This window comes from Rhinolophus sinicus, chromosome 1 (genome assembly GCF_057876585.1).
Source record: "Rhinolophus sinicus isolate RSI-liver-muscle chromosome 1, RSI-T2T, whole genome shotgun sequence".
NCBI lineage: Eukaryota > Metazoa > Chordata > Mammalia > Chiroptera > Rhinolophidae > Rhinolophus > Rhinolophus sinicus.
In genome coordinates, this window is record NC_142501.1 from 72,355,900 (window position 1) to 72,500,078 (window position 144,179).

The window sequence follows — 144,179 nt, forward strand, 5'->3', positions numbered from 1 at the left end:
AGATGAGGTCAAAGGGTATATTATTACACCTGAGATTGACAGAGGCTAGTACCCCTATTAGTCTCCTGCCACAAACAGCAGCCACAGTGTGGGAATAAGGCACAGAACAGCTGCCCAAGTTAGAAGACAACATTATGAGGACTCCGCAAGTCTAGCTTCCACGGGAAATGCGGACTCCTTGAAATAAACAGAGTCAAACATCTTTAGGAAACACTCCCAACTGTGTCCACACCAGCCTTGATTTTAGCAGGAAGGAAGAAAAGAAAAAAGAAAGAAAGAAACACATTACAGAATCCTCTCTTTTTTCAAGACTCAGCTGCTCCAAGTTTTCCCAAATGCTTGCAGACGAAACAGTTGTCAGCAATATTAAATCACACAGATCTCTTGGACATCAGAAGAAAACCAAATGCTATTTCAAACCATTACCTTCTCAAAGAAGGTGGGTAGACTTATTAAAGGTAAATTCAAAAATTGTCCACTGATCTTTTGAGCTCATCAGTAGGCAAGAAGTATTTTATTTAGGTGAACATTTTGAGGCTTGGGGTTTGCAAAGGAGAGCTCACAGTGGAGTTTGGAGGGAGGTGATTTTCGGGCACATAGAGAGAGGAGAATTCTGCATTCTTAGGGACCATGCAGTGTGGAAGAAGAACCAGGTCTAGGAGTCAGGCAGTCTCCAGCTTCAGGAAAGCATTACAACTGGAGACATGCTTTGACCCAGTCTTTTGGGTTCCTGTCTCTTTTTTAAATGGAGAAAAGTCTATTGGCCTTGGGGAGGATAAAATACATGAATCTAAGGCTGAGAAGCCATCAGTCCCACATGGTTCTAGAGGGTACAGCACAGAACTAGGAGTTAGAAGGGGCCAGGGTAAAAAGTTAGAGGAGGGAAGGGAAAAGAGGAGCTAGCAAACTGGTGAGTGAAGCTGATAACTGGTAAGACAGCAGGGAAAACAAGTGCAATGAGGCAGGATGATCCAAAGAACTTTTGAGAATGGGGGTGCTGATATTCCGTTTTAAATAGTTTGCTTTTCTGCAATGTAAACCCCTCCTCGAAACTTCAGTGAATCTGCCGTATACAACGACTCTATGAGTGAATGGCCATTCCTGCGGCAACTGAGGAAAGAAAATCAGTTTCATGTCTGCGTTCATGTGGAACAAAACAAGAATAGTATAATCAGGAGAGCTAAAAACAAAAATAACATAAGCAGAACCTAGGAGCCAGAGATGAGGCCACGAGACATCAGCCCTTCAGAAATTTGCATAATCCTGTGTCATGAATCTGACTTTTCTCAATTCTAGAATAAGGTATAGAGAAGGTAATCATAACTAGATTTCAGCGACAGGTGAGCTAACTGTCTCTCAGGTGATATAATGATTCTGCTGAGGTCTATGTCATGTGTTTTAAAGGTTACAATAAGGATATCCTAATCAAAACATCTAACAACTCCCCATGGCCTGTGCCAGAGACTGATATCAACACCATTGTTATTCCTTTAGTCTGAAGCATTGAAATCATCTGTTAAAATTGAACTATACTCTCTCACCCGTTAGGATGGCTACTGATAAAAACCAGAAAATAACAAGTGGTGGTGGGGATGTTGAGAAGTTGGAACCCTTATGCACTGTTGGTGGGATTGTAAAATGGCGCAACTGCTATGGAAAACAGTACGAACATTACTCAGAAGGTTAAAAATAGAACTACCGTGTGATCCAGCAATCCTATTGCTGAGTATATATTCAAAAGTTAGAAGGAGGGTCTCAAAGAAGTAATCACACATCCATCTTCACAGCAGCATTGTTCACAATAGCCAAGAGGTAGAAATAACCCAAGTGTCTATCAGTGGACGAACGGATAAAGAGAATGTGGTAGATACATAAAATGGAATACTACGCAGCTTTAAAAAATAAGGAAATCCTATCAAATGTTACAACATGGATGAACCCTGAACCGCTCATATAAGGACAAATACTGTATGATTCCATTTACACAAATTATCTAAAGTAGTCAAATTCAGTGATAGAAAGTAGAACGGTGATTACCAGGGGTGAGGAGCAGAGGGAAATGGGGAGTTGTTTAATGGATATAAAATTTTGGTTCTGCAAGATGAACAAGTTATAGAGATCTGTTTCACAACAATATGATTATACTTAGGAGTACTGAACTGCACACTTAAAAATGGTTAAGAAGGTAAATTTTATGTTTTTTTACCACAATGTAAGATAATGCTCCATACTCTGTACAACAGGTTATTTTAAACCATCCTCATTTATACTTTATTGTGAGTTAATTTATCGGATTAGTTTCATTCCCTGAAGGACAGATGTGTTAGTTCTGATAAAGAAGAGAGAGTGAGACAAGGGGATATTAGGAAAGGCAGGCTCAGGGGACCATGGAAATATCCGGGCATCTAGGGACAACACAGGTAGGGGCTACCTGGTTCGTGTGGGAGTGGAGGGGCTTCTGGGAAGATTGAGAAAGGCTGCAAGAAAAGAGAGAGGCAACACAAAGGCAGGAGCAAATGCACTAAAAGCACATTTTCTCCTTCTCCCTATTTGCTCTAACGCTGCTGTCCTTGGGTGACCTCAATAACTTGCAGACAGGGAGAACTTGACTTTGCAAAGGCTGCCCTGAGAGGTACTAAAAATAACACAACTTGAAGGGCCCTTCTGGCAAGCGTACCACAGCTGAGTTTCCAGAACCACAGAGGCAGACTTCAAACTTTCTCCATTAGCTGCAGACGCATCCCCCAGAACTTTGTGGGCCCAGCTGGTGGTTATTTTTAGGCATGTTCCTCTTTCCATGACTGACTGGGAACTGCGAAGTATGGAACAAGAACTGGGTCTAGGAGCCAAGGCAAAGTCTCCATTTTCAGGAAACTATTACAGTGAGAGAGAAATTCTGGCCCAAAAGCCTTCAGGGTTCCTATGTCTCTGTTAGGGGAGGGCAATCTATTGGCCTTCGGAAGGAAAGCAGTCATGAACTTGGAGCTGAGGAAGGCCTGAGAATCTATCAGTCCTAAATGGCTTCAGCTGGTACACCAGGAGCTCTGGCTAATGAAGTGTGTTACCCCGATGCTACTTCCAGTGGGGTGATTCCTCAGTGATGGGCTTTCAGAGCCCTGCCTGGGCCTGCCTAAGCCGCTCACTCATGGACAGGACTTCAAGTCTCGAACTGCACATCTTGCTCTTTGCTCCAGGCTTTGCCCACACTGCGTCAAGGGCAGCCTTGCCCAGCTTGGAGCTCTTGTGTCATCAAAAGGCATGTGGCAGAGAAGCTCAGTGTGTACAGAAAGGAAATACAGGGTTTTCTGAGAGGTTTCATTCAATAAATACAGTGACACCTATACAGAGCATGTCCCTTCACTCAGATATGTAAAAAATATATATATGCATTAGCTATTTTTATTTCCCTTAATCAATTGAATTCTGACTCCAAGTCCCATCATGACTGCACTATGACTAAGTTAAACTGGAGGCCTTCCTGGGGCTTCCTCCCGTAAAGGTGTGAAGCCCTGAGGTCTTACCTAGTTCCAAAGTGGGGAATCCCCTCCGATTGTCCGATACACGTCTACACTGGCTATGGCTGAGATATTTGTTGTCCCAGGCTCTGCTGCTTCTTTGCAAGGCTAGAAATCTCAGGGGAGTTGGAAAACACCAGTGGTAGAACCCAAGTCTCCTAAAGGTGTCCTCACTGTTTGTCATCACTTCCCTTCGGAAGTCTTGTCACCTCCTGAGCAGAGCACAAGTTCTGAGGGTAAGATCTCTGTCTTTCTTTCCATTCCAGTCACCAGAAATCTCCCCTTCCAGTCTGATTACCTCTCTCCCACTCCTTATCCTCTCCAGGACACCGTTCAACCATTTAGGATTTTAAGACAGAGCCTTGAATTTCATTTAAGTGTTTTCTGCTTTCCACCTTGATAAATCCCTCAGATAAAGCAGCACAAAACTTAGCCAATATTAGGGGTTAGGGTCTCCATTTGAAACAAGGCACAGAGAGGTTAAGTGACATGCTGAGTATGTTGGAGGCAAAACCTGGACAAGAAGCCAGGTCTGCTGATTGTAGACAAGTGTTCTTTCCATGACACCACAAAATGGCAAGCCAGAGAGCTTGCCGCAAATGCTGGTTTTGGAACCAGCAGGCAAGAAACTGAAGGCTCACTTGTGTTTTATTATCAACAATGGGGAAGCTGAATAAAACCAGTTAGTGGCAGGCAGAGCGCCAGCATTCGCTTGATTAGATCTTCATTCTTGTGGTTACCAGCCAGTGCCATCCAGGGAGAGTCTGAATATGGAGGAAAGGCAGCCCTGCCAATGCAGACGGCACCTGTGTTTGCCTATTTCTACCTCCCATTTAAAGCAAACAAGCAGTGACTCGGGGGAGGCAGGAAAGAGAACTCTGAACCTGGCATCTAGTGGGGCCAAGTTTTTTCTGGGCATGTGCACTGGTCTCCCTCCAGCTGGGGATTAACCACTTGCCCCTCATCAGAAGCTCTCTTCACTAGATGCTGAATTTCAGAGACAAAAGTTGAGTAATGGGTTGACTTCTCAGTGTTTATTGCTTTGAAGTCAGCTTCACAGACTAAGGGACAGGGCTGGTCTGAAGCTACATCAGGAAAGAGGCCCTGTTTGCTTTGACACCCTCTGACTTCCCTTTCAGAGCATTTCACATCCCTCTGGATGCCTCGACCTCCCTGTGCCCAATCTCTCTATGCTGATTTGGGCCCTTTCTCAACACTCTACCCAATATATGCACCGTTCAGGGCTTAGCTCAAGCACAAAAATGATACTGCCCTCCTAGTCCCCATCAAACTGCCATTCTCTGGATGTCATGCTGTTAAGAATGGGGCGGCAGTGATAAATAAGCTCACATAATCAAGTCTAAAATATGAGTCCAATGAATATTTTTTATGCAAAAGAAACACGCTAGCAGAGCATAAATTCTATGAACTTGAGTATTTTTGTCAGCTTTGTTCACTACTGTAATTTGAGAGAAAATTACCCTATTAAACAAAACAAAACCAAACAAAACAGGCCAGTAATAATAATATGGTTCAAAATGAGTCTCAAGAGAAACGTTTAGTAATGTTTGTCAGGTTTGAGATATAATGGCATCATTTTGGTATTGTTGAAAGCAATAATAACAAGGATTTAGAAAACACTTTCTTAGAAGGGACCATGATTTCATAGTGAGTTTAACCCTAATTTATGTGTATTCAGGAAATAAATAATATATTAAACTTCAAAAGAAATAAAGCACATAGATCAGAAGAGATGCCATCAATAGAAGGTCAGGTCACTGACAGACAACAGGCCAGACAGAGTACATCCTTTTGGCAAAATTAACATGATGTGATGCAGAATTTTTCAAACTTAATGTCATGAGTGTTGTGGAATCAATTTAGTGAGTTTTAACAAAAGTTTTCTTTCTAGTGATATATAATGGAAAGGAATTGAATGGAATGGAAAGGAGAGGAATAGAATGGAGTGCAGTGGAGTGGGATAGGATGCAATGGAGCGGAATGGAATGGAATGGAATGGAATGGAATGGAATGGAATGGAATGGAATGGAATGGAATGGAATGGAATGGAATGGAATGGAATGGAATGGAATGGAGATAGTATACACATGTCCGTATGCACAGGCATGTAATATATATGTGAATATGTATAATACAGAGTGCAATTATTATTGTAGATTGTGGTCTAAAATGTTTGAAAACTTTAAGTTTAAGGCACTGGTTCTTAAACTCTTTAAACCTCAGAATTTTTATGTGGAAGCCTAATATATAAAATAGATCCAAACCTCTGCTCACTGAGGCATTGTGAAAGGAGCAGGAGTCAGCCCTGCCCGCTCACTATAATCTTTCTTCCTTTGAGGAGGAGAAGTTGAAAATCACTGGCACAGAAATTAGACTTTATCAGTTCTCTCAGTATAAGCATCAAATTTGGTGTTGAGGTTTGAAAGAACCAATAATAGCATTTTCTCTGCTACCTAAATTGTGCATTAATTTAGAGAGACAGTGGAGTCAGCAGATAACAATCAAGTATCAACATAGCATTAATATAGGCAAGATTGGAAAATGTAGTTTAGGTATGTGGTGTCAGTGAGTTTCCTAACATGAACTACAGAATTAGACAGACATACGCAGTCACAGCTGTCCTGGAAACCTGCAAGGCCCCAACCCCACCTCACCTCCCACTCAGAAGCAGAGGTTCAGAGCAGACAGGCCCATCACTAATGCAAAGGTAGGAGAAGGGCTCAGGTGGAGAAGACCAGGCCAGTTTGGAGAAACGAGGAAGTCCGCATTAATTGGTGGCCTTCTATAAGGAAATATGAACCGGTGGAAAGGAGGTGTGTCTCCAAAACATTTAGCAAAATGAAATATACTTTTTTTTCATGGCACTTACTGAATTGGAATGAATGTTTACCTCCCTTGATAGACTATCAACTTTATTAACGTTTTCAATTACAGTTGACATACAATATTGTAATTATTTCAGGTGTACAACATAGAGATTAGACATTTATATAACTTGTGAAGTGATCACCCCAATAATAGACTGTAAGCTTCTTGAAAACAGAGACTATATCTGCTCTATACACTGCTATGCTTCTAGCATCTAGTATTACTAGATATTAGGTGCTCATGAATGTGCTACATAAGTTACATGAATAAAGCTGACGCAAAATGACTAAAACTAATGTATAAATATAATAACCAGAACACCAACACCCCATATCCAATATCAAGGTATTGGAAAAGTGAATCATACTCATTCAATTGCAAGCAAAACTGACCAGGCTCACTTCTGAGGGTATTCAAAATATTACCTTTGCTCACCCTTGGTGAGCCAAGAAAAAACTTGGCCTAGTCAGAGAAAAAGAACAGTGAAAAAGTCAGAAGTCCACCCCCATGTGAAAAAAAAACAAGAGCAAATCTTCCTTCTTCTGGAAAGTCCCCAAAGAAGTCAGTCAGGTTCTTAGAAGGGAGGCATCTTTTTCTTGTGGTCTCACACAAACTCTTCACGGTAAGTAAAACCAAAGTCACTTCTTTCATCTTCTTCTATGAGAAAACAGCTTTGATTTACCAAGCCTTGGCTCACACCTTCTAAATTTGCAGGATGGTGAAGCTGTTGTCATAATCACTGAATCCACCTGGAGTAGATATTTTCATAACAGGAATTGTGGCCATATTTCCCCACCCCACAGGTCCATGCTTCTAGGAGACGGCGCGTCTCCAGCTACTGAAGACTCATTAACAACAGGAGCATATGAGGTCCAATGGGAATATATAGGGACACTAAAGACAGTCTCCACCAAAAATCTCTCCTTTCTTCATCTCACTTAGGAAACTAAAATCCCCATATTATTTACTCCTTTGAGGGGAAGGTGATGAAAATTCCTATTAAGATGTGAGTATATTTTGAGGGGATGAGCCTGTTTCACCTTTACATCATTCCCCTTATGGAATTTTACCCCATCAATAAAGTCTATTGCTGCTTTAAACAGAAATTAATCTTATCCTCTCTACAAAAAAGAGCAATGTGTTCATAATGACAACAGGTACACTAGTTTCTAATATAAACATCAGACTGAATGATAAACTCAAAATTTAAGACAATAGTTACCTCTGGAGGTGGGGCATACAATGAAGAAGAAAAAAAGAGTTTGGATATTCAGGAGACTTGAAATTAATTATAACATTCTTTTTCTTAAACTAGGTGGGTACATAGATTTTTATTTTATTGTTATACTTGACCCTTATACTTACTTAATTAGCTATATTTTTTAAAATCTACTTTCAAATAAAGCAATAGATTGATAACAGATGAGACAAACATAATTGACTAATCTGTACTCTGTTGGTTGACTCTATTCATTAATTCCTCATTTTGAGTGCTTACTGTGTACAAGGCACTGTATTAGGTTTTGATAGTACAAGGCTGAATGAGAAATGGTCCCTGTTTCAAAGAGTTCTGAGTATAGTTATTTAAAAATTGACATCTGCTAAGAAATATATGCCCATACATGAAGCAATCTCATAAAATTCAGAACACAAAATTAAATCAGTACAGCTGGATTTCTCTTGAGTCCTCTATGCTCTCTAATTGACCTGAGGAATTTTGCATAGACATAGAGTGAGATCAAAATCATAAGCTGACAACTCCAAATGTCAGGTCAGCCAATTTTCTATGTCACATGTGGGGCTACAGAGCACCCCTCTGTGCCGTATTCTCTCTTTTTGACATGTGATGAATCAGATCCAGGATCCTAAGAAGCAGCACCATAACATCAGGAATTGCTGGCCAGCTCATTGAGAAAAATTGTTCTTTTGAAATAATCTTTTAAAATATACACTCATTGGGCCACCCAGTGGCTTGAAAGGATTGAAAGGACAACAACTTGACTTTGAAAAAAGTTCTGGAAGTACACACTGTTCCCCAATAAACTCCTGTTCCCCTTCACCGATAAAATCTTAAAACAAAACAAAACTATATATATATATATATATATATATATATATATATATATATATATATATATACATTGCCCACAGCCTAGAGAAAATGACATATAGTCATTTAAAAACATGAGGGTGTTTAGCATGTACATGCCAGCTCATCTCTATTAATATGGAAAGTCATTTCCTTTTCTCTGAGCTAATACGATTTGGTTTGCTTAAGGCCTCAATTCCTTTCTTTTGCCTTCAATTTAGAGCCACTGGGAAATTCAGCCTCAGCACACACAGAGGTTTCAAATCATCTTACTTCCTCGTTTATGCATTCCACATTTCATGCCTGTGCCATACAAGTCACTTTATTTGCCAATTATTCTATAACTTTCAGACAAAGAGATGTTGGATTACATTACAAAAAGATAAGAAAGACATCTAACATCCTGATGTTTTTAAAAAGAATGAAAATGAATAAGTGTTGTGAATCTATTGGCAAAATGATCCTTATGTTCAAGTGGAAATATCTATCTAATAAAGATGTAGCTTAAGAGAACCCGGAAAGCAAAACAGAAAAAGCATGGGATTTAGGGCCAGGGATATTTCTTTTAAATCCCAATTCTTCCTTTTGTTAGTCATATCATCCTGGACAGATTCTTCATCTTTAAAAATAGGGATTAAAAAGTCATATCTTTGAGAATTAAATAACATAATGAATGCCTAGCAGATAGCAGGTGCTTAATAACACAACGCTTAGATATGTTTGTGATATGATACTTAATGTAGCGGCAATGTTGAAATGTCATTGATAAGTGTAAAACTAAAGGAAAATGATTGCTATCTGCCAAAATTCCTGTTGTTGAATTTTAAGATGCTCAAAATCAATTTTACAACTCAATATCCTATATGTAAACATTGAATTATGTCAATTATAGAATACCCTATGGCAGTGATTTTTCAATTTTAGTTTGTACATATACATAAATCACCTCGGAGTTTGTGAAAAATATAAAGTTCAGAGTTCTCTCTCCAGAGAAGCTGGTTTAATAAGACTGAGGTGATTCAGTAATTTGCATCCTTAATAAATTTCCAAGTGATTCTGATGGAGATGGTCCTCAACCATATTTTGCTCAATTCAGCTTTATTCAAAATGTATTCATGTATTCAAATGTATTTACAAGAATTTTTTTTTTTACATGGGTCAAATTAACCATCACCTCCTATGCTAAAAAACTGTCACACCCAAGACATCAGTGGGAATGGTGGAATAAGGACGCCTAAAAATCTGCTCCAATGAGAACATCAGAAAAATGTATCAACATTTTTCAGATCTCTGGAAGTTAGCCTGAGTCCTATGAAATCTGAAGAGCATTTATTCAACAAAAAATGGCTAAATCTTGGTAAGAACAGCCAGCTTTATGGAGTTTTAATTTACCCTATTCCCATCCCACCTTCCACAGCTCTGCAACAGCCTTGAAAACCAACATTCTTGAGATAATGGTAGCCATGAAAACCAGCTACCATGTTTCCCAGAAAATAAGACCAGGTCTTATATTAATTTTTGCTCCAAAAGACACATTACGGCTTATGTTCAGGGGATGTTACCCTGAAAAATCATGCTAGGGCTTATTTTCCAATTAGGTCTTATTTTCGGGGAAACACAGTACTACTAGAACAACTGGACAGAAAAACAACAAGAAAATGGAAATCCCAGTTTCATCATCTATGAAATATTTCTTAGTCATATAATCCTGGGCAGACTGTTGTGAAGGATTAGAGGAGATAATACATGTCATGCTCTTAGCACAGCGCCTTGAAAATAGTAAGTAAATAAAAACGATATTATCAAAATTACTGTGTATTAGGTAATTTTCCAAGCAAATGTGGAGAATTTCACAAAGTAGCTTATATATTGTCATGTATCCTTTTGGAGTTAAAGCCTAAGGTACTTTTTAATAACAAGATTCCTCAGTGCTCATGGCGACGTTTATTGCAAAGGAGTGAATGAAGAAAGAAATTTCCCTGCCATGGTCTCCACTGCTGAGCTAAGGGAGAAGCCCACGTGTTCACATATCATACAGTCCTGTCTCTAATAAAAGAACAGGTAGTTCAAAGAGAATGTAATGGCTAGTAGCACTTGTAGTAACATTTGAAAAAAAAACAAAAAAAACAGCAACCCAAGAGATAGGCAGGATGGAGTTATTTATCTCAACTTTGGTACAGAACGCCACTGTCACAAGAGGTCAAATCACTTAGCTAACATGTAGATTCCACATCTCATTTTTAAGCTAGTGTTCTTTTCTTATACATCTTGTCTCTCCTTGATCCTTTAGTCATAATACAAAGGACAAACTTGATTCCCCTTTCATCACAATAACTTCAGGTCAACACCCTTCAAAATATCAAAGTTCTTCCTGTCATGGACCTAGTAAGCACTGAAGAAAATATTCTTCAAGGAGCCAAGATAAAATTTTTAGGGGGCGCCTGATATTGATTTTAATTATTCTAAGGCTAAGTTGGGGCAAGCAATATATTTTAAATTTTCCTTTTTAACATCCAAATAAGATATTTTTCATACCATATTAGCTGTGAGATATGAAATTTTACTTGAAAAGTACAGTGTCCTTTGTCCCAGTGGAGACAACCTATGCTGAAAATATCCGCCTAGTCTCAGATTTCATGAGATGATATTCAGATGCTAACTCCTAGGTATCACAGAAACAAAAACAATAATTTCATTTCCACTAGAGATGTTGCTTAAATACTCCAATTATCCAAGAAAACTACTCCATCAAAAAATCTGAAGATAAAAACAAGACCTGGTATTAAAATCTACGATTACCATTACAGTGTAATTAACATATTATCCATGCATTCAGCAAGTATTTGTGAATAAAGATGTTTAGATTTTCTCAGTTAATCCATTTGCAGATGTTCTTCCAGGTCTGGATTCCTTTTTATATATTCAACAAATAATTATTAGAATCTACTCTATTTCTTCTCAGTAATAAAAAGGAGCAATTACTAACACATAAGTATTATGTATTTCAAAAGCATTATACTAAATGAAAGAAGCCAGACACAAAAGACTACCAACCGTATGAGGCTATTTACATGATAGTCTAGAAAAAGCAACACTATAGGAACAGAGAACAAATTGGTAGTTGCCAGGAGCTGGGGATAAAAGCAAAGTAGGAGACTGACTGCAAAGGGGCATGAGGGAACTCTGGGGAGTGATGTAACTGTTCTTTATCTTGATCATGATACAAATTACATGACTCCATATACTTGTCAAAACACAAATGAAAGTGTATGCTTCAAAATATAAATTGTATTATGTGTAAATTATTTTTCAATTTTAAAAAGAAGCAGTGATAAAATACCTGGCTTTAGCCTCCTTCTAACACACACACACACACACACTCACACACACACACACCAAATCACAAAGAACCTCCTACCATAGATCAGAGGTGTGCTTAGCACTGGAAATCAAACGTGAACAAGATAAAGAGCTCCTGAGATCAAGAGCTTGTATATAGAGAGGGAGACAGACTTTAAAATAATAATCACAGGAAAAAATATATAATCAAAAATTTGAGTAAGTACAATGAATGGGACAATGAGAATAGATGACATACAGAGACCTAATTTAGACCTTTGTGGATTATATGGGTTTTGATTTGAAATCTTTTTTTTAAATGGCAAGAATGGTCTATGGGATCACATGCTCCTCTAGAGCTCAGAGGAAATGTGTGTCTTTTATTTAGGCACTTGGGTGCTAGAAAGTGGGAAAAGCTACCGTGAGAGGCTGGAAAGCAGAGACTAGGGAGAGTCTATTAATCTAATAGACTCCTTATATTAAAATTCCAGGACATTTCCACCCTCTCTGGAGCTCTTGGGTAAGGGAACAAAACTATATGTGAGATTGTTACTCATGGAAAATGCAGATTTAATTAAGATCATTTGTATGTTATTAATAAAACTGTGTAATATTTATGAGCTTGATTCTTGTCTGTTTCTTGCATCTCGTTCTATTTAATTAGCTGTGTATACAAGGTGCTGAATTGCAAGAGCTCCTTTATTTTACAGTGATATTCCCAGTACAACTTGAGATGCATTTGAAGCAGAACAAGAGAAAATTAAACTGTTCCTTTGGTCCTAATAAAAAGGAAACTCTGTGGGCTCACACCTTCACTGAAATTGTTCCCTCATTTGGGTTACATTCTAACCCTGGTAGTTAAGATGGGGAAAAAAACTTCCCCATGAGTAAAATACTCTTAGCATTACTGAAAAAAGAAAATTCAATCCATTAATGAGTAATGTAGAAATTAACCAGCACACGCTTTAAAAAGGCATTTGGATATATATACATACACGTATATATGTATGTCACACACATACCCTTCAGAAGAAAAGAAGAAAAAAATCCAATTTTCAAAATTTATAAAATTGATTAGCAATGAAATCATTACCTTCAAGGACCTTAAACATGAACTGACTGCAAAAGTAAACCACAGGGGTCTAATCATGATAACAGCTAACACTTATTTGGCAGTGTGTCAGGCATTCTACCAGTTTTACAGATATTAACTCATTTTAAACTTTCAACACTGCTGTAACATTAAGTACTATTATCAGCAGCCTCATTTAACAGATAGGGAAACAGAGACTTGAAGAAGTTAAGTAACTTTCTCAGATCAAAAAGTTAATTGAAAGTGCTGGTGGGTTGAAGCCTAAGCTGTTTGGCTCCACATGTATCCACTCTGTATTCTGTTGGCCACATGTCGATTTCATCAAATATATATAGCTACAAACATGATCTGATACCCAAAAAGTTGTCTTCCTTAATATTAAAACTACTGTAGATGTGCAGGGTCTAGATTTCTACCATGGATTACTATTGTTTATTCCTAGAGATAGGTAACTTTCCTCTTTACAAGAAAAAACATATAATTTGAATAAGCAAATAACCAAAAACTTCAAAGATACCAAATTGTATTTTTGAGCAAAGTTATAATTTCAAACAGTGGAAAATCAAAGTTCTCTGAATTTTCACTTGGTATTAAATATAAATATTAAAAGAAGGATGGGGTGAAGCCAGGCACAGGGATGGGTAATGAAAACATTGTTAGATATGTTACCATTTTATTTTATTGACCTAAAAATTTTAAATAACAACACTGAGTTCAGCTACTTATCAATGTGGACCTGCAAAATTTAGTCCTCACTCCTTGATCCCATCTCTCTGCCTCCTCCTCCCATGTTGTGTGTTTTCAGGCCACAGTTGGGCCTGGGGGTGTAGTGGTTCAGGTTCCTCAACTTATCTTCCTTAGCTCACCTTCCCATTCTCAATAAAACTCTCAAAGGTATTATCCCTTTGCCCATAGCCCACGCTCCACTGGCTTTGCTTGTTCTGATTATGTTCCCAATGCCCTGTTGAGATCACCAGCAACCCTCTGCCACTCCACAAAAGGCCGTGTACAGTCCTCCTGGATAGAGCAGTGCCAACGAGACGCCCTGGCTTCTGTGCAGTCTCTGCATTTCTGCATACTCTCTTCCATTGGGTTATACAATAGAAAATCATAGCATGAGATTTAAAGATGAAACTTTCTAACATCAAATGAAATGAAACAATGCTCTTGAGTGGGAATTTCATTTGGATGTCACACCCAAATCCATATGACAAGCAGTGGCTATAGAACCTAGGACAAATTCAGTAGGAAGGTGAAATGAAAGTCATCAAAATAGAAATACTAGTATGCACTAAGCCTAAGGCCTTTGGCAATGTTTGGGGGTAAACAACAGATTTCAGCCTGACAGGAAATATATTTGTTGAGTATTAAATAGGCACTGTTGTCAAACAGGGAGTGTGGAGATCTTAAAACAAAGTAATTGTCATTAAAGTGTTTGTGTTCTAATCAGGAGGAGAACATACAGGTACAAATGATGAAATATGGTAAAATGGCATCATACAGACTGAATACACAAGTGCTAAGAATAAAGTGTGGATTTGAAAGACATGAGGCTAACCAGGCTTTCAGAGAAGGTTGAAACAAGTTTTTGAAACAAGTTTGAAAGATGGTAATGGAAGGCAACTGGCAGAGAAGGTGGGAAAATTCTACAGATTATGTCGGTGTTCAGAAACTTGATCCAGTAAGCCTGAAATATTGCTAGCTAGTTAGGTGTGTGAGATGGTTATTTCAAAGATGCTAACATTTTTCTTAAATACTTTTAAAATTTAGCTCGAAGTGGAGGCCTCATTCATAATGGGGGTGGGGTATTCTTTTGTCTTGGAAAAAAATTCTCACTTAGAGCATTTTGATTATGTAAAAATAAAGCCCAAAGTCAAACCTGGAATGGAAAATGTGAGACTATAGGATTTTGTCAAATGTTATCATCAGTATGAACTGAAGTGCCTCTCTGAGAAGAAAGGATTGTCTTGATTCTCTAGATCCAATGAAGACCTAACAGCATGGGCTCTGGGTAACAGGGGCCTGGCCAAAGGCCATGGTGTGTGTCAAACTGGTCCTTGCAACATGGTGGGAGGACTGGGTTTAGAGGATTGAAAGACTGAGAGGATAAGAAGAGACCTGTTCTCAAGGGTTTGACCAATGACCTCTGGTGGTAGCTAACATCCAGGTTACTTTTTCCTTTCTGCAGAGTAATTCAAATATTCTGTTATCCCCAAACCGATGATACAATTTTGTAAACTATGGTAGCCTGGTTTCAGAAGTGCTTGGAAAATGAATTGTGTCTATACACTGAGACTTAGGCAAAGTGAAGAGTTTCCCAGCAGTTGTGAAACTGCCAGAGTCTACCCACAGAAAAGTCTAGAACATTAAGCCAGACAGAGGAGGCACGTGACAGCACATTAAAGACTAGGCTTCTTGCTGATTTGGGAATGCAAAGGGGGCTTGTAACTTGTTATTAGTTATTAAATAGAAAGTAACCCCTGCAGCCTGGAGAATTGGGGTACCTCAGGATTGATCACATGTGAGACCACGAAAGTCTAGATTTGGAGTTTTATAAACTAAAACCCTAGAGGAGCACCACTCACTGGAAGTCCACAGGGATGAACACTAGTTATTTGTAAGTAGTTGTCACTAGCTGAGAAACCCTTAGCAAGTGAGGTAACTTCTCGGAACCGCCATTTCATCACCTACAAAGTGAAGAGGATTAGATTGAATCATCCCTAAGACAAATGCTCGATCAAATGTTCTGCAATTCTATCTCCCCACTCCGTCATCTTGATGCCCTATAAAACAGGAAACCTAAAGGAAATAAAAAGAGAAATCAAAAGCTAAGGGAAAAAGTCATTGTAGTAAATATCAAATACCCAGATGGTCAATAGCTATATGATATACTACTGTGTCTTGTTTTATTATGGTTATTGTACACATATTATCTACCCACCTTCCGAGGAATTCACATTTTTTAGTCACTAGTCCCTCTCATCCACAGTATTCTCTTTGTTATCTTAATAGCACTCATTTCTTATCTCTTGCTTTATTTAATTACTGTCTGCCTGATTAAAATATATTAGGTTGGTGCAAAAGTAATTGCGTTTTTTCCAATTATTTTTAACCTTTGAAACCACAATGATTTTTGCACCCACCTAATACATGCCATGAGTTTATTGTCTTTACTGATGTATTTCTAGACCTAGCACAGTATTTGGCACATGGTAGATACTCCATAGATATTTGTTGACTAAATAAATAAATGAAAGAAAGAGGAAATGAATGATATTCCCTGTGTCTTCACCCTTTTAGAAGATCAGACATTAAAGGGGTTAAATTTTGCATGTTACAGTAAATAATCACCCAAAAGCAAGGTATTAAGATTACCTAGCAATTCTTTCAGTTACCAATCATGCAAATACTAACTGTATCCAACAGATTTGTTTCTGAGGAAAGTGTCTAATCAGATAAAATATGGTGCTCAAGGATCACAAAAATAGTTACTTTATGAATTAAGATACTGTATAATTCCTGGTGAGATGTTTTTTTTTTGGTTTTTTTTTAATGTGCATTTCTCTTCTAATGATCCAAGACCTTGATAACATGGAAAATACCAGGAGAAAGTCATGCTGGGTTGAGTAGGAATGAGGAACCAAGCTTAAAACCTGTCAAGGCCACCTGGTCTCATGAGATTATATCGCCATCCTCACCTCCATCAATAATTAACAGCAATGAAGCTCTTACTATGATCAGAGCACAATAGCATGTATTTAAAAGACCAAAGAACGACTTTTTGCCCAAATAAAGAAATAAATCCTGCACCCACAGAGGAAGAGGGAAGTATTCTGCTCTCTAAGCCTACTCCTAGGGTCTAAGAGATTTCCAAGATCCAGCTAAAACTCTCAAGCAAGAGGCTCCGAATGCAACGCAAAATATTTTGAGAGCTACAAAACAATTTCATCTGATCAATAATACCGTGAAGCTTACCCTCCAAGGCACCAATTTCAGCAGTTAAAATAAAACTCGGCTCTTGTCACACTTATTTTTAAAGAGAGTAATGCGCCAGCATTAGTGTTGCAAGAAACCCAAAGGGAAAGAAACAAGTTGTGTAATGTCAGTAAATTTTCCAACTAGACATAACATACATTGAGGTGAAATCTATAGAATGGGAGCTTTATTATTTACAGAGATAACCTCAAAAAATTTTCAACATCAGCTCCCAAAGCACTGTAGAATACTACTGGGGTAACACTGAAACATTGAGCAGATGCTGGAGACAGCTTAACAGCTAGAGAGAGCTATGTTGCTGGTATATACATTTTCATGAATTGGGCCCAAGGGTTGCATTACTAGTTTTAACAGACCTTTTTTCCTCTTTACAGCTAAAATAGCACTTCATATCAAAAAGATGTCTTCTCCTAGCCCGCAAGTTTGTAAAGAGTAATTTGTTTAGATAAAATCAGTAAAACTCACTATAAGAAGAAAGAATTGACATGTATCCATATATAATTTGTTTTCTTCACTCAAAAACAATTTCTTACTCTGCTCCATTTTGTATGGACATCTTTTCATGAATTCCCTATCTTTCACTCTCGATATAGGTACTCATACACACACACACACACACACACACACACACAGACACACACACACACACACACACACACACACACACACACACACACAGAGTACTTTAGTACCAGCTAAAATAATACATACTTAGGACTTGAACTTCTTAAGGACAAAACCAGTATGCTTTATGTCAAGATAGATAGACTACTCACCCCTTAAATATATACCAAGCACCAATTTGCCATTCACGGCCTTAGTTCTGTCCTATTTTTAAATATTGACCGTGATATTTTTTTCCCCCATTTCCACTTTACTCTTTGAACTCTAACTTCTGGTATAATTATGACCCCTTACAATAATGATTCCAGTTCTAATGTTAGTCTCATGTCACTTAAGATTCTACCTCTATTGCTCCAACTCTGTCCTCATAAACTTATCAACATTCAGCCAACAAAAAAGGATTTGGGTTTTTCGTAAGCCCTGTATTCCTTTTATCTAATAGATACTTTTAACACTTTTTTTGAAATTTAAAAATGGAGTCAACTTATATTTTTTTTTTGGTTATTGAGAAAGAGGAAATATAACAACCGAATTTATTTTCTGAAGACAATGAAAATTGGTAAAAATGGCTCTCCTGAAAAATTATATAGCTATGCTAGCACTGCATGTTGATTTGTAGTATGTAATGGGTGCTGTTATTATACTTCCCAAAGGTATCACATTTTGAAGAAAATATTAATTGATGAAAATACCATAAATACTCTTATTGCTAAAGTAGTTACAGCTTATATTTGCTCTTATATATTTCAACCAATGGTTTTTCTTGATGATGATGCTTCTGATTGTGAGATTTTTTTTTTTTTTTTTTTTTTAGAAAAGCCATTAAATGTCTGTGATATAATCCACATACCATAAAAAGTATATCCATCTGTGGAAACTGTTCCCTTACTATCATGTTGGGAACAAGTTCATATCTCATTTTCATTCAGGTGTTGGTTGAATACTCACTATATCTCAATCCCCAAGATATGCACTGAAGTTCCAACAGTGACAAAGACACAGTGTTCCCTTTCATGGCTTTATAACCCAATAAAAGAGACAAACAATAAACAGCCAAAGACAATACAATGTCACAGATCAGGTGTTAAGGCAGCACCATAAGTAGGCCTCCATCATGCTGGATTCTAATTTACATATCTGCATAGGGGAAAATCAGGACAAATCAACTGCGCAGTCAGAACAGAGATAAAAGTGCCTCAAGTTTGAAGAGAAAGTTCCCTTTGACTTAATTAAGAAGGAGCCAGAAAGACGTTGACTTAAGTAGGTCGTGTCAGAGGGTCAGAGAGGTGAGGTATCAAGGACCTGGTCAGTAAGCAAAACTCTGGCCTGTAGCAATAATAATATGAGGGACAGAAACGGTGACAATGAAAGAAAGACAAGCAACAGCATTCTGCCAGGAGTTTGATTTAAAAAGGATAGTGTGATTGGAGAAGTCTTGTGTTGTACAACGCCTTGAAATAAAGAGAAGAAAGAGATGCTGAAAACATTTCCTCAGGTTAGGACGCATGCAAAAAGCCACAGGGGTATTAGCTAGAAAATGAGGATTCTAAGCAATATGGATGGGGACTTGTATTGGTTATCTGTTACTCTTTAAGAAAAGACCACAAATTAAGCAACTTAAAGCAACACCCATTATTATCTCACAGCTCTACAGGTTAGAAATACAAGTGGGCTTCACTGGGTTCTCCATTTAGGGTCTCACGTGACCGAAATCAAGGTATTGTCAGGTGGGGAAGTTATCTAGATGCTCTAGGGGAGAATCCACTTCCTCATTCAGGCTATTGGCCAGATCCATTTTCTTGGACTTGTAGGACTGAGATCCCAGTTCCTTACTAGCTATCAGCCGGGGGCTGCTCTCGGCTCCTAAACACTGCCCAATTCCTTGGCACAAGTATCCCTCCATCTTCAAAGCCAGCAATGGTGTGACAAATGCCCCTTGTGCTCTCTGACTACCCTTTCTCTTACTGTGGCCCTATCTGCCACCAGCCAAAGAAAGTTTTTGCTTTTAAGGGCTCAGGGGATTACAGTGGGCCTACCAGATAATCCAGGACAATCTCTTCAAGGTCAACTGTATCATATAATATAATCAGAGATATCTCATCACATTCCTACATTCTTGAGATTAGGACAAGGCATCTTTGGGAGGGCATTTTAGAAATTCTACCACAGGACTCTAACCAAATTCATTCTTGAGTTACATCAATTTATATATATATTAAGTACTTAGCATAAAATTTTCTATAATGAGGGCTTGATTTTCCTAATGGAGCTTGAAAAATCAGGGCTACTGGAATATGTATAGTCATGAGTCTTAGAACTAGAAGGGTCTTTATTTGCATTTCTCTGATGATTAGTGAGGTTGAACATTTTTTCATATGTCTGTTTGCTATCTGTATGTCCTCTTTAGAAAAATGTCTCTTCATGTCCTCAGCCCATTTTTTAATGTTTTTTTTTTTTTTTTTTTTTTTTGGTGTTGAGTTGAATGAGTGCTTTATAAATTTTGGATATTAACCCCGTATCAGATGTATCATTGACAAATATATTCTCCCATTCAGTAGGCTCCCTTTTTGTTTTATTGATGGTTTCCTTAGCTGTGAAAAAACTTTTTAGTTGATGTAATCCCATATGTTTATTTTTTCTCTTACTTCCCTTGCCCGAGGGGATATATTAGTAAAAATATTACTCCAGATAATGTCTGTAAACTTTCTTCCTATATTTTCTTCAAGGAGTTTTATGGTTTCAGATCTTACATTTAAGTCTTTAATCCATTTTGAATTTATTCTTGTATATGGTGTAAGGAGGTGGTCCATTTCATTTTTTTGCATGTGTCTATCCAGGTTTCCCAGCACCATTTATTGAATAGACTGTCTTTACCCCAACATAAATTCTTGCTTCCATTGTCATAGATTAAATGACCATATAGGCATGAATAGAATAAAAGAACAAACTAATCAGAAACAGTCTCAGAGATATAGAGGAACAGCTGAGAATTGCTAGATGGGAGGGGAGGTGGGGATAAGGGAGAAGGTGCGGGGCTTAGAAAGCATAATCGGTAACCACAAGATGGCCATGGGGATACAAAAGTCAATTTGGGGAATATACTCAATAACGTTGTAAAGGTTTTGTAGGGTATCCAATGTACACTTGTCTTATTAGGGAGACCACCTCAGGGATGATGTAGATGCCTGATCACTGCACTGTACACCTGAAGCTGAAGCTGAATAATAATGGATGTGAACTATAATGATGTCATATATATAATTATGTCATATATATATATATAATTAGTTATATATATATATATTTATATATATATATATATATATATATATATATATATATATATATATATAGTCACAGGAAGTGGAGTACAGCATAAGGAATAGAGACAGGGGAAATGTAACTGCTGTATGCGATGTCAGAGGGGTAGTAGATTGGGGGAGGGGGGTTATCACTTTGTGAGGGGTACAAATGATTAAATGATAAATGCCAAACTATTACAGTGTTTTGTACACATGAAACTAATAAAAAAAGAGCAAAAAAAAGAACTAGAAGGGTCTATAAAAGATTATCTTTGAAGCAAGTAAGAAATAATTATCCCCATTTTACACTTAAGATGTCTAAACCCAGAGGGTTTAAGTGAGACTTGTTCTAAACCGCATGGCTCCAGGTGGCAGAAAGAGAACAAAACCTTCTCTTCTGCTCATCACAACATCAATACATTTAAACAAGGCCCAATTCTCTCAGATTTTTCCTAGAGCTGTTGGAAATCCTTACAGGCATTTGTAATCACTTAGCAGCTAGGCTGCTCTATTCAAGCACAAACCAGCATCCCTTGCAACAAGCCCAAGATTCAGACATTCCTTTTCTGAGAGTCTTTGGTACTGATGGTCATTAAGGGTAAAGTTAGAAATAAAATGTATCTTTATATTTAGGTAAACTATAATGCTTAAAAGCATGGGCTTTGCAAGCAGACAGCCTGAGTTTCAGTGAACCTTGCTTTGGGCACAGTTCTTAATCTTTCCTCTGTAAAATGAATGTCATATTAGTTCCGATCTCATAAAGCTACTCTGAGGAGTAATTGACACAATACATGAAAATTCATCACTTACCACAGTGACAAGACAATTATTTTCTTCTAAGACTTCCACACAGTTTCCTCATAACAGTAGTTACATTAACTGCCCTCTTTTTATGGCCCTTTCTGCTGCTACTTGATTCAAGAGAATGGCCCCACTCTCCTGTTTCCTTGGCATCAGGCTAATTGAATAGAAATAGGAATCTGTAAATTAAATCTCACACATGGTGCTATAGGAAGACGAGCTCCCCATTCCACACAGACCCTTTGGTCTTGAGAGGAGTTTAATAGTCATAAGCAAGGAGTCTGGAGACAACCTAGGGCGACCAGGACTTTCAGGAATTAGTTTTAGTGCTAAAACTAAGATAGTCCCAGGAAAAATGGAACAGTTGCTCACCCTAAGACAAATGGCCTTTGTGACCTTGGGGCAAGGTACTAACCTTTCTATGCCTCAGTTTTCACATCTAAATATAGATATTATAACCACCCTCCTTCATAAAGGATGTGTGTGTGTGTGTGTGTGTAGAGTAAATGAATTAATCTATGGAATGTTTTGGATCATGCCTGGAGTACAGTAAGCACTCAATAAATGTTGGTTATTATTATAATTACTAATCACTATAAGAAAACATGGCGTAATAACATTAACACAGGAAGACATAGCAAAGAGCCTTAGCAAAGAATCTTATAAAGTCCTCAACAGCCCAAGAGTGGAGCAGTTAGAAAGGATTTTGTTTTTCATTGTCATGTCATTATTCTTTTCAGAGAGATCATAAAAACAAAGAAAAATAAGAATATTCTATTATCTGAAGAAAGACTAATAAGAAAAATACAAGTTAAAACTACCCAGAGCTACCATTTCATTAACTGTCAAATACTAATAAAACTAATAAAAACAAAGCAAAACAAATAAAAACAAACCCCAGAAATTTGACAACATTCAGCTGCTAAACTGCAAGGAATAGACCCTCTCATACTGTACTAGAAGGAATGCAAAATGGTGAACCTCCATGGAAAAGCATCTTGCCCCATCTACCAAAATTACTGATGAGTATGAACCACAATGCCGGTTCTGGGAAACTTTCCTACTCTAACACATATCCTTACTCTAATACATATATCGCAGGATACACATACAAGATGATCCACTGGAGAACTGTGTGTCATGACAAAACAGTGGGACCAATCCAAGTGTCCAAAACATAGGAGAGTAGTCAAATGAACTATGGTACATCCATACAGTGAATGTAATGTAGACGTAAAATCAGACTAAAAAAGTTCTCTATGTATTAACATGGAAATATCTCCAAATATATTGTCCAATGACAAAAACCAAGGCACAATATAGTATGTATAATATGGCATCTCTTATGAGAAACAAAAAGGCAAATAAGAGTATACATATATAAATATATACACATATACTTGTATATTCATAAAGAAACGTGGGAAAAAATAAGCAAAATAATAATTTAAATGATTACTTGTTAAGGGCAGAAAGAAATGGGATAGATGCAAATCAGTGGAAACAAAATGTCTCAATTTAGATCTCTTTATTTCATTTCCTTTTGACCTCTCTAAATGTATTGCCTATCAAAAAGATAAAGTTAAAAAATAAAATGTAAAACATCAAGAGCTCTTTATCTATATCATTCACTGAAAGGTTAGTAGTACCACTTACTTCCCTGAAATCAATCTCATTTGAGAAGACAGGACATTGTGTTGAAAATAACAATGGTGTGCTCTGTCCACCAAACAAATAAACCAAAGATTTCTGACGTGTGACTTTGAGAACCACTCCCTTACAGCTCAGCAGAAGGGAACTAAGGATGTTGTGCTGGGAATTCTGATTTACATTCCCCTCTCATTTGTAAATATAGTCCCCCCTCAACACAACTGTGGGGCCAGCATCTGAGAGGAGAAAGGATGCAGTGTGTTTTCTTTTTTCATCCAGGATGAGGTTTCATCATCCCATCCTTTTCCCCTTGCATGTCAGGAGATCTATGCTGCTTTTTATGTTAATTGAAACCGGCTGCTTTGGGCTCTGACACAGGCATTTAGCACTAACAGTCAATTGCTCTTTCCTCAGCCATCTGGCAAAAGAGTTGAAACCAGCAATTTTCTGAGTCAGAATTAGACATCTGAAAAAGAATGTGCATATAGGCAAACCCCTTAGACGTGCAGAATGAAAGAAAGGGGCAGGTAGTGGGATGCTATAAACTCCAGTCTGGAGTGATGTGATTTCAAAGAGGGGAACCCAAAATGGCACTTTGGTTTCCTGGCCACCATAACCACACTTCACCGTGTGCAATGAGAAACATTCAGGATTAGGCATTTCTCTCTCCCTTACTTTCATTCTGAATGGCAGGAGCTACCCTAGCTTTGCCCCCGCCCTCTCCCTTCTAGATGGGTGTATTCACTAAGACATTCTCATTTTTAGTTCATGAGCAGCCCCTTTCATTTAAGCAGGATTTATGAGCACCCTGACTTCTGTTACAGCTTCTTTGATCCTTCAAGCTCTCTGACTATTCAAGTTCCATCCCGTTCACATGTTCCCCTTTCTCCATCTGTCCTTTACATGATGGTCTTCGCTAGACTTCTGTCCTCCCCTCATCTTACTCCATACATTTGCTCTCCTGTTTGCAGTTTCCAGGCATTCACAGGCCTCAGGGCCCCCAGGAAAATAGTGCCGGTTTAGTTCTTAAGGGGGAACGCATATTAGACCCTTTCTGACCTGGTCACTTTTTTATACGGGCCCATTCCAGGTTTCACGGGGAAGCATCACACTCTTCACATAAAAGCAGCAACAAATGTATTTCTGTCTGTCATTCCCTGCTTTCCAGTTGAAGTCCTTCCTGGTAAAGGGTTTGGGGTCCCCAAAACTTGGATGGGATGCCCGCCCACCACCATCAGTGTCAATAGTTTGAAAGCTACACAAGCAAATTTTAAGTATTAGTAAGACACAAGTCATGTCACTTCCCAGCTGATGGCTATGTCATCCCTGAAATTGTCCGCACACTGGTGACACCCATGGGGGCTCCATTTTGGTCCTGCATTTTCTATGGTCTCCATAGAAAATGCACATAAAATACACAAGTGCTCAGGAGGTTAATCAGGGAGTGACAGCTTTGTTTGGTATAATTGTCCTCGCATCTCTTCCAAAGAGGAACTCAGCCCCCTTAGTCCCCCTCAACTCTGGTTCTCATATCCACATGGCCGGGAGTGTGGGGGGGTTAGTGTGGCAGAGAGTCAGGACACATAAACACTGGGTACCACAGGATTCAGGCAGTGTGGTCCTGCCTTGGGCACACACCCTGCCTGAAGTGTGTCATGTTCCTCTGTCCCTTGTTTCTCACTTTGTATTTTAAATTGATTCAATGAACTAAATGATTCCAGCATAATTAATTCGATCTGTGAGCCTTTCTGTTCCATGACCTCTGTAAGAACTTGTCTAGCATGGCACATGGAAGCTCCCATTGCGTCAGAGCAATTTCCCACAAGACAGCATTTCACTGGCTGGTCTCTCTTTTTCTGTGAAATGTCTCTTCATCTCTACTTCACATTAAGAGTACAAGTTGTTCTTTTTTCCTCTAGTTTTCAGATTTTCCTATACTCATTCTATAACCTGGAAAATAATTACGCATTTTCAAGGATAAAATGATCCACTGCTCCCTATTATTAGGCAATACCCAGACTAGTCCCCAGTGGGGTAACACAGTGGATAGGGTTGGGGCAATTTTGCATGTGTTGGCTTCTCTCTACTATCAGAGACTGCTGCTTGCTCTCTCTGTCCCCTCACTCCCCACTCTAGTCAGTTGTTTATGACGTATCTGCAGCCCCCAAACTAATCTAAAACATAGGCCTGGCTCAGTGCAGGGTTCTTGGTACCAGTGTCTATTGCAATTCAGGTGAAAAGAATGAGGGGAGGGGAGTTGTGAAAGATGGCTTCCGGAAGACAGACTAGCCACTTGGAAAGGTGTTCACAGCCTCCGGTGCTAGAGACAGACTGAAATACGTGTCATTCTGGGCCCCTTTGAGAACTGCCAAGCAGACTATCTTTATTTGTTGACATGTTATTTCTCCAAACCAAACCCAATGTAATTACTTAAATGTAAACCATACACACAGTTATGCCTCCCTGACATTACAGACCAAGGTCAGCGTGATTAAATTTGTTGTGTTTATGGTCTCATGGTTCTTGTTATAGGTCATTATATAGAATTCCATTTCTCTGGCATTTCCTATTTTCATTCTCAAAGGGTGAGTATAATTTCAAAGGATGCAAAATGGCAACCCACACCATGTCAACATTAAATTATTTGAAATTTTTATATTTAAAAAAAAAATCCAAATTTCTAGCCTCTGTTGAAAAATGAGAGTTCTGGATCTCCCATGGCAACAATAAGCTGCCCTCTTTTAGATAGGCCATGTGCTCTCCAGTTGCTCACAAACACCACCCACTCTTGGATAATCCACTTGTTTACATTTCCTGTGTGGGTCTCCTGGACTGTACCACTAGCTATAATTTTCCTGGTGATTGCCCCCATGTTTTACCCAAGGCACCATCTGCCTGTCATTTATTCTCTTTTGTTGAATTTACAGGCTTCATGTGGCCCAGCTCCCTTGCCCATGTTCCTGCTCTCTGAGTGTGATCTGACCTTAAACCACTAAGATAACCTGACATCAAGAACCACTGGAAGCCTGGGGGATCCTCTTTTGCTGTTCTTATGTTCACTTTCAACATTTAAACAGAGGGGTCATCACACTGACCTAGCAAATATTGCCAGAACCCCAGAAGCTTCTTTAAAAATTAGTCAAGTACTTCAGAAGGCTAATGCTAATCCCTCAGGCCTGTGACCTATCGGGTCAGTTGGCACCAAGTGACTCCTGAGATTAAACAAAGCCGTGAGAGATAATGAGATGAAATGGCTTGACCTTCAGATGTGAGATCTCTCCTTTCCTTCCAAGCCTGTCGCTGGTTCAGATTATTTTTATCATTTTTCAAAGCAGCAACGTTTATTTCCTCTGCTTCAGCGAGCTGTGCAGATGCAAGGTCTAGAAGGAATATTTAGTGGTCGCCATGGTTACCATTAGTCATATGAAGTTATAGCTCATGTGCTGATTCCTCTCTTCACAGTGGTAAAAAGCAAGCACTCTCTGAAAAACAGGCTTGCTGAAGCTCTGAGGACTTTAATTCTGTAATGCACCCCAGCTCCTCTGGTAATGTAGCTCAACCTGAGAGTTTAATTTGCACTTTAAAGATTTTAGGCAGGAAAGGTTTCATAGAACTTGAAAGCTAAGAAGGGAACTTAGAATTTAGCCTCAGCCTCTCATCTTACAAATAAGAAGGCCCAGAAAGGAGAAGGGACTTAGGTCTACACAGCGTCAAGTAGTCATCAAAAGATGTACCAGGAACAAGTCTCCATCTGTCTGTGCTGTTTCTTGTCCTAAATAATCAAAGAGGCTAAGCGATACAAAGATCCAGGATGGACGAAGACCATCCAAGTTCAGTGCAAGGCAGGGAAATCTGATCCTACACGGAGGGGTTGGATCCTTGAAAGGGAGCATTAGCCAAAAATCACAAATGGTCTCTAAGACCATATTAGCCTTGGAATATCAACTGAGCTTTATGATTGGTTAAGGTCAGATGGTACAAACAGTCACTATTTCAAAATGAGGCTGTTTGTCTGCTGGCTCTGACCAGTTGTCTGAAAAGTGGCTGTTCCACAACTGCTATACTTTCTTCTGGGGTCCTGACCTCCTATTATCTTGCAATTTTTCCTCCCTCTTGGCTCAGTGTCCAATAGATCCTCGCTTCCATTAGGCCCAGGTGTATGGCTTTTATTCTATTGCTTTGCAATTGGTTGGATGTAAAAATAATATTGTATATAAAACATTTAAGGTAAGGGTCAAGAAGTAGCCTCATATCTTTGCACTTTCTAATTCAAGGAAGGTTTCTAACTGTTTCATGAGTTCTCTATTTAACTTGTTTTTTTCCTGAATAGCCTCAACATTAGATGACCTGCACAAACGCTTCCTTGAAGATCTCATTTCTAAGTACCATGATTCACTGAAATGAGACAAAGCACATTATAGGAATGAGGGCTGAGGTAAAGAAATACAAGAAGAGTTTGGAATATCTTGTTATACTCAAAAGTAAGTGCTCAAAAAAATGACGGGAGATGTTATGGTCTGAATGTCTCTGTTCCCTCAAAATTCATATATTGAAGCCCTAACTCCAACATGACTGTATCTGGAGATAGGGCTTATGAGGAGGTGACAATGGTTAAATGAAGTAATAAAAATGGGGCCCTAATCCAATAGGACTGACTGGTGCCTCTATAAAAAGAGGTAAAGATACCAGAGCTCTCTCTCTACCATGTGGGAATACAGAGAAAAGGTGGCCATCTGCAAACCAAGAAGAAAGCTCTCACTGGGAACCAAATTGGCCAGCACCTTGATCTTGGATTTCTCAGCTTCCAGAACTGTTAGAAATAATTTTTTTTTTGTTAAAGCCAACCAGTCTGTGGTATTTTGCTGTGTCAGACCTAACAGACTAATAAAGGAGATATATCAAAAGAACTCAAGAACCAGCTTTGAGGGCACCCATTGGACAAATCTGAGATAATTTGAGCTTCAAAATGAATTAACTAATAGGAGTGGATTGTAATTCACTTAACAGAAATAATAATCCATTATTAAGAATCCAATATATGACATTTTTAAAAGAAATTGAAGAAGACACAAAGAAATGGAAAGACATTCCATGCTCATGGATTGCAAGAAACAACATAGTTAAAATGGCCATATTACCCAAAGCAATATAAAGATTAAATGCAATCCCCATCAAAATCCCAATGACATTTTTTAAAGAAATAGAACAAACAATCATCAGATTTGTTTGGAACCACAAAAGATCCCGAATAGCCAAAGCAATCTTAAGAAAAAAGAAGAATGCTAGAGGTATCACACTCCCTGACTTTAACTTGTACTACAGGGCTACAATAATCAAAATAACATGGTATTGGCAGAAGAACAGACACATAGACCAATGGAATAGAATTGAGAACCCAGAAATAAAACCACATAAACATGGACAGATAATTTTTGACAAAGAAGCAAAAAACACACAATGGAGAAAAGAAAGCCTCTTCAATAAATGGTGCTGGCACAAGTGGAAAGCCATGTACAAAAGAATGAAAGTGGACTGCTATCTGTCACCATGTACCAAAATTAATTCAAAATGGATCAAAGACTTAAACATGAGACCTGAAACAATAAATTGCATAGAAGAAAACATAGGTACTGAATTTATGGACCTTGGGTTCAAAGAGCATTTTATGAATTTGACTCCAAAGGCTAGGGAAGTAAAAGCTAAAATAAATGAATGGGACTATATGAAACTTAAAAGCTTCTGCACAGCAAAAGAAACCATCGACAAAATAAAGAGGCAACCAACTGAACAGAAGATTTTTGCAACCAGTGCCTCTGATAAGGGGCTAATATCCAAAATATACAAGGAATTCATGCAACTCAATAACAAAAAACAAACAACCCAATTGAAAAATGGGCAGAGGACCTGAAGAGATATTTCTCCAAAGAGGACATACAAATGGCAAATAGACATATGAAAAAATGCTCAACATCACTAATCATCAGAGAAATGCAAATAAAAACCACAATGAGATATCATCTCACCCGTTAGAATGGCTATCATCAACAAGACAAATAGTAACAAGTGTTGGAGAGGCTGTGGAGAAAAAGGAACCCTCATATACTGTTGGTGGGAATGCAGATTGGTGCAGCCGCTATGGAAGGCAGTGTGGAGGTTCCTCAAAAAATTATGAATAGAATTACCATATGACCCAGCAATCCCTCTCCTGAGTATCTACCCAAAAAATCTGAAAACATTTATACATAAAGACACGTGTGCTCCAATGTTCATTGCAACTTTCTTTACGGTGGCCAAGACATGGAAACAACCAAAATGTCCTTCGATAGATAAATGGATAAAGAAGTGTGGTATATATACACAATGGAATACTATTCGGCAGTAAGAAAAGATGAAATACGACCATTTGTGACAACATGGATGGATCTTGAGATTATAATGCTAAGCGAAATAAGTCAGACAGAAAAAGCAGAGAACCATGTGATTTCACTGATATGTGGTATATAAACCAAAAACAACAAAAGAACAAGACAAACAAATGAGAAACAAAAACTCATAGACACAGACAATAGTTTATTGATTACCAGAGGGTAAGTGGGGAGGAGGGTGTAGACAAGGGTAAAGGGGATCAAATATATGGTGATGGAAGGAGAACTGACTCTGGGTGGTGAACACACAATGTGATTTATAGAAGATGTAATACAGAATTGTACACCTGAAATCTATGTAATTTTACTAACAGTTGTCACCCCAATAAACTTTAATTTAAAAAAAAAGAATACAATATGTAAGCTTGGAGTTTGAAAAACTGTTTTTTATAATAGAATGTCAGCTAATAAAAATAGAAGAAAACAATCAAAATAAAAAGGCAACCTACCGAATGAGAGGAAATATTAGCTCACCATATATCTGATAAGGGGTTAATATCCAATATATGTATAAGGAACTCATATAACTCAACTGCAAAAAACAAAGAAAAACAAATAATTCAATTTAAAAATAGGCAAAGGAATGGAATAAACATTTTTTTCCCAAAAAAGATACACAAATGGCAAATCAGTACATGAAAAGATACTCAGCATCACTTATCATCAAGGTAATGCAAATCAAAACCACAATGAGGTATTTCCTCACACCTATTAGAATGGCTATTAACAAAAAGACAAATGATAACAAGTGTTGGTCAGAATATGGAGAAAAGGGAACTTCTGTGCACTGTTGGTGCAGCCACTATGGGAAACAGTATGGAGGTTTCTCAAAAAATTAAAAATAGAACTACCATATGATCTAGCAATCCTACTTCTAGATATGTATCCAAAGGAAATGAAATTAGTATCTCATTTCAGGAAATTAAATCTCAAAGAGATAGCTGTACTCCCATGTTCATTGCAGCATTATTCATAATAGCCAGAATATGGAAATAACCTAAGCGCACATCCATAGATAAATAAGGAACATATGCTACACACACACACACAATATTATCCTGCCACAAGAAAGAAGGAAATGCTTCCATTTGTGACAACATGGATGAACCTGGAGGACATTATGTTAAGTGAAATAAGCTGGACACAGAAACACAAATACAGTCTAATCTCACTTATATGTCGAATCTAAAAAAAAAAAAGAAAAAGTTGAATTCATAGAAATAGAGAATAGCATGGTAGTTACTGGGGCTGAAAGGTGGGGAAAATGGAGAGATGATGGTCCAAGGGTATAAATCCTTAGTTATAAGATGAATAAGCTCTGGGATCTAACGTACTACATGGTAACCATAGTTAATAACACTGTATTATATACTTAAAATTTGCTTAGTAAGTAAATTTTAAGCATTCTCACCACATACACAAAAAGGTAACTATGTGAGGTGACAGATGTGTTAATTCATGTTGTACACTTTAACTATATACAATTTTATTTGTCAAATATACCTCAATAAATCTGGGGAAAAATAAAAGTAGAGGAAGTAATAAAAGTTAGAAAATCACCTGTTTTGAAACCATCATACTAATAACCAATTCAGGTAAGATTCATCCTGCTAAAACTATTAGATGAAGGTTTGAAGAGGACAGAATATTGAATAGTCCACAAAATATTTCCCCACAGATTATAAAAGGAAGTGGAAATTCTACAATATGCCCGGCAGTCACCACCTTATACAAATAAGCAAAGTTAATGAAATCAGCAATGGAATAAACTAATAACATGTCCCCCTGAGGGGATACATGATAAGGACACACTCTACTTTTGTGATATATTTGCCAAAAATGCATCATCTGACTTAATCACGAGGGAACCCGAGGCAAACCCAAACGGAGTTTTCTACCCAAAATGTGGCCTATATACTTCAAAAATGCCACTGTCGTGATAGACAACCCTGAAGAATTGCTTCAAATTAAGGGAGACTAAAGAGACATGACAACTAAATGTAATTTGTGATCCTGGATTAAATCCTGGTCCAGAGAAAAAAATAAACTACATAAAAACATTATTAGGACAACTGTTGAAATTTGAATATGGTCTATATATTCAATAACTACATTGTATCAATGTTAAATTTCTTGAATTTGACAATAGTGCTATGGGTTTATGAGGTCTCAAGGGGTATGATAACTGAAACTAACTCTAAAATGGTAGCGAGAGAGACCGACACAGCGAAAGGCAGAGTGAGGAAAAGTAAATGAGGCAAAATGTTAAAGCAGGTAAATCCAGATGGGTTTAGAGAGTTTGTTTCTGGGGTTAAACTACTCTTAAAACTTCTGTTAAGTTTAAAATGGTTTTAAAATGAAATGTAAAATTTAAAAACTCTTTAATTTCAAGGGGTCCTTGCAGGTAGCAGGTAGGCGCAGACAAGACAAGCTCAAGCCAACAATTCACAAGTAAATAGTTATTTAACTCCTGTATTAAGCTCTAGCCTAAAGGAAGATATATTGATTCATTCTTAAAGAAAGCTTGTATTTAGTAATAATAGTAATAGTTAATGTTTGTGAGCACTTTGTGTGGTTACGTGCTTTCCATATTGCGCAGACTGCATTTTCTAAACATGGCCACCTGAACATATATTCTGTCCTATATGCTCTTCTTAAAATGTGATCCTCCATCAAGTGGTGGGATGTATTTTCCTTTTTCATGAACCCGTGCAGACCTTTAACTGTCTTGGCCAATATAATACCGTGGAAGAGATGCTTTAAGGGATGCTAAGAAAACAGTTATGCATAAAGTGCAATAGGAACACACTGACGAGAAAAGAGTGACTCTGTCTCAGTAGGGCTTCACAAGAGACTCCCTGGACCCCTTAACTGCCACCTGGACCAGTGGGGGAGCGCCAGAGATGTCAGTGACCCTGCTGAACAAGCAGAGATGCTGGCCTGACTTTTCCCCAGATATAACTAACCTATCATTGTGTTTTGTTCAAGGAAACTTAATTACATGCCTTGATTATTATGATATTATGATATAATAAGAAACACATATTTGGTCTTTCTCCCTGCCTCCTGACACAGAGTTCCTAATACCTATCCTTGGAAGTCCCTGAGTGAGATGAGTGACTTTGATATACTGATGATTCTTAGCTGAAGGTTTCCTACAAAGCTTTGAGAAAGCAAGGCACCTGGTTGCCATAAACACCACGACTTGATAAGAAGCTTGAACTTTCAGCCCCACCCCCAGACCTCTGAGAAGGGAACAGGGGTGGACATTGAGTTCAATCACCTATGGCCAATGATTTAATCACTGTACTGCATAGTGGGACCTCCACAAATACCCTTAAATGACAGGATTTAGGGAGCTTCTGGGCTGGTGGATATTGTGCCTGGGGGGTAGTGCACCCAAACTCCACAGGTATAGAAACTCCTTTGCTTGGGATCCTTCCAGGCCTTGCTCTATACCAGGTCAGACAATTAAGTTTGTCAACTCATCCTAGAAAAAGTGCTACATACCTCATTGTTGAATATCACTACAGTCACCTTCGAAGTATTTTCCTTGGGAAGCTATGTACTGACACCAGTGCCTAGTCCACCCTTCAAAGCAATTTTGGAGCTGTTGTCATATTACCTTTGATATCCTAAATGTCATCAAAACATCTTCCTTTCAATATTTCCTTTATCTTTAGGTAAATAAAGAAGTCATTGGGGGCCAGATTAGGTGAGTAGGGAGGGTGTTCCAATACAGTTATTTCAGTTATTTGTTTACTGGCTAAAAACACCCTCACAGACAGTACTGTGTGAGCTGGTGCATTGTCGTGACGCAAGAGCCATGAATTGTTGGCAAAATGTTCAGGTCGTCTGTTTCACACAGTCTTTTCAGCACTTCCAAATGGTAAACTTGGTTAACTGTTTGCCCAGCTGGTGCAAATTCATAATGAATAATCCCTCTGATATCAAAAAAAAAAAAGGTTAGTAATAGCGTTGCAACAAGTTCATGAACTTAATTATCTCACCTCATATACCTTTTCATCTGGCTGTTCATTTGTCTCCTTTATAATAAACTGGTAATAGTAAATAGAGTGTTTCCCTGAGTTCTGTGAGCCATTGCAGCAAATTACCAACCTGAGGAAGGGGTCATAGGAACCTCCAACTGATAGCCAGTGAGTCAGAAGTTCAGAAGCTCTGGGACTTGCAATGGGCATCTGAGGTGAAGGCAGTCTATGGACTGAGCCCTTAATCTGTGGTGTCTGTGCCAACTCTTGGTGGTTTCAGAATTGAATTGAATTGTTGGACATCCAGATGGTGTCCAGAGAGTAAAGTCTGGTGGTGTGAGGAAAATCCCCCACGTTTGGTGTTAGAAGTGTCAATAGTAAAGTCAGCTCAGAATAACACAATGGGTTAACACACTAGACGTTACTATCTAAGATTTTAATCTCCAACATTTGGCAAACACATAAAACTAAATTTGATGTACTCCATCATTCTGATATTGAAACAGAAGACAATGAACTGATTGAGCGCACATTTTTATAGGTAGTAAAAGCCCAATCCAATGTTTCTATACCATGCTCACCACTGGTGATACAATCAGCATGTGTTAAATAACAACACAGCTTTTCTCTTCAGTGCCTCATTTCCTTCTGCTTTTCAAATTCTTTCAATTCTTGAAGACACAGTAGTTCTGCATTCTTCAAACAGCACACAAACCATCCCCTACCGTGAACTCCCTCAACACTCACAATCGTAGCACTTCGCACATGAATATGTCTCATGGCCCTGAATAGTTTCATGCTGTCTTGTGGAGGTTGTAAATTCTTTATCAAGAGCCTACATATGCTACTGAAACACCACCCCAAACCTATGCACCTTCTACAACTCTAAGGACATAGTGTGATATTAATAGATACCATACTTGCTGATTAACCGGCTGGTACTAAAATACTAAAACACTAAAACGCTGCCTTCTCTAATCCTAATTATGTTGATGACTTTTCTTTAATCCTGTACAAATAACATTCGAAGAAAAATGTAAGTTTCCTATGCCCTCGTAAAGGGGGACTGGGCTGGTGAGTGACATGTTACATGGGAGATGCATCTGTCTCCTAGCTGACCCAGAGCTACCTTGTCACTCTGCAGTCACTGAACCGGCACCAGCCTCTGAAGGAGCACAGGACTGACAAACTTTGCCAAGAATGTGGATGGCAGTGGAGGCACTTATGAGCATAGAGTCTGGAACCAGGCAGCATGAGTTCAAAGCGTAGCTTTTCCACTTATTAACAGTAGGACTTTGGGCAAATTAACTGCTATAAATTTTAGTTTCTGTGTCTTCAAAATGGGGATATCAATCCATTTTTCTCTAGGGTGGTGAAGAGGATTAAACAAGATGTATAAAGCATTGAGCACAGGTACGTAGAGAGAGCTAGAGAAGCCTGAATGATTATTCTTCAAATGAGGGTATCTAGCACCCTTTGCATGCAGTCAGCTTGTTTGGGGGGATGAAGAAAAGGGAGGTGTCCATCCTTGGTCCTTTGTTCTACAGCAGGTGAGAGGAATTTCTTTTGTTTACTTTTTGTTTCCCTCTGGCATATCTGAAAAGTTACAACTATACACAAATCAAGCATGAAAACTCAAATCACAGGTTAAATCAGCTCTTGCCAGCTCCTCAGGCACCTTTCCTCCTGCTGCTGATTTCTCTCTCCCCCGGCTAAACTCATTGCCAGATAAATTCTATATGTGTTTCTCGTCTCTCCTTTTTAATAATCATAAAGTTTGGAAGAGATGCACTAGTCTTGTTCTCTTAGACTAATTTCCATATACGTCCTAGTTCAGCCAATGTAAGTTCTATCAGACAAGTTAACTTTTTCAAACTAGCAAACGGTTCTGGTGTTGTTTCAGTTAGGGGGCATTCAGACAGGAAAGTGATTGAGCATAATGTATTACTGCCCATCTAATAAGGATAACAGCTGGCACTCACCAAAGACTCAACTAACTGTAGCATCTCTTAAAAATGAAAAACATCATAAAACTAAAGGTAACACCCCTACCTCCTAGAAAAAAACAATAGATGTCCAATCTTTACAGACTTGTGTGGTGATACAACTTACAGTTCATGGTCTGGAAGTGACTTGTGTGGCCACTTGGACAAGTCACTTAACCTTGGGGCTAATCAGCTCAATGTCCTTGTGTCATTTGAGAGAAGAGAAACAAAAGAGCCAGGTAGACCTTTGCAGAGCAAAGAAAGCAGTTCAGACCCTGAGTGAAAACGTGGCCCTGTATTCAGTCCTCAGCTAATGACATTGAGTCTTACTCCCAGATCACCTTTGGAATAACAGGGAAGGGAACATACCAAAGGGAAAGAGACATATCAAAAGCATTGAGAAGAGAGGGCAAGTCTACATAAATTTGATCACTCCAAATGATAACTTCATGTGCCAGGGCTTTAATTCTTTGCAGAGGCCTGACTTCTGATACTAGATATTTTCAGATAATTACTTGGCCAAGTCATCCACACTGAACTCTGCACTCTAATAACTCATTTGAAAAGCTCCTAAACAAGCACCAACTCAGGGATCTTCCATCCTCATTTTCTTAGACTGAGAAACATGCTTTAGAATTGCTAACCACTGGGCAAAACTTGGGGTGAGATCATGTTTGGAGACAGGAGATGAACCAATAGCAGAGATTAATGCGGCTTTGGAAGAGCAAGTTTAAACAATGTGCTCATGAATCTGGGCGAATTATAAAACAATCAAAAAGAGGAAAAGATGTGGCTGTCTTTTACCCGTATGTTTTTGGCTGCCCTGTAGAACAGCTGCACCTTATTGCCTCACCAGCTATCCCAGACCTGTGATAGTTTAAAAGCTGAAGTCTCAGTCTCCATACTTCCTCCAATTGCAAAAAAGAAAAAAGAAAAAGAAGAGGAAAGGGCGAGTTCAACACTAAGAGAAGCCTGTGAATTGCAGTGGTTTTTGTAAAGCCTATAACGCTGCCCTTTTACTAATCAGTATTTTAATAGTGTCCTATATCCGGCATGATCATGTTTGTAAGATATTGCCTCGTTGGAATTTCAGTAAAGCAGTGCCAGTCTTCCCCACAATCCTGGCAAGAGAGAGTAAGGCAGGGAAAGACAAGAGTCTCCAGCAGTGATAAGTAACATAATCTTTATGATCTAAGTAATTCAACCTGAGAGCTAGAGTCCAGATGAAAGCTAAGAAAGCTGCTCCATATTCCTACTTCTCAACTATGCCTGCAGATTAACATTAGTGGTTGAAAAGCAACGTAAATTTTCTTATTGACTTTCTTCTATTAAACAAAGAAGGCATTTTCAGTTGCCAATAACCTCCTACCATGGGGCTCATTAAAACAATTGCCATTTTGAATGACGGAAAAAAGTTAATCTGTAAAAATGTTTTTTCGATACAAGCAAAGTAGGGTAGTTTTGTAATGGCTCATAGAGTTTATTGCCTTGTATACATATTGAGCAAAAATCGTGAAAGCTCTATGTAGTGGATACTTGGTGTCTTGCAGAACTTTTGTCAAATCTCTAGGCTGGCAGTATGAAAACAATATTCTTACCTCAACAGCTGACAGTCTAAGACCAAATCCAAAGGAACGGGGAGGGGCACAAAAGCAGTTCATGCCTCCAAGTTCAAGCCACATGGGGATTAACAGGTGACCTCATTTGGGGCATCAAGCAAGGTTCAGCCCTATAACCACCCCATAAGTGTGCAGTGAGTGACAATCACTAAATGGGTGTGGTCTGGACTCTGTGAAAGTCAGCTGCTCGAAAAGAGACAAGATTCCAAGCTAATTCCCTGCCATGTCTAGGACTTGGGAAAACAGGAATGGGAACAGACCCCAGCGAGATTGTCTGAGGTTACGTAAATAGATTCCCACGGGACATCAATCTCTGAATCATGAGAGAAATGTCAGGTGCTCAGATGATTCAGGTAGAAAGGAACCTGGGTCCTTCAGATTCTTACACAGAACAGAGTATCTTATTGTGGAAGTCATGGGCCAAATGTGATCAGGAAATTCCACATCTTTCTAGCACTCTACCTTGGCCTGGGAGAGATGCAGAGAAATGTATGGGCCCATCAGGGTATATTTGGGACTTCTAGGGTTGGCCACAGCTAATCAGCAACGATTTTAAGCTAGACCTCACTGGGACTGGAGATAAACACTGGCTCAAACTAGATCAGAGTTATGGGTCCAGTCAAAGATGCTGAGGTGAGAGAAGAACAGGAATAGCAGACTGAGATAGAACACTGGATGTATCGATCTCTCAGGCATGGCAGGCTGGAATTATGGCATGGAGTACGGCAGGCATGAGTAGGGGCAGCCGGAAGGAAGGAGCAAGGGTGAGGCGGATGTGAAGATGAGAGCAAGACTCTCTCCAGGCTTTCTAAATCTATAGCAGTAAGAGCCTGTGAGTGCTTATGACCATAATCCAGAGTAGTTCCAGAACAGGTTTGGGTTGAGTTGGTTAGTGAAGGGCAATGAGTTGAGCTGGAAATACAAAGTGGAGTAAATGTCTCTTATTTTAAATCTGATGGTGTAGCTAGAATTCAAAGGCAAATTTGTAAAATCTATTATTTGTTTAGCACACCCGACACACTAGATATTCTGCTAAGTAAATGACTTTATTTGATTATCCAACCATCCCACAAGGCAGATATTAAAAAACTTTACAGGGAAGGCACTAAACCTCAAGGAGATTAAGTAATTCCTCGTCTTTCACCCTTCACCCCCCAAAAAGTTGTCATATCTCTATCTTCAAAGTGTGCTCCATCTATGACACTGGTTTACCTCATCAACATACAGCCTCCAATTTTTACCTTTCCAGTTTTAACCTTTCTGTTATCTGGTCATGCAAAGTCAGAAAAGTCATTAAACCGTTTGAGGCCTTGGTTTATTTATTTGTACAATAAAGGGCTAGAATCGCCATGATCTCCAAGGTCCCCTTTGAAGCTCAGGGAACCAGTTCAGAACTGTGTCTCTGCAGGTGATGTTAGAAATACAGCGATACTTTAGGCTTAGGATGGGAAAGAGCAGTAACTAATGAAGATCTGTGGGTTATTAGAAAACACCCCCCGGGCATTATGGAGCTTGTCATGTTCAATGATTAAATGAATGGAGGGAGTTTGCATGTCCAGCAAAAACCCTACCCTAGTCTGCAATAAAATGTCCACCCAAGAGGGGAAGTGAAATCACATAATTTATGAACTGCCAGAAATGGCATTCCTCTCATGTTTTTATAGAGTGCCCTGGTGTTATAATTAAGGAACTCAGTAGGAGAGCCTCTGCTCACTGCTAACTAAATGCATTCTGATCTTCTTGGATCAGGAAAAGTGTGATTGTATGATATTTCTGATTTTTAGCTCTCCTACTCTTCACTCTTGATATTTCAAATCAACCATGGCTTCCCTCAACTTAGCTTTGATGATCCAATTTGGGCCTAATTGCTGAGTTCTCTATGACTAACTAACCAACTGCTCTAGGTACCAGTCTCCTTACCTAGGAAATTAGCTTTCATATGTATATGTCACTTTGTGCCCCTGAAAACTGAATAAAAGGAAAAGGGCTTATAGTAGTTCTGCATCAAGGGCTTCAGAAGGAGCCAAAAAAATTATCTGATAGTAAGGATTACAATAACATTTCTTCTCTAAATTCTAAATAATTTCCCTAAGATGATCTAACTGTATTGGGACGAACATTGGGTATAAAATCAAACAGACCTGAAGCCAAGTCTGAGCTCTGCAATTTACTAGGCTTTGACCTTCGACCTTGAGAATCACACTGAACTTCAATTTCTTCATCTGTCAAGTGTCATCATTAATAGCCATTTTACAGCGTTGTTGTGAAGATGCAGTGAGTTTACTCATGTTAAACTTGTGTGTGATTCTAGCATGATGTCCTGAATAAAAGTAACAATTTATTAAATACTTGCTGTCTGCCAGGCTCTGGACTAAAAACTTCACACATATCAACTGCAGAGGTCACATCAACCCTGCAAGGTGTGTCCTGTGTTATTAACTGTGTCTCACTGAAGAGGAGACTAAGGTATAAACAGGCAAAGCAATTAGCCCAAGGTCCTCGTGTTAGGTAAACAGCCACCTGGGGATGACAACTGTATGCTGTTATTTTCACATGCATCAGAATAGATGGTAATCATAAAGGCACATTTTGACATCCTTACTCTTCTGGAAAACTCTGAACCCAATTCAGAGGAAAATCTCTCATCAACAAAGAAATAAAATGTTTTTAATGGTATACCTAAGAGAAACAAGGAGTAAAATTGCCCCTCATACACTCAGTATCGGGACCTCCCATCCAAGGGTGACTTTGGCAGCTAACAGGGAGATGGTGAAAGGGATAGAAAGAAGAACAATCATAGGACACAGGATTCCACAGGGAATTGCCACAGGAATTCAGCTGGAGCCCCGTGTTTGCCCACGTTTCCCTGCATCCATGCTCTCTATCCAGGCCTTATCATAGGGAAAGTGGACAGTCTTTGCTTTTGTGGGAAGCTTACAAACTACACCCTATGAGACAATCTCTGAAGACAACTTAGTCATCAGGAAGGAAAAATATTTCACTCATTGAATTTGAAATGAAATGTTGTTATACTCCCCTGAGCTGAAAGAGGCCTTAAGTCTGCAAGTTCACAGAATGCTTCCAGTACCATTTCAACACTAAAGAAAACACATATCAAAAGTCCTTCTGGAAACCTGAGGTCTAGAAACAATACCATGCCTCACCTCCCTGACACCTTCAATCACTGTCCCAAAGGTAAGGCCCTCCAATCATAACACCAAATTAATATTTGGATCAGGGGAGAAGCAAATGCCCACATCTCCTGTTCACTCCCATATCTTTCTGCTGTCTCATCTAGATTCCCATTTCCTGATCATCAGAGTCTAGTGCATTTTCTCCTCCAAAAGGGGACCTTCCATCACTTCTTTGCTGGACTTAAACCTAGACCTCCCCCTGTGGATTCTTCTCTTCTCTGGGCCTCACTAGGGGTGGCTTTTGCTCTCCCAAGCCTCACTTGACATGAGGCTTGGAGGTGAGCCAGCATTCCCTGCAGGTTTGTGCCTTCTAGTATACAACCCCAAATGCCTTTTTCTTGTTGTCATCAACCAACCCCCTCGCATTCATCCCCAAACATTAAACGGCAGTTGATTCACACTCTTTTTTCCACTCTTAGCCTTACCATCATCCTGGGTGGTTTTAGAATCTATGTGCATGTCCCATAAAATGCCTTTTCCCACAATTCTTAAGTCTCCTCATTCCAATAACCTCCAATTCTACTCCAATTCTCTCACCTGCATACATATCCACACCCTGAAACCTGTCATCCCACAGAATTATTTCACTGATTAAAACTTAATCTCCAATATTCCACAGCCTGACTACACAATCTAAACTTCCTGTTCTTTCTGTCAGTTCCTTTAAACTTGTTTTTCAGCTTCATAAAAAATGCTAGTCCCTTGATCCACCTTCCCATACACCCATTATCCCTAATCAATCAATTCCTTCCTGTCTTCATTTCCCTTCTTTTTCAGCCTAAACCAACTCTTAAATTATCCTTTTATCAATTTTTCTCACTTCATTTTTCAAATGAAGAATGAGTCCGCTGAAATCCTAAACTTGAACCATTCCTACATCTGTCTGCCACCTCTGAACCTGACTCAGGCATCCAGGCAGAGCAGTGGAAGACTGTACAAAATGCTTTTACAAATCCATGATCTTTTTTTTCCCCCACATTCTTCCGCCTCCCCCCTACTCCAGTTCTCACAGCAGCCCATGGCAGCCGACGGCAGCCCAGCTCCAGGGAGAGCTGTTGTTCACAATCTTAGCTGTAGAGGGTGCAGCTCACTGGCCCCCGAGGGAATCAACCTCAGCTTTAGGAGCATGGCGCTCCAACCACTTGAGCCACCGGGCTGGCCCCAAATCCTTGATCTTCATCCTTAGCTATTAATTCAATGTTTTTTCTGTGTGTCTATTGTTCTGTCTCATTATCATTCCCTACAAAGATTGCTCAACCCTTTACCACACTCAAGTTACCTATTCTCTTACTCACAGTAGATGCCCTTACCTCTGTCTTCACCAAGAACACAGGAGAATCACGAAGGAATTCCCTCAACTTCCAGTTCCTCTCCTCTGTCTACTTATACAACCATATCTCCATCAGCATCTCTCCTTTACCTCCTTCCTACCCAGCTCAGAGAATGTATTGAAATTCTTATCTTAAACTAGTCCTCTAGATCTCATTCTCTTACCCTTTTTCTACTACTTTGCTACAAGCCATAGGTTAAAGGAGAAAGTATAAAGTATTTTGAACTTGATGAAATTGAAAACACCATATATCAAAATTTGTGAACTTCTGATAATGCATTACTTAGAAGTATACAGCATTAATCTTCTGTATTAGAAAAGAACTTCTCAAATCAATGCCTTTAATTTACACCTTAAGAATTTAGATAAAGAAGTGCAAATTATACCCAAAGTAAGTAAAAGAAAAGAAATAATAAAGATCAGAGAGAAAAATCAATGAAATAGAAAACAGAAAACAATAAAGAACAATCAATGAAATAAAAGGATGGCTTTTGCACATTTTTCTAAAAAGGACATACAGATGGCAAATAGACATACGAAAAAATGCTCAACCTCACTAATCATTAGAGAAATGCAAATAAAAACCACAATGAGATACCACCTCACCCCAGTCAAAATGGCTATCATCAATAAATCAACAAACAACAAGTGCTGGCAAGAATGCGGAGAAAAGGGAACCCTTGTGCACTGTTGGTGGGATTGCAGATTGGTGCAGCCACTATGGAAAACAATATGGAGGTATCTCAAAAATCTGAAAATGGAACTACCTTATGACCCAGCAATTCCACTCCTAGGTATCTATCTGGAGAAATCCAAAACTCTAATTCAAAAAAAATGTATGCACCCCTATGTTTATTGCAGCACTATACACAATAGCCAAGACATGTAAACAACTGAAATGCCCATCAGTAGACAACTGGATTAAGAAACTGTGGTACATTTATACAATGGAGTATTACGCAGCCATAAAGAAGAAAGAAATCTTACCATTTGCAACAATATGGATGGACCTAGAGAACATTATGTTAAGTGAAATAAGTCAGACAGAGAAAGACAAATACCATATGATCTCACTTATATGTGGAATCTAAAGAAAAGAATAAATGAACGAACTAATCAGAAACAGTCTCAGAGACATAGAGGAAAAACTGAGGGTTGTTAGATGGGGGGGGTGGGGCTAAGGGGGAAGGTGAGGGGATTAGAAAACAGTCGGTAACCCCAATATGGCCATGGGGTTATGAAAGTCAATTTGGGGAATGTAATCAATAATGCTGTAAAGATTTTGTAGGGTATTCAATGGACACTTGCCTCATTAGGGAGACCACTTCAAGGATGATGTGGATGCCTGATCATAGCACTGTACACCTGAAGCTAAAGCTGAACAAAAATGAATGTCAACTACAATTTTAAATACACACACACACACACATATGTGTGTGTGTGTGTGTATATATATATACACATATATATATGTATGTATATATATATGTATATATATATGTATATATATATATGTATATATATACATATATATATACAACTGATATATATACATAGTTACAAGAAGCAGAGTACAGCATTAGGACTAGAGATAGTGGAAATGTAATGGCTGTGTGCGATGTCAGAGGGGTAGTGGAGGGGGGAAGGGGGGTTGTCACTGTGTGAGGGATATAAATGATAAATGTCTAATTATTACATTGTTTTGAGCACCTGAAACTAATTTAAATAAATAAAAAGAAAAAAATAAATATACAATAAAAAAAAAAGATGGCTCTTGGAAGAACAATAAAATTGATAAACTTCCACACCAACTGATCAATAAAAAGAAAGAAGAAGGAGGAGGAAGAAGAAAGAGGAGGAGGAGAAAGAAGAGGAGGAAGAAAGAAGAGTGAAAACATAAATTGTCAATCTAGGGAATAAGAGAGGTGACAACATTACAGAGTCTACCGATTTTTAAAAGGATTTAAGATAACATTGTCAAGAACTTTATACCAATAATTTAAACCATGTTAATGAAGTGGAAAAACTCCTTGAAGCTATAATCTACCAAAGTCCACTAAAAAAAAATAGATAACCTGTATAGCCACATGTCTACTAAAAAAATTGAATTTGTTAAACCTTTCCCAGAAAGAAAACTCCAGGCTCAGATGACTTTACAGGTGAATTCTTTTAAACATTTGGAATTGGAAGAAATAATACCAATTGGGCCGGCCCGGTGGCTCAGGCAGTTAGAGCTCCATACTCCTAACTTCCAAGGCTGCCTGTTCGATTCCCACATGGGCCAGCAGGCTCTCAGCCACAAAGTTGCCAGTTCAATCCCTCAAGTCCCGCAAAGGATGGTGGGCTCCTCCCCTGCAACTAAAATTGAACACGGCACCTTGAGCTGAGCTGCCTCCCGGATGGCTCAGTTGGTTGGAATGCATCCTCTCAACCACAAGGTTGCCAGTTCGACTCCCGCAAGGGATGGTGGGCTGTGCCCCCTGCAACTAGAAAACAGCAACTGGACCTGGAGCTGAGCTGCGCCCTCCACAACTAAGAATGAAAGAACAACAACTTGACTTGGAAGAAAGGCCTGGAAGTACACACTGTTCCTCAATAAAGTCCTGTTCCCCTTCCCCAATAAAATCTTTTTTTTTTTTTTAAATACCAATGCTATACAAACTCTTTCAGAAATTGAAAAAAAAGGAGTACTTCCCAATTTATTCTATGAGAGCCACACTATCATACCAACATCAGACAAAGATTACAAAAAATGAAAACTATAGTGCAATATTTCTCATGAACATAAATATTAATATTCTCAACACAATTTTATCAAATAAGTCACTAATATATAAAAAAGGTGATGCATCACAACCAAGCAAGGTTTATCCCAGGAATGCAACATTGATTTAACATTCAAAAATTATCTGTATAATTTAACATATTAACAAACTAAAAAACAAAAGGCATATGATTATCTCAATAGATAGGAAGAAAAGCATTTGACAACATCCAACACCCATTCCTGGTAAAAACAAACAAACAAACAAACAAGTAAACAAACAAACAAATCCTCTCAGCCAACTAAGAATAGAAATTAATTTCCTCAACCTGACAAAAGGCATCTGTAAAAAACCTACAGTGGGCATACTTAGTGGTGAAAATGCTTTCTCCCTAAGATTAAGAATAACATTAGGATGTCTGCTCATACCACTATTCTTCAACGTAATGCTGGAGGTTCTAGCCAGGGCAATAAAGCAAAAGAAAAAAATAAAAGGCATACAGACTAGAAAGAAAGAAGTAAAACTATTTTTATTCACAGGCAACATGATCATCTATATAAGAAAATCTGCTGAAACCTACGAAAATATTAGAAGAAATAAGTGATTTTTATCAAAGATGCAGGAGTCAAGTTCCATATACAAAAATCAGCTGTCATTTCTATATACTAGCAATGAACAATCAGAAATGGAAGTTAAAAAGTACCATTTTAATAGCATCAAAAAATTAGAAATGTTTAGGGATAAATCTGCCAAAAGTTGTATAATAAAACCTACTCAATAAACAGAAACTACTAAAAGACATTAAAGATCTAAATAAATGAAGAGATATATTACATTTGTGTGTCAAAACTTAAATACTTTTAATATTATAGACAATGTTTCTCTCCCTCCCCCATTTATATGTTGAAACTTAATCCCCAATGTGATGGTATTTGGAGGTAGGGTCTTTGGGAGGTGATTAGGTCATGAGGATGAAGCCCCCATGAATGACACTAGTGCCCTTATAAAAGAGGCCTCAGAGAATTTCCCTGCCCTTCTGCCACCGAGAAAAGGGCTGTCTGGACGCAGGTTCTTACTGAACACCAAATCTGCCTATGTCTTGATCTTAGGCTCCCCAGCCTCCAGAACTGTGAGAAATAAATGTGTTTTTTATAAGCCATCCTGTCTATGGTATTTTTTGCCATACCAGCCTTAACAGATGGCTACAATGAGACTTCTCCCCTAAATTAATCTAAAGATTCAATGCCATCCCAATCAACATGCCATCAGGCTTTTTTATAGAAGTTGACAAAACGATTCTAAAATTCATATGGAAATGCAAAGGACCTAGAATAACCAAAACAACTTTGAAATAACAATAATGTTGGAGAACTAGCATATCTGATTTCAAGACATTTTAAAGTTACAGTTGTCAAAACAGGACAATATTGGCTTAAAGGTAGGTACACAGACCAATAGAATCGAAGTTCAGACATGAACACACTGTGTATGGACAACTGATTTTCAACAAAAGTACAAAGGCAACTAAATGGTGAAAGGAGAATCTTTTCAACAAACATCCAAAACAATTGGATATCCATATGCAAAAATGAACTTTGATCCATACCTCATACCATATATGAGAAGTAATTCAAAATGGAGCATAGACTGAAACATAAAACCTAAAACTATAAAACTTTTAGAAGAAAACATTGGAGAAAAACGTCATGATTTTAGAACAGGCAAAGATTTTTAGTATCACACTAAATACGTGATCCATAAAAGAACAAATTTATAAACTGGACTTCATTAAAATTTAAAACATCTCTTCAAAGGACACTGCTAAGATAATGAAAAGACAAGCCACAGACTGGGAGAAAATATTTGCAAATCATATATCTGATAAAGGATTTGTATCCAGAATATATAAAGAACTCTCAAAAACTCAATAAGAAAATAACCCAATAAAAAGTGGGCCAAAGCTTTGAAGAGAAATGTCATCATATAAGATAGACAGATGGCAAATACTAAGTCATGAAAAAATGTTCAACATCATTCATCATTAAGGAAATGCAAATAAAACCACAATGAAATACTACTACACACCTATTAAAATGGCTGCTAAAATGACCAAGTTTGATTGTAGGACGTGTTGGCAAGGATGTGAAGTAATTCTCATACACTACTGATGGAAATGTAAAATGGTATAACCAATTTAGAAAGCAGTTTGGCTGTTTCTTAAAAAAGTGTAATGTATATCTGCCACATGAGCCAGCCATTGTACGCCAGGTGGTTACCCGAGACAAATAAAAAACTATGTCTATACAAACAATTGTATACAAACATACATAGCAGCTGTATTTGTAAAAGCCAAAAACCTAGAAACAACCCAAACATTCACCAACTAGTTAACGAATCAGTAAATGATAGTATATGCATACATACATATTCCTCAACAATAAATGAACATTTATTGATACACACAAAGCTAAATCTCAAAGTAATTATGCTGAGTGAAAGAAGACAAAAAACATGCATACTGTGCGATTGCATTTATCTAAAGTTCTAGGAAATGCAAATGAATCCATAGAAAAGAAAATAGATCAGTGGTTGCCTGGGAAGTGGGAGGAGCATAGGACAGGAGCAGGGATTACAAAGCAGCAGGAACAAACTGTTAGGGGTGATGGGAATGTTTAGTATCTTGACTGTGGTAATGGTTGCACATGTATAAACATATTAAAACTTATCCTGTTGTATACTTCAAATACATGTAGCTTTTTATAGATCACTCATACTTCAATAAAGCTGCCTTTAAAGAAAAAAGCACTCGGGAGAGAGAAATTGAAAATGCTTTGTTTTTCTAAGTGATCCATTCGTGAACTTCATTATGTAAATCCAGTTAAAGCCAACTTCTCGTGATGTGGTTCATAAACGATGATGACACATCACAGCATCAGAACACCATGACTGAGAATGGACCCTCTCACATGTATATTGAATTGCTATTACAAGAAGTTAAGAAGCAACGACTGGTCACCCGAGTGGTGAGTGAGGAGAGATAGGGACGTGATCTGGGTGCTCTGGCCTCAAATTCAGCATATACGTGGGGCACATTTCAACAGGGCCAGAATTTTAGAGGAACTCAAAGAAGGGTTTGCTGTTCCAACATCTCCCAGGATGTAATCACTGGCTGTAATTTTTTATAGTCCAACTATTTCTGTTTCCAAGTGCTTCCAAAATGGGAATGTATAGCTGGCCTCATGGAGACGAGACACCATAGCACAGGGCCATTTGGGACAGTGACTAAACACAAAGAACTCACTACTTCTGGTGTCCCTTTCATTTGTCCATCCCAGTAACTACCTGGGGTTGTGTGCACATCGCGTTTGCATCAGTCCCATTGACAGCTGACACCAAGCCACGTCTGTTGTGGTTAAGCCTTTTCCCCTACCCCCGCCCCACATCAAACTCCTACAAGGTTGACGTTGGCTCAGGTATTAATCATTGATCCACAGTCGGGACCAGAATATCAGAGTTTGTTTCCACCGATGTATATGGCTTGAGCCAAAGAAAGTTCAGGCAGCTTGAGTTATTCGGGCCCTTTTCCTCTGAAAACACTGAGGATATTGCAGGACATAGACAGTGATGATACATACAGATAATTAACAAAAGCTGCAGAAAAAACAGAGTTGGCTCTGAATAGAAATATGCTTTAAAAGCACATTTTGTTGTTGTTGTTTTAGTTACCATATGTTTAACTTGTTGCTATCATTTTTACTCTCTTATGCCAACTGGACTGCTATCACACATTTTCTGTAGACAGATACAATTACGATTTCATGATTTCTGTAGTTGTCACAGTTTCACAATTATCCAACTCATCCCAGTTCTGGACGATTTTCTTTAAGCACCCAACTTTTAAAAAAAGAAAAAAACAGAAAAATAAAGTTAATTTCCCTAAATTCTCACCTCTTGCTTTTCAGATGTTCTCATAAATAAAGACACAGAAAAGCCTAATGGTATCATCCTGCATAATGACATGACAAACATGGATTGTGTGTAGATTCTTATGATTATATTCTTACCTTTACAGAATTCCATGGCCATTCTAAACAGAGCAAAACATTCCTTTATTTAAAAGAAACTCTTTCTTTAGAACATTTAGTAAACTTGGAATTGATTCATGAGAATTGGTGTTCCTTAGTACACTTAAAGCTCTTCATCCAAAATAACATCAATAAGAGCTCTCATTCCTTGTATGCTTCCTATTATGAAGTACTCAGCTACACATCTTAGTTATTATTCTAACAACTATATGAGAAGGTTTTATTACTTCCATTTTTACAGAGGAGGAAACTGAAGCTTAGAGACATCAAATAACTTGCCTAATTGCACACAGGTAGTAAGTGGCAGTGCTGAACTTGAACCAAAGATTAATTCCAGTGCTGAAATTTGAGTTTTAATAGCAATGCATATTTTGCCTCCCCAAATATACATGTAAGTGAGTTTTTCTGCCCAGGCCTTTTTGGCCCTCTTCCTAAATGGAGGGGCTTAAAATGAAGTAGTCTTTCTGCTACCATGAGAAAATGAACTTAAGATAATTTTTCAATATGCAAAAAAATGAGCTAAATTCTAAAATAAAATCTCAAATCACAAAGTCCAAGTGTTTTAATCCAATAATAGATATATCATTCCCAATTTGTAAAATATTTATATTGATCTCTATTTCCATTGCCCTTTGTTATTTGTATAATTAGTTTCAGCATATTTGGAGCCTGCAACTAAATATCTTTAAATAAGCAAAGACAATACTTATTCTTTGGAAACTGAAAGAATTCCTTAAATGTCACTGACAATAATAGTAATGATAATAAAATTTCATTAAGCCTCACACCTAAAAGTACCATGTTTTCGTAAGTTCACCGCCAGTGCAAACAATGTGATATGACATACATTAAAATATAAGACGGGCATTTTTATTCCAATAGCTGAATTTTTCTATTCCAGCAATATTCCATATTGCACAGTAACTGCCAAAACACCTAATTCCTTTGCAAATCAACCTTTATGACCTCCGCTGCAATTTCAGTTTTGTTACCAACATTGAAAATTATGTACATAAAAGTAACAAGAGATAATGCTAAAATTAAAATATAAGATTAGCAACACCAATGGAATACGTAGTGATTGAAAATGCGATTGCTTTTATAGGGCAAGCTGACACTTCTTAACCACGTTCATGTATGCACGTCAACTGTTTTCATATTTTATGTCAAAGGTATCATCTAGATTATTCCTAGGTAAGCCGAGGAAGTAAAGAAAAGTGAGGCATTTAAATTAGGGGCCTCATAGAAGGTTAAACAGACTCCTCTATCAATGTACAATTCAGTCACAGAGTTTTGGGTTTTTTCCGCAAATGCTCTGCTTTTTGGCCACACTAATGCTAAACATTATTGCTACTGGCAGCCCAGCATTTTCTCTTTCAAGAGGAGGAATGTGATATAGTTGGCACACCAACTCATTCTGTGGATTCTCTAAATTCCAACTGAGCCATGCTCTCTAGGCTGGGCTTTGGAGATGTGAACTGTTATCAAGTAGGAAGTAAGATAAAACACAGAACTAAGTTCACTTCAGGCCACTGACTTATCTGAATCCCTGTTCCCCGAAAAGGCATAATAAGACAACCCTACTCTTCATTTTTCTCAGGAATCTAACTTGAGTTTGTCATTCCATCCCTTCTTGGCTATTCAGCAACGTGAAATCAGTAAAATTCTGTACAATGTGTTTTATACAGTATACATAGGCCTCCAATGCTCAGACATCTACTTTACTGAGGCAATTTAAGAAAGTAGAATGAAATGGGATAATAAATACATGAATATAATTGAATATATATATATATATATATATATATATATATATATATATATATATATATATTTATTTATTTCATAAAGGTTTAGGGTAGTTTCAGGACTTTCAGAAGTGAGCTGTCCTGAGAAGGCATTCAGCCAGTGGACCAGCTTGCTCCTGAGGAGTAAGCCATCTTTAAACAACCACCCTCCTGAGTTAGGGTTCTCCATGACTCCCAAGTCTGTTCACATTGCAATTAAAGATGTAATCATCTGTGGTGAATGAGCAGAGTTTAACAGGGGTCAACGAGGTCTCAAAGGTTAGATAAAGAATCACACTGAGATTAACTCTCAGACACATCCAAAGCACTCTGGGCAAAACAGCAGTTTTTGGACAGGAAATTTAAAAACCTCCACTTGAATACTGCCTGCCACAAGCAGTAGAAGATGTAGGGGAAGGAAGCATGCTACTTTCAACCTCTTATAAATAAAATTTAAAGATTATTCCCCCTCGTGTTATCTAGAATTTGGGCTCAAGTATATGTGCCCTTTTAAGCTCATTTCTGGAACGAACATATAAAGTATTTGTTTTATTCTACTGTTCTGTGTGGAGTCAAGCGTAAAATGAAATGGCTTTGTCCTGAATGAAACAGTAATAGTAAGAACAGCCACCGTTTATCAAATGCTTAGTACTTGCCAGGCATGGATCTAAGCACTTTCTATTAACAACCAAATGAGGTAGTTACTAATGTTACCACAATTTCACAGATGAGAGACTGGGGTTCAGAGGGAATACCAAAACCCTCCTCCCCTTCAGTGCCTGATTCAATCTTCTTCTCTAAGAAGCCTTCTGCCTAGAACCTTGCGCCCTCCAGGCTTTCTTGCTCACTCCCTCCCTGAATCTGCATTGCACCCAGCACATTCCTCCCCTGTGGTTCCTATTACATTGTATTGTGATTATTTCTGCACATTGATTTCCCCAGCAACACTGAGCTCATAGAGGGCAGAGACCATGTCTTGGACTTTTTGTAGTCACAGCACCTTTTAATGCTACTTGACATACACAGTGGGGCTTCAAGAAATGCTCACGAATGAAAGGATACATAAGTGAATGAATGGAGAAAAAAACATTTAGAAAAATAAAACATCATAAGAAAAGGACCTAACAAGGAAGGAATAACTGAATAACATGAAGAAAGCTATCCAAGATTTTTTTAAAACTTACTTTAGACTTGATGTGTATATACTAGCAGGTCCCCTATCTGTCAGAGTAGCCAGAAAGTAACATGCTTCTCCAACAGCATAGCACAGGGCTGCAAGGCACGGTGGAAAGACTGCTGGATTTAGAGTCCGACTTGAGTTTGAGACCTGACTCTACTGACTCTACTGACCAACGGTCTGAGCTGCCTTTTCTCATCTGTGAAATAGGGTCACCCCCACCCATGTACCTACCTCAGGTGTTCATAAATTGATTTAGAGGAATCATACTGTATATTTGAACATATTTAATAGGTGTAATACAAATGTGAATGACTATAATAGACATTATACAGGACTTCACACTTTGCTTAACTTCCTGCCACAGGGAAATAGATAGGAGCTAGGTCCTGTCGAGCACTCACTCAGTGCTAAGCTCTGTGGAAGCCCTTCATGTACATAATCCCACCAGCCCTGGGAAGTGTAGGTACTATTATTCTAACTTTACAAATGAGAAAAACAAACTTGAAGGGGGTTGAGTGACTTGCCCAAAGCTATTTGTAAGGGGTGAAGCTGGGAATTGGTGTCTTACTGATTTTAAAACATGTGCTCTTTTCACCAATACTCTGCTGCCTTCGTGGAATAACAGCTGTCCTTGTACAAAATTATCTAGAAGTTTGAACTTATGGCTACAAGTTCTGGCTGCCAGGATTAAGAAAATTTTTGAATATTTGTTATATTAACATCTATTGGCATCTTTCATATTGAAGTTTATGAGACTGAGTCAGTCGTTTTCCATGGAGTTTAAGAGGGGCCATAAATGTCAGCACTCTGCTCTGCCTAAGCTCACAACCAACAGAGACAGACAAAAGCATGAGACTCGTGGAGATTGTGACATATTTATTACTGAGTGAGTGGGACCAAAGAGTGTATTTAACTCTTGATGTGCTGCCCCATTATGCAGACTTACCCACACCCCACACCCCCCAGTCACTGCCATGATTTAATATTGACAGGCCATGCCCACAGCAAACAGCTTAAACTTGTGGCAGAGAGCTGATACAAATGCACCTTTTAGTGGACAGATGCACCGAAATAAGAGTGAAATAAGGAGCTTAGCTGAGCCTGCTCAGTTCTTACTCTCAAACTCACCAATCAGCTAAGTAACTGCTCTAATGGGCATGAGTGAAGAGGCCAAGAGAACCTGCAAGAGCTTCTCCCAACGTCTGCCTCCCTAGGGCGTGGGATGAATTTCCAGTCCCTCTCTGGAAATATAAGTGAGCAATAGAACCAATTCTGGTTTCTTGTGTTTTCTATTTTAAAAGTGGGGATAGGGAGGGTCTGTTCTAGAAATCTAAGCCAATGTGGACTGATTTACTGTTTTATTTACACTAATTGGAAAAAACTAAAAGAGAAATCTTAGAACGTGATACACAGATGCTTGAAGACTCTCTTCAATATGTCAGCCCAAAGTTTCTTAAACGGCAACTTACATTCAGACCAATTATTTCCCTGTCTACACCCATGAGATAATATGAATAAACTTTTTTTTTGAACCAGTCAACTTCCCCTTCCCTTCTGCTACTTCCCTTTAGTCATCCAAGCCTGTGGTCAGAATGTGGCTCTAATGCACTGTGTTATGAAAACCCTGGTTGGGCAATGCGTTTGTACTTATTAAGCACCTATTATTTGCCAGGTACTGAGAAAACAGAGCCTCCCCAGGAGCTTCCTTCTTGTGAGGGAGATGGATGGTAAGCATGTAAGCAAACAAGCTATTTTATGATATTGATCAGCACGACGAGGAAGAGAAATAGGATCTTATGCTACAGAGGGGTCCTTAGTTAAGACCTGCATGATGAGAAGTTGGCAGCAATATGAAGACCTGGCAGAAGAAATAGCACAGAGGCCCTGAGATGGGCATGAGCTTTATGTATATTCAAGAGGCAGGGAGAAGGTCAGGGTTGGCTAGAAAAACAAGAATGAATGGGAATGCAGGGAGATAAGGTCAGAGACGGGCCAGGAACTGGATCTCGTAAGACTTGCAGGCAATGTGAAGGGGGTTGGATTTTACTCTTGGTATAATGGGAAGCCATCGAAGGGTTCAACCAGGATATGGCTTGGTACGACATACACATGATAACTCCTGATGCTGTGAAAAGCACCATTGCAGAGGGCAGAGTAGAGGCAAAATCAACTGAGACATGCTGGTGGCTTAGACTAGAGCTTGGAACTTAGCGTTGATGAAAAATGACATGATTCAGGTTATATTTAAGAGGTAGTACTCATGGGAGATTCTGACAGATTTGGTGTGTGAGGAAAATAAGGAAATGAAGGATAAATCCTAGATGTGGGGCCTAAGTAATTAGTGGGGCTATTGATCACCTGGGGAAGACCTGAGGGGTACGGGACCAGGGAGATGGGTGGAATCACCCCCACTTTGGGCCATGTTAAATTTGTGGTGTCTCTCTGACATACAAGAAACATTGAGAAGACAAACATACATATGAATCAGGCTGAAGAAAGAGTTCTGGGCTGGAAGGATATATTTGAGAGTCATTGAGACGTGGTAAAATTAGTTAGGGAAGGGAAAAAGAACAGAAGCAGAGCTCTGGGAAATTCCAATATTTGCAAGCACGTAAAGAAGAGCCTGCAAAAGAGACAGATTTAGAGGTCTCTTTGAGTATGATGGTAAGGAATCCCAGACAAGATTTTTGTTTCAAAGAGGAGATGGTCAACAGTGTCAAGTACCTCAGTATAAGAGAGGACAGATAACTGGCCACTGGTTTGTCAATGGGTAGTCCCTGTGACCCTGATATGATCTGTTGCAGTAGAGTCGGGGGACATAGGTGATTGGGCTTCTAAAGCCTTTTTCCGTCTTATTGTTCTATGATTTTAATGACTTGCCCCAAGTTATAAATATCTCCTCCTGTACTTGTGCCTGAAGCTTCCCTCTGGAGCTCTTTTTGTTGTCCTCACTTTCCCCACTAATTCAAAACAAATAGGGATTTCACCTGAAGGAAAATTAAATAAAATGAAATACTGTAATCCATTGAACTTATCCCTTGGTTCTCCAAAAATTCAACAATTTTTGTAAGTGCCACAGGAGTGTCTTGGTGGAACCCAGTGTTTATGTTGTTTTCTCTGATTTCACTCCTTGAATTACCTCACTCAACAGAAGGCCTTGCAGGTCTGGTTTAACAACCTCTCTTCAGCTGCAATTATAATCTATCACAGATCATTCCTGGTGTCACATCATTCTTTGAAATGAATCAACTTTTCAAATGGAGGGGAGGTAGCATAATTTTACTAAATAGTTACTATTAACATTCTATTTATGCAATGTGCATTGTGTGGAAGAGATTGCTATTCGTTTCATGCCTTAGAAGAAGAAGAAAGGGTGGGTTTATGTATGTGCATATGTGCACAAACTCATATACACTTTTAATCCTATATGGTTCAGGGGGAATCTGATGCAGTGGTTCTCAATTGGGGACGAGGACAATTTTGCCCCCCATGGGACATATGGCAACATCTGGAGACATTTTTGGTTGTCATATTGGAAGATGCTAGGCATCAAGTGGATAGAGGCTAAAGATGCTGCTAAATACCCTATATTGCCTAGGGCAGTTTCCTCCACAACAAAGAATTTTCTTAACGCAAATGTCAAGAGTGTCCAGGTTGAGAAAACCTGATGTCATGATGGAAGAACAGAGAGCACCAACCTGAATACAATATTCCACAGACAGTGCATCTGGTACAGCAATTTCATTGACCTGGTCATATCTGTCCATTTAACTGATCTATAATGTAATCACTGGACTGCTAGGAACTTGAGGTGTAAAGCACAGGAAGGGACATACTTCACTAATTTACACAGCCTGTGCAAGCTGATGTCCACAGAATATCATTTGCTAAATGTCAAATGTCAACATAATATATATCACTCTCATCTAGCCTCCCTCAAACCTCATGAAATGGAGGTACCAGACTTGCCTCAATTTCCTAATTCAAATGTCATCTGGTATCAGCTGAATGCCCCAAGGCTGGCCTTATGCAATGCTGACCATTGTACTAAAGATCTAGCCACCAATTCAATACCATCATTTCTCTCTGCAGGCCTCTAAGGAGTCTTTTATCCTCCTACATGCCTGGCACAGTCGGAATTAAACCTAAGAATGCTAGATGGCAGGACAAGTGACCAAAGTAAAATGATCAGCAAATACACAGAAGGGCTGGCAGCATCTTATGGAAGCCATAATACCTCCTTCTTTCTAGGACCCAGCAGTTCAGTATCTGACAATACCCACAAGTTTTCTTTTAAAAAAAAAAAAAAAAATTCCTCTTGAGACTCAAATCCCAGCTGAAAATCAAACTGGCCTAAATTTAGTAAAGAGCCTACTATCCTCTAACCTCAAGGTCAACTAAATATCTAGTCTTCTTTTCACAGCATGACTAAGTCTTTTATCCTGTCCTTGATGGGGGAAGGGCTTATTCAAACAATATTTATATTATAGTCTTAAAGTAAACCTGAGCCTAGAGGGAAAAAAAAAATACAACTCAATGGCCATAACACAACACTAAAGAACTACTGAGTGGAGAAGCTTCCCACAATCAGAGAAATAGCTTGGGTTTCCGTTTAATTCTTATTTGCTCAAATGCCAAAGTAACTTTTCTAGGAGGAGAATGAGGTCATTCTTCACAGAAAGGCATCACTGTCTGAAAATTCATATGACCAGGAAACACAAGACCAATATAATGAGAGGTTTCAGAAATGTGAACTAAAATAAAATGAGCTTAAGAGATGACAAATCTGTACATGTGACTTAAGCACATGAAGCTATATTAACAGAGTACTGTGGGCTCTTTGCTTCTTTTCTAGGGACGGACGCTCTCCCATACCCGGCACTGCCCCATAACAAAGTGCCCCCAATGTTACACATCAATGGGGTTCTTCCAAACAAACAAACACCATGGGAAGGCCAGCAGCCTGGTTCTTCAGGGCTTGCTTGATTGTTTAGGGGAGGTGAGTACCTGGATGGTGGGGCCCTGAAATCGTTAGGGCATGTACCCCAAGTTATCACAAATCTGGAAACACTGACAATAACATGCAAAGAGAGGAAACAGAGATGTCACAATATCATCAATCTGTTGATTTATTTACATCTTGAGTTTTTCTTGCCTACCTTACTTTTCCAACTCACACAGATATATGATATAGCATGGGGATAGAGCACGGGCCAGGTCAAATTCCAGCCCTGCCTTGTCCCAACTGTTTGACCTTAGACAACTTACTTGACTTTCTGTTACTTAGCTTCCGCATTTCAAAATGGTGAATAATAATGAAAATGGCCACCTAGGGCCACTGTGATGGTTAAATGAAGTAGTATTAGTAGTGGCTTAGTGGAGAACCTAACAATTGGTCAGTTCATGAATACCAATCACTATGGCCCACAATTTGGATTCAAAGATTGAAGAGCACAAAAATCTCGATGACCTCAAAGATGATCTAATTCAGACCCATTTTAGAAAACAGAAGCTCAGAACATGTATGTGATGCACTCATGGTTGTACTGTTAGTTAGCAACAGGATGAAACTAAAATCCAGGTCCCTTGAACTCTAGACCAGTGCTTTTGCGGGGGGAGGGGTGCAGGAAGAATGGCGTACATGTGTGTGAAGACATATATTAATCAGTTCTCCTGCTAGAGAGACTATGGATACTTTCATGTAGTGGAAGCACATCTTTTAAAGTCTGTTGCCTGCATTCATTCAGCCAGACCATGCTTTTAGTTGCAGGGAAAACAGCTGGTCCAGCCTGGACTTGTCACACAGTCACCCCGAGCTTCTAAACAAGCCATTATCTGGCAACAGCAGATTGGGACCATCTGTCACTGCAGGGCACATATGGCACCACTAGACTGTAAGAATAAGGTTGTCACAAAAGGTCATTAACTATGCATCACTTTTTTTGTGATGAGCTCTAAGCAGGCACCATGATCTTCCCATTTCATCTCCATTTCTCCAACTCTCTCCAGCACTTGGAGAAACTGAGGCCAAATAAATCAGAAGTCTTCCTGCCATGGCCCCAGGCAAATTCCAGAAAGGTGTTCTATTCATTTACTTTCCCTCTGGTGAGTTTAAATTCTTTTACAAACATGTTTTACTTTCTCTTCATAAAGAATCCCAGAGGAGTCAAGTTTGTAAATAGTGCCCAATGAAACAAAGATTAGATTTGCATTAAATATACACGAGAGAAGTAGGAAAAACAAGGGTGATTTGAGCCAACTTTTGGGGGTAGATGCTACTGGAACAATGAAGAACCCAGTCAAGAAAGAATCAGACCCTTCTTATTCACAAAGACAATGACCTAAGCACTACAAATGAGGTCTTCACATTTTCAGTTTTTTAAGCTCAGAATAATAAATAGTGCTTTAAAATATGACTGCAGATTCTTTGATATTTCTTCTGTGGAGAGATAAGTTCTATGTGTTATCACTTTGAATATAGGCAGGTATGGCTTCTTCAACCAATAAAGTGTGGTAACCTTGATGCTACATGACTTGGAAAGCTAGATTATAAAAGGCCATGCAGCGTCCACCTTACTCATAGGTGCACTTCCTCATAAAGCCCTGCCCCACCATGTATCAAGGCTCCATGCTATGAGGAAGCCCAAGCAACATGGAGAGGCCCTAAGTCGGTGCTCTCGCTGACAATCCTGTCTGAACCCAGCCCTCCAGTCATCCCTGCCTGGGCACCACACACATGAGTGAAGAGCATCCAGGTAGTTTCAACTCCCGGCCATGCCAGTCACTTCCAGGTATGTAAGTCTTCCCGCTGAAGCCCCGAACATGGTAGGGCAGAGACAAAAGGCCTTATTATTCTTTTTTTTTTTTAAGTTTCTTTTTTTTGTTTGCTTTTTTTATTTTTTGTTTTGTTTTGTTTTTTGGTTTTTTTGTTTTTTCATATTTGTTACTTTTTTATTTAATTTTATTAGTTTCAGGTGCACAAGACAAAGCAATACTTAGACATTTATCATTTATATCCCTCCCACTGTGTGAACCCCCCTTCCCACAATATTATTCTGTACTGTTTAAATTTCTGACCCACAGACTCTATGGGTGTGATAAAAATGGCTGTTGTTTTATACTTGTCAGTTTGGTGTGATTTGTTATACAGTAGCAGATCATCAGAACAGAATTCATGACACAGTGAAAGCATCCTGGCTATTTTTAATGACTGTAAGGAGAACAAAGAGATCTAGTCCTCTGCTGCCCCCAGCTTTATGTGTTATCTCATTTAACCCGCAAGGAAGTCCTGTGGGTTAAGGGTCATTTTTTTTTTTTTTCACCTCCTAAGTGAGGAAACTTGAGTCTCCACAGGATTTAAAACAACTAGCCCAGGGATGAAGCTGAAATCTGCACCCAAAACTTTTTGACCACCACATTTCACTTCCGATCAAGTGTCCAGATTGAGCCACTTGTTATATCCCAGAAATCATACAACCATTGTAAGTAAAAATCAGCCTTTATGCTCAACAATTACTTTTAAGCACCTCTGCATGCCAGGCATCGTGCTAAGTACTCATAACAGGGAAGAAATTAAACCCATATCCAGTCCTTTCCTCCAATCTCATGTCTACACTTGTACACCCTCCCTTTCCATATCACAGGTAGTTTGTAAAATCCACCTCTCTCAGACACTCCCCTGCTTAAGCTCTTCCAGATGTTTCTTTCTCACCTGTGCCATGGCGATTCACAAACCAGGTCTAGTGACCACTGTCAAGTCTGGCTGCAAGAATGTCAACTAAGGTGCTATTATAATACAGATTCTCAGCCTTCACTTCCAGAGATTCTGATTCAGTAAGTTTCTCTATACATATATTCAAAACTCTCTAGTGATTCCTATGTGCAGCCATATTGGAAAACACTAGCCAAGAGAATAACGTCCAAACTCATTAGCATCATATATAAAGTACAGCATATTCTGGCTATTGTCTTCTCCCACATCACTTTCTGCCATTCCCTCATCCTTTGATTCATTCAACAAACATGTCCTTTGAGACCTTGCAGTCTATTTTTTTGTGCCTTATACCAGGATGGCACTTCCTCACTGAACAATCTGGTGAAAGCATCTCCCTTTTCATGAACTGTCCCTGACTCCCCTCACCCTCACAAACATAGTCTTTCCCTGAGTTCCTACTGCCCCTGTATCCACCTCCAATCACTTAACTCATGGCTAAGTTATGTGCTGAAGCCAGGGACCCAGGCTTATTCATTTTAGAATCTCCAGTGTTAACACAGTGCCCCATTTACCAAAGATATTCAACAAATGTTTGCTGAATGAATAACCCAATGTGTGTCCTTTCAGCTTTAGCTGCCAAGAAACTCAGAGCCAAATCCAGTTACCAAGTGCAGTAATTAGCTCATCCCAGGTGCCTGGTAACATCTGCTCCCTGTTTCTTTGAGATGGTCTCTGTTCTCTTTTTAGCCATAATTGTCCTATTTTACACTGGGTTTAATTTGCATACTGTTTCAAATCCTTTTAAAAGAAGGTGGGTTGTAAATTCTGAATAGATCCATAGATACATAAGTTCTTCAGAAGACACCTGTGTTATACCTATAGTATAGGAGTAAGGGGGGAAATTACTGAAAAATACACTACGCTTCTCAAGTCCAATGACTGCTACTTTTTCATGTTCTCTTAAGTGGATAAAAATAGAGAACTATGCGTATACGGAAATACGTACTCAGAAGAATGTTTATTCATTCCACAAATAGTTACCAAACATCTACTTTGTACAAGGGTGACATGGGTGACAAAGACATGATTAAGATCTCAGCAATCAAAGAACAAACACAATGTATTGCACATAAGATGAGAACTGTATATGAATACAATCTTGCAAACTATAAAATGTTAATATCTATATCAAGGATGAAAAAAGAGAGTATTTCTACCTCTTAGGAATCAGAAAAGACTTCAGAGATGCCATATCATCTGACCTGGGCTTTAAAGATGAACAGGGTTCAGACATATAGAGAGAGTTAGACAGAGGCAGGCATTCCAGGTCAAAGAAAACTCGTAAGAATGTAGACCAAGCTGCGATTTGGCTGGATAATGACATCTAACATTTATTGTGCTCTTACTAAGCACCAGGCATTGTATTACATGACTTCTTGTGTGTTTTTTTAATCTTTAAATAACCCTATGGGTTAAGCGCTCAAGGTCACACAGCCAGCAAGTGAGAGAACTGAGATTCAATCGAGGCAGACTCTAGGGCTTGATGCTTAAGCACTGCCAGATACGAACTCAAAAAGCAAAGACTGGGACCTGGGAATAGTAAGGGATGAGACCAGAAAGACGGGATGGGGCTGAATAGTTAAGAGCTTACAAGCCAGGATAGGTAGTGTAACCTTGATTCTGTTAGCAATACACAGAAATGGATGAAGGTTTAAGGAGGAAAAAAGAAAAATAACACATCTTATGGGCAATAAGCTATTATTTCATGAATTCATACCTGAATCAATGAATGAATTTTTAAGGTAGATTAGTCAAGCATTGGTGTATATAATAGATTGAAGGGAGAGATATTGAAAGAATGAAACCAATAGATTAAAGAAAAAGAGAGAGCAGTAACAGGGGCTTGAGTAGGAAAGTGACCATGGGAGAGAAAAGAAAAAACAAACATGGAGACTGATCAGACACAGAATAATGTCACACACCTGAGTAACCGGAAGGACAGTCACGTCATTCAGAGAAAGAAGCTGTGAAATCAATGTGGTAGGTGTGTGGGAAAAGAGATTCAGGGGAGGCAGGACCCAGTGGAGCTGTTCTGCAGGGTGAGGATTCAGGAGAGAGGTAAGAGGAAGGGTGGACCTGAGAGTCATCCACGTAGAGGAAATCAGCAAAACCATGACGTGAAGAAAACTGCCAAGACCAAGTGTATAAACATAAAAGGATTTTCAAAATAATGCCAAGAAACACGGGGTAGAAGGTGAGAAGAAGAGGAATCAGGGGACGTCAGGTGGTGTGAAGCAAGTCAAGAAGAAAAGTGGTTTAAGATAAAGGGAAAGTGAGGGGGAAGGGACAGGCAGATAGGGCTTTGAGAAAGAGAATTAACAAAAGGGCATTTGATCTATCAAGTGAGAAGTGACTGTTCAGACAGGTGATTATGGATGAAAAAGAAAGAGCCATCTAGCAAGGAGCTAAACAATCATCTTGTATTACAAAGTGTAATACAGGTCAGGGGTTGCAAATCCAGATGCCAAAGGGGCCAGGCAGCTCACATACAAGAGTAAAACAGGCTGAGTACAAGGAGACCATGCTGCCCTCTGGATCTTTCACATCCCATATTTTATGAGGCATTGATGCACAGAAATGTTTCTGTATCTAAGGAAAACAAGACTACAAGGCAATGAAAAACTGCTACTGAACTGCGTCTCAGTGTTGGACAATAGGCAGTGGTAGGGTCTATAGTTAACTAGAGAATGCATACGCTTTCTTTTTTCTTTTTTTTACAGTTTATTGGGGTGACAATTGTTAGTAAAGTTACATAGGTTTCAAGAGTACAATTCTGTAATACATCATTTATATATCATGTTGTGTGCTCACCATCCAGAGTCAATTCTCTTTCCATCACCATATATTTTATCCCTTTTACCCTCATCTGCCACCCCCCTTCTCCTTACCCTCTGGTAACCACTAAACTATTGTCTGTGTCTATGCGTTTTTGTTTCTTCATTTGTTTATCTTGTTCCTTTGTTGTTTTCAGTTTTATATACCACATGTCAGTGAAATCATATGGTTCTCGACTTTTTCTGTCTGACTTATTTCGCTTAGCATAATAATCTCAAGATCCATCCATGTTATCCCAAGTGGCACTATTTCATCTTATGCATACCCTTTCTAAAGGCAGAAGCAGAAATTCAATTCTAGGAGACAGTTGTCATGTGCAAATGTGGGTACAGTATTGCACGTTCCCCAATGTGTTAAGCGAAAGACAAAAGCAGACTTTTATGTAAATCTCTCAATTTTTAAATGTTAGGGGGGAGGAAAAAAAAACATGGTATGAATCAATAAAACAGGTCTGCAGGCAGAAGCCAGCTCACTGCCTGACATCCTGAATTCTCCTGAATCTACTGTGCTTTCGTGAAGTCTGGCAATGAAAGAACGAAAAAGGCAAGATGTGTATTGACAGGACAGTGAAATTAAAGAAGTTTGTTTGTTTTAGGATTATGAAAAACTGAGCTTTTTTTTTTTTTTTTGCCCAAAAACTGAGCATTTTTATTGGCTGACAGGAAGATAGCCTAACAATCAACAGAAAGAGATTTGAAGTTGTATGAAAGGAAGTACAAACTAAAACAACAATTCTATTTTGTTGGGTTTCAGTATACACTTTTTCTTTTGATAAATAATAATCAGGAAGAGAGAGAAAGCTCTTTGTTAAATTAAATTCATAATTAATTGATTAACAATAAGTGATAGCTGTATGTTACATGCTACTGTCACTTTCTTTTGTAAAGAGGCAGTTTCTACAGGAGATTGACAACCTATAGGCAAGACAGAACTAACTAACAGCCAGTATAATTTCATTACTGAAACAGGAGTTCCTCTCTTTGTGATATGTCAATGAGTACTGTCACCGTGGATAAAGGACATATCATTGAGCCACTAGCACCCTTCCTTTCAAGCAATGAAAACACTCTTCTGTGAGAAGCAACTTTGACTTGGGGTTCAGAATTCATAAGTTTCTAATCATTTGGAAGCTAGTTAATGTCTTCAGTGTGCCACCAAAAAATAAAATAAAAAAGTACATTAAAGAATTTAAAATATAAATAAATCCAGCCAGCATTTGTTCAATTGTTTTGGAAAAATTGCCAGCTTTTGTTGTCCAGCTTGGCTCAGTGCAGGAGAGGGGAAGTAAAAGAGAGCCACTGACAGTCTTTAGATTCCAGAAGCTGTGACTTGTGAGACATGGTTCACAGGCTGATGGTTAGCACTGGATTGTGAAAAGGCCATCAGTACCTCTACTTCCCAGATGAAACTAAGGCAATTCAAACTGGATAAATGGATTATCAAATTAAGTTTTAAGTATTTTCCAATCCAGTGTCATAGGGATTCTGAAGAACTTTTTTTTTTTTTTTTAGAAAAAGAAAAGGGAAAAAACACAGTGCCAGGAGGGCACGTTTTTAAAATGCCTTTCTAAACCCTCTAAAGGAAACATTTTTTTCTCTAATACATCAATACTTTCTTCTCCCCAGCTTCCAAGGGCCTGCAGGATTGGCCCCACCCTACAAACCCAACCTATTCCCCATTATTCTCAAAGTACGTCCTTTGCTCTTATTGGCCAGCCACCCTAGAATGGCGATATCCCACAAAGACACCATCTGTTTATTTATCAAATACTTTACAGTACCTGTTACGTGCAGGCACATACTCGGTGGTGGGAAACAATAGTGAATAACATAAACATGGTCCCTTCCCTCACAATGCAGACCAGGTTTGGTTCTACCTCTGACATCACTCACACTCTCCTCTACAGAAATGCCCACCTTCCTGCTCTCTGTCAGCCCATTTTCCTCATCCCTCTTCCAGTACATCTTCCCTGTATGTTGCTGATTGATTTATCAATCTCTTTTCTGAACCTCATTGGTTCTTATGAGCCTGTAAAAGTAATGCAGCATTTAATGACAGACTGCCCTATATGACCTGCTCTTGTCTCGTGGACGCCATTATTATCTCCCCAGCTAAGCCACAAAGCTCCTGAGGAGAAGAACCACATCCTTTATTTCTCCTCTGCCTTCCCTTTGGTCCAATACAGAACTCAGCACATTTTAAGAATGTATCACAGATGACTGATTATTTTCCCAACTGAATTTCAGAGTAGTTCATTTATCCTTTGTATTAGTTTCCTATGGCCTTTGTAACAAATTGCCACAAACTCGGTGACTTAAAACAACAGGAATGTATTTTTTCTGAGTTCTGGAGGCCAGAAATCTGAAATCAATATCACTGGGCCAAAACCAAGGTGTCAACAGGGCTTCCCTCTGAAAGCCCTAGGGGAAAATTTATTTCTCGCCTGTTCCAGCTTGCGGTGGCTGCCAGCATTCGTTAGTTTGTGGTCACATCATCCAATCTCAGCCATTATGGTCACATTATCTTCTCCTCTTCTCTCCTCTTCTATTTGTATTAAATCTCCCTCTGTCTCTCTTGGATAGAGACACTTCTGATTGCATTTTAAGGCCCACCCAGATAACCCAGGGTAATCTCCCCATCTCAATACCCTTAACTAATTCACATCTGAAAGACTCTTTTTCCATGTAAGGTAGCATTTATAGGTTCCAAGGATTGGGGCCTGACACCTTTTGGGGGCTATAATTCAGCCCACTACACCCTTAGATTAAACAAAGCCCTTTGATTCAACAGAGCTATAGAAAACAAATAAATAAAATCAATTAAAATCATGAAGCACATTCTCTCTCTCATCCAGGGATTCCTTATCCAGGAAATTCAAATACCCAACAGACAGACAAGAATCAGAAGATACCATAAAACAGATATAATCTGCCAAAAGAATTAACTTTTGGGAAAGCAGTAGTTTAAAATAAGTCAAAAGTATTGGTACTGTTTTTAATTATTTGTCACAGGATGAAAAGAAGATTGTTTCAAAGGAGGATAGTTGGAAAGACAATGAATTCAGGTTATTTTTCTGGGGAAGAGAGTTTTCCTAGTGGCATTCAACCATAAAACCAATCTTTTCCCACACAACACTGCAGATGAAAATAAATATCCAGTCCTTTTATTAAAGTGATAAAGCAAGTAGATCACAGGTTGACTGCATTCAATGCAGACTGGATCTTAGCATACTTAGAGAATGACTCAACCACTAGGGTTATTATCTGTATGTTCAGAAAGCTAGAGTAAAAGCCCTAAAAAGGTGAAAGATTAATCTGAAGGTGGAATCCCAAAGGAGTCTGCATAAAGTGTGGAGACAGTTTTAAAATAGAAACAATCATTCAGTGAGTATGGTCTGAAAAGCAGCAAAGTTCTAGTTTTCAGAGTTTGAGTTGTCTTGGATTGAGTTATGATATAATCACCAGACATTCTGCCAATATGGAGGTAGTTTTTAAGGGCCCTGCTACATGTATGTGAAGAGACAAACAGTGAAAAGCATCAGGCAACAGGAAACTCTGAGGTCCAAGATCAATTTTCTAAAGAGGAAGTAAGTACTGCTGGTGAAACCAAGCTGATTGACCTGTTGAAATGCTAACTTAGTTGGCTTAGTAAATGTAGTCACCATTTTTCCATAGCAAGATTTAAGTATCCGCAGATAGATACTGCCTTTATTTGTAAGATTCTAATGAAAAAAATCCCAGTATGATTTATAACACAAATACAAATCCCCAGGGGCACCCAACCATCACCCAGCAAACCTGCAGGTTCCCCCAGTGAACTGGTGTAGGGACAGGCAGCTCAGGGGCCCCCAGGCATCAATCACAACAGTAGAGCCAGGAGAGGTACTGATGACCCCAAATCACGAAGAACAAGGCATGTTACAATCTAAGCTCCTATGGACAAGGCAAGGAAGTGCCTAATAAATTTTTAAATGAACTGCACAAAAGCACTTTTTAAAAGTATTTTTAAAAGAAATTATCTTCATTTACCTGGGAATTTTTCTTAGGAACATCTTCTCTCCCAGAGAAGCTAGATCAGAGGCAATTCTTCTTCCCTCTTGTCGGTGAGGCTCAAAGCAATTTCCTCCAATTCCTAAGACCCCAACAGATCTGTCACCCCTCAGGCCTCAGTTTCATTCTCATCTCAGTGTGGACTTTAAATTATTTTCACATCATAACATGTCAACTGTTTGTCTTCCCTCTTTAAGCTCAGTCTTGGAAGGAGAAACAAACATCCTTCATGGAGGCAGCTTTGTTTGTCCAGACCCTGTCCCCTGGAAAAATTATGATCAGCAGGAAATGAAAACAATGAATATTGCTTTTGTTGTCATTGATTTCAGTGGCATTTTGAAAACGGAGCACCTAAGCCAAACCAAATCCCGACCTCATTGTGACCAAAAATCTAAAACGAGGAACTTCACGCGTAACATTAAAAACTCAATTGTCTCCGGTTACAGCTGAATGAAAAGCTCAGATTAAAACTGGCAACCATTTACTTCCTACAAACATGCTTTGTTCCTGGCTAACTTGTCAGCTCATAAAAAAAAAAAAACGCCTCTGTACAAGCAGCTGTCTCATTCAAGATGCTGAATCCTTTCATGGTCGTCAATACGAATGTGTGCCACGGAACCCAGCCCAGGACACTTGCTCTAAAACGCTGGCCCAGAGTGTGGGCCTCCCTGCTTCCCTGGTATGCCTTTCTTCTCATTTGATGACTTGCATTTTCGATAAATGGTTATAGAACATGCTGAGCTCTTCATGGAATCTCCTCATCATTCTGTTTCCCAGAAGCCTGTTTGTGGAAAAAGCCAGCCCCAGAGGCAAAACAGAGGAGGTCTCTGAAGTTTCTAATTCTTTATCCCAGCTCTTGCCCTTAGCTGCTCTGGGCTAATTTAATGTCTTTTTATCTTTAAACGTTTCCTTGGTGAGTTGGGTAACTTGCGGTGACTAAAATCAAGTCCAAATTATGGCAAACCATTTTGCAAATATAAAATAGCTGGTGAATAACCATTATGGCATTCCCAATGAGCCAGTAAATAAATTGATGACACATCCAAGATGCCTCATTATTTCCTGGATTATCTCAAGAGGCACTGACAATCCAACCTCAACATAAGGAGTAATACTTGTACATGCCATTGTACCGACAGAGAGTAAACAGACAATGGCTAAAAATAAGGAGCCCCACCTTTGTTCAGGTCATTCCATTCACCTAGAATGATCTCGTTTCTCTTATCCCATTCTGCAAATCTTCTGTAAGAACTCGTACACTCTCATTTGTTCTAAGTCCAAACTCTATTTTTGTAAACCGCATTAGTTCTGACCTAATGGAAAGACAATTGCAGGTGCTCAGAATTCATAGACATAATTCTCAGTTCTGACATATCCTGTGTGACCTAGGATGTGTAGCTTAATATCTTTGAGCCCCAGTTTCCTTAACTATTAAAATGGGACTAGGAGTGCCCTCCCCACAATTCCTTCAGAGGTCTTTCTCATCTTGAATCATTGGGGTGTGGGGTTAAGAGATCAATGAAGGTTGAAACACTGCAGTTGCCCTGTGACAGAGTCTGTTTAGGGCAGGTGACCAGAGCCTTGTTTTCATTCCTGACAGAGCATAAAATATAGGAAACATCTTGGCTGAGGCAAAAATCATTTTTGAATATACGCATATATTATGTGACAGGTACTATTCCATAGTTGTTAAGGGTTGAATTGCTTCCCCCTCAAAATTCATATGTTGAAGTCCTTACCCCCAGTACCTCAGAATGTGACTGTACTTGGAGATGGGGTCTTTAAAAAAAATAATTATGGTTAAATGAGATAATTAGAATGGGTCCTAGTCTGGTAGGACTGGTGTCCTTCTAAGACAAGGAGATTAAGACACAGACACATACAGAGGGAAGATGATGTGAAGACAGCATCTACAAACCAAGGAGAGAGACTTCAGGGGAACCCACTCTGCTGACACCTTGATCTGGGACATCTAGCTTCCAGGACTGTGAGAAAAGAAATTTCTGTTGTTTATGCCACCTACGTGTGGTACTTTGTTATGGCAGCCCTAGCAAACCAATAGTTATTATCTCCCACGCGTCAGAAACTATACACTACCTAAAACGTGTACATAATTTCAAACGTAATAGACCTTGTTTACTGGTTGTAAACACTAACAAACAAAAGAGATGCCTTGTTGAGTTTACATTTCTTGTTACTCCAACCCACCTATTTCTCCTTTTTTTTTCTCTTCTGTAAGAACACACCTTTTGAAATCCTGAATGATAGGAAAATCACCATTTCCTGCTTATACAGTCAGGACAGGTTAGGTCATGCTACAGTTAGCAAACACTCCCAAAAATCTTGTGGGCTTTTCACCATTAACTTTTATTTCTTCCACCAAATGAACAGGAATTCTGCTCTATTTTTCCTCACTAGTCTCAGACACTTTACCAACTGGAGGGTTAACAGTTGCTGTGGCAAGTAGAAGAAAACATGGTGAGTCCCTCATTGGCTCTTACTGTCTTCTACTAGAAGTGACACAGGTGACTTTCACCCATACTCCACTACTCAAAGTAAGTCACAGGCCCTGGCTATCTTCAAGGAGTGGAGCAGAGCAAGCCTATGTGGCAGGAGAAGAACAAGAATATCAGTAAGAAGTACTATTTGCCTTCACAGTGCTTAGGGGTAAGTATAACCAAACTCTCCCCACAGTGGGAGCAGCAGCAATGGAGAAGTCCTACAGAGGGACAAAAGTCCTACCCACAGGTGGCATACCTAAGCTTGACTTTATATATGTGAAACTAAAGCAAGAATGTGGATTTTGAAATCAAACCAATCCTCTCCATGTAAGCTAATAGCTTTAGTCTTCTCTGAATTTATGTTTATTTATTTCCAACTTTTCTCATAATATTTCCATGGGAATTAAGCAGAATTACATTTGTAAAGCACCCTTCACAATGTCTAAAACATAGTATATGCTTTCCCCCGGCAGCTACTGCATCTTTGAAACTGATGTCCAGAGTGACATTTTTTTTACCCAATTCTTGTGTTAATCCATGACATTGAGTTGTTTCACTTGGCCCCACATGAGGCTCAGTCTTGACTAAACCATTAGGTACCATTCTTTCAGAGATTCTTCTTACTTCTAAGACATCTAGCCTGCCTGGACAAGTACCCTTCTTAGCATACTACATTCTCTATTACAGATTCTGTGTTTTTTCTTCTCTCTCTCTCTCTCTCTCTCTCTCTCTCTCTCTCTCTCTCTCTCTCTCATCCTGGGCTGACCTCAGGCCTCCAAAGCATAGGCTAGGAAATGAGGCCAAGTAAATTTCATGCATGAGATGATGATGATGATGATAGTAATTCATTTGTTTTCTCTATCGTTCCTGACATTGGAGTTGTCTCCTCTATGAATAGGGAAAGCAAGCTCTGGAGAAAGCAAGTGTGTCTTACAGTTAACTCATGCTGCTTTCCATTCTTTCCATCCAATTTCCCTGGATTGGCGGTGGAAGAGGAGGAGAAGTAGCAGCAGCAGACCTCTCACCTACTCAGCCCTCCCTCCTACTGCAAAGTAAATCAGAGCATCGGCAAACATCTGGGTAAACTGAGTAATTAACTCCTTTTTTTTTTTTTAAAGATTTTATTGGGGAAGGGGAACAGGACTTTATTGGGGAACAGTGTGTACTTCCAGGACTTTTTTTTTTTTTTTCCAAGTCAAGTTGTTGTCCTTTCAAACCTAGTTGTGGAGGGTGCTATTCAACTTCAAGTTGTTGTCCTTTCAGTCTTAGTTGTGGAAGGCACAGTTCAGCTTAAGGTGCCGTGTTCAATTTTAGTTGCAGGGGGCGCCCACCATCCCTCACGGGAGTCGAGGAATCGAACTGACAACCTTGTGGTTGAGAAGATGCGCTCCAACCAACTGAGCCATCCGGGAGCTCAGCGGCAGCTCAGCTCAAGGTGCCGTGTTCAATCTTAGTTCAAGGGGGTGGAGCCCACCATCCCTTGTGGGACTCGAGGAGTTGAACCAGCAACTTTGTGGTTGAGAGCCCACTGGCCCATGTGGGAATCGAACCAGCAGCCTTCGGAGTTAGGAGCATGGAGCTCTAACAGCCTGAGCCACCGGGCCGGTCCTTAACTCCTTTCAAATGGAAGCAACAGGGAAGGACTGGATAGGATAGGTGCTCTGTCTTCCCTTTGGCTTCTCACTATCAACACTTGGCCCCAGGGCACCAATGGGGCTACCTGGCCATCTCTCACCTGCTGTGGATGCCAAACCCATTTCTCTCCCTCTTATGCCCATTTAGTATATTTGATGGATGTGATAGGATGTGTGTGTGTGTATGTCTGTATGTTTTGATTGTAAAGCAAGGTCAAGATCTCTTCTATTTTATTAATATTTAGATGAATGTCCTAGGGCTGTTGAGCAAAACTGAGCTAAAGGAAGAAAGTATCATTAAACCTAACTTCTTATTATCACTTCCAACTGAAAGCTGCTATAATTGTTGCAACTGTCTATATAGCATTATACATGTGTATCATCCTTTACAGTTTATAAAGCACTTTTCATATATTCTCATTTTATCTCTCTAATAATGTAGGGCAGTTTTCATCATTTTTGGTTTGGGAAGTGAATGATATATGTGTTCAAAGTGTTACAGCTATTAAATGACAGAGGTGAGACTCTACCATAAGTCTAAAACACAATTCTGTGTTTGTGACACATAGCTTGGAATTCAGAGATAGAGATCCAAGAAACACTTATGCCAGACGTGGTAATAAGTGTTTTCGCATATGGGACCTCATGTAAACATCACAACAACCCTGCAATGATCACAGGACTGCAAAGTACTTCCGTTTATCCAAATGCATGTGTGTGGTAAGAAGGGAACTGGGGGAGGGAAGGTGGTGGTAAGAAATTAGACCAGACAGACAAAGATAATCAGATGAATGTGTATTATTCCCCTTTAACATAAAAGTGGAGATGAACATAGCTAACAGGAGAATTTTAGGTAGAACCAGTAGTCAAATCCAATATTATTTCACAATATCACAGCAAACAGATGGATTGAAGGTCGGATGAATAGTAAATTTATTATCAACCGTAAGTTTCTCCTCCAAAAGCAATGATTCAGATTCACCAACACCTGGCTGAACTCTTTTGGATCCTAATATCTGTCTTTTCATCAAAGGAGGTGATGAAAAGTAACCCAAGGAAGAATTGAAAGTGACTACACACAGATGCGAAAGTACAAGTGGGCACTGCCTCACACATGAACAATTACAGCAAAATATCCCAAATCCGATGGAATAAACCTCTTGCCAACTAAAGGAGCGGCTTAATAACTCCTCTTGTCAGAGATTTTTCCAAATGAAAGAACTAAAGACAGGCCCAAGTCAGAACAATAAAACAGGTAAAAACTTGTATTGAACAAAGACAGAGACTCATTCTTGTGATTGGCAAGCCACTGGTCATGGCTCAGTAACACAGAGATGGTCCCATTCCCTCCCTGACTCACATAATTCTCTTCCAGAAAGACTGCTGCCAGGATATGAGCAGCTACATCAAATAATTGCAGGGTGCTCTCTGCCACCCAGGCTCTCGTTTCCGTACTGATCCCATCTTCCCCTAATCAGAGCCCGGTTTTCATGTGACCAGCCAAATTGCGCATGTCTTTGACATCTCAGGCAAGTTAAGGGGGGATTTTGTGAAGCAAATACAGGAAATTAAGATTCTGGTAGAGCTGGTTGGATTTCCTGAGAGGAGAATATAAATACATAATAACTTATTTTCCACCATCACAGTACTGAGTCTTTGTCTGCTTCATATCAATTAATCCTCTTAACAACCCCACGAGGTAGGTGCTATTATCATTCCCATCTTAAAAGTTATGACACTGAGACACAGAGATGTTAAGTAACTTGCCCAAGACCACACAGCTAGTAATGGTAGAGTCAGAATTCAAACTCAGGTGTGTCTGGCACGAGAGACTTTACTTATCTTGTTCACTACTCTAGAAGGCCTGTTCTTAAAGGAAGAACTAACTGGGGAGGCATGGGCATGAAGATGCTTTTTAAAAGCAATGTTTGTATTTTATAATGTAAATTTGCATAGTTATAAGTCATCTTATATCCTAACAGCCATCTTTCTCACAAATCTTAAAAGTTCTTTATCCATCAGGACTTCTTAAAATATTTCCATCTCCTCCTAGAAGGGAAAAGGAATTCAATTTTCAGATTCATTTGCTTGGCACTTAGGTACCTCTAGGGCAATCTATTCACTTTAGCAAATACTAGAAGCCCACTGGTCATCAAACCCAGACAGAGTGATGGTTTAAGCAAACTGCTTAAACCATCATGAATGAGTGAATAACTGAACGATTTTATGCACATGAAACCAACAGGACAGTTCATAAGCGATTCATAGTTTTCAGTTACTACAAAGTGTTGTAAAGCACTTCAAGAGTAAATTTAGTTCTTGGCTTAATTTTAGTCAGTCTGTCCCACTCATTCACCAGTTAATGTGGATTAATCTAACTACAACAACAACACTTCATCCTGGTCCAGAGGTTGGAAAACTTTCTGTGAAGGGCCAGAGAGTAAATATGTTCTACTTTGTGGGCCAAATGATCTCTGTCACAACTACTCAACTTTGCCATTGCTGCACAAAAGCAGCCATAGACAATATGGAAACAAATGGACATCACTGGGTTCCAATAAAACTTTATTTACAAAAATAGGTGGTAGGCTGGATTTGGCCCACAGACTATAGCTTGCCTACCTCCCAACTCCTGTCCCTAACAAAATGATGACATTCTCCCCTCATCCTAGTCTTCCATTCTGAAGCCTCACCCTGAGGATCATGGAAGGCTTTTGAAGTTGCAGAAGCTGTGTGAACAGTGGTTAATTATTCTAGAGCTGCTAACCACAAGCAAACTTAACAACTAAAGTGAACTGTCAAAGAGGCTAAGTGGACCCACACAATGACTACTGAATAGACAACCTGACACTTAACTTTCTCCTTACCCCATCCCTGCCTTTCAATAGCTCTCATCACACCAGGAAAAAGAGGTACCTGTTTGATTATATGGGGTTTTAAGTTCCATGCCCAAATCCTGCCTTTTAAAGTAACAGATATTTTATATTTGTCATTCAAGAAAAAAAATAACTCTGAATGAAGATGTTTGTTTTTGTTTGTTTTCAGTTACAGGTCACTAGGAGAGAAAGCAGGCCCTGTCTTTTAGCGCATTACAAGTCATCGTCCCAGTTGCAGGGTCTCTGGTGAGGGACAGAGCAGGGACTTGTGCATGCCATTCCTCTCAGTGCATCTTGTCCTACCCTAGGCTCTGTCTCATGTGAACCTTTTGGAAACTTAGGACTCAGAGAGAAGAAACTAGAAATACTGGGGGAAATGGAAGAGATCATAATATGATACATTTAACTCTATAAATTCATTTCCTCTCTCTCTCTGTCTCTCTCTCTCTGTCTCTCTCTCTCTGTCTCTCTCTCTCTGTCTCTCTCTCTCTGTCTCTCTGTCTCTCTCTCTCTCTCTCTCTCTCTCTCTCTCTCTCCCACACTTCCTAAAGACAGAGAAAGGCCAGAAGATTCTTCTGGGAATCTGTAGTTTAAGCAAGAGAGAAGGATAAACTGCATACTAAGTGTGTGACCTTTATGTCTGGACTGGCCACCTCCCCAATTGGCAACGATCCGTCTCTTAACTTCAGGGTATCTTATAAGTCAGCTCATGCAAAGATGGCTGTTCCCAGGCTATTTCTATAGATTGCCTACTTCATTTGCACTTATTTTGCCTGGTTTCCCATTTCAGTAAACACTTTAATTAATTATACATTTTAAAGTGCTTGATCATGTGCTGTATAGCAAAAAGGGACAGTTTTTTTAATCAAAGGAGGGAAAAAATCACTTATAGCCCTCATCAGCTGGAATATCTGGTGTTTCACACATAAGAGGGGAGATGGGAAAGACTTTCTCCAAATCAGGAATTCTATAACTTCGCCTAGAAAGGGTTCCCATTTGCAATGAGATTTGTTATGAAAGCCCTCAAAGGTGCAAGAATGAATATTTCAAGCATGGAGACCTCAGGAGAGTAGGAGGGAGTAGTTGGTCCCCAAGGAGAAGAAGAGTCAAGGATGTCAATCAAATGTCAGGTCCTCACATGGAGAAAAAGGTAGGGACGACTGCACTCCCTGGGTTATTCAAAGAAGCAAACAGAGCAAAACAAAAAAGCAAAACACATATGCCAAGGTCACTGCCAACTTGAAAAGTCCTGGTTTCCTACACACAGACAGATCTGGGTAGGTATCTGGTAAGCTCAGGCTTATGGTCAGAGACAGGGAGAGGGAAGATGTGGGCATTCTGCCTGTAAAAGGAGAGGCCTATGTAAGGAGTGGGCGAGCTATCCCAGCTGCTCAATCCCGAAACCCTGCATATGGGTTTCTTGCCCAGTGATTGCCCGGCAGCTATAGCATAAATAACAACAGTGGCAGGTGGCAAACAGAGGATAAAAATAATAGAAATAGCTACCATTTATTGAGCACCTACTGTGCTTGAAAGGTCTTCTGCTAAACATGTGTATATGTATTACATGTATGCCTCATAGCGTATGAGATAAATGATGTGATCCTCATTGTACAGTTGAAAAAAATTAAGTCAGGAATAAAAAACCTAGCTCAGGGTTACAGTTTAAAAAAGAAAGAATCGGGTCTTTGTGAATCCAAGGTTTAGATGGAAATATCACTAGCCCTCAAGTTTGGGGTTGCTTTCAGAAAATCAAGAAGTTGATGGAATCCAGGTAACTACCACCAGTGATTACAGTAGCCTGAGACGCCGCAACAGATGAGTCCCAGAGTATTATCCAGTGGTTGCTGCAAAATCTCACATCCAGTGAAATCTTTACATCTACCACCACCCACCCTCCAACTGCTGGCGGAAGAAAATGCACCACTTCTGCCTCCAGATCTCTCTCACAAGTGCCTTCTATTGACAGAATATAACTGAGAACCCAATTGGCAAGAAATTCTGGACATGTAGTTCCCCTGCTGTTAGACCTGTGCTAGGAGGAGCCCACAGAAGGGAGCAAGAGTGATTATGCTTTGCCCAAAGAAACGCCGGCACAGTCAGGGATGGACCCTGCAAAAGCCTGGAATTCAGGAAATTATGTGAGCGAAGTTATAATCCACTACAGGCAACTTCGCAAAGGGGGTGGGAAGGGTATAAAGTGGCTACAGTTAAGTGGAAGCAACAGGGGGATCAAAGCCACTGAGTAAACGTTTTGGCCACTATTTTGCACTCTGAGCACATTCTTAAGTTCTCAGGATCGAGTGAGGTATTTTTTTGCAGATTCAAATCTTGAACAGCCTCTGGAAGATAAGTAACATGTTGTAGAAGTCACTTTCCAGTCCTTCTTATTCTTACTGGAGTCCATTTTGAGATGCCTGTACACCAACAGCTTTAATTGATGGTATAAAAACTCCAGGCTCTGTTTTCCACTCTCAATGAAAATTCTTACCTCTTGGCTACCTTACTTCTCTGCTTACCCTGATTTCCTTAACAAAGGCTTTACTTTTAATGTCTGAATTAGCTGGAATGACTTAAGAGAAATTTCCGTTAATTTTTAACTGGATTTCAATTATCAAAATTACATTCTCATTTTCTATTTCCAGATGGCAATTATTTTTAATTCTTATAGTTCTTTCTTACTTCCATCTTTCTCAATATTGTGCTTATACTGCTAGTTCTTTTTTCAATTCAGATATTATCTACTGACTCCATACTATTGAAAATGACAAATTAACTTTCATATAATTCAACACACACACATACATACACACACACACAGAGCACAAAACTCTTGTTTTTCCACTCATCTTCCCAAATATAAATTTTTAGGTTAAATCAATATTCAGTATTACATTATTATGACTCTGTAATATTTATTTATAGCTACAGCATCTAGTTTTCTATGTATCTTTTCTTGTAAACTTTTCTGTTTTTTTAAAATTAGAAATCTTCTCCCCACCCCCACCCAGCCTGGCTTAGTTTTTCAGTAATCACTGATTCATCTGCAAACTCTTTGCCAAAAGGAAAATCTCTTTTTAATAGGTTGAAACACATCTCTCAGTTTCATATTTTCTTAGAGACATCTTTGCCTCCCCAGAGCTTCCACGATTCTGTTCCAATATAGCATGGCTGCTCTGTGGGCTCACTGCCCGGCTACCATTCTGAGATCACCTGTCACTGCTAACCAGGAAATTGGACAATGTATCTCATGAGATGATCCCAGGTAACTCTCTTGAATCACCTTCTCCCCACGATAGGAGGCAGTCGTGGTGGTGGTTACACTTTCCCTCAGTTGAGCCAAATGCTATATTTAGCTTCTTTTCCATATCATGACTCCCCACTTTCCTCTGTAGATGAGCCCACGTGCGTCCTCGGCATGTGAAAGTAGGAGGCTGGAACATTCCAGAGCCCAAGAGTCTCCCAGCGTCCCTGTGGTCAGTCTGCCTGAGTGGGAAATAATGGAGAGATACCAAAATACAAATGCGTGGGAAGGGTTTCCAAAAGAAGTGATCCAAACCATTTCTGGAAATAGAAGATCACATGATTTCCTTAAGCACAGGATGCCACAGAGAGAATGAGAGATTATAACGAACGTTGCAACATAAAAATGAGTTTCAAAACACCAGTGCTTTTCTCCTTTTTAAGCAATTGCTTTGTGCTAAGGATTGTCAGCAGAGGTCTATGCGTGAGCTCTGTGCAGGCCCAGTGCCCAAAGACTTTTTCCAAATCCATTTTCCAAATCCATTTATAAGCCATTGCTCCATGGAGTAGAGATGCTGGCTGCCTTCCTCAAATTCAAATATTGATAATAACTGAACTACTGCGAAAGTTTGGTTAGCTGAAGCCTCCTGGGAAGCCAAATAACAAGAGCGGAAAAAGCACTATTTTACCACACATTCCACAAGAATATAAAATGCAACTGATTTAGACCTTGAGTGATCATCCCTTCTCCCCACTGCACACACAACGCAGCCGCGTCCATCACTCTATAAATGTTTCGTGTGTATGTAAATAATGTCCGGTTGACCCTTGAACAACACGGGTTTGAACTTCATGAGTCCACTTATATGTGGATTTTTTTCAATAAATACAAACAGGTCTATAATGAATTTTGTCTCCCTTATGATTTGAATAACATATTCTTTTCTCTAGCTTACTTTATTGTACGAATACAGTATATAATACATATAACATTCAAAATATGTGCTAATCAACTCTCTATATTATCAGTAAGGCTTCCAGTCAATAGTAGGCTATTAGTAATTAAATTTGGGGGGAGTCAAAAGTTTATACATGGATTTCCAGCTGTGTGAGGGGTTGGTGCCCATAACCCCTACATTGTTCAAGGGTCAACTTTAATATGAATGGTAATATCAGGCTTAGTATTGTAATTACTAAAACACTCTAATAGATACCATATATAGTAAAATACTGTATATAATCTGAAGTACACAGCTTGGTGACTATTTACATATGTAAGCCCCCATATCACCACTATCCAGATCAAAATATAGAGTATTTCCAATACCCAGAAAGTTCCCTCCGGTCTGCATGCCTATTTGGTACATTTTTAATGGTAAACATACTTTATTCTTTACCCAGTGATAACTTTCTACTAATGGAAATCTTTGATTATGTCAGGGAGAGAAGAAACTGACATTTATCAAGCACTTTGACATCTGATGCTAGTCCTGTTAGGTAGGTATAATTATCTTCACTGAGGCAATGAAGAAGCTGAGGCTCTGAGGTTTAAGGGAACTTTCCAATGTTTACAGCCCATAAACAACGCCAAAGCCTTTTTTCCCCATTTAATCACATTTCCAGATAATATAGCTTACTACACTTTGCAACTGAGAGATGTGGTCTTTTGTCATTGTTATTTTTAGCCAACTTATTTATCTATAGAAAAGTGATAAAGAATAAGTGAAATCCATAGATACTTTTAAAAATATACTTCTCTACTAAGCAACCTTAAAAATAGCTTTATCTATTAATTTACTTGAAAAAAATAGCTTGAAAAAAGAGATAGTGCCCATATTCTAACTACGTTTTTAAAACAAAAAGGCATTGCTTTTTAACCTCCTTGAAATGGCCACTCTTGTTATTGATTTTCAGGTCAAGTTCAGGACCAGTAATAAAGAAGCAGTGTTAACTAGACCCCTTAAGCTCCCTGTAATTCACCTGATCACAGGGACCAGGAGTCAGCTGACTCACGTCATGAAAGTGATAATTTTTGGTGCCCTAAAGAGTGGGTCAATTCTTATGCCCTCAAGTTTTTGTGGCCAACTGTTCCAGTTTGCCTGGGACTATTGCCACGTTGGCAATGAAAGTCTGGTGCCCCAGGAAATCCTTCAGTCCTAGGCGAATAGGACTGGTTGGTCACCGCACTGAACAGCCACTATGTGTCACAAAGTACCTTAACAAAATGTTGGTTTTGGTCTTTGGGATTCCCAAGGATGGATGGGAAAGTGATTGCGATCATAAAAGCAAATTATATCAATTTGTTCACCTAAAAGACTAAAAAAAGAAAAGATGTGTATTTGCTTATGCACAGGTAAGGAATCACCAGAAGGTGAGCATGGCAGAATAGCCTTACTGCTTGCAGGGAGAGAACTCGGAGCGGACTGACAGGGGAAGGATAGTGATCTCTCACGGCAAGCCCTCTTGAGCTATTTGAATGAATGGAAGCGTATGTGTGATTACAGTAATCCAGTGTGGTTGAACTGTGCTCCTCAGGCAACTTTGAGGGGCTGTAGGGATGAGAGCCAGGGACGGCACACACCCTCCAGCCGCTTAGGCCAGCTTTGCACTTAGCCATTTTATATTTTGAGCTTCCTCACAAGACTTCATGTAAGTAAAAGGTTTCATGACATTTTTGAAAATCTGAAAACCATAGCATTAATCTCTTCACTTACAGTGTGTGAACAGCGACACTCTCTGAACAATCCTTTCTGGAAGAGAGACACTGAGGTCTGCTGGGGAGAACACACTGAGTCAAAGGCATCAGGCCCGCATCCCAGCCCACGCCTGCTGTCTGCATGACCATAAGCAAGTCTCTTTATACATTCTCAGCCTTAATATCATCATCTGTTTTTTATTAATGTATGTGTGCATGTGTGTGTGTGTGTGTGTGTGTGTGTGTGTGTGTGTGTGTGTGTGTGCAATATTAGCTCAAAGGGTTGGTGAAAGGATTACATGTTATAGTGTTTATAAAAGTACCTAGCACTGTACCTACCGTGTTTCCCCGAAAATAAGACCTAGCTGGACCATCAGCTCTAATGCGTCTTTTGGAGCAAAAACTAATATAAGACCCGGTCTTATTTTACTGTAAGACAGGGTATAGTAGAATAGAATAGAATAGAATAGAATAGAATAGAATAGAATAGAATAGAATAGAATAGAATAGAATAGAATAGAATAGAAGATATGATATGATATGATATGATATGATATGATATGATATGATACCAGGTCTTATATTAATTTTTGCTCCAAAAGACGCATTAGAGCTGATGGTCCAGCTAGGTCTTATTTTCGGGGAAACAGGGTAGGTATATATAGCAAATACTTAATTACTGCCTAATTTAAAATTAAATTACAGTGTTAAAAGCATTAATGCAGTAGCAGTCTTCAGACCCCATGAATATTTCCACATCGGCCCTCCTGCCTCCACCCAAAGCTCGGCACTCAATTCCAGACCACACAGATTATATAGCTGAGGATCGGATGTCCAGATGCCAGGGTCTACAGCCAATGCAGGCTTAATCCATTCCGGGGACTGTAGTTTTAGAGTTGTCCTCCAGTACAGAAACCAACATGGGTCATGCAGGGAAACAGGTGAGTTCATGTAAAAGGAGGGGAAAAAGAAGAGGTGGGGTGGGGGGTCAGTGGCCCCCTGGACTTGCATAGCTGGGAGGAGGAGGGCTGGTTCTCACAGGTAGGCCACCCTGGTGTGCAGCATCCTTTCAGTGATTCTGAACCAGATGAGGAAGGGGCAGTATTGGGAGAGAACCGAGAGGGAGGGACTGAGGAAGGAAGAGTGCAGGAAGGCAACTGCAGAGATGGAGAAAATGGGTGAAGTTGGGGAGACCTAGCCCCAGAAACTGCCAGAAAGTAAAAAGAGAGATTTTTATTTTAACATCATTTTCAATTAACCACATTTACCAATGCTTAAAACATACATACACACACGCGCATTCCACAGGAAAATGATTTACTTGTGATTTCCATGTCAATGAAATTCAACTTTGGTGTTCCAGACCATGACCTGTATCTAATACCCACCTGTCTGAATGAGTGAGTCTACCCAGTAGAAGCCAGGTGGTCTTGTTGTAGCAGCATGACCTGGGAAGACCTCAATCACAGCCCCTCAGCAGCCTCCATAGCTCTGGCCCCATTCCCAGTCTTAATCAAGAACTTTAGTTTCTTGACAACTCCAATTCTGTTATAACAACTACTTGGCAAGGATTTATAGGCACAGTTAAACCTTCACCAAATTTAGTAGAAACTCTTTTAATCAACTTTTACCTCCACTAAACTAAACTAACTGGATAAACCAACACTAGGGGTGATCATAGAACTTATTACCTAGGACCTCTTGCAGAGGGAAAAGGGTGCAAGGCAGGACAATGGGCACAAATTGGAACGTGTGGTTACACTAACAATCTCTGTCCTTCTTTAAAACGCACCGACTGATGCTCAAAGACTGCTCCCCAGCAACCCATGCACTTCTGTGGCCATCAGCTGAGCTCTAAATAATCACTTGTTTCATTCCAGACATGTTTATGCTCATATATCTGTTATTAGAATTATGTAACTATATTAAATGTTATGTAAGCTGATGAAATACAAAGGCAAAAAGAAAGGGTTGTTTCTGTAAAACTTTAGTCAAATGTCTCAAAAAACTCAAAAGTGAGTTGCTTTAAACATTGCTGTCTATTACAGGTGGTTACGGCAACTACAAAAGGTTGGAAGAAAAATATATTAAAACTCTAGTCTAGACAGAGACTACACCCAATTTACTTTACAAGTGTTCTTAAGATCTTGCACCACTTTAAAGAAATTTAAATTAGACGTTGTAAATGATGCATGACAAGAGTGGTTTCAATAAGAATAAGGGCATGAAACTCCAAACAACAAACTCATAGCAAGGAATAGTTGGACCTTACAGTAAAAGATAATCCATGAATTTTAAACTTAAAGTTTAAGATATAGATATATATACTTATAGATATATCTATACCTTTTTTTAAATTCCTGGCTTTAGCAGATTTTTTTTTGATTTTTTTATTTCCAGCTTTAGCAGATTTTTTTCAATTAATCCACCAACCGTGTATCCCTACCTTGACTATGGCCAAAATTACAACAGGTCCTCTGTCTTTATATTTAAGCCAAGTCTTACAGTAAGAGAAAGATCTCTTGCCAATGTAGGATGTTTCATATCACACCCCAAAAATTATGTTAAGGCAAACTTATTGATCACACTTGATTTATGTGATGAACCTTAGGAAGGAAGTTTTTTATCCCAGCCTGTAAAAAGACCTAAGGAGAATGAAACTAAAAATGTCAGCTGCACTACAAACAATGCTTCTGGGCAATGTAACTGTATATAAGAGTCTATTTGATTATAACTTTCTATCATAAACAAATTATGGCACAATAACAATTTTTATAGAAAATGAAAATGGAAAAAAATACAAAAAAAAAGTAAAATGGAAAATATATCACAATTAAATTACTGCCAAAACATACATAATGTAACAAGAGGACAAAGTACCCATCAGTGACAAATAAAGGAGAAAAAGAACACAGTGGTCACTGTCACTGAAAACAAATCCAAAGTTAGGAATTTAGGCGTGTGAAGTTCAGGGTTACCGTGTTTCCCTGGAAATAAGGCCTACCCCGAAAATAAGCCCCAGTTAGGATCGTCAGCCAGACGGACGCATTTAGTATGTTATGACGATGCTGCAGAAGAAGATGACATGACTGTATTTGAATAAATGTAGATTGTTGTACATGAAAAAATAAGACATCCCCTAAAAATACGCCCTAATGTGTCTTTTGGAGCAAAAATTAATATAAGACCCGGTCTTATTTTGGGGGAAACATGGTAGGAGGATACGAGGGAGGGAAGTAGCAGTAAGTGTGTTGCTGGACAGTAGTAAATGGAACATTACAGTCATCTGACCCTTATCCTCATTACTCTGATCCTTATTAGAAAAATAACTTACTTATTAGAGAAATAAGTCCACCTCTGTTCAAAGTATTATTAAAAGGACATAAAGGAAATAACACTTATATGTGTTACCTCTATATCAGGTACTTTATATTTATCAACTCATTTAAGAAAAAAAGAGTGAGAGTTAAGAGATGAATGAGAAAGACAGTTAAAGGAATGGAAAATGGATTATATGGGGACATCGGTCCTTAGAAGACCAGATAAGGAGATAATGGTTCCATTATGACAAAAGAGATCTCAACCAAACATATGGAAGACATTATGTGGCCATCAAGTTGATCAAACACTGGCAAAAAGCTTGTTGGGTACTATGACTTCAAAAAGGCCATTTGCCAAGGGAAGGAGCCAACATACAAGGAAGCCAGGAGAGAGCCACGGGGTTATGATAAGCTAAATCCAACTTGGCAGAGTATGGCTCAGATAAGCCCCTGGCCCGAGAAGGAAAACCATCACCAAACTGCCAAACCAAAGGGACACAGTGAAAGGTTTCCAGGTCACACAAGCTGAGTCCAGAGTCACGGGATGGGGTGCAACACACTGAAAGAGCATACCAGAGGAAGGAAGGGCAGGGCCAGAAAAAAATAGCTGGATAATACATTGATTTCAGCAGATTGCCAACTTCCCTCCATGTTTTTCAACCATTTGTATTCACTGTGAAGCATTCCTACTTGTTATGTTACCTGACACTGAGATTCGTCCAGGAAAATTTATTGGGATAAATCAGTAAGAGATTTCTATCAATGGTTTAGTTATTTATCCTCTTTTATCTCAAAGCAGGGTTTAGACAAAGTAATCATAATGTATGTACACATTTTAGGATTCAATGAAAGATGTGGAAGAGATGAAAGAAAAGAGCATGGCAGAAAGGAATTGTATAAGAATTTTAAATTACCCTTGATGTAAGTCTATTTCGAAGTTTTACCTCAGCGTGGACAGAAATGAAAAATCATACAGTTGAGCTGGTACAGTGGTTCTAAAACAGTAATCCATGGCAGACTAGGTACATCAGAACCACTTGAGAAGCCTTTTTAAAAATATATTCCGTGGTAATGTTGCAACAACTACATGTAGTGCCAAGTGGACACTAGAGTAATTGGGGGTCACTGCATAAATTATATAAATGTCTAGCCACTAGATTGTACACCTGAAACTAATATAAAATAATACTGAATGTCAACTGTAACTAAAAAAATAATTAAAAAAATAAAAAACAAAATATACATACAAATGTATATAAAATATATTATAAATATGTGTGTGTGTGTATATATATAATACAAATATGTGTGTGTGTGTGTATACAGAGGGTGCCAAAAAACTGTATACACATTTTCAGAAAGATAAAAACTGTATTAGAATTGTAACACTCAATATGTACCGATAACAAAAAAATGAACAAGTCATGTGTATACATTTTTGGCACCCCTGGTGTATATGAGTACATATATAGTCCCAACTACTAAGTCAGAATCTCCCATGATGGGACAAGTTATCTCTATTTCTTCAGGATCCTCAGAGGTTTCCGATGCACAAGTAGCCTTGGGAACCTGTGACTTTACAGACACCCTCAAATGTTCAGGGCCTTGAACCAAAACCCAGGAAAGCCTTTTTACTAATCTACCGTCTTGGGGTACTAGGGCAGTCGTGTTGCTTGGTTCTGTCTAATTCAGGTACTTCCCAACGATAAGAGGAAAAGTTTTTTTAACCCAGGATCTGATGAAGAACATGAGACAATGTTTAAGTAAATATAACCGCCCATGACTAAATGAATTGAATACATATAACTTACTTATAGTTATGTTAAGCAGAAATGTGTTCAATAAGATGTAAATAATTGCAAGTATAAATGCCTTTCTCTCTAGGACATTGGGGAAGCTCTCAGCCAGAACCACTTAGAAGAGAAGCCCTGTCCTTGCCGAAGTTCAAATCCAAATATGCATCTTTTTTCACCATGTTGTCTATATCCAGACAGGAATTTTTTTTCTGTTTCCTGTTGTCAGTGCTAATACACTCATCATACGTGAAGAACTCTTGGTTTTTTTGTGTCTGTAATTACCCAAAGTCCAATGCCTAACATACAGGCTTTCTTCCACTTAGGATATCAACTATATTTCTATTGCTGTTTCTATCTGTACTCCTCACTGCTGTTGTACAAACTCATATAACCAAAGAAACTTCAAAAGATAAAACCCTCTCATATGACCTCTTTTGATTGGAAAACTGTTCTGTTCAGGGCTTCAGATTTTCAGTCTCAGGGAAGAAAGAAAGGGGAGGGGAGGGGAGGGGAGGGGAGGGGAGGGGAGGGGAGGGGAGGGGAGGGGAGGGGAGGGGAGGGGAGGGGAGGGGAGGGAAAAGGAGGGGAGGGGAGGGGAGGGGGGAAGGGGAGGGGAGGGGGGGAAGGGGAGGGAAGGGAAGGGAAGGAAAGGGAAGGGAAGGGAAGGGAAGGGAAGGGAAGGGAAGGGAAGGGAAGGGAAGGGAAGGGAAAAAAGAAATCACTTCTGAATTGAGTATTTTCCTTTTATTACTCTAGCCCCTTTATTTACATTGCATACATCACAATGTATTATAAGTGGTTCCCTTACTAGCATGTATCACAATGTACTATAAATTTGTATTTAATTGTAAAACTTATTTACCACGAGTTTCAACAGAACTAAGAGGACAGGGAGCCCCTGTAATCGCCTGTGGTTGAATCCTTATACCTAGGTTGGTGCTTGGTTGATATAAGTGCTTCATTATTATTTATTGAATCAATAGGTGGGTGGATAATGGCTAAATGGTTATTTCCTGCTGTAACCACATTTTTCTGACAAAGGTACTATTTGCCCTTAAGCCCAGAGAGAAAAGACATAGCATCACATTCATTTGTATGTCCTCAGTACAAATGTTTGAAGAATGACTGAATAACCTCAGACAAAGTTGACCAAGCCATATGATTCACTGCTTTGCTGTTTAATAGCTTCTACAAGAGTTGCATAAGCGTGTATATTATCTGAACCAAATCAGAGGATTCAGCAGACATTCTGTGAACATGAATAGCCTGGCTTACAAAACAGCTGAATATCTAAACATTCTCAACTTTCCAAATTGAATATAGACTAAATAATTTGCAATCAGGAATTGTCCTATTTAGGAAGATTAGTACTCAGAGAATCCCAACTCATACACTATTAAATCCAAGAAACAAATTTTAAGACCATTTACCAGAGCCATGGTTTCCTTATGGCATCATGTCAGATGAGTCAGGAACTAAAAGGTCATCAGTATCAGAAATGTAATCATTCATTTCCTGCACAGTTGAAAGCTGAGAAATGGGATTTGGAAATTGAGGTTTACCACCCCAATATTCCTTCCCTCACCTCACTCCCCTTAAATGCACCCAATCAAGTAAAGTTTGGTTACTTGGGCAGAATACGGAAAGCAAGATTTTCCTGTTTCCACTTTCAAATATAAAATAGTCACCAATAGGTAGTTAAACATGATTCACATTTAAGTAAACATTCTATTGTTACTGAGTTAATAAACATAGATCAGCTATATACCTATAAAGACAACCTGAAAGAATTTGAGGTGTAGAATAACAAAATAAAAATTAAAGCTAACATCTACTGAGCATTTGCTATTTGCCAAGCATTGCAGTAACTATATAGAATATCTTATTGAATCTCCTTGGTAACCCAAGAGGTAGATTTTATTATTATAACTATTTTATAGACAAGAAAACTAACATCTGTATAAATTAAATAACTTTGTCAAGATTACATATTTTGTAAAAGATGGAGCCAGGATTCAATCCTAGACAGATGAAAAGGTGAAAGTCCAAGCCAACCATTTAACATCTGAATTCAGCAAAGGAATAAGTGAAACCCTTTTTAGGTTCTTTTGGAATTAATGGAGTAGGGAATACATGTAGGACTTTCAGTGCCATGCAGTTCAGAGGAGGGGACTGCCTCATAGTGATGGGTAGGGTTGGGAATACAACCAATCTGAAGCAAAATTAGGAAAGAAGAGTCCAGAATGATAACATTATCTGTCTCTTCCAAGGCTTATTCCCAGAGGAGTTGTCCAATTTTTCACACTTCCTGTCAAGGGTCACTTCTATGAAATAAGTCCTTGGAGGCTCAGAAAAGGTAGCCTTTTTAATATCTTATTAGCTCCTAAAAAGAAATAGTTTACTTCCCAATCTTGTTGCATTGGGCAGTCACTACAATCACTAAACAAATGTCCTCATGATTCATCCACCACCGGGAAGCCACAAATTTATTAAATCTCCATTATTTCTATTAACACGGCTCTGCTTGGGAAACAAGAGGCCCAGTCATAATCTATTCTCTGGGTAGTCCCGAGCAAGTGATCCTATGTAGGGCAATTTAGTTTTCACCTGCACGTAGCCGGCATCTGTTATCTGTTCCATCAGGCTCACCTAAAGGGAGGCACAAAAGGGTGGCACCTGCAATCTTTTCCTTGGTCCTCAAATACTCTTAGGAACCAGTTTTCCCTTGGTTTTCCCTGTGGGAATTGTGTACCAGGCACAGAATAAATGATTGCAGAAATACTTATAGATACCTGTCTTAATCGCTGGTCCCTCCCAGAAACCATTCTTTGTATATCTGGGTTATACCTCAGTCCCGACTCCCAGGTCTCAGCATCAATCTGCATGTAAACTTTCCATCACAGTTCTAGTGAGCAAATGCAGTTTTTGTAGTTAATGGCCAAAGGGAGGAGCTGAAGTGGGAACTTGGAGCCAGAAGGTCAAGGTCAGAAAGACCAGAGCAAGTACAGAGAATCTGGAATAAACAGATCACTTCCTATGATGGTGAATGTTATGTGTCAGTTTGTATGGGCTACAGGGTGCCCAGACATTTGGTCAAATATCATTCTGGGTGTTTCTGTGACGGTGTTTTTGGATGAGATTAACATTTACATGAGTAGACTGAATAAAGTAGATCATCCTCGCCAATATGGGTGGGCCTCACCCAATCAGTTGAAGGGATTAATAACACCAAAAAGGCTAACCCTCCCCCTAGCTAGAGAAAATTCTCCTGTCTTCAGACTCAAACTAAAACACCTGTCCTCCCCTGGTCTTAAGCTTGCTGGCCTTAGGACTGGAACTACACCATCAGCTCTCCTGGTTTTGAGGCCTTAGACTCAGACTGGAACTAAACTATCGGCTCTCCTGTGTTCCCAGCTTGCTGACTTAACCTGCAGATCTTGGGGTTTGTCCACTTCCCAATCACGAGCCAATTTTGATAGATGATGGATAAATGGATGGATGGATGGATAGATAGATGATAGATAGATAGATAGATAGATAGATAGATAGATAGATAGATAGATAGATTACCTATTGGTTCTGTTTGTCTGGAGAACCCTGGCTAATACACTTTCCTGGCACTTCAGCCTCTCACACCCACAGCCCATGGCCATACCTGTAGACCTCATTGCCAACTGGACCTGAAATTCAGCACCCCATTCTGACCACAGCTTCCTATCCCTTCAGCTCCCTGCATCCTTTACGCCCACCACACCCCATCTTTGACTCACTGAGTCCTCCAATCCTTGACCAACTTCTTCTAATCAAGCCCCTTCTAGACTCGCTTCCTGCCCTACCTGCCAGAGCCTCGGGTCCATCATGCAGCATCTCTCATCACTATCAAGTCTCAGCCACCTATGCCCAGAAAACCACAAATCCCAGATCAATCCCACTGCCTGCCTACCTTTTCCACATTTAGAGCCCAACTGCTCTGAAAATCACACATACTGATGCCCCTACCGATTTTGACTTTACCAACAACACTCTGGGTTCTCCTCCTCTACGCCTGGTCACTCATCCTCATCCTCTCATTGAACTCTTCTCTCACCTGCCCCAGGAGTCTATTCTCCAACCTCTTTTCTCTATATGCTCTTCCTGGATGATCTCATCCACCCCCATGCCTTTAACCTCCACCTGTATCCTGACGATTCTCCAATCTATTGCACCAGTGCTTCTCTCTCTCTCTCTCTCTCTCTCTCTCTCTCTCTCTCTCTCTCTCGCTCTCGCTCTCGCTCTCGCTCTCGTTCTCGCTCTCTCTCTCTAGCTCGCTCTCTCTCTCACACACACGCACACAAACACACACACACACACCCTATTCCAAATCCAGTTGTCTCTTAAGCAGCTGCAAACACTCCAATTCCACATCTGCAAAAGGAGCTCATGATTGTCTCTTATACACCTTGACCTTAACCACCACTAACAACCTGTTCTTCCCCTTGTATTCCCCATCTCAGTGATTCACAACACCAAATAGAAACCTGGGACTCACCTCCCACATCTAAACAGCCACGAAATTCTGTATATTCTTACCTCTTTAATACCTTACAGTTTGTTCCTTACTAGTTGCAATTGGCTCCATACTTCAAGTTTTTGTTGTTTTTTCATTGGATGAATGCCTCAGTCTTATTTGCCCTTCTCAAACCTGCAATAAGCTTTCTACTTATTCATTCATTCAATAAATATTTTTGCGTATCTACCATAGTTCAGAAACAGCGCTGGGGATATAAAAAGAGACAAACATGCAGTCCCTGTCTTCGTGAGATTTACACTCTCTCAGGTTCTTTTTCTAAAGAATGAAACTGATATTCCCCTTCACAGACAAGTGGTATGAGGCCCGACCCCTGTGGTTTGAAGCTTGGTTCCTTTGACATTGACCGTGTGCTCTTGGGCAAGTTAACAACCTTATGCTTTAGCTTCCTTGCCTGTAAACAACGACCAGGATGCCTACATCCAGGGCTTGCGGTCACTGATACACACAGTGGTGAGTAGTGAGTGGTACTGTACAGCTGGCATCCATTCCATGCTGGTCACCAATCACGACCATGCCATATCAGTTATTAAATATTTTTAAATCACCCTTGTTTACTTCATAGGGTTAATATGAGGATTAGATGAGCTAATACATGTGAAATGCATAGAAGAGCAAGCACAGAATACACAGAACACTAAACACTGGCACTTGCAAGTACACAATAAACATTAGCTGATTTAAATTCAAAAGGTGACTTCCCATTCCATGGTATGCAAAGCTCTCCATTTCTTGCTGCCTGATCATTTTATCTTCTACTCCAGCCATATCTTGGTTCCCTGAGTAGGTCACTTTCTTTTTGTCCACCTGCGTACCTTTACACACACACCCTGCTCTCTCTACCTGGACCACCCTCACCTTTCCTGTGTCTACATATAAATACACACATCTACACCTAGAGAATTCCTACTCTTTCTTCAATACTTAGCTCACATTCTAAAGCTACTCAGGTCAGGCATTACCTTCTGCAGGAAAACATCCCTGATACCTGACTCCCCTCTTTGGTGTCCAGTGTATGGTCACTAGTCAGTTAATATCTATTGCTGTAGCATTCGCAGCATCCCTTCTCTTAATAATAGCTTCACCTCACCCCGCTTTCCTTTGGAGGTGGCTCTCTCACACATTCTCTGTGATCCGACAGTGTCTGCAATCACGGTTTGTTGCCCTCCAGCTACATTACGGATATACAACAAATTATAGTAACCCATGGCTCTGGTGAGAGTGGTTGGTCCACGGAGTGGGGATGTGACACAAACTTAGTCAACAGGGATCTTTGCCTTGGATTCTTCTAACTGGGGCTAGCAGGGAAAGTCTCTTGTGCCCGGGGTCATGGAATTAGAAAGATGTGACACAGGGGTTATTTATAATCACATTCCTCACTAAATTATAAATAGAGCATCCTGATATATTCTTAAAACACACTGGGTTTACCTCTGTCAAAGCCCATTGCCCCACAGTTATCTGTTTAACTGGTGCTCAACCAACGACTCTCATGTTTGAGTATACAATCTCTAAAGGGAATACTGAACATTGAGTACAGACAAATCCCATCTCTGGCCACACTTAATATTATGTCACATCTTACTATAATTTGACAACAGGAATGGGTTCACTTTAGTTATTTGAACTTTGGTCACATACATTTGGACAAGAGAATGTATGAGTCTATCCACAGCTTAAAACCTAGAGACTGAAAACTAACATTACTTCGCCAGAGCTTAGATCTTTCCTTTAATGGGAAAATCTTTTTGCATGTGACTCTTTAGAGCTAAAGTGGCAGACGCCATCAAGGACAGCAAAACAAGGATTTGTTTGCTTATTATAGAAGAGAAAAGAAATAATTTAGTTAAGCTGGAAAATAACTTATCTGAAATGAAAAACACGCAGGCTCCAAACCTTGTTTAGCCATTGAGTCGCCAAGAACATAGCGACTCTATTGTGAATCCTCTCTTCCTCCACAGCCAGATCTATAAATTAGAAATAATATTATGTGTCCTGGCTAGTCTCACTACAGATTAATGAGGTTATTTCTAGGAAACCCTTTGACTTCAAAAAGTCATAGGAAAAGAACTTTTACTATAAAAGGTTTCAATTTGATTAAAAAGCCCTTATGCCTCCTTTGTGAGTCATGCAAATTCCCCCCTGACTGTCTGTGTCTCTATTATCAGCATTAAATATTTATTTCAGATCTATTGAAGTAAAAAATTATTCTCCCAGCTCTCAGCCCAAGGTGATTTCTAACGACTATTTAGTTTTTATGATGATTTTTAACATTTGCGTTAATAATAGAAGACTCTAATGTTAAATGAAAGATTATTAAAATTGGCCTTCTGTCAAGCTGTCTGTTGAAAGATCTTTTTTCTTAGCATATCTTTCTTTAATTGCATGAGAATAAGTTTATGCTTAATTATTATTTGGACTTTCTATATCACATTTGTACAGGCAAAGATGAAGTTGTTAGCTTAGTTAAAGTCGCCATAATTTACTGCCTGCTCGACATTCACTTGGATGTCTAATACTCATCTCAAATCTAACACCACCCCAAAATAATACTCTTAATATCACCCCTCCCCGCCCTGCTCTCCCTGCAGTCTTCCCCTCTCAGTTCATGGCAACTCCATTCTTTTCCTTGTTTGAGTCAAAACCTTGAGGTCATCCTTGGCCTTTCTTCTTCTCATACTTCACCTTCAATCTACCAATAAATCTTGTCGCTCTGCTCTCAAACTATAGCCCAATTTATGCCCTCAGCCTGGTCCTACTTGCTCTCTTCCCTCACCTGAATCATTGTGGATCTCTGCATTCCTTTCCCCCAGATGTCAGTGTGGCATGTTCTCTCACCATCGACTGGTCTTACTCAAATGTCACTTCCTGAGTGTGGCGTTCTCTGGCAACTTTACTTAAAATTGCAACTTCCTGCTCCCAGTACATCCTTTCCACCTTCCTGCTTTACTCTCCTACCCCCTTTAACACTATACATAATACCCCTATATTTTTAAGGTCATCTAACATCATGTTGTTTATCATTTGTCTCCCTCTCTAGAATGTAAAACACAGTGGGGACAGATACTTTTATCCATTTGATTCGCTATTCTATCTTTGGGGTCTGGCATAGAGTTTGGTCTTCATAAATATTAGTTACCTGAAGAAAAAAAAAAAAGAAAAGAATTTCCAGCTCTCTTTACCATGATACCAGGGATTATGTCTTCTCCTTGTAAACTCCCCTCTTGCCAGGTATAGTATTCTTTTTGTAGTGGATATTTCAGACCATGTGCATAAAGAGCAACTGTAGCAGAGGGATGTCAGGTGGGAAGCCAGGTAGCACTTCAGTTTACCCATAATCCCTCTGTCAGCGAGAATAAAGCACAGCAGCTTTATGCAGAGATGCGAGCACCTGCTCAGAAGCATACATTCTGTGGGACAGTGAAAACTTCTCAGCGGAGATGGATTCTAGGACCAACTTAATTCTTGCCTTGACTACTCAGTAGAATGCAACCCATCCCCAGTCCACAAAAGATGAATCTGAAAAGTCTTCAGATATAAAGAAGATAATGCAAATCAAGACCCTAGGGGCAAAAGGAAAAGAATATAGTCCTTACACTAAGCAGCTGCTACCAACTGACTTTTGCTATGCCGGATTACCAGAACTTCTGTTTGTTTGTTTTTTGTTTTGTTTTGTTTTTCGAGAAAATCTAGACTTTAGGCTTCATGTGAAATCTCTCAAATGTAAGAAGTTGGTCTGTAACTCAAATCTAAAAGAACAACCATCATACACCACGAGCCAAACCAAATAGCTTCTAACCACGCTCAGTGGGGATTCAATCTCGGCCTTACAGGCTGGTGAAAACTAAACCCAATTCTGAGAAGAGCAAACTAAAATAAGCAAACTTTTGCCTTTTTTAATCTTCTGTGAAATTCCTTCCTCACAGAAAACAGTCTTCATGCACGGGTCAGAAGGCTAGGCCATAATGTGCTGGATCCTCTCATCTTAAAAATGTACTTCTGTGTGAGCATGTTCCATCTCACTGGGCAGAGCAAGTGGGGAACCCAGCCTCCCCCACACCCAGGTGAGTATTGCTGTCCCTTAGTAGAGTCCTAAGTGTTCTCGGCATCTCCAATGGTAGGGATGAAGAACATTGAGAATAATAGAAAAATTTTCACCAACAGCAAGGGAGGAAAAGAGAATTCTGTGGCTGCCAGAGGAGGGAGTGTGGCAGCCTGTTTGTGTGTGAGAAACAAATTCAGAGCGAGGTGTGTGGAGGGGGAGGGGTGGTATCATTACTCAAATCACTTCATAGACTGTGAGCCTCTCAAAAGCCAAATCCATCTTTGTATTCTCAGAATCACAGTGCCTGGCACATAGTAGGTACTCCACCAGTTGGGGAATGAAAGCAAAGCAATTGGTTTTTGTGTTGTATGACAGACTAAGGGAAAGATCGCCATTCCACTCATAAACCAGTGGCCTCAAAACTTTCCCAAGAAACTGCAATGTGAAATTTAGCATTTCAGGGCAGCAGTGTGATTTGCAGTTTCAGAATCACAGACTTTATTGTGCTTCTTTAAATTATCACCACAGAAGGGAGGGGGGGGGAGATGGAAATTTAAACTCTAGTGCCCATATTTTATCAATTTTCAGAAGGAAGAAAACAATTCAATCCCAATAGGAACAGGTAAAACAACTGAGGACCCACAGAGATGTGGAAAAACTGTTTTACAGCACTGTTTCCCCCAGACACATATTTTTTATTCCTAATGCAATGATTTTCGGAAAGGTTGGAGGACTGTTATGTGTTAGATGAAGAATATGTAATTAAACCCACCATTCTGAAAGCAAAGCTTTGTGCTTTTTTTTTTGTTTAATCTTCTATGCTGGGCTGGTAATTTTTTCCCGTCTGACACCTACTCAAAACCCAGGGGTTTTGTCCTAGATGCCTGGCATAAATATAATTACAGTACAGTTCTCTAGTGCGTAGTTCAATCACTGCAGACAACTATTGATTTATGTGTAAATCGGAATACACATAATTTTCTCTAGTCTGGGAATTGTTAAAATGCATTAACGGCCCAGGATTTCATGTTTCAGAGATGGCAACAGCGGGGGTGATGCTTGTTTTGCTTTGTATTTTTTTTCTTTTTCTTTTTCTTTTTCCCTCCAACAACTGAGATAAGGCCTTGCTGAGCAAGAAAGCTCCACTGACTTGTTCTGACAAATTATCATTCAATTTCACACTGGGTCACACACAATCAGAAGAAAGACAGAACCGTGACTATGGGGAGAGTGAGAGGGTCGTGGCTGATTGCACACACAGCTCTCTCCCTCATTGCTTTTACAGGGACTCTTCTGAAGCCTTTTTTCTCCTTTTTCATGACTGAGATAACTTCTCGATACAAAATCTTTATTTAATGATTTCAGACGATGTGTTTTCACGTTTCTCCTTTCAGTAGCAACAGTAATAACACAAAGTGTTCATTCCCTTCTCATCTATACAAAACACACCCTGACTGCAAAGAGACCACATTTTAATGGAAAGGGGTAAATGCAGGCAAATAAGAAGACCTGGATGTGATGCTGACTCTGCCACCGTCCTGGGAACGTCACGTACCTTCTCTGGGCTCCGGTTTTCTGTCTACAAAAAGGGGGACTAGGCATCACTGGATTTCAAACTTGCATCATGGAATTTTGGGGTATAGAGATTAGAGAAGAATGCATGGGTCTCAAGGACCCCATTCTCACCACCACACTTCAGACACAACAGGTCAATTCTTCTCTGTTTATATGTTGGATTTCTAGATTAGATTTTCCTCAGAAAAAGGATTTCATAGCCTTTTAAGTTTGAAAAAATCTCTGTCTTTTCCAATCCTCACCTGCCATCATTCTGTAACTTCTCTCCCTGGCAATAGCCTTAATTTCCTGCAGTGCACGTGTTCATTAAAGCAGACCACTGTACAACATGGGAAACTGGCTTGTGCGTGATGGTTTTCGTCAATATAATCACCTCCACCATCAAAAACATGAATTTATTTGACATTCATTCATGCACAGTGCCATGTGGGTTACTCACTAGTTCAAGCAAAGTTGGTAAGTTTTGTTTTCAGTCTGAGAGTCTGGGTGATTTTAAAGATTTGGGAAAAGAAATCTTAGTAATTCTTTCAATGTGGTATATCTATTAAGCAGCAGAGGCAGACATGGAAATGGATAATAAATTTGAAAATACTATTATAACACAAATATAATGATCAGTAAGCAATTAAATGGTCTCATCTGGAACCACTGTTACCACAGGATGTTTAAGCCCTTCCTGTGGAACCAAACAGGAAAATATCATGGCTCTATGAAAATGAGTAACCAGATTTCAGCAGCCATTCATTCCAGGTGGGAGTGACTCTTCCCAGGAAAAGGGGTCTAAATACCTACCACCCATTACCACAGACATAGGAAAGAACACTGATACTCCAGAACATAGACTATACATTTCAAAGAGCAAGCAGCTGTGGGGTAGAAGGGGAAATAGAGCTTCTAGTGGAAAACAGAGATCTGTAGCATTGCATATCCACAGTCAGAATTTGCAACTCATGTTGGAGAGCAAAGGTTTTCACTGAAATTAACTGATGGAGACACAGTCTTCAGAATGCACTTTGAGAAATACTTAAAGAAAGACTAAGACTTAGCAATAAAGATCATAAAGCAAGAAGGGGATCTCTTAGACCAGACCGCAAAGAATTTTAAAAAAAGAAAAGAAATAGACCGTATTACCGAAGCCATTCCAGATGGTACAATCACTGGGTCCTCTGTAAGGAGGAACCAGAGATCAATATTGGAATCAGCTCCAACTGTTTCATATCATTATCCATCTACCTTGTTGAATAAACATTGTCATCAAAGCTGGAATGCAGTTTTTTTTTAAAAATCAAGAAGCTATAAAGAATAAATATTAACTGATCCCTCCTTTTCCTTTTATCTATTTTCCCCTTGATTTTTCTATTTTGTGAGCTGGTTTGGCTAACAAACTGAGCAATTCAGTTCTCCTCTGAGTCTTCAGATTCAGCATAATTCTTGATCTGTTGACATTTCCCAAAACAAAATGCCCAAACAGCTCAAGAAAAAGTTTCCTTCTGACAAAGAGAAATGGCCCAGGTACTCTAGCGTTCAGATAATTTTGAGTGCACTAGTGCAGGGCTTTAGAATTCTAATAATCTTATATATATCCACAAATGATACAATTGGATTTATTTTCAAAAGTCACAGAAGTTCCTAAGAGGAGATCCTATAGTTATTTAAAACCTATCATCCATCATGAAAGGTTTAAAAAAAAAAAAATGTGCACCATGTAGCATTCACTATTGTAGAGCCATCCTACTAAGAGAGCACCTGATGAAAGAAAATCACCAGAAAGCAAGCAGTGCATGGGCACAAGTCTGGCTACAGATGACAGTTCTGTGGCTCCTGGAACCAATTAAAGAACATCCTAAGGAGTCCATTTAAATCTAAAGTCATGTGACATAGTTGTCAGTGCTCTTTGCCAAATATTTCCGGTTCAGCCTCTTGCAAGATAGGGCTGCCTTTCCTAGCCCCGTTATGGTGTATGGAGCCACGTGACAAGCTAGGGTAGATGACTTGTGAGCACAGGGAAATAAGTCACTTCCAAGAAGGAGCATGTAATTGATAATGCAAGACCTTGAAGATCTCTCCCGTCCCTCTGGCACAGCGACCAGAAGTGTTAGTGATGGAGACTGTTCCATCTAGCTAGGTCTCAGAGTATTTCTGATAAACAGACCTCCCCTCCAGGTATAGACACTCAATGAACATATGGCACAAGAAAGAAGTAAACCTTTGTTATTTTAGGCGTCTGGGATTTGGGGATTGTTTGTTGCTGTGGCATTACTTAGCCTATCCTAACTGATATAATGCTCCATAGGTTTGGATCCCCTCAGTTCAGGAGGAATATGCACAAGCATGGACCACTTCGAAAGACTCCAAGAAGTGGCCCATCATCACCTGGGAATCCTTCAAACCAATGATTATGCTACATCTCTCAGAGAGTCTCAGGCTGAATACCCTCACTCTTCAAACCCACATTCCTAAGCAGTTCTCTTAAGCCAAAGGTACATTACAGGATCTCTAGGCTTTCAAACTGTTGTCCCATCAACTAAACTACTTCCATGGGTTGGGTTTACTCCCTGTCTTCTTTCCCCAAAATGTCTTGGACAATAGATTCAACTACAAGAATATAACAAATCCTGCAATGTGCCTTAAGGGACTTCAGAGTAAAAGTTCCTTGTAGCTTCCATAGAATAGAAAGTTTGACAGGTTAATTCCCTGTTTCGTACTAAAAATTGACATATCACATGAGAACATCTTAATGTAGGATATTTTTCCTCACAAAGCTTTTATTTCAGGCTGTTCACAGCAGAATATTTAGTAATCATTTTGAAATTATTTTGATGGGGAGGGAAATTCCTCTCATTTTCTGTTTATATTCACTGTTCATTTATCATAGCAGTGGGTTGTCATCATAACCACCGCAAATAGAGGTCTCCTTGACATCTCCCATAACCTTGGGGGATTTGGGATTTTTACCCACTCTTTCCCCCATCTATGATTCAAGTCATTTCAAAGAACATTAGGGTGCATTTCTTTCAAAAAAAATTATTCTATCAAACAAGTGGAAACAGTTTCAGAAACCACCATTAACAGAAAGTTACATGAAAAACAGAACATGAAAAATGCTGATACACTGTTTTCTTTCCTTTTTTTTTTTTTTTTTTTTTAAGCTGACATCCTGAACAGAAACAACTCAAGCAAGACAGCAAGGTAAACCTCTTATCCACAGCAACCACAAGATTCCAAAAAATGTTCTTTAAATATAGCCATTGAAATAGGGTTTATTATCTAGATGTTTGTTCCCTTGTGGTCTCTTATGGCAGTAATGTTTTTCAAATGCCTAAAACCTTTCTTAGTACCTAAGAATTCCCCTAAATTTCATGAATTGATGCAAGTGGTAATCACAAGTGCAAATGAGTATTGGTAACACAAGTACCCATCTGTGCATGCAATTAACTGCTTTGAGCAAGTAATTGCCTGTGTTTTCAAGAGCCTACTTAGAAACTTCAACTTAAGCATATATTTTTGTTTTAATAATTCTGCCATAACACACAGAGAAACTTTTACTTGGGACAAATACTTTTAAACAAGAAGCCAAACACCCTATAATTTTTAGTTTTATAAAGATCATATCTTAGAAGCCACCCCCAAAGTAATTAACTTCAGAAGAGTCTCACACTTCTAGATGTATATGCTCCGGGCATTTTCCAAACAAACAGGCCATCTGTCCAGAGAAGCCCAGCTCAGATAATCCTCATGATGACTGCTCTCTAAGCACCCTAGGAGATTTCTGAAGCTTTGGGTAATTTTCTAATTAATTCACTCAACAAGTATTTGCTAAACACCAACCATATACAAAGTATTCTGTTCTAAGAATATAAAATTTAATTAGAACATGGTATTTTCTCTTAAGGAACTTACAATCAATCAGGAAATAGAAGACTTGAAACTAATAATCCAAAACCCAAGTAGCTCTGTAAGTCAAAGCCTGCAAAGGTGTACCTGTTCCCTTAGGAAGGCACACCTGCCTGGCAAAACAGGCATGTGTTTTGGGTGAAAAGTCACAATTGCAACAGAAAGTATCTTTGGATGTGAGCCTTTGCCAAGCTGGGTCTGTGGCCCCCTACTTCTGCAAACTGGCCTGATTGCCTTCCCTTTGTAAGGTCACCCAATCTCTTTGATAGTCGTCAACATGTTTCTTCTGCAGCTTTTGACTTTGTTCCCCCCATCTGCTGCCAAAAGCCTTAACCGATAGCTGTTTCTGATCCTGCACCAGCTGCTACTTCCATGCTATTGCCAAATGCCCTGTTGTTCCTCTCATCACTGCCCCTTGCCTTTAAATACCAACTATACACTGACAACTCCCAAATTAAGGTTTTCAGCACCAGCTTCTCCCCTGGACCCCACACTCATCTACCTAACTGCCCTGTCAGCATCTCCACTTAGGTATCTGGTAGGCCTATCAGATTACATTTCCTAAGGTCAACCCAAACCAGCTCCTCGGACCATTTCCCTGTCTCAGTGATAGGCAGTCGCAAACCTGATAGTCATCCTTGCCTCCTCTTTCTCTCCAACCCATTCGCTAATCTTTTTGACTCTTCCTTCAGATAGACCCAGACTCCCACCACTCCTCACCACCACAGTTACCACCCTGGTCCAGCCACCATCACTTCTTGCTGGATTATTGCCGTCACCTCCCAATAGGCTTCCTGTTTCCACCCTAACCTCTCTAGAGTTATTCTCTCACTCTGTCATTAGAGTAGTTCTTTTAAAAGTCAAGTTATGTCAGTCTTCTTATCAAAACCCTCAAATCGGGGCCGGCCCGGTGGCTCAGGGGTTAGAGCTCCATGCTCCTAACTCCGAAGGCTGCTGGTTCGATTCCCACATGGGCCAGTGGGCTCTCAACCACAAGGTTGCCAGTTCAACAACTCGAGTCCCACAAGGGATGGTGTGCTCTGCCCCCTGCAACTAAGATTGAACACGGCACCTTGAGCTGAGCTTCTGCTGAGCTCCCGGATGGCTCAGTTGGTTGGAGCACATCCTCTCAACCACAAGGTTGCCGGTTCAACTCCCGCAAGGGATGGTGGGCTGCACCCCCTGCAACTAGCAACGGCAACTGGACCTGGAGCTGAGCTGCACCCTCCACAACTAAGACTGAAAGCACAACAACTTGAAGCTAAATGGAACCCTCCAAAACTAAGATTGAAAGGGCAACAACTTGACTTGGAAAAAAGGCCTGGAAGTACACACTGTTCCCCAATAAAGTCCTGTTCCCCTTCCCCAATAAAATCTTTAAAAAAAAAAAAAAGCAAAAAAGGTAATCCTAACTGTCCAGGAGTAATGCTTGATTGGAGTCTGCCTCAGGACTGACCGATTTAAAAAACAAAACAAAAACAAAACAAAAACAACAAAAAACCCTCAAATGGCTTTCATCTCTCTCAAGAGTCAAAGCAGGATTCCTTTGAAGAATCTACAAGATCCTTCATGATCTGCCCCACAACTTTATCTTTCTTTTCTCATCTCCTACACTACTACCTCCCCTGAATCGTTTTGATTCAGAAAAATTGGCTTCCTTGTTGCTCCTTGCACACACCAAGCCATGCCTATTCTTTCTCATTTGGATGCTCTCCCCACTTGTCTTTGTAGCTCATTCCCACACTTCTTTCAGGTCATCTTTTCAGAGGGATCTGCCCTGTGCACTGAGGTAATACAATTCCTGCCCACTGTGCACTACCATGCTTCCTAGTCCCTTGTGCTGCTTTCCTTTTGTCTATAAACCTTCTTCTGTACGATATACATTCATTTTCTGCTTCCCATAGTAGAATGCAAGCTCCATGAGAGTTGATGTTTTGTTCTGCTAAGCTTATTAGCATCTCAGTGCCTGCCACATAGTTTTATGTGTGAATGAATGAATGAATGAATGAATGAATGAACATCCCTTAGGTGGAAGAGGTTCCTCTCGCCATCAGAACTATGATTCTTATAAGGCTTTCAAAGAAGTGTTCTTGCTCTCTCAGTTCTTCCCCCTCTTTTAAAAAACAACAACAAAAAATGAACACTATCTCTCAGACTGACACAACTTGGAGAGTTACTCTCAAAGACAGTCAACCAGCATCCTAGGATGTAGTCCAGTTTCTTCAAATCTCTTACCTCAGGTTGAAGTCCTTGCCTTTGAAGGGTACATCCCGAGAAGCTGAGGGAACTCATTCGAGCCTTAACCTCACAGTTCTGGACCCAAATTTCAGTCACCATCTTCTTCCTATTCTCTCCCAGGCCAACCATCAGGTCGTCATGATGATAAGACATCTGATCAGCTGAAATCTCTTGCCTTAGGTCTCCTCAGGGAACCTCATCACACAAACGAGAAAATAAAATGATAAAAAGTAAACTCTCGCATGCAACCTCACCCCACCCATCGACAAATTCAGGAACAACCTTAATTAAATTAACACTGATCTCAGAACTTTAGATACTCAGCTTCCTCACTAGAAAAATAAAGCACCATCTTCCTCATTGAATAATTAAAGATACTAAGAAAGTGTGACTAAGTGGTTGGAAAAAATAGAAAGGGGTAAAACCTGCAGAATCCAGTCACTTAAAAAAAGAGTACAAATGAAAAGGAAACTCTCCCAGATGCTAAGAGGGATTATTTTTAAAATGTTCATGAATATGTGTGTTAAGTAGACTCCTGCTTTGCCAAAATCAAGGTACCAGTTTTAAAGATTTGACTTGATTTATTATTTCTAAGGTGGGAAATTTTGCACCATGATCAAACCTCAGCAAATACCAAATAAAGTCAGCATGTGACTTTCAGATAAGCTTACTTTTAAAATTATGATTCAAAAATTTAATTGGATGAGCATGTTATTATATATTTTTAAATTCTATACCAATAAAATTGTCCTCTATATTTTAAAATACTCGTGTATCCAGTAGATCACAGAGCATAATCCTGCTATTTAATAACAACAGCAAGAGTTGAGGAAGAAGAGAATGAAAACAGGATGAATTATTAAAACAGACAAAGTTCTGTGGCACAAAAGTTCTTAAATACTGGCCATTCTGCATGGGAAAATAAAACATGAATTTATTTTCTTATAAAACTCTCAAAACGGGAAAACAAAGCTATGTTGGAAGAAAAAGAAGTAGGAAACAATAGGAGGTCCTTTTGCAATAAATAACCCTAAGGTTCTGCTTCCATCCTAGAAAATTAGATAGCTGCAATAGGAGCACAATTACCTGGGGTTTCTGAGCAGTCGAATCACAGATTTTTCCCTTGCGTTCTAGCACTACAAGAAGGACATTAAATAAAATGCCACATGTACATTCACATTTTCATTTTAATTACCTCTTTAAAATGCTAAGATTTGGGGGCCACATGGGAGTCGCGTACATTTTGAATAACATAGGACTCAATATTTTAAATCATTAAATTCTCATTACACCCTCCTGCAGTTCACATGCTGCCCAATCTATATTTTATATGATGTGTTCAAGTAACTAGCCTAATACCACTTGAGAAGTTTTTAAAAGAACAAAAATGAGACCTACAACAGCAGTTCTGCATACTTGCTGAGTGACTTTGGAATCCAAACTTCCGTGGGCCCAAGAAGATCACAGCATCTCTTTTAGCCCTAATAGTCAATCACCGCCTATTCTTGATTTTAACCTTGAATTTCTTCTCTCTTGTGCTTCAATTTAAGACTCTCAAAATTCAGTGTCATTTGTTCTCTCTAAAGGCATCTGGAGGATAAGCCCTTAGAGATTTTATTATCAACTAAAATCTCCATTCATATGAGTCTTATTGCTTTTACAATTTCTTGGAAGAATCATTTGACATGAGTGAAAATGGACACCCTCCCTGTCCACACTACCCAATAACCTATAGTATAACCCTACTGTTACGGATTGAATATTTGTGTCACCCCAAAACAATTCATGTTAAAACCCTACCCCCACAATGTGATGGTATTAGGAGATGGGGCCTCTTAATTACCTTTAAGAGGTAATTAGGTCATTTAAAAGAGGAAACATAATCTCTCTCTCTCTCTCTCTCTCTCTCTCTCTGCCATGTGAGGATACAACAAGAAGACAGCCATCTGCAGGAAGTGGGCCTCACCAGACACCACATCTGCTGGCACCTTGATCTGAGACTTCCCAGCCTCCAGAGAAATAAATGTTTGCTGTTCAAGCCATCCAGTCTGTGGTAATTTGTTACAGCAGCCTGAGCTGACTAAAGCAATAAATAACCCTACGGTTTCCGCTTCCATGCTAGAAGATCAGATAGCTGCGATGAGAGCACAATTACGTGGGGTGCTCTGAGCAGTCAAAGAACCTACCATTCTTCCTATGGTGAAGCTTTCCTCTATCACCTCTCAGCTTTCACTGAGCTAAATAATGCTGATTCTTCTTGTCTTATCTCCATAGTTTGCTTTCCTACACTTTTATAATTTTCTTCACCCTTCAAATTTCTCCTTTTTTTGAAAGCCTCAAGTGGCACAATCATATGGAAGCCTGATTTACATTGTTTGAGTGGAAAATTCTCTTGTTCTTCCTACATGCTAGGAATCTCTTTTTCATCCCAATGTAGGGAATATGGTTGTTTTGTTTGTTTTAATTCATTATACTCAGCTATATTACTGTCAGCTTCATTGCAACATCTCCAGCTCTTTCTGGTTACGCTTGTCTATATTCAGCAGTTACCTGTTCTCCATTTTTATAGCTTCATTTTCCTCCAGAGGTAAAATAATGTATATCCAACGGTGTATCCAACGGCCACTATCACCCTGTTATGAACTGAATTATGTCCCCCTGAAATTCATATGTTGAAGCCCTATCCCCTCCCAGTACCTCATAATGTGACTACATTTAGACATAGGGTCTTTCAAGGGGTGATTAAGGTTACAAGGTCATTACAGTGGGCCCTATCCAATATGACTGGTATCCTTATAGGAAGAGGAAATTTGGACACAGACATACACAGAGGAAAGACCATGTGAAGACACAGGAAGAGATGGCCATCTACATGCCAAGGAAAGAGACCTCAGGAGAAACCAACCCTGCTTACACTTTGACCTCAGACTTCTAGCCTCCAGAACTGTGAAAAAACAAACTTTCGTTGTTTAAGCCACCCAGTCTTTGGTACTTTGTTACAGCAGCCATAGAAAGCCAATACAGGCCCCTCTCCTGGTTATGACCTTGAAGGAGAGAACGATATTGCTGATCTACCCTCCATGCCACTGCTACCGTAAGGAGGAGAAGGGTGGTGAGTGCCCCTCACTCCAGCACACACGAACAATATTGATGGCGAACAGTTTTACACCGTCTTCACCATCATGCCTAGTCCCATTGATAGAGGAAGACAGATTCAGGACTTTCATGAGAAGAGAAGCACATTCTTCAGTAAAGTAAATTAGATTTTTAATGCTTCCCCTTATTTTCTTCTTCATGCTCAAAGAATTATTAACAGCCTAGTAAGTTTCAGGTAGGCAGCTAAATATCCAAAGTTTTTCTGAGGAAAGGTGAAACCAAATTTACTCTGGCCATCTTTTCCCTAATCTTACCCCCCAATGGCCATTGTACTGGATGTTTTCCCAAAGCTTATGTTCCAAGGATCCAAGTCAGTAATAACCCAAGGGAAATCAACCCCTTTCCCAAAGAAACCTAACATTTGAGCCTGGTATCAAGACCACAATATTCCTAAGGAGAAAAACTTACTCATCAGATTTTCACTAAACAGTTTAATATTTTGACCTCTTCATTTTTCTATTCATTCACTTCTTCTTCAGGAAACATTTAATGAACATCTACTGTTTGCATAGGGGCTAGGGCTACAAATGATAATAAATCATCAGTATATTAAAAAGCAATAAGGAATCCACCAGGAAGCTAGATCGTGAAAGATTTCTAAGAAAAAAGTGAGAAATTACAGAAATCAGAATTTTAAGATTATGAGAGAAAAATATTCCAAAGACGAGATGCCCCATTTTCCCAGGAAATTTATAAGCTTAGGAAATCAAAACAAACATACCCCATTGATTGGGCAGATACTCAGATGAGATATGCCAACTAAAGTCACGGGATGCCTCACAAAGGGAGAAGATACATGGATCTCTTTTCCTCTGCCTCCCTGACAAATATGCTGTTCCATTCCTTTGCAACTCCCCCAAACAGACACCATTTACATTCATAAAATATAGCCAAATTATTTTACAAAATGTATTTCCATTTTTGGAGCCTTCTAACACTATGCTATGCAATCCCTGTTCCTTTCTTTAAAACGAGTTTCCACTGGGCAGAGGGGAAAAACAAACACACTGTGCTGTTAGCAGTTTCTCTCTGTTGTCTGGGTACAGGGGAATGGAGGTGACAGTGGCAGCTTCGATGGCGGGGGCATGGCCCAGAGGGAACAGTGCTGCTTTTTCATGCAGCACTGTGAGAGAACTGCACACACTGCTACAGGAAGGGGGAAGGTCCTGAACCCACTCAACAGAGCGCCTCAAGGGCAGTGGTGTTCTCTCTTCAGACACGTGATCAGGAACAAAGGAATCTTTATTCATCTCTTTCTGCTGCACTGCTTTGCTTTATATTCCTTATGAGCAGCTGAAAAAGACCACGGGCAGCCCTTTTAATCAGCTGTGGAAGAGATGAAAGCTTTCAGAAGAGACACTGTCATTTCTGAGAATGGTTTATTCACATTATAGAATAATCTTTAAAGAACAGAACTGTACAAGACTGATCTTTTAATTATAGAGGGATAAATACATGTGTGAAATCCACCAATTTCACTTTGGATTACTCTCTCCTTCAAAGCGAGATACGCAGTAAACAAAGATCTCAATTTGGAAATGGCTTCTCTCCCTGATACATGTCTTCAAGTGGACCCACTTTCCTACACCACATCCAAATCCCAGTCGCTATTTGAACAACAGCACAGAGAAAAATACACAACCTTTCAGAGACGAGATTTGGAGGCTTAGATATATTCTGTTTGCAACAAGCAAGCTCTGGATTCTCAAAAATCAGATCAAGTATCAATTACCTGTGAATAATTTTATGATCGCACTGTCTTACAGGATGCATTATTTATTTATTTGTTTGTTTGTTTGTTTGTTTATCCGAAAATCCCAATGCATTTCATCCCTCAAACGAATCATAAGCCAGCTCTGGCTGAAGAATACAAGTATCAAATCTGAGATTTTTTAGTGTACCTCCACAGTGCTGATGGACAGATATTCATTAAGTATTTATTGAATTGAAATGACACCATTCACAATGCTGGGAACTCCACCACCCCAAAAGTTTAAATCCCAGTTTCTTCTAGTTCCTTCCAGGAGAACAACAAGCAAAAAAGAGTTCCTGGCCCCTAGCTGGTTGTGTTTCTACTGATTCATATTTTATAGAGTTCCTCTTATTAAGACAGCCTAGAAGCAACTCTACAGTAGAGTTGGAATGGACCACTTGGTCCATACACAAGTGGACCGAGGGCTTTCTGAAGCCACTTTCCCTTCCCTGCTATTTCTGAGTCAACCCTATCCTGAGTCAACCCTCTTCCTTGGGGAGTTCAGCGACTTATGCAAGCTTTCATTTCAGGAAATTTCATTTCCATTTGTAGTTACCTCTCCTAGAAGAAAAAGAAGACGAGAATAGCTAAAGGAAAGGAAGATCCTCAGTCTTCTCAAGAACTACAAAGTGTGATCACAAAATACGGTAAATGTTTAAATAAAAAAAATATTACAGTAAAAAACACATTGCCATTAATGCCCTCCAAAATACTCCCCCTCGCGTTGAACACACTCATCCCATTGTTCTTGCCACTTTCTGAAGCCGTTCTGGAAGTCCTCTTTCGTGTCTTAAGTTGCACTGCTGTGGCTGCTTCGATGTCCTAAATCAATTCAAAAAATTTTCCTTTCACGGTTTTGACTTTGGGGACGAGCCAGAAGTCACACGGTGCCAGATCTGGTGAATAAGGTGGATGAGGACGCACCGTAATGTTTTTATTTGACAGAAGCTACCGTATACCAGAAGTGAGATGTGTTATGGAGTGTTGTCATGATGGAGAATGAAGTAAAAATACTGATGAAAGAGGACTTCCAGAACTGCTTCAGAAAGTGGCAAGAACAATGGGATAAGTGTGTTCAAAGCGAGGGAGAGAATTCTGAGGGGGATTAATGGCAATGTGTTTTTATTGTAATACATTTTTTAAATTTAAATATCCACCGTATTTTTTGATCACACCTCATATTTCTTTTCTGTTGATGTTTTGGTTATTTTTCACTGAAACCCTTCTCTAACAGTAGGATATGTACACAGTATTTTAATATCCCTCTTTTGTGTTATTAACTTTGTAAGGAATGAAGATACTTTAATAGGTCATATTTAGATGACTTCCCAAAGATAGGTTGATTCTTCCTCTTTTTTTGGAAATTTTTGTTATGAAGCATTCCCATCTTTATCTACTGGTGTCAGTTAAACTGTTTCCAAAGGTGGGTGCCAAGTTTTGGTTCCTCCTGTTTACAAAATTATCTTCTCCCTGAGTCAGCTGTTTCTGGGGTGGGGAGGATCCAGGCTCTCTGAGCAACACTACCCTGCCAAAGAACCCTGTGGTGAGCATCTCTTCTGCGCCCAAATAGTTGCTCGCTATTCTCAGAGGCTTCCCTGAGCACTCAGGACTCGGGCCCCAGGCACTATCATCTCTTCAGATTAATGTAACCAGCTACCAGACAGGTTTTCATCCAGTTTCTTCTTAAACCCTCTTCAAAAAAAATATTTGAGGGGCCGGCCCGGTGGCTCAGGCGGTTGGAGCTCCATGCTCCTAACTCCGAAGGCTGCCAGTTCGATTCCCACATGAGACAGTGGGCTCTCAACCACAAGGTTGCCAGTTCAATTCCTCGAGTCCCGCAAGGGATGGTGGGCTCCACCCCTTGCAACTAAGATTGAACACAGCATCTTGAGCTGAGCTGCCCCTGAGCTCCTGGATGGCTCAGTTAGTTAGAGCACATCCTCTTAACCACAAGGTTGCCGGTTCCACTCCCACAAGGGATGGTGGGCTGTGCCCCCTGCAACTAGCAACAGCAACTGGACCTGGAGCTGAGCTGCGCCCTCCACAACTAAGACTGAAAGGACAACAACTTGAAGCTGAATGGCACCCTCCACCACTAAGACTGAAAGGACAACAACTTGAAGCTGAATGGCACCCTCCACAACTAAGATTGAAAGGACAAAAACTTGACTTGGAAAAAAGTCCTGGAAGTATATAGTGTTCCCCAATAAAGTCCTCTTTAAAATATATATATATATTTGAGACTAAGCCACCCAATTTTAATCTCAATAAGGAGAGGAAAAAGAGGAGATCATGTCAAGAAATGTTGTCTTTATGATAGGAAAGCAACATTAACTTACATGTTGTAACTGTGTTTCTTCCAGACTTCCATTAAAGCTGATCAGGGAGACTCAGAGGTCAACTCTAGGCCAATACAGCCCTCTGTTCACTGAAAAATGTATCTGATCACAGTCCATAACTCATCCCCTCAGTCTCCATTCCTCTGTTCTTACCCCTGCCCGATTGCCAGGTAATGACCTACACTAACCTTTGCAGCAGGTAGAATTCCCCTGAGACGGAATGGGCTCCACAGACGTGGTGGCGCCCTTGAGAAAGACTGGTTCACATTCAGCTTTGAACGTATTCTTAATATTATATTCTTACACTGGATTACATACATGTCTTTGTTATTGTGTTTTCACATCTGAAAAGGTCCTTGTCATAAAGGGATGTCACCTCATTAAAGGAAAGACTATGTTTCATTGATCATGATTTTCCCAGTGCCTTATACATACTACAGGCTCAATAAATAACTGTTTACTTAAAAAGTAAGTAACTCTTTACTCATTGTGGCATCTTTACAGGGTCATCAGGAACTCGGCATGGGGACTTGAGACCAAGAGAAGGAGTTTAACAAACCTCACTCACAAGAATAATATTTGACAAAATAAGGCAATAGAAGAGTGTTCCCTGGAATCAAAGGAAGAAAACCCTGAGACAGTCTGGAAGGAGAAAAGGATGGTAGAAGAGAGGGGAAAGCATGGGCCAGATGTCAGAACTAAGAGGTAAATACCTTAGAAAGTATTGACCTAAGACAAGACCAGACAGTCAAATGCCATCTTATAGCACAGAGCAGCTAAAAATGATAAAGAATACACTTTCTCATTACAGATCACCCTTCCTCCCACCCCTACCTCTCACTCTACCCTACATCACAGGCCTCCTGGGAGATTGACGGATACCAGCTATGAGCCTCCTTCTTTTCCTTGTGTCTAAGTGAGACTGCTTTCCTTCCCATCCCTTATAACCCTTTGGACATATGCTCCTTGATCTCAATAGGGTCTTCCCTTGTCCACTGCATTCCCTCCTTTGAAAGGTAACCAATCATTTAGAATGGCCTCTTTCTTACCACTCTCTTCATCAGCTCCACAACCTCCACCTCTGCAGTGAAAACTTAGGTCTACCCTGCTTGTTTTACCTCCCTGCCCACAGGCATTTAAGCAGGCCTAATCTATAGGCCTAATCTTTGCTGTCTAGCTATACCCAAGTAACGGATTCAAATAACCTAGATTTTAGTCTCTGGCCTATAAGGAATTTCATGGAAGATCCCAGACCCTTCCTTGCTGCTGGGTGTCATGATGAATAGCTCGTCTATTCTTCTGTTGTCTCTATCTGCATTATACTGATGTGGTTTGCTCTGGGGGTCAGGCAAAATAAAAAATATAACACAAAAACATGCACAATCCTGAGGCCATCTTAAAATGAGAGCCAGTATTGGAAGGATGATAGCGTAAAAGTATAGTGCTCTGATGTCAGCCAGTCTTAGATTTGAAGCTCAGCTCCATTGTAAGTAAGACTTTGAGCAAGTTACTGAATTGCTCTGCATCTCCATGTTCTTATCTGTGAAGAGAGACAATAATACCACCTTCCTTACAGAGTTGCTGTGGGCTTTTAACGACTCTGCTGTCCACACTACCTCCAATCCCAAATTCCCCTTGGCTCTTCCTTCACTTATCTCCATCAGATCCATGAAACCCCTGGTATCGTGTGAATTCCACTAGCCTAAGTGAGATACTGTACGAGTTCTGTTGGGGTTTTTAAACCATGTTTAAATGTATTCAATCAACTGCAGCCTGATTTCTTTCAGCATCAATGGAATTCTTTCAGGAAAAAGGTTGGTACTAATTTGTATGGCTGATACATAGAATGAACATAAAGATTTAGGGAGCCAGTGGTTCCCAAACTGAGGGCTGCACACACCATGGATGCCTCAAGGGCCATAAATTCATACACTCACTATGCTTCATGTGAAGACTGAATGAACACTGCTCTGTATGCATATACATATATATGAACACACTAGTATATATGTGTGTACTAAAGGGAAGCAGAGCTTGCCACCAAAAATGTACCTTTTGGGATATTGATTTTTAGCTGGTTATTTTTAAGAAACAAAAGACTCAAGAAGAACCTTTGTGTCTTTACCTGCCTGAAGCAATTAATAGAGAACCTGTTCCAGGAAGGGAGATATCATCACAAATACCTGTAGTTTAATATAAACTAGCGTGTGATGGACAGAGGGGAACCTAGCAGGCCCATTTGATCAAAGTCCTCCGTGTCCCATTGTTAAAAATGGTCCAGCAAACATTTATTTACCAAACATTTGCTTTTCCATCTCCGTGTGAAGTGCCTTCCTGCTCTTTGAAGTCCCAACCACACCTCCTCCACCTCGCCTTAGCTCCAGAACGGCATATAAGCCTCAACTGACCAAACTGTCCTTGGATGTCTCATATTCTTATGGCACACCCGCATATACATCTGTAATAAATTTTGGACATTTTCTCCTGTCTCACATTCATTGGATTACTAGCGCAGCTAGAAGAACTTAGAAAGATGGAAGGAAAATTCTTTTTTTACAAACCCACAATGCAAACAGATATATTCACGTACATTTTTAAATACCCAGCATTGCTATTTTTCAAAAGTATATATAAATGCTATTGATTAACAAAATATAAACTTATTTAAAAGTATGACAATTTGTAAAAGTTTTTATCATCATATTATTTTCTCGGTCAACATTTGTTAATACTACAATATACAGTGGTTCTAAATTTTTTAATTTAATATTATTAATATTTTATTACATCTTGATATTAATATTATTAGCAACACTTGATTGTTAATAATAATAGCCAACACTTATTATGTGTCAGACACCATTCTAACAACTTAATATATAGTCATTAAATCCTCTCAATGACCCTATAAACCAGAACTATTACTATTTCTAATTTGTATATTAGGAAACTGAGGCACAGAGAGGTTGAGTAACTAGTCACAGAGCTAGCAGGAGGAAGAACTGAAATTCAAGTTCAGGCATTCTGGTTCCAGAGAATGGAACCAAGCTCTTTGTTTTCACACTCAATCAGCTGAGAACTCAGCTATTCACTATATATTGGTAACATTGTTTTCAATCAGAAAATTATTTGTGATCTCAACATTGATTTCATTTTCTATGAAAATGGGCATATTTCTAAGTGGGTACAAACAGAAATGTATGTGTATATTCTGACTTATATTCAACCAAGGGACAAAATCTGAGAAATCTATGGTAACTGTTTTATGAAAAGAACAATAAATTAATTCAAACGCAAGATATTAGTAATGAAAACACTTCATGCTGCCTGGTCTGCCCGTATATGCTCTTGCCCAAAGAGGTCACATTGTCCAGAGTGAGTTTCTGTTCATGGCATTCCTTTCAATGATCATTTTGTTATTATCTTATTGTTTTATCTGCCTCCACTAGGAAACTAGCTTTCCAATATTGCACTATCGTGTTTTCCTGAAAATAAGACCTAGATGGACAATCAGCTCTAATGCGTCTTTTGGAGCAAAAATTAATATAAGACCTACTATTACATTACATTATATTATATTATATTGTATTATATTATATTATATTACATTACATTATATTATAAAGACCCAGTTTTTTATTATAGTAAAATAAGACCGGGTCTTATATTAATTTTTGCTCCAAAAGACCCATCAGAGCTGATTATCTGGCTAGGTCTTATTTTCAGGGAAACACAGTATTTGATTGTTTATTATACTAAATTGAAAGGTAACAACAACGGAAGCAACAACTACTAAAGAAGTTAATTGCAATAAAAATCGAATGATACATTTTACATTTTCACCTCTATACTTGAGTAATATTCATGCTCACACACATGTTCTATTTCACTCATTGAACATTCAAGAATACTCATTGAGGGCCGGCCCGGTGGCTCAGGCAGTTAGAGCTCCGTGCTCTTAACTCCAAAGGCTGCCGGTTCGATTCCCACATGGGCCAGTGGGCTCTCAACCACAAGGTTGCCAGTTCAATTTCTCGAGTCCTGCAAGGGATGGTGGGCTTTGCCCCCTGCAACTAAGATTGAACATGGCACCTTGAGCTGAGTTGCCTCCCGGATGGCTCAGTTGTTGGTTGGAGCTCAGGCTCTCAACCACAAGGTTGCCAGTTCAACTCCTGCAAGGGATGGTGGGCTGCGCCCCCTGCAACTAGAAAACGGCAACTAGACCTGGAGCTGAGCTGCTCCCTCCACAACTAAGACTGAAAGGACAACAACATGAAGCTGAACAGAACCCTCCACAACTAAGATTGAAAGGACAACTTGACTTGGAGAAAAGTCCTGAAGTACACACTGTTCCCCAATAAAGTCCTGTTCCCCTTCCCCAATAAAATAAATCTTTAAAAAAGAATACTCATTGACTCTCTGCCATGTACCAGGAACTATGTTTGAAGCTATAAATATGGGAATAGAACTAAGAATACACCAATCCTTTTAGATTATAGTCTAAGAGATTACAGGAAGGCCATTCACTCAATTAATAACTACATTGTAAGGTAGAATGTTATCATCAACACCACTGGAGGGACACAATTCTACACATGATCTGAGAGGGAGAGACGACTCCAAGAGAATCAGTGATCTGACAGGAAGCCTCCCTGTCAACTCTCCCAAGGGCTCTTGAACACTCCCATAGCCACCTGGAATTCATGTGCAGATCAGAAAAGCAAGACCTCCCGGGACCAAGTTATCTCATGGTACAGAGATGACCTCCCTACCACTTTCTCTCAGCTTTATTCTTTGATTTATTCAAACTTTTTTGTCTTCTTTCATATTGTCCTACTTCTCTTAAGGTATGTCATTTCCTAGGAATATTTCAACTAGGTAACTCATGTCATATTATGTTTATGCTTGTTAGTTACCACTTCAGAAAGTGGTATTTTCCAACCCTGATTCCAAATTATGAGAATTTATGCTACTTAGAAACTTATAGTCCTTTAAGCATTAAATGTTCTATATTTGATGGCCTTAACACATCCTTTCTTATCCGTCTGAATCAGAATCTGAGTCAGAGATGTTGGATAAAGCCAAGTCAAGAATGACTTTAGTAAAAGTAAGGAATCTAAAGAAGAAAGGCAGAAACAATTAAACAATCTCAGGAACTCCAACAGCACAGACAGATAGGATACTGGGACTTTGGGGGAAAATATACTGTAGACAAAAATCTACTTGAAGTGAATAGTTACAAAAGCACTGATCTGTGTTCTTCCCTCCACAAATTCTACAATTTTTACTCTTCCTTAATCACCCTAACAGTCCTATTTATTCATTTGTAAACGTACATTCTGATGGAGCCCCAGTCTTTTGAGATAAAAATATTTGGTCTAGTTTTTGTTTATTTGTTTGTTTGCCCCCCTGTGATATGAAAGTAAATGTTACATTTAAAGTTTAGAGGAATTTTCCCACTTAACTTTCTATACCTTGTTTGAGGGGACAATGTTGATGCTAATTCTTTTACAGACGTGGCAAGTTGTGCTTAGGAAGTAATTCTCATTGCCCATTGCCCATCCTTTGCATGGTTTAAAAGACAATGTGATCTCAAATGCCAAGCGTGGCGTGACCGCTGGAGGCTGAATAGTGGATGATTTTGGCTGTTGATCCTAATGAGGTTAATCCAGAATGGCTACTGCGATCTTTGTTGATAAGGAAAACGGAGAACCAAGCACCCATATGGCTCCTAAGGACGGGCTGAAGCTGGGGTCTGGGCCTTCCATCAAAGTTTTAGATGAGAGACCTCAGGATTCAACACTACGTGTTGGCAAAATGTTTGATGCTCCACCAGCCTTACCTAAAGCTGCCAGAAAGGCTTTGGGAACTGTCAACAGAGCTACAGAAAAGTCAGTAAAGATGAATGGACCTCGCAAACAGAAACAGACAAACTGCTCTGCCAAAAAGGTGATGGAGAAGACTGTTAAAGCAAAAAGCTCGGTTCCTGTCTTGGATGACACCTATCCAGAAACAGAAAAATTATTTCCCTTCAATCCTCTAGATATTGAAATTTTCAATCAGTCTGAAGAGCACCAGATAGCACAGCTCCCCTTAAGTGGAATGCCCCCGTCATGCTCCTCGATGAGGAGAGGGAATTTGAAAAGCTGTTACACATAGGCCCCCCTTCTCCTCTGAAGATGCTCTCTCCACCGCGGAAGTCCAGTCTGTTGCAGTCTCCCTCAAGCAATCTGTCAACACTGGATGTTGAATTGCCACCTGTTTGTTATGACTTGGATGTTTAAGTTTCTTAGTGCTTCACAGTTTGTGTGTATCTATTAATAAAGGAATTCTTAACAGACCAAAAAATAATAATAATGTGATCAAGTGAGAAGGTCATTTAGATCACCAAAGATTTTGTGTTCTAGATTGAGCTTCCTCACCAACTTGTATTATGTTAGTTAAGTCATTTCACCTCTCCAGCTTCAGTTTTCTCATGAGTACGTAGCACATAGAGGGTGTTTTATAAATATTTGTTGAGTGAATGAATTAATAATATTTACTACCTTGTAAGATAATCATGAACAGCTAGGTTTTAGGCTCCAAGTAGAGTAGGCAAGAGTCATGTCTGTTTCGCTTAATATTGCATTCCCTGGCACAGTGCCCTGTATATGGCAAAATCTCATAAAAAACATAGCAAATTAATAAATAAATGCACAAAATAATAAATTTCATAATAGTTGCCCTACTTTTCATAGTTACTGAGAATAACTTGGTTTTAGACTCGCAGTGAAAAAAACTATGTTGATCATTGTAACCACTGTATTTCCAAATGCCTAACACTCTGGCATTTGGAGGTGTTCAATAAATGATTTTCAATTAGTGAATGCTCAATAAAAATACATGTCAAATTATTTCCAAAAGTACAAAGCATAATATCTATGCATATATGAGGCCTTAAGAATCTCTTTCCCTTACAGACCTTTATCAACAACCTATATAGAGAGATGACTCAAAAAATATGAGGCATAATGATTTAGAAGAGGATGATATAGAACCTTCTCACTCACATCTGGCTCTCAGGTTCAAAACAGCCATGTGTTAGAGCTCAAAATATTCCAAGGATATTTAGTGACAGGGTTAGATTTAGAAACATAATCAAAATGTTATTCTGGGTACATGAGCTATGATATTTCCAGTTGTAAGCAACAGAAAACTCTGATATAAAATAGCTTAGACAACAAGGAATATATGTTATCTCAGAACGAAGTCAGAGGCAGAGGTAGACAGCTTCAGGATGGGTACTTGGGACTCAGCACCATCATCAAAGACCCCAAGCTATTTCCTTCTGTCAGCTCTGCCAACCCCTGGGATATCTTCAGATGGTTCCTCTCAGAGTTAAAAGATCTCTGTCACAGAACAAGGCATCAGTGAATGATACATCTAGAGGAAGAAAGAGAAGGATGAATCTTTTCCTGTGACTCACTTTTATCAGCAAGGAAGCCATTCCAGAAGCACGTCAGGAGAACTCTCCTCACCTTTCATGGGTGGGAATTATGACACATGTCCGTTCCCAAACTAATCACTGTCAAGGGAAATTAAACCATTATGATTCGCTTAGACCTGTCAGGATTGATCCCTGGATCTGAAGATAAGGCCAGTCTTCCCTGAGTTTTATGGGAGAACACGAGAGATGGCAGTAAAGAAGAAAGATGTAAAAGCCTGGCAATTAGGTGAGCAATAGTGTCTGCTAAAGAGAGAAAATAGTGTGCTTTCAAAATTGTTATTTAATGCATCTGATTAAGATTCTGTGGGTCTAAGGCTTCAAAAAATTATTTTTATCTTCAGTACAAAGTCAGAGGAGAGCAGCTAGAAAAATTATATGAAACTTATCGAGTGGATAAAATTGCTTTGCTCAAAAGTCAGTGTTGCTTCCGTTTTATAAAGCACACCGTTGATAAGGCTCTCAAACATTGCCCTTGATCCACAGTAAAAAACACATTAAATATCACAACCTTATGCATACACATACACTTCACAGCCTTCAGTGACAGAACACTTGCCCTTACTACTTGTTAACATACTTATGTTTTTTATCCCATTCTGTTTCACTATATTTTTAACTGTTTGTCCTGGTTTCAGGACCCAGTAATGGGCTGCAACCCACTATTTGAAAAACATTGCTTATTCAAGCCTCTGACAAGTCTCATTATTATTTTTTAAAAACAAAATAACATATCATTATTTATTAAATGCAATCGTGATGCTATTTTCTTCAACCCTGTGAATATCATTAACCCCAATGTATAGCTGAGAAAACATTTGTGTGAGTGATTTGTCAGGATTACACACTCAGTGAGTGCTGGGGGTGGAAGTGGGGAGATGTGGTAGACCTCAGATGAAGGTGTTCTGATTTTAGATATTTGTTTTAAAAGAAAAATAAATACACTATTTAGTAAAGTCTTTAGGTTTCTTCACATGGCAACTGTAAAAAATAAATGCATAATTCTCACACTGGCATAATAAAAAATGGCCAAGTGCAATTGTTCATGGCTAATTACCTCTTCCAGACCAAATAGAAAGTCGCACAGTTCATCAGACAATCCATTATATCTAATTAAGGGAAATTATTTCTAGATGACTCTGAAGCCTATTAGAGAATTTGTGGTAAGATTTCTAAAATGTTTCAGAGCAGATACAGCTTGTGAACCATAAAAGAGTTCACAGAACTTGAATTCTGATCTGGAGAGATTAAAAACACTTGACCTGCTCTTTCTCCCCATCTCTTCTAACTTCAGGGATCAAGTCAGCCCTAAAGGTTTTCTTTTAGCCATCGAAGTGTCCTTTCTATGTGGCAGTCAAGTTATTATTTTCACTATTCAATTCTAAGCAGGAAAATTCTTTTGAGCTTTATATGTTACATGTACTTTCTGGCCCCAAATCAGAACCATATCTATAAATACATACATACATAAATGGCCAGCTAAAGAATTGTCAGCCCAAAGACACAAAGAATACAAACAATGAACTCTCTGCCTCTCGGATTAGACAAACTGGGGCACGACAGGCCAAACCTACATTGTGACACAATGCACAGCACTGTCCTCTCCATCTCCTTTAAAAGGAAAAAGAGCAGAGGCTGTCTAGCGTCTTCCTTTGACTAGAGGCAGACATTCAATAATGACTCGCCCCATCCTTGGACTATCCAGTTTTCAGTGTCCCAGGTGAGGAAGCTAACCAGTGGAGGACAATGGAGCAGCTGTGGGAAGCAAAGAGGAGAGGAAGCAGGAGCCAGGGGTAAACAATGGAAGGATCACTCAGACTTTGTTCCCAGTTCTCTCTGACAGATGGAAAAGCTGACAGGCCAACAATCATGTTAGGAGGTCACAATGAACCCCGATGGACTGTGCCAAAGGCTCCGTTCAATCCGAGATGCCCTGCATAAATAGTAAAGCATTGTCTTCACCTCAAAGGAGACTGTCAGACTCTCAAACTATGCTGGCCTCCTTTTCTAAGGAACATTTTTGAGAAGCCCATCAAATTGAAAGGGCTCTAAGCCCAAAAGACCATATTTTCAGAACCAAACGTCAGAACTAGAGGTCCATCAAAGGTATGTTGTTCTGGTGTTGATTTGCATGAAAGTTCTGGAAGGCTAAATAAATTTCACTGGTTGTGGACTGAATAAATCACTTGTATTGAACAGAATGAAATCACGTGAAGTAGATAACATGAAGTCCAGTAAATCCCGCACAAGCCTTTAGGAAATCAAAATAGTGAAAATATTTCAGATTTGCCTCTCTGAAGTCTGAACTGTGAAGTTTAGTAGAAACTGTTTCTACTTCCCATGACGACAGAGCAATCAAACAGAATCATAGACATTGGGGGGGAAACATAATTTATATTTGCCTTGACTCTCATTAAAATATGGACTCTACAAAGACAAATAAAATTTCTTTGATAACTTCCAGGATTTCTGACACTGCTTTATGCAATAGACAATACTGAGAATTTGAGAATAGGGCAAAATCTTTACCCAAAAAAGAACTTTCCAAGAAGTTTGTATTTGCTACAGATTTTTTTATTTATATACAACTTTAGAAATTTTACTTCTGTGTGAAGGTAGATATACTTATCCACAATTCTGTGAGATGCCCTTGTCACCATTTCAATATACTCAGTTCTGTCTCAGCTAGAAGAGTCAGAAAGTTTTCAGGTTTCCTACTATTGGAAGGCAGAGAACACGTAAAGAGATAATCAACTAGACTGAAGTTATGGATTAGAAAGGATAGTCTATAAACCAACACAGTCTGTGGTACTCAGCCTTGAAGACCAGTAAAAATACAAGGGACTAAGTAAGATGGCACCTCTTCCTCAGGTTGCAAGTATGTTAACTTAGGGATAATCGGCAGGACTCCATTCCCACAGGCGCCCAAAACTGAGAGAGCTTGATCTACATCATGAACCTCCTTTGGATAATCTTGTCTCCATAATAACCTAGCACGAGCAGGGGCAAATGGGACATATGTATTCTGGAGAAGCTAATGCTGGAAAGGATATAATATCCAAAGGAGATCCTGGTTCTTGTGGCCTTGGAAATAAGCAAGAGTTGCATGACCTGGGGCTGGGAGGGACAATAAATTAGATAGCCTCTCACAAACCTTTTGACACTCACCAAGTGTTAACACTGCCAGTAATCGGCGCGATACACAGTATAACCATTGTACTTGTGTTAATACATTTAATCATCACCCCTAGCCTATCCGGAAGGTAACCACTATTATCCCCATTGTGATTAAAAAGTTTACCGAGTTTAAATAAGTTGCTTGAAGTTGTGCACAAAGCTGTGATGCACAACTCATAGAAATTCAGCAGATCTCCAGAGGATTCAATCTGCCCGATAAACAGAATACTTTCCTCCAGAGGAGTTATTAACATTAATAACTGTGAGCATGGAGGATAATTATACTTGACCAATCTCCCTACTGTGTAATTCATTTAGTGATGTAGATTAGACTACGGCACAAAAATGAATTTCAACTTTGTGGAAATTAGATCACCAATTTCCCTGGTAGCCAATATTTATTAATAGGAGATCCAAATCTCCCCTTATTAGGGAAGCAGTACTCAAGGGGCGTCAGAGAAGCAGGGGAGGATGGAGGAGATCACTGAGTACCGGCAACCATTCCCCTCCTGTGACCAGCATCCCTGCTTCCAAAACAAGTTGAGCAGAAGGGCTCTAGATAAATCACCTGATTCTGCTGCATACCTTCAGGGAGACGGATGCTTAAATCAACAAGACCAATAATTTTTTGCTACACTTTTGGCATTTCCATGAACAGAGGTTTCACCTTGTCCTTGGGTGACCCATCTAAGTAGTTTACAGCCCTGATAGAAAAGCAATTCTATTTTCTGCCCAAGCATAACCTTTAGTTTAAATAAATCCACTTCCCTTGAATGTTTCATGAGCACAGAGAACTGTTTTGTGCCCTCTTCATAGGGGTGCCTATTACCTTTGGCAACATATTATTCCTCTGTACTTTTCACCAATTTTCATTTTTGCTACATTTCTTGGGGACTTCTGTAAGGCTCCTGTGTAATTTTTTTTTTAGTCCATATTCAATAATGCTTTAAAATAACATTGAAATAGTACATTTTCGTGGTGGGAAATTAGAGAAATACTGAAAAGCCCAAAGAAGAAATGTTTTAAAACTCATTATCTCACTCTTCAGAGCAAACAGCTATTTTGATATGTATCTTTACAGTCTCATATGCCAACACATATGTGCTTTGGGGACTGATTTCCCATGTCACTAATACTCCTTTTTACTACAGAGTTCTAGCCTTTAAGTCTGTCCAAGGACTTCACATAGTCCATGAATTCTGTGAAATATCTACAAAAGTTTATATAGGTACATATGTGCTTTCTTCCCAAGTAGGGAATCGACTGCTTACATCAGGTTCCCAAAAGGGTGCCTAACCCAAAAATAGTTTTAAAAATATCATTTAGCAACAATATTTTTAATGGCCACATAATATTCCACCATGTTAACCAATCTTACTGTTATAAATTATACTGCAATAAACACTTGTATAACTAAATCTTTTCAATGATTTCTTTAGGGGAAAAAAAAAATCTTGTAGTTAGATTGCTCCAAGAACATGTACAGTTGAAGGCTTTTAAGGCATGCTATCAAATTGCCCTGTACAAAGGTAGTATCCTTCAGAGTCCCAACAGGAGTACATGAAAACATCACTTTTTTCAAACAAGCATTAACACTGAGTCTTATTTTTTAACTCTTCCAATTTTATTGTCTAAACTAAAATACTAATGTTTGAATCTTCTCCTTTTTAGGTTCAGGGTGGGGGGCAGTATTATTTGTAACACACTGGTAAGCGTTTGAGGTACTCAGAGAATACTGGAAGAATTACATCTGTCCTGGCTGGTCTTAGCTCTACTCCCACCGTGACGTGATGTTGCTGAGTCATCTAATGATCAGCTCTGACCCACAGGTCTCTCAATATAATGACTGTCACTAGCCAATCTTGTAATGATTTTTATGGTTTTGGCTTCCTTAGTGCCTACTCTCACCCTTGTATAATTGTGTTTTGTCCTGCTTGTCTACGACTGTGCTTCCTATTTAATATTATTGATTGTTCTGTTGGATGTAGCATCATCTACAGGCTAAATAAGCACATCTTCAGTGTCTTTGTGAGATATCAGTGACTTCAAGGATGATAAGACCACTTGACATACGACCCTCACACAGACGCCAGATCATTGAAAACTCCTTAGGGGAGGATTGCCAAGTATTAGGTTAGTACAAAAGTAATTGCAAAAAATAATTTTTGCAATTATTTTTAAACTTTTAAACCACAATTACTTTTGCACCAACCTAATAAATTTTCTACCTAATTATAGAAACCTGAAATTACACTCTGGCTGAAGAGACGTAAAATCACACTGAAATCAATAGAGATAAGAGTGACCAGAAGACCCTGGTGGGGGTGGGGGAGGCAGATGGCTCAATCGGTTAGAGCGCGAGCTCTCAACAACAAGGTTGCCGGTTCAATTCCCACATGGGATGGTGGGCTGCACCCCCTGCAACTAAAGATTGAAAACAGCAACTGGACTTGGAGCTGAGCTAGACTGAAGGACAACAACTTGGAGCTGATGGGCCCTGGAGAAACACTGTTCCCCAATAATTTTTTTTTTTTTTTTAAGTAGACCCTGGTGGTGAATAAGAGGGTGAGCTCTTGCAGTTAGAGATCTTGGTTTTAAACCCTAACTCTCCCAGTCTCTGTCTGTATAACCTTGGGCAAATACCTCCATATGGGTGTTAGCATCACCAGATGTTAAACAGACTGATAAAGGCACTTGCTCAATGAGCACACCAGGTGTGGCCTTCATGTGAGTTGTTGAGAAGTTGCAGTATCCTTTCTATACAAGATTTGTGGACACTCCTGTATAAAACATTAACTTCATGCTGCTCTCCTCCAAATACACTCTGTCTCCCTTTCCGTGCCTAACTTCTTTCCATTAGGTTTCATTATCTGATATATGACGGATTTGTTTATTTTTTATCTGGCCCACTCTCACAAGAGAGTAGGACTTTTTCCTTTTATTCTGCGCTTTAATGCTAGCGCCTTGGGGAATAAGTAAATAGGGTCATTGTGAAGACTGAATGAATCAACGTGTCTATAGAAATGTATTAGTTTCCTAGGGTTGCCATAACAAACCATAAACTGATTGACTTAACAGAAATTTATTGTCTCCCAGTTCTAGAACCTAGAAGCACAAGGTGGTAGCAGGACTGGTTCCTCTGGAGGGCTGTGAGGGAGACTCCGTTACATGCCTGTGTCCTAGTTTCTAGTGCTTTTCTCGTAATCACCGGGCTTCCTTGGCTTGCAGATGCATTACCCCAGTCTCGGCCTTCATCTGTACATGCTGTTCTCCCTGTATGTATGTTGGTCTCTGTGTCCAAATTTCCCCACTCAAAATAAGGACACAGTCATATTGGATTAGGGCCCATTCCAATGACCTCATCTTAACTTGATCATCTGCAAAGATTCTATTTCCAAATAAGGTCACATCCGTAAGTATCGGGGTTAGGACGTCAACATTTTTGGGGAAGACACAATTCAACCCCCAAGAAGCAGATGGTATAGTGCCAGCATTCTGCTGGCACGCTATAACTCTTAACTCTTCTTATATATCCACACTATGGGATCCCATCTTACAGAGAAAACTAATTTGGTCTAGCATGGCAGGTTCTCGCAAGTCACTATGACATAACCTGTCTCTGGGGAGATATTAATCAGAGTTTCTGTGCCCCCCCATGCCTTTGACTCTGAGTAATGGCCCGTGGGGAGTAAAGGCAGCTATGAAATCAAAGCTTTTGCCATGATTGCAAAGCCCTTATTTTACAGCCAATAAAAAAAGAGGCTAAAAGGCGATCATTGCTCTGAGGTCTTATAATTAATTAAAGGAAAAGCTGGAGTAGAACTCAGGCTTTCTCACTCCTCGTTCCTTTCCTCCTTTACACAACTCTATCTATATATTTAAAATAATAATTATGATCGTGGACACATTCAAAAATAGGTTGATTATAGAAATTTTGCTCATAAATTAGTCTGACTGGTTAACCCCAGATGAAAACCTTTGACTGGAAAAACAAATTGACCCATAAATAGGCAATTAATCTTTGACAAAGGAGCAAAGGCAATACAGTGAAGCAAAGATAGTCTCTTCAATAAATGGTGTGTAACAACTGGATGTAAAAAAAAAATGAATATAAATACAGACACACTTCCCAAAAATTAATTCAAAATAAGTCATAGTCCTAAAAGTAAAACACAAAGCTATAAAACTCCTGGAAGACAATGTAGAACAAAACCAAGAGGACCTTGAGTATGGTGATGCCTTCATAGATTCAACATCCAAGACATTAACCATGAAAGAAATAACTGACACGCTGACTTCCTTAAAATTGAAAACTTCTGCTCTGCAGAAGACATGACCAAGACATTTAGAAGACAAGCCACAGACTGGAAGGAAATGTTTGCAAAACAGACATTTGATAAAGGAGTGTTCTCTATAATATACAAAGACCTCTTAAAACTCAACAATAAGAAAACAAATAATGTGATTAGAAAGTGGGCCAAAGACCTAAACAGACACCTCACCAAAGAAGATATACAGATGGCAAATAAGCCTATGAAAAGATGCTCCATATCATTTGTCATCAGGGAAATGCGAATTAAAACAATGAGATACCACTACCTACCTATTAAAATGGCTAAAATCTGGAATCCTGACAACACCGAATGCTAACGAGGATGTGGAACAAGAACTCTCATACACTGCTGGTGGGCATGCTAAGTGGTACCACCACTTTGGAAGACAGTTTGGTGGTTTCTTATAAAACTAAATATAATCTTTATCATATGATACCACAATTACATTCCTTGCTATTTGCCCAAAGGAGTCAAAAATTTATGTCCACACAAAAACCTGCACGTTGATATGCATATCAGCTTTGTAAGTGCCAAAGCAGATCTGGAAGCAACCAGATGTCCTTCGGTAGATGAATGAATAAATAAACTGTGCTACATCCAGACAATAGAATTTTATTCAGCATTAAAATGAAATGAGCTATCAAGACATGAAAAGACATGGAGGAAACTTAAATGCATATTACTAAGTGAAAGAAGACAATCTGAAAAGACTACTGTATGGTTCCAATTATATGACATTCTGGAAAAGGCAAAACTATGGAGAAAATAAAAAGAACAGTGGTTGCCTGGGGGGAGGGGGAGAGATGAATAAGGTAGTGAAAATACTCTGTACGATATTATAGTGATGGATGTATGTCATTATACATCTGTCTAAACCCACAGAATGTACAACACCAAGAACCCTAAGGGAAACTATGGACTTTGAGTCATTATTATGTGTCATTATAGCTTCATTCTTGGTAAAAAATGTGCCATTCTGGTGAGTGATACTGATAATGAGGGAAGCTATGCTTGTGTGGGGGCCAAGGGCACATGGGAAATCTCTGTGCCTCCCTCTTGAGTTTGTTATAAACCTAAAACTGCTCTAAAAAAAAAATAGTCTTATCAAAAATTGAGACATTTTTGGCCCAAATTAACTACTTTATTTAATCAAATCTAATATTTCATTATTGTAAGACGCACCATTATTTTATCTACCACTAGAAAAGAAAAAAACTGCCAATTAATGTGTGCCTACGTTTTAAGAAAGATACTTCACAAAATATGAGGTGTTCAAGTGTGACAGTGTCTGAATCTCAAAAGCCACAAAACATGATAGCACAACCCCTCAGTCACTGAACTAAGCATTTTATTTATATAAATTCTCATTTCTAGACTGGCTCAGTATAACGCAGCTCGGTGGAAAGATAGGTAAAACAGACTTTAAGACACCCAGAATTGTTAATCTAGACTCCTCAAGTGACCTAACACATCCTCCTGATGTTTCTATCAAACCAAGCTTATGTTTTGTACCTCCAGGAACAAGAAGTAACCAGCAGGAGAGAAAATTTTGAATCAAAGAGATGAAAGTGGAGAGAGAGGAATGCAAAGCAATTCTCTGCCAAGGCAAACACACAGGCAAAGGGAAGTGAGAGAATGACATTTCCTTCGTAGATTCTCTGAAGGAACATTACAAAGAATTCATCAACCAGTACCTGGAGCTGAGACAACAGCTGTAGAGGTATGATGAGTCCCTATGAGGATTAAGAACTTCCGAGATTTGCTCTTGCCATCTCTAGCCTGGCACGAGACCAGAGCCGCCTCTGGCTGGTATTTACAAAGAACTGGTAAGGGGCCAGTTGGCTGCCAGGGGCATGTTTCTGTATCATTTATCACACACAAAGTGCTCTGCAGCTGGAAAAAGACTCATGATAGCTGCAGCCAATCAAGTCCAGCAATAGGACCAGCCATTTTTCTCTTTCTGGTCTCAACCCCTTCCTCAAGTGTAAACAACTGGCCAAAGCCCAGCAGCGTTCAATGAGAAAGGAACCCAGGAGGCCATGGCAGGTATGGGTAAGCTAGTAGAGACCAGTTGCCATGACAGTCATTCTCGAAGTATTTATTCAACACCTACTATGTTCTAGGTCTTGTGGATACAGTGGTAAACAAGACAGCACATATATTCTGGTATTTTTAATTTTGAATAATTTGGTATCCTGGGCTCTTCACATCTACTTCCAGTTGCAAGGAAAGGAAATTGCCACAGCTTGTCCCGTTGTTCAGTCTCTTCAACTGCTTCACATTCTCCCATCAGCTCACATTATCCTACCCTCCCTCCTGCCACCCCCTCCTCCCCAGCCCACCTGTAGGATCTGCCATAGGAATGCCGGCTCAGCAGAGCAACCCAGGAAAACTAACAGCCCAGCTAACCGAAGAAGTCAGCATCTCATCATAACTTTGGAAAATTTGGAGGTGGCTCACAGGAGAAAAGGAAGGACAGATAAAAGGGGCATGATTGAGATGAACAAGAAACAGTATGGCCTCACAGCCTCCAACCATGTGCTGAATAAGTCGGTGCAATTTTCTTGGGAGGATAAACACTGCCCGCCATTCAAGCTGACAGTGGGAGCTGGACAGCTGACATTTACAACAATGCAAATCAAGGCACTTGCCCCCAGGAATGGAATTTCATAGATTTATCCTTTGAAAGGCCATTTCTCTGACTAGTCTGGGTCAGCAGTTAAACTGAAAGAGAAATATTTCTATTATTTGGCAGATTTTTCCAAAGCATCTAGTTCATTAGGCAAGAGAGGCCTTTAAAAAATCTGATTCTGGTGTGGTCGTCAGGCAAACAGAATGAGAAAACATCAAAGCGCAATCCCATTTCCAGAAATGATTAAATACTTCCTCTGAAGTCCCTAGTGTTCCCAGTATGGGGGGTGGACCTTGCAGCCCAGGTGTCCTGGCACCAATCCAGCTCTGCAAATATCTGCAAATAACACGCTCTGATAACTCACATGGCTACACCTTGAATAAGCAAAACTTTCCATGCACGCCACTGCCACTTGCTATTCCAGAAATGAATTAAAACCCAGAGCCACTCACTAGTTGGCTGACCTTGAAAAGTCACAAAGCCTTAAGCAAAGCTTCTGTGCTTTGCACCTGCTCTTCCCTCCACCTATATAACTATGACCACCTCTCCACACACACCAGTCAGTGATTCCCAGGTGCATTGCGTTTTATTTTCTTCATAGCACTTAATATTTGAAATTATCTCAATTATGGGTGTGCTTTTTGTTTATCACTGTTGGTGTCCTGAGAACAGAGACTGTGCCTGCCTTATTCATCTCTGAATCTTTGGTTAAAAGGCCGCCTGGTACTAAGTAGATACTCAATAAATAGTGGTTACATAAATAAATGAAAGCCATTCAAATTATTTGAGCCAAAGTTCTGTAACAACAATAATAGCAGTAATAATAAGTGATAATATCTGCCTTATAGGATTGTTTTAAAGCTCAAGTAAAATCATATTAATAAAAGCAGAGCCTGACACATTGTAAGCTGTTCAACAAACACTAATTTAAAAACTATAGTAGCATTCCTAATTCCACAAAGCACTTTTCTCAGGTGACTTTTCAGAAACAAAAAATCTGAAATACTTTACACTCAGATATGATTAATTAAGAATGGCTCAATGTATCATATTTATAACATTCTAAAACTACCATCCACAGAAAATGCATTACAAATTTAGTAAAACTTTCCTGGGGGAAAAAACACTATATTTATCACTTGTATACCAATTTCAAAAATGTAGAAAAATGAAAAACATTTTTTACAAAAAATATGGTATTACAACTCCTACTGGGAAAAATAAAGCTCCGTTTTAGCCCAAATGAATAACTTTTGAAAGGTTCAAAATAACTGCAAAAACCACAATTACTTTTGCACCAACCTAGTACAATTTCAGGTGGTGCGACTGAGTGTTGGGAAAGATAGCAGGCAAGGAACCTTCCTCATACCATGAATCGCACCCTCTGATGCTACTTCCTGGCCCAAGTTTGGAGTGTAAACAACTGCTCTTACTTTTAGAACAGGAAGTAAGCAAAATAATGAGCAGTACAATTAACTCTCAATTAGCCTCAGTAACTGGCCTCAGAACATGGCTGACTAGTCAAATACCCTGAGAAGTCAGATCACTAGAATGCACTGGCTAGAAAGAAAAGAACACAATAAAGGGATGCCCCCTCGTTACAGTATGTGAAGGACAAAAATGGACTAACCTCTCTTTCATTAAGCAGAATCAGATTTTTCTACTCTCCAACGGAAATGTCCACTTGTGGTTTTGTTTGTTTGTTTGTTTGTTTGTTTGTTTGTTTGTTTGTTTTATAGTCACCATACTGTACATTACATCCCTAGGACTTATTTACCTTATAACTGGAAGTTCATGTCTTTTCACCCATTTTGCCCTCACTTGTTTTAATTTTATCCCCTTGTTCTTCCCCCACTCAATTCCCGAGTAGTGGGATTAATGACCAAAGTACAGGATGGCAAAACACAAAGGCCTAGTTATTCCAGCAACTTCACGATCAAAGCAAAACTGATCCATCCCCTTCTCCTTCATGAGAGTCCAGTGTTTTTCTACCAAATGAAAAGTACTGTGGGACCATCCATAGCATTTCATGTGCCTCTTCTCTTCCCACTTTCTCACTAACCACAGTCAGCAACAATGGGAGTTCTAAGGTCCCGGAATGAAGGCTGGGATCCTGGGGAGAGAAGATAAGAGGCATTTTCCTGTCACAGCCTTATCTCTGAAGTCCACACTTGAGGTGAATGCCTCCCATAACGAGATGTCAGTTTATTTCTTTTTTTAAGATCTGCACATAAAAAAGGAGTTGGACTGGCAGACAAGGTATTGGAAAGATCTAGACTAGGCACAGAGGGGTGCCCTGTCTCTTGCAGAGGTGGCGGAGATCACCCACAAGCCATGGCCTTCTTGCTTTTCTTTGTCCCTTCCCTCTCAAATGACAGATTGGGGGAAGAGGTAGAACAAGGACAAAATTAAAAAGTCAATTTCCAAATGGGACATCAACATTATTGTCATAAACCGTCTGCCGACTCCTGAGTCTGGGGATCCATTCTGTTGTCTGAGAGAGCAAAGTGGCCTGGTTCTTGGACAGAATAAAAATACAAACAGCTTCAATGATCTTTACTCACTGACCTGCCTAAAGACAGGCCCTTGGATGACAGGAGGAATTTCCAAAGCTATGAATCCAGACAAGAAACACTCTTTCCAGAAAAGGCAAACCCTAGGTTCAGATGTAAAATAGCTGAAATTTCATTGGGTTATTTTGTTTTATTTTGCTTTGTTGTGTTTTCCCTAAAAGGAGTCTGTAAATCAATAGGCTTCTTTGTGCCTTCCTCTGTACAATACAGGGCAGACTGCCCAAAGGGGAAACAAGCCTCCATCCTTGTCAGACCAAATAGCAGCTTGGGTCTGGGCACCGCACACTAGAAAGGGGGCAGCCATGTGTGGTGCTTTTACAGCCTTTCCAACCATTCCAGCGCAGCTTCATGCCTCAGCAGCAACCTGAGATGGGCTTCCCAGCAGAGCCAGGCACACCTCTGCCACCCTCCTCTATAGCTGTGAACACCAGCCCAGCATGCATTTCCTAGAACAGAACCCACGAGTTCTAGGAGCTCTGGAGAGACCCCATTCAGATAACGAGCTGACCAGATAAGCACGTCAGGGGGTCACCTGTCCTGCGCCCTGCAAACAAGTCAGCTGAGCCGCTGCAAAAGGAACAGAGGATGTCACCAGCAGGCTGACTCTTATGCTCTCAAATTCTATTCTGCCTCCTACCACATGTATCCAACATAATTGAATACCCTGATCCAGATAAAACTTTGTTTCAGGGCTCTCCTGGGTAAGAAAAAAGACCCTTCCGTGTCCACTGACAACCATATTAGTATGTTCTCACATCTACCCAAGACAATACAAATGGATTTTTTTTTAATAGACAGATGACATTTTTGCAAAATGTGATCAGCTAACTCTTAATTTGGAGCAGTGGAGAGCTGACCATATAAACCCACTGGCTCCGTGTTAATACAATTGGTACAAATAAATATTTAAACTACTTACTTTAGCTCTTTTATCTATAAAGTTTTTACTTCTGATCAGGTGAAATAGTTTCTCTGGAATTGTAAGCTCAGTGATTTAAGCTCTTGTAAAGACAGGATTTGCTACTTTACATTGAACCAAAAAAGCACGAATGCCTTACATCAATAGCTTCAAACTCTGTGGACCACTGTAAGAAACACACTACATATCACACCCCAGTACATGCTCTCACATGGATGTGAACAGAAACAGAAGCTTCACAAAACAGTACTCACCCTTCATATTTTCTATTCAATATTTTCCTTTAAAAAAAATGCTGCTGCAAGTTGAAACACACCACAGTCATGCGCCTCATTACAACGTTTTAGTCAAGGATGGAGCTGAAAAATTCCTATCACCTAGTGATGTTGTAAAGTGGTAACATCATAACACCATGGTGCAATGCATTACCATTTATGTAATTAAATGTTTGTGGTGATGCTGGTGTAAACAAACCTACTACGCTGCTATTCGCATAAAAGTATAGCACATACAACTGTATACAATGCAGAATACTTGATAATGATAAATGACTGTTACTGGTTTATACACTTCCTTTATACTATGCTTTTTATCATTATTTTAGAGTATACTCTTTCTACTTATAAAAAGTGTTTGCTGTAAAGCAGTATGCCGTGTTACACTAGCAGCAGCCTCATACATCTCCTATTACCACATCTTTTGACTGCACAATTTTCTCTTATGCTTAATTTAATCTCCTGCTGTTTTGTACAGTAACATGTTGTACAGGCTTGTAGCCTACTAGTAGGAATAGGCTATACCACATAGCACAGGGAGGGAGGGAGGAAGGGAGAGAGGGAGGGAGGGAGGGAGGGAGGGAGGGAGGGAGGGAGGGAGGGAGGGAGGGAGGGAGGAAGGAAGGAAAGAAGGAAGGAAAGGAAAAAAGAAGGAAAAGGAAAATAGTAAAGCTAGGATCTAATCAGATCTCAATTCAATTAAACCCAGAAAAATTTTTCTTGTACCTTTACAGTGGATCTTACAAAGCTACATGGGACCAAAACATATTTGGAATCTTAGCTAGTTCTTTTTTAAAATGCAAAAAATAAGGTGAAACTAATTTATACTAAAGTGTAAAGTGCATCCTCAATGCCTTTCTAGAAGTGATAAGGAGTAATTAATAAAAGGTATGAAGACCACCCAACCATTACCATTTTGTCTAATATAGCCCCTATGGATTTCCTACTTCTTAAATCATTTTCATGGGTCAGCCACCCCATTGGCTCAATTTTTGCCTCTTCTTTCAATCAAACCAAACATCCAAAAGCACCCACAGGTAACATTAGAGTTAATTATTTCCTTTTTAAAACCACTTTATGATGTTGGGGGGGTGGGGGGGCAGTAGGCAACCAGGAAAACAGTGATTTAGCAAGGATGGCAAGCCAAGACTAAAAATATTTTCTAGCGAATTAGACCTAAAGTGAACTCACTCTCTCCATTTAATTCCAAAGGCCTTCAAGTTTTCTTTTAATGACATCTTGATGCTTTTGAGGCATCAAGCTGATTGTCTGCGCTGCTGTTTCTGTTGCCAACATATGTGCTAGCAGACTCCCACCACCAGGCATGCAATGTTTTCAAGCCAGTCATGAGGAAAGTGCTTAACTTGAGATGAATCTAAGATAAGGGTTGTATTCACGCCACATTTCAATCATGCAGATAAAATGTAATGTTTGATAGGTTATCAGCAGGTTGCAATTTAGGGGATTTTCTTCTCTCAGCAGGAATCTGAATTCCCACAAGATCATGTCCAGAATTCCTTGATGCCAGCAAATTAAGTGGAAAAAAAAAAAAAAAATGTGTGTCTGCATGTGCGTTAGAAGTTCATTAAAAGCTCAGGATCAAAATGAAGCCACATAGTCCTCCCTAGAAGTTAAAGTAATCTCTGGAGTAAAAATGAGCTTGATGATAAAGAAAAATTCCAAGTTACATCCACGTTCCCGCAGAAGCAGGCTACCACCAATGTGACATTTTTCACTTCCCAGAGCACCTCTCTAGGTTAGGTTTTCTCTGAGAATAGCTGTGTCCCAAATGTGGCTCTAGAAGTCAGAAGAACTGGGCTTCCAAACACCAGCTTTGCCCTCTACTAGCTTTGGGACTTTGAACACATCCGTCAACCTCTCTTGGCTTGTTTCCTCCAGCACACAGGAGCACAGATACATGAAATCTCATCTGAGAAATGCCAGTACTTGATCAGATAATCTGTAAAATCATTTTCCATTTATAACATCCTAAAAATAGGAATCATTTTAACTCCTAACAAATATGTTTGGGTTAAAATTTCCAAGATTGCCCGAATTCCCCTAACACATAAAATATGCCCCTTGAATTTGGAGGTTAATGTCACACCAAGGCTCATAACTTCCAAGCCAGGGTCATTCTTTCCTTCCTTTATTCAGACAGTCGTTAAAATGGATGGACCATCTGCTACATACCAGGAATTCTCTTGAGCGTCAGTGAACCCCAGTGAGAGGGCAAAAGATTTTAAAGCCAGCAGCTCTATAAGGAGGTGGGAGATGGTGGGCAGAGTAGGGAAGAAAGAGAAAAGGAATATGTCAGCATACCCCTTCCAGCACAGGGGTCCCAACTCTTTCTCACCATAAATATCTACAAAGTTACAGGACATTAGGAGAAGGTGTACTCATTTTTTAAAAAATAGACTTAATTTTTTAAAGCAGTTTTAGGTTCACAGCCAAATTGAGAGGAAAGTCCAGAGAATTCCCACACTCGCTGCCCCCACATGCACAGCCTCCCCCATGATCGACATCCTCACAAGAGCGGCACATTTGTTACGACTGATGAACCTACACTGACACATCACTGTACTTACACTCGTCCCTCAGCATCCATGGGGGATTGGTTCCAGGACCCCACTCAGCTACCAAAATCTGTGGGTGCTCAAGTCCTTTATAGAAAATGATGTAGCCTTTGCAAATAACCTACGCACATCCTCCTGTAAACGAGTAATCTCTAGATAACTTATAATGCCGAATAGGATGTAAATGCTAACAGTTGTTATACTGCATTGTTTACCTCTGTATGAGTACACGTTCAGTACAGACGCAAGCAACCTTTCTAAAGCTAACTACATAGGACACATTGGCATTGATGTAACTTTTTATTGCGAATGCTTTCAATCTGTGGTTAGTTGAATCCGCAGAGGTGGAACCAGGGTTAGGGACAGCTGACTGTATTTTTGCAACAGATGAAATTTGCCTATCGCACTGATAATCAAAATACAAAACCACCACTTATTCTTGAGGATGTTTGATTAATCTGTTTCCTTCTTTATAAACTAACCTCTCAACCCTTAAGGAACCAGAGAGTAGCTAAATAAGACCCAAGGTGCTGCTGAAAGCCTGGTGATCAGCTGGCAAACCATGGAGGCTCACAGCAGAGGAGGAAAACTCCTCGTTAGCTGTGCGGACTGCTCTTGGAGTCCTGGGCTGCTTCCGGGTTTTCTTCTCCTAACTCCTTCCCTTACACACACACACACACACACACACACACACACACACACACACACACACACTATCATTCTAACTCATAAAGCCTCCATAAGATATTTCTTTGACCAGGAGGTTGGGAACAATCTTTTTCATTCCTTAGTAATACTAATTTAGGCTATGATTCTGGGCTTCTAGGTGAAGCCTAGAAGTGAAGTGAAGTGTGCCGGCATGGAATAACAGGTTAAGCATCCCTGTACTAGAAGATAATTAGCCACAGTACAAAGGTAGAGAATGAAAATAGTTAGCAATACCTCTTCATTTATCTCACTACTTATCCTAACCAAAATACTTTAATTAAAATTAAGTCTAGATATTAAGTGAAAACCACACAAACATAACATAATAATTACGTTCTAAAATGATGACTATGCTCTGGTTAGATCCTTAAATGCAGGGAATACTGGCTCCTACATTCAAGGAGCCAAGAATTTATATCATGAATAAAAACACTTTTTTTTTTTTTTCTTTTTGCTAGACTCCACCTACACATAAGAACTTTGCTTTATTCATCAGGGATAATCTCAGCAAAGATTCTATTTACGGGGCATCACTAAGTTAAGAATGAGAAAAAGAAGAACATGACAAATTATGCCTGGTCTTCTTTCAAATACTAGCTTGTAATTCCAACTCTACTCTCTCTGCTCTATATAAATTTTCCCTCTACTGGGTGGGTAGGTAGGGGACAGGGAGACGTACAGGGGACAGGAACTATAGTCAGGATCTGCGCTCAGAGCTCAGAACTGGGTCCAAAACAGGAGAGTAGGTTGCAGTCCCAGGAGGAAAACAAGCTTTGTGACATCACTTAAGTCTTTACTCCTTAGGGTACAGAACCCTCATCTGCAAAAAAGAGGTACTGTGTGATCTCTAAGGTTCCTTCCAGCCCTATCCTGTGATCTGGACGTTTGGCGTAGCCAAGTCAACTGGTACACCATCCTGGGGCTTTTAATACTAAGGAATCTTCTAGAGAATTACTTATAATCAACAAATATGTATGTATACTATCCTAAACAACGAATTATAGGCATACTTTACCTAGAGTTTTGGTTCTAACTATCCATCCCTTCTTAGGAGCGAGTTAATGCTCTGGTCAATTGGGGGTAGTCTGTTTCTCAGTCCTGTCCTCTCTCTTTCCTGGTTCACTGTCAGTCATGTCCTTGTATACCCTAAAGGGCATTCAATGACACTGCATTCTACAGTAGCTTTCTAAAAAGCCTCTACTATGCTAGGTGCAAACTTTTATAAGCTCTCTTCCTTTTTCCCATGCTCTTCTTTTCCTATCTGCTTTCTTTCATCTTTTGTGTGTTTCCCCTGCATTTATGCATTTCATGCATAGTGTTAAGCTTGCTGATACTGTGGTCCCTGCATATACCGGGGGTGATAAAAAAAATGTATACAAGTAGACACTTTGGTCAGCGTTGCTCAAGCAGTAGTTTGCCGTAATCAGAAGTGTCTGGATGCTGATGGTAACCACTTTGAGCACCTCTTGTAACAGCAGAAGTCAAACGTGACTTGTATTCATCTTTTGTTATCGGTATGTATTGAGTATTACAATTTTAATACAGTTTTCCTTTCTTAAAATGTGTGTACATATTTTGGGCACCCTCCGTATATTCTCTTCTAGGAAGCTTTCCTGCAGTGGGCTTGGCTCAAGATACTGCACTGACTGAGTCTAACACTTCACTTCTCTGCACTGCCTACCCACTCCTACCCTCCAACACATACATACTTCTTGTTCCATAAGTAAAGATCACAGACAGCCTGCTTGTAATATCACTTCCTAATTTAGCTCAGATATCAGGAATTGAAGGCCCTGAGGCTAAATCCAGTCCACAGACATATAATACCTGCCCCCACCATGCTTGAATATCCACAGACATGTTCAAAAGTCTGCTCTTGAAGCTCTGGGCCCCAAGTTCACTGCAGTCATCAACAGGAGCTGAGTGTAGATGGACGTCTGCCCTCGAGCTCTCCACAAGGTCCAGTCCAGGAGCAGGTGCCATTTAGGATCCCATCTGGGCTACTGCCTTCCCATAGCAAGCCCCCTTTACACTCTGCCTGACCCCTACAATCATTTCAAGTTGCCACCCCAGTTATCTCTATCATGGGATGATTTTGAATTTATCTCAGAAAAGTGTATGTGATCTATACAGACCAAGACTGGCTTTCTGAAAAGTGTCACCAGAAATACCATGAGGAACTTGGAACCCAAAGTTCCAGATCTTTTTACATTTCAATAATCTTCACAGACAAAACCTACACTTTATCTACAATATGGACTTACTTAGCTAGACGAAACATCTCTCCTTTTCTACACATAGAAGTTAAGGAAGAATAATGACAGCAAAGGAAGGGAAATGGAAGAAGCAGCAATATTTATAGAGGACAAGGAATAATCACCTTATTAATGATTTTAAAAATGAAGATTCATTGTACTTGTTGAAAATGACCTGAAAATATGTAGTAAAGTCCACTAAAAATATGGCCACTGCCCATTAGTTTTTAACATGTGAATAACAAACTCAGGTTCAGATATAGGCAAATGTATTTCCCTTTCCTTGTTCCCAAATCAATATTAAATGATTTTGTAGGCACAGGATTAGCAGGTGTTTCTACTCCTTCCTTATGGGACTATGGAATACATCACTAATGGGTTGGAACACCATTCCACACCCAGCCTGGTAGGCCTTCAAATTCTTCCCAACTTGATGTGCAGGGCAACCGAACACCTACAGCTGATTGGCAAGTTGAAGCTACTTCTCCATCTGCCCCTAGGAGCCTCACCTTCTGAACACTAAGGAATGGCTCTCTACTATGTGTCTTAGCAAGGAAATGGTTGGAGGAAACAATTGAGGAAAACTAGCAAGAAAAGTAAAATAAGCAATACAAAGGCAGATTTTTCCTGCACCTTTCTGAAAGGAAAGCTAGATGGTCCCTAAACACAGAAAGGACAATAGTTAGCATATTTGTTCATTGCTAAATTCTCTGTGTAGCAGCTTCATAAATGATCCTGCAAGTAAATTCATCAGCTACCGTAGCAGATGAATTTCAATCTGTTTCAATCTGCCTTCCAATGAATCCTGTTCACTGGCTAATAATGCTCTAGCAACCCCCTAACCTTTGTTTACTCATATACATTAATTCACTTAAAAAGTAATTAGCACGCCAAAAAGACTCAGTTCTGGGAGTCATGTATGTTGTACAGCCACCCAATATTTTCCCTATTAACAAACTCTTTTTCATTGCATCTAGCTGAAGGGATTACCTATTCTAATGTTTCTTACTCATATAGGAGTCAAGACTGTTGCTGACACAGTTCTGATGGTTGAAACCTAAGCCATCAAGCCCCTGGGCCTCCCAGAAGCTCCAAATTTTCTTATTGTGTGTACTTCTGCCTCTGGACATCATAAAATACTGCTGACACTCTTCCTGCTTAAATATTATTGCTGTAAACTTATTTAAGGATACTGCCTAAAATTAGGTTTGTGCATAGTGATTGAAAGAACAATAAAAAAATGAAATAAATGTTTTGAATAAGTGAATACATGAAAATATTAATATACCAGAAAAAGTAAATAAAACTGGAACTCTTTAAAGTTTTTAAAAGAATCCTTCCAGGCCGGCCCGGTGGCTCAGGTGGTTGGAGCTCCGTGCTCCTAACTCCGAAGGCTGCCGGTTCGATTCCCACATGGGCCAGTGGGCTCTCAACCACAAGGTTGCCAGTTTGATTCCTCAACTCCCACAAGGGATGGTGGGCTGTGCCCCCTGCAACTAGCAACGGCAACTGGACCTGGAGCTGAGCTGCGCCCTCCGCAACTAAGACTGAAAGGACAACAACTTGAAGCTGAACGGCACCCTCCACAACTAAGATTGGAAGGACAACTTGACTTGGAAAAAAGTCCTGGAAGTGCACACTGTTCCCCAAAAAAGTCCTGTTCCCCTTCCCCAATAAAATGTTTTAAAAAATAAAACATAAATAAATAAAAAATAAAAAAATAAAAAGAATCCTTCCATAGAAACACTAATGAAAGCTCATTTCATCTGGTCTCAGAAATAAGGATTCAAATTCAGACAAGAGAAGTATCTGGTAGACCACTTTTCCACATTCATGGAAACAATTCAAACTAAACTCTTAGATAACATGAAAGCTCTTTTTCTACCTTTGGGGATATATAAAATACCAGTTTGTGGTGAATTCAGCTATGAAATGATGCCTTGTCTAACATTAGGAATAATTATTAATAGTTCTCTTGACATGACGAGCTGGAGGGTGGTGATGGGAGAAAACAGGACAAAACTATGGGTAATGATGAAAGAAATTCAGTCCAGGATTTGAAATATGCCACAAGTAATCTACAATGCAAATAATCGACATAAAGAGTAAAGATAAACAAACTACTGAAAACAGTCAAATTCAGCAAACGATATCAGATTCTGCTATGGCAAAGAGTTTACTAAAATCCATGCTTTGGGCCACAGTATCAGAGAAGGAAGTTAGTACTGAAGGCAAAATTCATGAAAATATTTTGGCTTCAGTTGGAACAAAAAACAACATGCTCTTTAAGGAACTGATATTGTAGAGACTTGATGATATTCTAGGAAATGAACATGAGATTAACATTTTCAAAATAGCTCCATGATAATGTCAATGAGTAATTTCAGTTCTTATCACAATATTATATGTAGTTCATGAACAGGGCTGATATTGAGGCAAGGAAAGGTGTTAGAATGTTAAAAAAAAAAAAAAAATCAATCCTTCCCTCTCTCCCTCCCTCTAAGGAAATAGCTGATGACCAGCCACAGCGGACAGCGAAAAACCTAACACTGCTCAGTCATGGGGAAAAAAATGTCTGAAAACAGGTTTTGTTTCTGAGCGAATACTGAGACAAAGACCCTGATCCAGTGTCCATCAATATACACATGTCCAGCTCATCATCAGAGGGAGTCATGGAAAACAGGGTCCTACATCATTTCAGCTGGAAGAGGCTGAAGACCACCTGGCCCATGCCCAAACCAACAGATGCCCAGAGATACTCAGCAACTTGCCTCAATTACACAGCACATGAATTGCAGAGTCCGATCTGTGGAACCAGGGCGTCTCCTTTCTCTTCCTCCTGGTTCTATTTCTCCTCTTCTTTTGAAAACAAATAGGTCAGGGAAAAAATATTGCTGATGCCCTGCCTGCTGCAAATCTGCAAAAGTACAAAAAGCTACCCACCCTGGTTCCATTTACTCACCTCCCATTCACTTCTTACATATTGTAGAGATACTTTTAAAGTTCAGATACTTTCCCATCCCTGCCTACTCTACTTTACCAGTTTTGTATGTTCTTTGATGGTTTCTCCTACTCTACCCACAAACAAGAATGAGGGTTTCCCTTGGCTCAGTTCCTATAGCAACTTATTCAAACCTGTGCTGCAGTATCACCTTGCTGTGTTTTAACCATCTGATAACCTTTCTATCTCTTGCCATGCTTACAACACTGTGATTTCTTGCAAGCAGCGATTTTGTCTTATTTATCACTGTAGATACCATTATACACCTAGGGCTTAGCAAAGATCAGTAACTGTTCATTGAATAAACTAATAAATGTTACCCAATTTTGGCCTCTCTGAACGTTAGGAAAAAGCAGACAGCCAAAGTAAAATGATGCTGCAGGATAATGTGGCTATGCTACATAAATATATTTCAAATTATAAAATATGATTTGATGCTATACAATTCATACATATATGTATGAATTGTATAGCATCAAATCATGCATATTTTATAATTGAATATATATACTTTTATAAATATATATATATATACTTTTATATATATATACTTTTATATATATATATACTTTTGTTTTTTAAAGGACCGTGGAAGGGCCTAACTCTCCGACAGATACATAGCAAATTATGTCTGTGGTTCAAAATTCAAAATCCTCTCTACCTCTCCTCTCATGGCCTGTCTGCCCTCAGTGCCCTTTCCCCCAATTTTACTCCCTGCCCATTCATGTTCAAATCTTAGCTCAACTGTGAGCCCCCACGGGGCTTTCCTTTACCATCTGGTGACCTCAGGGGTCTTTATCATACCCTCTTATGAAGTCTCACAGCATTTTATCTGTATCTCCTTAGTGATTGTATTCTACTTATTTAAGTAGATATGTTATCTCCTCTACCTCACTAAGCAACCTGAGGGAGGGGTTTCTATGCACCCTGGAGATGTCTCCCATAGAGCCTTGTCCACCACAGGTCCTTGGTACACAGTTTTTGAATTGCCAAAACAGAAGTTTAGATTCCCTTCTTAAAGACAGCAAGCTGCAAACAGACAAATCTTTATCTGCAAAATGAGGACGTGATCCTTTCCAGCTGGAACAGAGCCCTGGCCAGGGCCTCTAAGGCAGTCAGCTTATCACAGGTAGATCAGTAGTGAAGGAGGATGGGGTGGAGCAGTGAGCCTAGCAAGAGGCAGATAGACGAGAAGGGTGCCTGACCTGGGCTACAGATCAGAGAAGACTTCCTAGCAGAGGTGACCCCTGGCCTGAGAATGGAAGGTTGGGTTAAACTAAGAGAAGGAAGGGTATTCTAATCCGAGTGGGCAGCATGAGCACAGCCTAGAGGTAAGAAAATAGACCTTTTTTGGAAAAGCAAGAAGTTGAAGCATACCTAGCGTATGAAACGGGGAATGAGCGAAGAGGAGGATGAAGAGGTAAAATCTAATCAAGTCATACAGGGCTTTATGCGCAGATGGTTACCAGGTTCTTTCTTTTCCTGGAGCAATGAAAACCCATTGAAGGATCCACGTAGAGCAGTACGATCACTCAGGTAGCAGTGTAGGAAGTGGCTGGGCCGGCTCTAGCAAGAGTCGGAATGACCCATTATGGCCACTGCAGTAATTTATACAAAATGTGTGAGGAGCTTTGGAGAAGAGAACATGAAGAGTAATATTAATATCAGTTGATGGTTTATTAGAAGGGGGGGGCAGGAGGGGAGCAAGAAGCTAGAGGAAAGGGTCAAAAATAATTACCAAATTTCTACCTTGAACAACTGGGTAGGTGGTGATACCATTGACAAGACAGACGATGTAGAAAGTAGAGGAAGTGGGAAGATAATGGAGAAAGTTTAAGCTGTGCTGAGTCTGAGTCCTCTGACCAACAACAAATTGTCTATCCCATAGGCAGTTGGTCACATGGATCCAGCTCTCAGAAGAGAGATTGCAGAGGCAGAGATACATATTTGGGAATCCTCAGAAAAGTGATGGCTGAATTCACTGCAATAGATGAGATCATCCAGGAGATTGCGTAGAATTCATGAGATGCTTAAATTTAAGTGCAGAGGAAGAAAAAATTGCAATCCAAGAGGTAGGAAGAAAACCAAAAGAGACTAGTTCATGGAAGCTAAAAATGTTTCAAGAAGCAGCAAGTGGCCAACACTGTAAAATGCTGCAGAGATATTAAATGAGATAAAGACTCAGACAACGGCCATTGCACTCAGCCAGCAGGAGGTTTTCGTGACCTTGGAAAGCAAAGCACTATTTCCTAACAGTGAGAGAAACTGAAACCAGGCAATGAGTTAGGGAGTAAATGGAAGTTGAAAGTATGGAAAAAAGTGAATGTAGAGAATTTTTTAGAAAGTTGGTTTTGAAAGGAAGGTAAGAGATGGGACCCAAAATTAGAATAAGATACAAGGCTGACAGACGTTTTGAAGTGTGTTTGTGTGTGTGTGTGTGTGTGTGTGTGTGTGAGAGAGAGAGAGAGAGAGAGAGAGAGAGAGAGAGAGAGAGAGAGAGAGAGAAAGAAGAGAGAGAGGCAGGGAGGGAGGGAGAGAGAGATTTGGTTGCTTAGTTTGTTTGTACAGTTGAGAGAGCCTTGAACATGTTTATATCCCTAAAGGAAAAGCGTCAGGGAGAGGTTAAAGATCCAGGAGAGGGAGAATAAAAACTAGAGAGCATTTCACTTAAGGAAGCAAGTGGACAGGGAACCAGGGCACTGATGGAAGAATTAGCCTGAAATAGGAGGGAGAAGGGACAACTTTCCTCAGAGACAAGCAGTGAAGGGAATGACAGGTGCAAATGCTAACAGGGTTATAGGTAATTAAGGGAGGTATTTAAGGGACTCTTAACTAATAGGACAGGTAGTTAAGGGACTCTTACTACAAATCCTAGCAGTCAGGAATGAGAGAGTTGGTCATAGTAACATGGTAATGGGTTCAAACTAGACTTTGAGTGGGGAGTATGCAATAGAGTACACAGATGTTGAATTTTAATCTTATATACCCGAAAAGTATACAGTGTTATTCATCAATGTTACCTCACTTAATTTAGATAGATAGATAGATAGATAGATAGATAGATGATAGATAGATAGATAGATAGATGATAGATAGATAGATAGATAGATAGATAGATAGATAGATAGATAGATAGATAGATAGATAGATAAAAAAAATTTTAAGAAGCAATCATAGGACATGGTTTCTTCAAGCAAAAATAAAAAATCGCAAGAAAAAAGAGAAAAGGAGAGAAAACCTTTACCTTAAAAGAGACTTAATATAATACAGAATTGTACACCTGAAATCTATGTAACTTTACTAACGATTGTCACCCCAATAAACTTTAATTTAAAAAAATAAAATAAAATAAATAAAAAGTTAAATTTAAAAAAAAGAGAGAGACTTACCAAATGTGTCAACCAATCATATAATATTGACCTTATTTGGATTCTAATTCATACATAAAAAAGAAAAAAACTTTTAAAAAAGCCAAAGGGCAACAGTGAAATGTGAAAACTGCTTATATGTCTAATGGTATTAGAGAATTACTACTAACTTTTATACTGAGATAATGCTTTTGTGCTTAATTTTTTAAAGTGTCCTTATCTTTTAGAGTATATTCAGTATTCACAGGTGAAATAATATGATATCAAGGATTTGCTTTAAAATCATCTGGGGATGAGATAGAGGCTTTAGATGAAACAAGATTGGTCATGTGCCAAGTAATAGATATATGGAGGTTTATGATACTACTGTCTCCATTGTTATGTATTTTGAAGTTTTCCATAAAAAAATATTTTGAACCACAAACACATATTTTTAAAAGCCAGAAGAAAAAAATAAGGCAATTATGGGGAATGAAAAAAAGAGATAACCAAAGACATGTAGAAACATTACTATGCAGCACTGCAAGCCTACCTAAAGCTGAAGACAATAAATTTGTTGTATAAACCAAAATTAATTTAGACTGTAAACCAAAATTAATTTAGACTGTAATAAAGAATAAAAAGCACTTATTTGAGCAAAACGAGCTGCGCTCCAAGAGACACAGACTCAGGCAGCAACATAAATTGTGTTCTGCTAAGACAAAGGGGAGTAGATATGTTATCTCCTCTACCTCACTAAGCAACCTGAGGGAGGGGTTTCTATGCACCCCTGAGATGTGTCCCATAGAGGCTTGTCGGTGACCGGTCCTTGGTATACAGTTTTTGAATTGCTAAAACAGAAGTGTGGATTCCCTTTTTAAAGACAGCAAACTGCAAACAGACAAATCTTTATCTGCAAAATAAGGAGGTGATCTTTCCACCTGGAACATAGCATGGCTAGGGGAGCCCTGTGAATGAGCCCTGGCCAGGACCTCGACTTATCGCAGATAGATCAGTACATGAAGGAGGACAGGGTGGAACAGTGAGTCTATCTCTTTATAGTGAAAGTTCCTGCCTAGCTCCATTTGATGTAAGTGCAGTATCCAAATCGTGCCGTTCTGATTGGTCAGTATAGAGGCAAAAAAGGATACAATTTGGACGGGGCAGGTCTTCGTCCTGTGGGTAAAAAAAACAAAAGGAAACCACGCTTTCCCTGTCGTGGCTGGCTCACATGGTATAAACACATAGGGCACAGTGCAGGAAACTGAGAGTTTAGTCTGAGGTTCTTCCCGGTATACAGAATAATACATGTGAAGTCCTTGTCAGCAAATGGCCATCAGGCTCTGATTAGTCATAAAATTTGGGACCTTGGTTGACCATGGGGCGTCCCCATCTCATCAGAAAAATTCCTTGTTGGAGTTCACATCAAATGAATCTTTTTTGCTCAGGGTTCATTGTTCTGACAAAGGTAAAGGACTTTTTTCCTAGCAGCATTCAGAGGCCTTGATGAGAACGTGACGAAGTTGCATTGGTACAGGGAAAGGATCTTGAAGGATACGACAGCGGAAGAGGTACAAGGGATATGATGGCATTGACTAGAGGAAAAGCGAAGCATTAAGTCATCCTCCTGTCTGGGCTGGATAGGGAGGCATGTGAAAATATGGAAAAGACTGACGGACGAGGAGAAAACGGAACTGGAGAATGCAAAGAAAATGCATAGCTGGCAAACGGGGGTGAGAAAACTAGAAGAATAGGAGGCGGTGGTTAGCAAGCCAGTCTATGGAGTTTAAGACTTCAGTTCTGAGCGATGACAAGGTCAAGTGTAATTGTAAATGCTTATGAAGTGTCTATGCAAAAGGATGGCTAGAGTGGAATGGAGGTGAAAGGCAAATAGAGTTAAGACGACTATGAAATTGTGAGGTAGGATGCTGGATGCATCCTCAAGGAACCCTAAAATCTCCAATAAAGACGAGAATAGATTATAAGTACCATAAAGACAAGGATTATGTCTCTCTCTTTTTTTAAAAAATTAATATACATTCACTATCTAGTACAGTGTTTGGCACAGAGATGTTTCTAACCGGTTTTAAATGCTTAAATGGAAGGACTATGTCACTAATGCTTTAACTTCAAATCTTCAAGTTCCTGTACTCACCACCAGTTAGCAGGTAAGTTGGGAGTGGAAGAAAGGAATGGAGAGAACAAATGAATGAATATGCCCCAAAGCAGATTCATAGGGCAAGAGAAATAGTAAAGGAATAAAAAGTAGAATCTATGAGAAAAAAACTCAAAGGAGTTCAGTTTCTTAGTCATTTATACCTGAACTACTGTGTGAGCTGCCACCGAGTTAATACGGTAACTGTTTTTGAATATATGAAGGGTTATTTTAAGAGAGAAGAAAACAAGAGAGGATTGTTTGCCTAGTGCCCTGCCCGGATGCTGTGTTGCTGGGAGGGCTGGGCCAGGCCTAAATGGGAGTTGTCCTGTATCACACCATCCTGAGGTCAACTCTGGTTCAGAAGCCAGTGGGCAGGGCAAGGAATCATGGCTTCCAGGAACCCCTTTAAATCTGTAAGTGAATAAAATAAACTCTTCACCCTGAAGCCTATCTGCCGGGCCAGGAATTTCAGCAACAAATTATAATTTTTAAGAATATAGTAGGCTCTTCATTATCACCCCAATAAATTATATATATATATATATATATATATATATATATATATATATATATACACCGTGTTTCCCCGAAAATAAGACCTAGCTGGACAATCAGTTCTAATGCGTCTTTTGGAGCAAAAATATAAGACCTGCTCCTATTTTACTATAATATAGAACTGGGTCTTATATAATGATATGATAATATAATATAATATAATATAATATAATATAATATAATATAATATAATATAATATAATATAATATAATATAATATAATATAAAAAATACTGATG

The 144,179-nt window shown here is 39.4% G+C and overlaps 1 pseudogene; it reads left to right on the forward strand.

The window, feature by feature from the left end:
* Nucleotides 1-113,465: 113,465 nt before the first annotated feature.
* LOC109460035 (securin pseudogene) lies at nt 113,466-114,692 on the forward strand (annotated as a pseudogene).
* Nucleotides 114,693-144,179: the final 29,487 nt, after the last annotated feature.